This window comes from Marmota monax, unplaced genomic scaffold (genome assembly GCF_021218885.2).
Source record: "Marmota monax isolate L192 unplaced genomic scaffold, Marmota_monax_Labrador192_F-V1.1 WCK01_AAM20220418_F8-fsc00005, whole genome shotgun sequence".
NCBI lineage: Eukaryota > Metazoa > Chordata > Mammalia > Rodentia > Sciuridae > Marmota > Marmota monax.
The window spans coordinates 28,602,433-28,724,328 of NW_026692254.1; the positions used below are offsets into that span (position 1 = coordinate 28,602,433).

The 121,896-nt window shown below is 40.2% G+C and overlaps 1 protein-coding gene across 1 annotated transcript; it reads right to left on the reverse strand.

Moving 5' to 3' along the window:
• Positions 1-8,095: 8,095 nt before the first annotated feature.
• On the reverse strand, positions 8,096-115,921 carry Crtc3 (CREB regulated transcription coactivator 3). The gene is made up of 15 exons (XM_046437951.2): positions 115,695-115,921; positions 105,575-105,673; positions 56,770-56,889; positions 46,461-46,522; positions 44,921-44,983; positions 42,889-42,989; positions 35,911-35,946; positions 32,359-32,444; positions 30,903-30,952; positions 23,968-24,185; positions 19,510-19,808; positions 14,660-14,860; positions 14,490-14,570; positions 12,372-12,474; positions 8,096-11,532 (listed from the first exon to the last, which is right to left on the reverse strand). The coding sequence occupies exons 1-15, from the start codon at positions 115,824-115,826 to the stop codon at positions 11,324-11,326; spliced, it is 1,860 nt and encodes a 619-aa protein (XP_046293907.1). The 5' UTR covers positions 115,827-115,921; the 3' UTR covers positions 8,096-11,323.
• Between the last annotated feature and the right edge of the window lie 5,975 nt (positions 115,922-121,896).

Here is a 121,896-nt window from a genome sequence, read left to right on the forward strand (position 1 = left end):
AAGGTGAGCCTCAGTAACTTACTGAGACCCTACCTCAAAATAAAAAAGAAAAAGGGCTGGGGTGTGGCTCAGTGGTTGAGTGCCCCTGGGTTCAATCCCTGGTACAAAAATAAGTAAATAAAAATAAAAGAATAAAAACAAAAAACCAAAAATTGACTCCTAGCCTTTGGCTACCAACGGGTAGGTAGGTGGTGGGCTGGATGCCGGGTAATGGTTGTTGCAAGGCAGAGAGAGGTCACCAGGGGGAGCTCTTCACTGGAGAAGCAACAGAACGGTCTCAAGTGTGCTTTCTTGGCCATTCATTTACATTATATTGACAATCAACAGATGAAGCCTAGGTCCATTTGGTCCTCCATGTTGGAAGCACTGTGGTGTCCTCTTGTCCTTTTCTTGTGCTTTTTCTTTTTTTTTTTTTTGTTCCATCCTTTGGTCCTTTCAGAATCTCTAATTCTCCCCTGTCATGCCCTCATCCATCCCTACCTGTTTCCTTGCCTTTTCCTGTGGGTTCTACAGAAAGAATATTGGCCCAACGAGGCATTCCAGAGAGAAAGGGTTGAAGGTACAAATAGGTTGAGAAACGTTAACAACCATGTCAAGGAGCCCAGATGGCAGGCCAGCCACCCAGGCCAGCATTCCCAGGCCTTTCCTTGGGGAATTCTGTCTTCCCAAGCTGGTAAGCTGAAGCAACTTGGCCCCAGGGGGACCTGGGAGAAAGTTAGTGGAGCAGCACCTTGACTCCCAGGAACTGCTGAACAACCAGGCCTTCCAAAATCTTCTTTCCAGGGCATTGCCATTAATGTGGTTCAGTTTCTATGACTCCTAGACTTTGGATCTCTCCCTTTCAAGCTTCAAACTCCTGGGAGACAATATCTGATTAGCCTACATGGACTGAAAAAGCATCATGAGGTAGGCTGACACCAGCCTGGCTTCTGGGAAGGGAGGGGCCCAGGCAGACTCATGGTTCCACCCTGGAACCAATAAAAAGGCCTCTGGAGATTTGCAAATCTTATTGAAAGGAAGCAAAGGCCCCTGTGAAAAATCAATGGATGGAGATTTAGTTCTTAGAAGATCAGGCTTAGAGCAAGTAAACAGTAAGAAGTTGATTGTGGCTCCTGGATCTGAAAGCTGGGCCTTGAGAAGATGGAGGATGCCTGTGGCCACCCCAACCAGACTGGCTTGAGAGGATGGGGTCAGGCTCTGACAGAAGCCTCAGTGTGTTCAGAAAACTGTGTTCAGTGCTCCTCTTAGAGTATCATGGGCTTGGTCCTTAACACATTCTATTCTTGTGTTTATGAGGTCTAGCAATAATGGACCCATTTAATTGAAAGCATAACAGCAAAAATGGTAGCCAACATTTAGGAAGTGATTCCTAGGGGCAGGCACAAACTCACAATGTGGGCATCATCATCTACATTTTATAGATAAAGAAACAGAGGGCTGGGATTGTGGCTCAGCCGTAGAGTGCTCGCCTAGCACATGCAAGGCCCTGGGTTCGATCCTCAGCACCACATAAAAATAAGTAAACAAAATAAAGGTATTGTGTAAATCTAAAAAATAAATATTAAAAAAAAAGAAACAGAGAATCCACTGAGTTGCCTCTTCTTCACAGCCAGGAAGGGTGGGACCCAGATTTCTCTAACTCCAGGGTCTTGTTATTGTTAGCCAGATAGTCCCAAATTCCCAGGCTCAAGTGATCCTCCTGCTTCAGCCTCCCAAGTAGCTAGGATGACAAACATGTACCATGGTACCTAACTACAATTCATAAATGTAAAATAACTTTATTATAGTATACTGGTGCAACTGTTCTGAATTATTATTAGTTGTTGCTAATCTCTTACTGTGCCCACTGATAAATTTTTACCATATGTATGCAAATATAGCCAAAAGCAGAGTTTATATAGGGTTTGGTACTATTTGCAATTTCAGGTATCCACAGATTGTCTTGGAACCTACCCCTGGTGGATAAGGGGGGAATATAGTACTTAAGAAGGTCTTCCCTTGTTTTCATGCATGAGTTTGGTCAAGAAAATAGGCACTGTAGTCCCTGGTGAGGGAAGCAGTGCCTGAGTTGTTTTCCCCAGGGGTGATACCAAAACTCAGGAACATTCTTGACCAAATTTTTAACATTCTTGACTGAATTTGCAGGTAAGTCCTGGAAGCAGAGGCTCTCCTGGGCTCTCCACTCAGACTGAGCTGTCCTGGACAGGATGTAGACGGAAAGGATGGAAATCATGACACTGGATGTCTTTTAGTTGTGTACCAAGGAGTCAGAACTAAATCAAACATAGTCTTTGCCTCAAGTGACTCAAAAACCAGTGAGAAGGCAAAGTAAAATAAAGTCAGCTCTACAGTTAAGAAAGAGAATCCTTGAGAATCCCTGAGAACAAAGTGAAACTCAAACACAAAGAGGAAACAAACAGAAAGTGTATCAAACAACTATTTGCAGTGCTGCATAACAAGTGGCCCTATAAATTCAGTGGCTTATTATTATAAGCATTTATTTCTGGCTCATGTGTCTGCAAATTGTCTGGGGAAGCCCTGCCAATTTCAGCTGGGTGTGACTAGATTGGCTCCTGGGCACAGGCTTGGTGGAGGTCTGTCCTGTCTTTCTCACTCTTCTGAAAATAAGAGATACACAGGGGGAAGCATTGCTCATGGCAATTGCAGAGGTACAAAAGGACAAGCTGTGCCACTGAGTCCACGTCAAGGCTTTGCCCTGGGACATGTCTCTAAATATCTCATTGGCCAAAGTCAGTCACAGAGCAAAAGGACCTGGAGGCAGCCTTTGGGGATTGCCATAAAGCCAGAAGATGCCTACTGTCTGGCTTGGGAATTAAGTGGATAGCAGACTGCCAGAGCTATTGACAGAAAATCTTTTAAAAAGATTGGGGGTGCGGGAAGGCTTGAGACACATTCTTCCCACAGTAAATATTTGCCAAACAATAATCCAAATCTCACAGAATGTTTCACAGAGGTGGCATTATTTGACATAGGCCTTGTCAGAGAAGTTGAATTTTTCCCAGTGAAGATGGGTTAGGACACTACCTTCAAAGGGGGTGTGTATGTTGAGAGGCGCTGTTAGAATAGCAGGGTGAGTCCCCGAAGTGTCCTTTCTTTGAATATATTATTCTCTAGGCCTCCACCCCTGCCATTTTCTTTTTCTCTTTCCCTCCCTCCCTCACTTTTTTTTTTTTTTGTACTAGGGATTGAACTCAGGGGTGCTCTACCACTGAGCTACATCTCCAGTCCTTTATACTTTCCATTTTGAGACACAGCCTTGCAAATTTGCTGAGGCTGGCCTTGAACTTGGGATCCTCCTGCCTCAGGCCTCCCAAATTGCTGGGATTTTATGTGTATGTCACTGCACCCAACTCCAGTCATTTTTAAAAAATTTCCAAATTCTAAACTTCCAACTCCATGTCACCAAATACAAGTTCAAGACTCAAGTTTTTTAAGCAAGTAATCATATTGAAAGGTGTAGTGTTGGTCCCTTTTATGTAAATTCCACTGGGCTTAAGTTAGTCAGTCTTACAGCCCACATACCAGGCTTCAGGGTTGTAGCCCAGTGACTGTGTCTAGCTCAGCCATTTTTGAAAGGGCTCTTTATGTCAAAGCTGCAGCTGTGGGGTGAAGAAGAATAATCAGGAGTGGGAGCCTGGGGTGATGGTGCATGACTGTAATCCCGGTGGCTTGGGAGGCTGAGGCAGGAAGATCAAGAGTTCAAAGCCAGCCTCAGCAATTTAGCAAGAATATGTCTCTAACTAAAATATTTTAAAAAAGAGTTGGGGATGTGGCTCAGTGGTTCAATCCCTGGAACCAAACAACAATTTTAACAACAACAACAACAACAACAATAATCAGGAAATCAGGACAGGTAGTGAGTAGGGAATCCACACACAGACCTGAGGTCAAACAATCGTGGGAAAGATGGTAATGGGACAGGATGTAAATAGTATAAACTTTAACAATGTAAAAATATAAACTCGCAAAATTTGGGAGGGGAAGGAGCTAGGAAGTGGTGGTGAGCTCATTTCCTCGGCCTAAATTGCAGGTTGTTGAGCAATGCCATCTACAGTTGAAACCTGTTGAAAGGACAAATCCATATAGCCACCTACTATTTTTTTTCTTTTGAAGAAAGCATCTAGAAACAAAAAAAGCAGCATAATTATTTGTGGCTTGGCAATTTCTTTAGTTTCATTTAGGTTTCCTTTTGTTCTATTTAATTTAAATACTTTTACTAAAAGGAGCATGTACTATAAGAGACCATTTTTGTAAAAACTTCCAACCATCTGTCCGTCCTTTTCTCTGAATATATGCATAGAGAGATGATGTTTCCATTGATGTTCTCTGAGTGGCAGTCATGATTATTTTGGAGGTGCTGGTTTTCTGGACCACTTAAAAATTTTGTTTTGGTACTATTCAGTATCACTTGCATTGCTTATAATGAGCATGCACTATTTTATAAAAGCAAAACTTTTTTTTTTCCATGCTGGGGATTGAGCCCAGAGATTCATGCATACTAGGCAAGTGCTCTACCACTGAGCTACACTTCGAGCCAGTCGTAATTTTTTAGAAAAGGCTTTGAGGGACTGGAGTAGAGCACTTGCCTAGCATTTGTGAGGCCCTGCGTTCAATCCCCGGTTAATGCTTAAAAAAATTTTTTTTTAAAAAATTAAAAATTAGGGCTGACTGAGGATGTGGCTTGGTGGTAGAGTGCTTGCCAAGAATACACGAGGGGCTGGGGGTGTGGCTCAGTGGTAGAGCACTTACCTAGCATGTGCGAGGTGCTGGGTTCGATCCTCAGCTCCACAAAAAAATAAATTAATTAATTAAATAAGGATATTGTATCCAACTACAACTAAAAATATTAAAAAGAAAAAAAAAAGAATGCATGAGACTGGATTCAATCCCTATTACCCTGCCCCCAGCAAATAGTAGTTATGGCTGTGCACAAGGTTACACACCTGTAATTCCAGCTATTTGGGAGGCTGAGACCAAAGGAACACATGTTTGAGACCAGCCTTTGCCATTTAGCAAGATCCTGTCTCAAAATAAAAGATAAAAGGGCTGGAGATGTAACTCCATGTTAAGAGTCTCCCTGGGTTCTATCTCTAATATAGCAAAAAGGAAAAAAATAATAAAAATAGAAGCTTAAAAAAGTTAAAACACATTTTTGGAGAAGCAGGGGAAAATGCACTCCTTTGGTAGGCCCATCTCACTATTGCCAACTGCCTTGCCCAGAACAACACCTAGGGTGCAAGCTGAGCCTGCTCCATGGGATCATTTCCAGGCCTGCTCAGAGCCTTCCTCTGCAGGGTGAGGGGTACAGTTCATTTACTGGTGACCCAGTGGTAGAGATACTTGTTGACCAGGCAGAAGCCTCAAGGTGCACTTTTAAGTCTTGAGAATCAATGCTCTGGCAAGTGGGGAGGCCTTGGAAGTGTCCAGAGGCCTTGGAAGTCAGTGCTCCCTGGGTTCAGGGCTGTGTGACTCCATTCTTCTGCTCCTCTGGCCTGTTTCCTCATCTGAAAACTGACGGAGCCATCCTTGCCTGGCCTTACATTCATGCTGATGTGAGGGATGTGACCAGTGCAGTGCCACTGATAGTCTGTAATGGTCACTAAGGATACGTAACGACTTTCTATCATCACATTATTCCACTTTCACCAATACCTCTCTCAACCCCATCCAAAGTCTTAAGTTATGAGGGGAGGGTGGCTCTATCTGGTTGGTTTAGGGTCCTAAGAGCCACTGCTATAGTCTCAGCTCCATCTAGTGTCCACATCAGGACACAGCTATACATAAGAACTTGCTGCAAATCTTAATTTCCACACTTGCATTGAGCACTCATTAAGCAAAAGGGACAAAAATAATATCAGTTTAAAAAATTCTTCCCAGTACTAAGCTTTGGGGTGTCAAAGCAGGTATTAGAATGTCTAAGGTTTTGTGTATACTGTCTTTGAAAGGATAACAGATTTATGCAACAAATAATAGTTAAATATTATAATAATTGACATTTGTTGAGCACTTCCAATGTGCTGGATAAATTCTAAGTGTTTGAATTGTGTAAGTTTGTTTCACCCTCAAAATGCCATGAAATTGGGTGCTTATTGTGCTATTTTAGACATAAGGACACTGAGGAAAAGAGAGATTAAGTAAAAATTGTCATTTGGCTAACTCCCAAGGGAGGCAGAGGCTGCCCGGAGGGGCAGAAGATGAAGAGGGAGCTAGACAGAAAAAGAGTGCAAGACCTGAGAGAGGATGGGGGTCTGGCATGGTCCACAGGGTCTCAGACTGGAGTTGAGAGGTGAAGGAGAAGTGTGGAGTGTGGTTTGCTTTCCAGCTTGAGCAATAGGGTGGAAGCTGTGATCCCAGAGGGAGTATAAGTATAGGATCAATAGTCGGAAGATATTTATGGAGCATCTACTGCATGCCAGGTACTGGGATATAGGATTCAAGTACACAAGCATGGCCCCTGTCCTTGTAGATCCAAGCCCTATGGGGAAGGCAGACGTTAAAGGCTGCTGATGAATGCTTACTGTGTTATACAGATCTAAGCAGAAGGAAGGTGGGTGGAGTGTGGATGAGCCTGAGCTGACAGGCAATGGGGATTGGGGCTGGAGGTGAGGGTCACCACTTTGGAGGACTGGACAAGATAGTCAGGGAAGGATGGTTGATCCAAAGAAGAAAAGATGGTGGAGAAGGAGGATGCGCTGAGGAAATGTATGCCCTGAGTGGTGGAACAAGAAGAAAAAGTTTATTGGAGTCAAAGACAGGATTTGGTGGGAAAGGGAGTGGACAAAGGGTTCTCGTGTCAGTGAAGCATTGGGCAGGACAGGCACTGAAATTGGACAGGACTTGGACTTGGTCAGAGGAGTTCAGAATCGTGTTGGGCAGAGGGAGTTTGCAGATGGGGTGTGGGCAGGAAGGGACAAGAATGGAGTGGAACATGAGTTCCTCTTCCAGGAAAGGAAGGAGACAGCTTGTGGTCTGAAGAGAAGCTGAGGTGAGGACAGAGCTGTTTTCTGTTTTAGGAAGGAGGAGACTGAGACATATTCAAGGGCTAGTGGGAAAGAGCTCTTGGAGAGGGCTAGATAGAAGTCTTGGGGGAGGGGCAGCATGTCCTTGGAGGAAGATCACATCAATGGCAGGAGTGAGAAACGAAAACACCGGTGGGGCAGAGGGATGAGGGGAGGAAGTACATTGGAGATAGGTTTGAGTAAGTTTATAGAGGAGAGGGAACCAAATGGGGAGCAGGAAGGAGGTGGGAAAGCTGGGCCTGCTTGGAGAGGACTTGCAGAGTTTGATGAAGGCCTGGAGGAGGGGGGGGGGTGCAGGTGCCTCAGTGGGCAGGAGATTGGATTAGTGGGCAGAGTGGGATTGCTGAGTTTTTCTGCAGGGAAAGGCCAAGGTGTGGTGGGTCAGAGCAGGAGGTGGGTCCTGAGGACATAATGGAAACCATTATAACCCAGTGGACCCCACTGGGAACAGGGAGAGGAGTCAGAAGAGGACAAACTAAGAGGAATAAGGGACAGAATTCACAGTAGGATCAGCAAATGAGGTACGTGTGGGGACTAGAGCAGAAATGGGAGCCTGGGGAATTTGGGTCAGGGGTGGGATTTCATTTATTTATTTATTTTTTTAGTTGTTGATGGACACAATACCTTTATTTTTTTGTGTGTGGTGCTGAGGCTCAAACCCAGTGCCTTCTACACACAGGCAAGCACTCTACAACTGAGCTACAACCCCAGCTCCAGGGTGGGATTTCTGAGTAAGGCTTTAGGAATCACCTTTACAACCAGTGCTAGGCATGGCTGAGGCAGAAACTCTGAAGGAAATGAGGATATCTGACTGGGGAGGGCAGGCAGGATGGGCAGAAAGTGTGGGGAAGATGTGTCCAACCAGGTCCAGGACAGAGCAGCTGGAAAAGAGGGGAAAGACTTCCAGCAGAAGAAGGACGGAGGCAGAAGTCTGAGCCACCTCCAGGGTGCCCTCTGTCCTTGGCACCCAGTTTCAAAGGAGTAAGAATGTGTCATGTGAGAAGCCTCATACCAATTCACAGCATCTGAGGCAGGAGAAAAACACCAAATGCAGATACAACCTTATTGTGCTGCTTTTAATTACGAAAGATGTAAAATGATGCATTATAAAACTTGGAAGCTATTTTATACAAATTCCAATCTTTAAATATTGTTTAACAATGGGCCCTGGGATCCAGGACACTGGCAGGAAGTCTGATTAGCTGCTGTGATGGTCCCATCCATGAAGAAATGGAGACACACTAGGAACCACCTGTGCATAAATCAGAGGAGCCACCAAGGGTTAGAACCGAAAATGTCTTCAAATATGCGCATGGACTTGGATACACAACATTTCAGCTCAGGTAAAATACAGTAGACTTAGGAGAAAAGAAATAGGACAAAGGAGAATTGATTTTTGTTGTTGTTGTTTTGTGTGTGTGGTGCTGGGGATTGAACCCAGGGCCTTGTGCATGTAAGACAAGCACTCTACCAACTGAGCTATATCCCCAGCCCAGAACTGATGAAGATCTTGATCTGACCAAGAAAATTTTCTCCTAACACCGTATGTCCTAAAAACCACAACCATACAGAAATTAAAAACGGAAACAAATAGGTTTTTAGTACTATGATTTTTAACTGCTAGTAAATGAGAGTAGTATGATTGATGTCTTGTGACAACACTAAATATTCAAAAATAGTTTTGTTTTGTTTTTTTTTTTCTGAAGTCTGTAGCTATTTCCAATGCTAAGGACCAAGACTGGCTTGTTACAAAGGCAGCAGTGAGTGCAGGCTTACATGCTGAGGGGCAGGTAACGCTGTCCCCGGTGTCCCTAATACCATCTAGGTAAGGCGGGCTTTATAATGCCCAGAATCTTTTCACAAGAAAAGACCAGACTGATGGAGCTAAGGGCAGATTTAATTCAGTGCTAAACCACATTGTCCTCATTACTGACTTCCCCTGGGTGTCTACACTTCTACAGTAACCTAGAAAATGTCCCAGGGGCAGTGCAACTCATCCTGTGGGTCTTGGGGTCTCTGTTGCAAGGCAGGGCTGCTGTGTAACATGAACTGGGACTCTGATGCCATGACTCCCATGAGTAAGGTACTATGCAAAGAGCGGATTACGTTGGGACCCCCCTCTCCTCAAATAACATACTCTTATGACATCTGTACCATTCTCTGTCTGAAAGGCAAGATCTGATTTGGGGGCCTCTGACGTAGGAGCTGGCTTCTATTAGCACACTGGGGTTTTGGGTAGCTTTACAACTGGAAGGCACTTTTATTTTAACAAAAAGTTACTCCCCTCTGAGATCTACATAAAGGGATTTGAAAGTTTAATTGGGAATAAGGCTTGCCAGGGGAGGCTAAGAGCCCCTTCCTGAAGCAGAAATCAGGCAAGGAAGACTTGGTTGGTTTCCTAATTTAACAGCAGATTCAGGGAAAATGGTAAAAACAGGAATTCTTGGGTTCCGAAGGTAGGTGGAGTGAAGGCACCATCAGGGTTGTTTGAAAAATCAGAGACAAGGCCAAGGATTGAGGTCTGGAGAGCCACCCAGCCAGGGTCCTCTACCAGACTCTTCTTGCCACAGGCACAGAGGTGTCAGATTCAGACCCTCCTTGTGTAGTCTTAATTCTTCGGGTGGGAGCAGTCCAAGCAAAGGTTCTAGCATCTTATCCCTCCTCCAGGGCTCTCTTCCTCCCCATGCTGTCTTCTCATTGCTTAGCTCTTCCCTTTCAGTGCTCTGTGGGCAACGTCATGTTTTCCGTTCAGGGGCTAAGTTAGAGGAGGCAGATGGAAATATGATCAAACCATTTTATGATAAGGTATTAATGAATAACCATGAACCAAAACTTCATTTACTATAAAATTACTTCTTCTACCTCAAAAGCATGTTTGAAGCCATTTACAGAAAAGCATGGATCTGAGAGGGAAGATCTTTTGAGGTGGAGGCCTAGTCAGGATCCCTTAGGTACCAGCACTTGGGGGCCTTGCCACCTATCTGCTATGGAGCATGATCCCAAGTCTAGTGGTAGATTTGGTCACCTAGTGTTAAAAGCATATTAAAGTGCATGCTTAACTTAAGCACAGGCACAAGCATTAGAACAGCTAAAGCTCTGAGAAGATTTGGTAGGGAGTGGGGATAGCTATAGATTAGACTGCCTTACAGCATGGCAGATCTGTTCATTCATTCATTCATTCATTCATGCTCACGAACACACGTGCGTGTATTCAATACACAGTCACGAGGCACTTATTCCATGCCAGGCACTTTTTGGGTACTATGGGTTAAATAAGGAATAAGGCACAGCCCCTGCCCTCTAGGAGCTTATGGTCTAGACCCACAGAGAAGCCACTCGGAAGGACAGGGAAATTCAGTTGCTGGGTGAGTGAAAGAACCTCCATCTGTTCCTTCCAGCTGGTGTGTAGGGAGAACTGTGCTTGTCTGGAGTTTGTCTGGAGGTCATCCTGTGTCTGAGATACCTACAGTCCCCTCTCTTTCTTGCCAAGTCTCCAGGAAGGAGCATGTTCTACTCAGGCTCATCCATTACCAGGGATCTTTTTTCAGTGACTGAATAAAATAGTCTTCCTTTTCCTCCTGTCCATAAGGAAAAGGTGTATTGAAGCAGCAGTAAAGAGATTACAAACTGGGATAAAAACTAGCAGTTGGTTTGCTGAACTCAAGCCTGTCCTTGGATTTGTGGTTAAACTTCTTCATATTATAAGTAAGGCATCTGAGAGAAACATGGCTCTTGCCTAAGCCCTGGAATGTCCTCCAGCTGGAGGGTGCCTGGCATGAACAGCCAGATCAAAGAGGGCATTGTGGTGCTTTGGTACCGTTGCACAATGCTGAGCCAATGCTATGGGCCCACAGCCTCTGCCTGCCTCTGGTGTCTTCAGTCCCATGTCCTGTCTTCAGTGTTGATTGAGATCAGTGGTTCTGAGCACTACATGACACTACTGAGGCCTCCCATTACATGATATTTTCTACTTTTATGTATTGACCAACTAAACGGCCAATAAAAAGATGGAGGGGGTCACAGGATGAGCTTTCCAGTTCACTGGAAGCTCTAAAGCAGCCTGCCTGCAGCAGCACAACTTGTGCCACAGGCCTCGGAGGCAGGACATAGCTGTGTCTAGAAAAAGCCATGGAGTCTGAAACTGAACCTCAGCTGAAAGCCTGGAACCATGGGGTTGATTCCTTCCATGTCGAGATAACTGAAGTCCAGGGTGTTCATTGGCTCCATTCTATTTTGCTTTGTTTTGGCCGTTTCAGGGATTCTCCTGTTCTGGTGCTTTCTGCTCACAGTCGGTCAGCTCGAAATGTCTCTTCCACAGAGGGGTCCAGCAGACCCATGCTGGAGTCACTCAACATGCTGAGTCCGTCCAGGCTCAGGGGTTCAATTTGGAGCTCCTCTTCCAATGGAAATGGAGTGTCCACATTCAGGCTGACCTCAGGCATGCCTGCTAATGCACTGCTCAGGTCTTTGAACAGGCTGGTGCTTGAATCTTCTGCAAGGAGCAGTGAGAGAGGAAAAGAGTGCTGTTTAGGAGGCGTGAAAGCCCCAGGCTACTAGGAGAAGAACTGACAATAATCCCCAAAATGTTATCCTACCAACTTCCCAGCCAGGACATTAAACACCCATGTACCCATCATTTATAGGACCACACCTCTTGCCCTAGAATCAACATTCTTTGTTTTGGTACTAGGAATTGAATCCAAGTTGCACTACTACTGAACTAATCCCTAGTCCTTTATATTTTATTGGAAACAAGGTCTAAATTGGCCTCAAACTTGCAATCCCCTGCCTTGGAATTACAGGTATATGTCACTATACTCAACTTGGAATTGACATTCTTCTTCTTCTTCTTTTTTTTTTTTTTTTTTTGGTACTAGGGATTGAACTCAGGGGCACTCCCCAGCCCCCTTTTTTGTATTTTATTTAGAGATAGGGTCTCGCTGAGTTGCTTAGGGCCTCACTAAGTTACTGAGGCTGGCTTTGAATTTGTGATCCTTCTGCCTCAGCCTCCCAAGTTGCTGGGATTACAGATGTGCACCAATGCATCCGGCTTGGAATTGACATTCTCAACAGTTCCACAACTGGCAATTTTTGCAGATTTTCTCCTTTACAAGGGTTGTCAATCAGCTGAGACTACATATTTCTGAAAAGTTTTGACCAGTAGGCCCTTTCCCTACTATCTCACAAGGTCTGGGGCTGAACACCTGCATCTCCAAAAAGTAAAGCTGAGCAGGGGATTTTTGTTTTTTGCTTTATCTAATGTTAAATGGCTTAAACTATCTGTAAAAACCCAGCAATCAGTGTAGAAGCTGAGGGGTGGCTCACACTCACCTGTCAGGATTGTGTTGGGGAAGTTCCCGCAGTTGGAATATAGGTTAGGTCTCAAATGAAATGACTCCGGTTGTTCTCGATGACTTTGTTGCACCAGGGGCACCTGGAAGCAACAAAGGTCACATTGTGAGGAAGAGTCTCTGCTTCTCAGAGAGAGGGAACAGTGTTATGTGCTCCCAGAACAGCACCAGACATGCAAACTGACTCATAGTCCTTCTTTCTAGGATCCCAGAGCGCTCTGCTGACATGCTAATTAATGTAGGCATATTTTTTTTAAACAATAACTCTATTTATTTATTTATTTATTTATTTATTTATTTATTTATTTAACAATGACGCTATTTATTTATTTATTTAAACCCAGTGCCTCACGTGTGCTAGTCAAATGCTCTACCACTGAACCATAACCCAAGCCCAAAGGCAGACTATTCTTGTCAGGTAGGCAGACCCTGCAGTGGTGGATGGATTCCTGAGGCCCACACTGTGGTTGACTTATTCCTAATCACAACTGCCCAGCCCACTATATAATCCCAAGAGATACCAATAGTCATGGTTTCTGCAGCACCTCTGGGTCTCAGACACCCCTTCTCTTCATCCTAACAAAGGCCTTTGCAAACTGCCATTGGTGGAAACCCTTCAAAGGCTTCATCTGTAATCAAGGAAGTAATGTTCTCCTTATCTCACTGGGTTCTGGAAAAATGAGAAAATGGAAGCCTTTCCCTTTTACATAGAGAAGGAGGGACCTCAGGCCATTGCCTCTCTATGATAAAACCTCTGTGAGGATTGGTTAAAATTAGGATCTACTTTAGGTACCTTTCCTAAAATTAATTTTTCCAAATCATTTCTTAAAATGTCTCAAAAGGAGTTTCCATCGTTTCAGGAAAATGTTGATTTTCCACTGAAATGGACTGTTTAGAAAACAGGGAGACAGAGTTGGGGTGTAGTGCAATGGTAGAGCACTTTCTTGGCCCTGGAGTAAATCCCTAGAACCATCAAAATAAACCAACAAACCCCCAAAACAGAAAGGCAGGGACTACTGGTTCTTTCCAGACTTCACCATGGCCTACCTGGGAAATAGCTATCTTTGTTTTATTAAGTTCTGGAAACTGCTTAACTCTTCCTTTACTCCTTAATCCCTCCTGGAGCCTAGCCTGATCTATACTTCCCGAACATTAAAAAATCTCCAAATACTAAAAATGATCACTGAGAGGGGCTGGGATTGTGGCTCAGCGGTATAGCGCTGGCCTAGCATGGGCGGGACCTGGGTTCGATGATCCTCAGCACCACATAAAAATAAAGGCATTGTGTTGTATCCATCTACACCTAAAAAAAAAAATGTTCACTGAGAGGGAGAGACAAAAAAGTGGCTGAGGCACCAGGGTTGTGGCTCAGTGGTAGAGTGCACGTGTGAGGCCCTGGGTTCAATCCTCAGTACCACATAAAAATAAATAAAATTAAGATATTGTATCCACTTACAACTACAAAAAAAACTTTAAAAAAATTTTTTTTAAAAAGTGGCTGAATAAAAACATCTTACAGAGGAACTATCCCCCACTCCATCCCTGGACTGGGCTTGCCTAATGTGGTCACTTATAGTGCTGGGTGTTCCAACCAGGCCTGTAGGCACATTGCTGTGCCACTTTCTAAGTCTGTTATTGGAGCCAGGTGCTGCCTCTCCTTGTGCCTCAATTTCCTCAACATGAGATCAATCAGTAGCTATGGTCTTTTCCAGTATTACTGATTCAATAACCCTGCTGTGACTACAGTGTAATCAAAAGTCTCTGGAACTTGAACTTGTTTTTTTTTTTTTCTTTTCCTGTGGAGCTAGAGATAGAATCCAGGGCCCCGCAAATGCTAGAAAAGGACCCTACCACTGAGATACATCCCCATCCCCAAGTCTCTGGCACTTGTTCCTCTGCTGAGTCCTGACACTGAACAAGTAGTCAGCATCAGCATTCTACGGTGAGGGAATGTTCCAGGGTCTTGTAGCCACAGAACACATCTGAAACCAGGGAAAGCAAGTACCACATTTATTTGGTTGTGGGGTCTACACATCAGATAGCCTAAATCATGCCATTTATGTACCAAGGAAGGGAGATGCAGGGGGTGATCACCTACCTGTTGAGGAAAGGCTGAGCCTGGCCTCACAGACTGCTGGTCAAAGCCCACATCTGGGAAGAAGTTGGTCAAAGACGAGCCCTTTAGGGAATAAGGAGGTGACCATTTAGCTTGGAACTCAGAGCAAAATACTCATTCCCTCCTCACCAATATTTCTGGCGAGGACTTACCTGGGACGTGAGAAGCTGGAAGTCTGATTGTGGCAGGGATGAGGCTGCCTGGGGCTGCTGGGCAGGGGGCTCTTGAGTGTGGGGCTGCTGTAGGAGAGGCTGGGTGAGCTCCTGGGGTGTGGGGTAAGGGGGTGGTGGGGATACTTGAGCTTGAGCTTCTGTGGGCAAGAAGGAAAGTGGGCTTCGCTCTGAGGACACCATCTAGAAAACACACAGACCAACAATGGCTTGAATTAGCTTCTGAGTTCTAGCAGTAAGTCCTTTGGGATTAGGAAATGTCAAGATGAGAGAAAAGTCTGAGGTTGTCCTCACATAGCATTCTATGCCCTGCTGTGAAAAGCCTGTTCCTGATCCCTCAAGTATAACATCAACTTTTTTTTTAAGGTGCTAGGGTATATGTGTGGGCCTCACACAAGCAAGCACTGTACCATGGAGTAAATTCCCAGTCTTCCAAGTGTAACTCAAATCTCGCTTTTCCACAAAGCATTACCCATTCAATGACATTTCTATTGTCTTAAAAGATAAACAAGAAAGAATACAGCAAATTTAACCAATTTTCTCTTTGCTTTCTCTATGAAAATTATGTTTTGTATTTAATGCTACCTTCTAGTTGAAGATAGAAAGTTGAAAAAGGCACTTAGCTAAGCTGTCTTCCAAACCCCTACTAAGTCAAAACTAAACAATAAACATTAAACATCAACAAAACAATAATAAACAACACTAAAATGATAAATAACATAGGACAGGGATATCAGGAGAGAAGAAAATGGCAAGAAAATCTGGAAAACAGCTGAGTGACAAAGTCAAATGCTGAGTTGGCAGTGGGGAAAAAGTGAGAGTGATTTAATTTAATCACCAAATTCTTGAACAGCTCTGGAGCTGGGGACAGCAGGAAGCAGGAGGTGAGGCTCTACCAGGTGGGTCTGGTCAAAATTTCTATAAGGGGCAGAACTCTCACCTCACGGCCCCCCACCATGGCCTTCCTTCCACTTGCTAGGAGATTGGAGGGCTGGCCTCTGGAGAGAGTGAGGGTAGGGGACCCTAGAAGGTGAGGCTTTCTACTAAAAACACAGGGCTTGAGAAACATCTCACCATCAGATATTGAGACCTATGCCTTTCTTTCCCAGATTGGTCCTCAGGATGCTAGAATCTAGACATGCCCACATGTCACCAGCCAAGAGAAAACCCAAAACTTTATGATAAGCCACAATCAAGCTTACCCATCTACACATAGCTGCCAGTCAGCTTTTCTGTGCTATGTCCTTAACCATGAGCAGAGCCCAAGAACTATAAGGCCATGAGAGAAGCAACTGGAATGACAGAGACCAAGGTAGATACAGAGGGAGAGAAACCTAGAGAGACCTATTCAGGAGAAGTGGTCATGAAGAAACAAAATCATCACTATCATATTTAAGTTATTAAAAAATCCTTATCTGTTAAAGACATATATATTGAAATATTTATGATGTATGCCTATATACATTTTTGGGGGTAGTTCTGGGGATTGAACCCACCAGGGGCACTCTACCACAGAGCAACATCCCCAGTCCTTCTTTTTTTTTAATATTTTGGTTTTAGTTGGAGATGGACACACAATATCTTTATTTATTTGTATGTGGTGCTGAGGATCGAACCCAGTGCTTTCCACATGCTAGGCAAGTGCAATACCGCTGAGTTACAACCTCAGCCCCACATTCCCAGCCCTTTTTACTTTTTATGTTGAAACACTGTCTTACAAAATTGCCAAGGCTGGCCTCAAATTTGTTGTCCTCCTGCCTCAACCTCCTGAGTCTCTGGGATTGTAGACTTCTGTGCCTGGCTCTATATCTACTTTTTTTAAAAAATAGAGATGTTGATAAAACAAGATAATAATGTTGATTGAGGCTGGATGACGAGTATAGGAGGATTCATTATATTAAGTTCTCTACTTATATGCAATTTGGAAAACAATCCCATCATAAAAAATAAAAATAAAAGAAACTGAAACAAAACTACCACTAAAAACCTCAAAGACATGAAAGATGATGTTGCATTCATAGAACAGGTTATGATGCTATATATAAAAAAGGAACATTCAGAGAACAAAAAAGAATTCTTGTGAATTTAAAAATGAAAGCAGAAACGAAAAACGAGTATTAAGAAATTCTTCCAGAAAGCAGACCAAAACAAAAATGTAAGAATGTAAGGGGGAAAAAAAGGAAAGAAAAGAAAAAGGAGGGAGGAGAGAGAAGAAAATATAAGGAGTAAAAGAGGAAAATGAAGCATGATAGTCATATAATAGGAGTTCTAGACAGAACAGAAAACTAAAGGGAAGAAATAATTGAAGAAATAACTAAAGAAAATTTTCCAGAAATAAATGTTCCAGACTAAAGTAACCAGACAAACACCTAGTCTCATGCATGCTACAATATTTTGAAGTTTTAGAGCACTGAGGACAAAAGACCTGGCAGGGGAGGAAAAAAAGGAAATTTGAAGTATTAAGACTCAGAGTGGAATTAGCAACTCTCAGTAGCAACTCTAAATAAAAACTAAACAGCAATGAATCAACAACTTCAAAATTCCAGGGGAAAACTATTTCAAATTTAGAATTCTATATCCAACCGAATTAATTAAATGTCAAGCAGAATAAAGATATTTTTTTCTTTGTACCAGGGATTGTATTTGGGGCACTTGACTACTGAGCCATATCCCCAGCCCTATTTTGTATTTTACAGACAGGGTCTCACTGAGTTTCTGAGGCTGGCTTTCAACTTGTGATCCTCTTGCCTCAGCCTCCTGAGCTGCTGGGATTACAGGCGTGCGTCACTGTGCCCCAGCAAAATAAAGACATTTTAAGTTAGGCAAAGTCACATGCACTCTTTCTTATAAAGCTAATAGAGGATTTACTTTTAAATTTTTTGAGAGGAGAGTCACTTAACTGCAAGAATTTGGAGCTGAATTAGTAATGCATACACAGAAAACCAGACTAACAACAATAGTAAGTCAGATATTTATTAACTCCCAAAGGAAAAGGAAATGTTCATTTTATTTCATAGTATACTATATGGTTTGGTTCTGACTACATTAGAAACACCAAACACTGAGCATTATTTTAACCATAGTTATAATAAATGAGAAGGGTAAGTAGTGTGTGTGTGTTGGGGAAGATGAGGTTGTAGGACAGTTGAAAGAGAACTAAGTCCTAATCTTTAAGAGTAAGATGTCATTAGATAATACCTAACACCAAAAATTTAGAACAAAATAAGGATGAAATAACATGGTCATACCAAAGAGATTAGCTAATATGGTTGAAAGTAGTAATTTTAAGCAGCCATCTCTAAGCAGTGAAAAATATGGTTAATGGGAAAGGAGAAAAGACAGCTGTTATTTCATAACAAGTTCTTCAAAACTATTTGCCTTGGGGGCTTGGGATGTGGCTCAAGTGGTAGCGTGCTCACCTGGCATGTGTGAGGCACTGGGTTCGATCCTCAGCACCACATAAAAATAAAGTAAAGATATTGTGTTCACCTAAAAAACTAAAAAATAAACATTTAAAAAAAAAAACAACTATTTGCCTTTTAAATCATGGGCATGAATAATATCACTTTAAAAAATCTAAATATTAATCAAATGAAAACAGTAAGAAGATTACCTTCATGTCCTAGAAAATAATCTTGCAAAATAAGACTAAAGGCAATCCAATAACAAGCACAGAATCTTCAAAAAACAGTTACAAAACAGCCTCTTTCCTTCCTTAAAATGGGATTACTCATATAGTCAAGGTCCCATAGCCAGTAACTGGTAAAGAGTGACTAATATGATCTTCTAACTTCTTCCCGTGTATTCTATCAACTCCTCCTTGCTAAACCATTATTCATTTACAGTGAAGTGGTAAGTAGTTAATGATGTTATAATGTATCTAAGGTGTGACCAGTAAGTTAAAAATATATTCATTGATGGTTACCGTAAGGAGAACCACCCTAAGAGTTTAGAAAGAAAACAAAGTCAACAAGTCAAAATGTGACATTTCAACTCCTGTATTTCTATAACAGGCTGTGACTTCAAAATGTGCCTCTTTCTTTTCTTTTTTTTTTTTTTTAAAAATGAAGTAGAGAATCTTTTTTTTTTTTAAAGAGAGAGTGAGAGAGGAGAGAGAGAGAGAGAGAATTTTAAAATTTATTTTTTAGTTATCGGCAGATACAACATCTTTGTCTTTTTTTTTGTATGTGGTGCTGAGGATCGAACCCGGGCCGCACGCATGCCAGGCGAGCGCGCTACCACTTGAGCCACATCCCCAGCCCTGTGCCTCTTTCTAAACAGTCTTCTTTTAGTCCTTTTACAGAGTTGTAGTCCTCACTACATCTAGTATTTCACGAACAATAAAAGTATTGTTTCTCAAAATCTGTAGTTGTAATTAGGGAAGAGGTCTAATCCCATATTGAAGCTTCAGGAAGGTTTTAAGTGTTTTCATTGGCTCTCCCCTGTGGCTTAATGTATTTATACAGTCAATAATTGATTTTCCATACCAAATTTGAAATCCTAACCTGGTTTCCCTTAGCTGTCTCAGACATATCTCTATACCTTACTCTTTCCCTAACACAAAATTCATGAGTTAGTAACTGAAAATTGTTCAATATTTGCTTAGGAGTAATCAACACAGTAAATCTGCTATTATACAGTCATTAATGCCTTCTGAATTATTCACACTTGTGTTCTCTCTCCTTTCACATATAAGAATGAACTGTGCATTTGAGATCTCATGGATGCTTGGACCTAATCCAAAATTGCCTAGAGAAAGCAAACAGCTCCTAGATACTTCAGCCTGTTGTGCTATAGTTTGTCTGTGTCTTTTTTTTTTTTTTTTTTTTTACCTGGGAGGCAGGATATGGGTTCAGTGGGCTGGTTGAAGAGAGCTGTCTGCTGAAACCTTGATGTGCTTCAGGGCCAGGAGAAAGTGTGAGAGGGCTGACGGGAGGCTGCCTGCGCCGAGAAGGGCCACTTAGATTTGTGGTGGGGAGAGATGGGTTGCTAAGGGAAAATAATCGGAGTGAAGGGTGAAGAGCAGACGCGTTGGCAACTGATGTCTGTGGGTGGCTATTTAGGGAAGAGGAAAGCGCGATCTTATTGAGCGTGGCTTGGATGGAAGGGTTACTCCGAGAACTCTGGAGACCTGGAAGACAACAAATTCACAAGTTACTTGTAATTTCAGACCAAATCTTTTGTTTTCCAAAGATGAAAGTTTTCTTCCCACTCTTTAGATGTGATGATGATTTTGAATGTGATGACATTATATTACCAGAAATGTTTCAGATGTACCAATGACAAGGAAAAAATGCACCCATAGTTAAGAGGGTGCTTATCTAGCATGAGCAAGAAGAGAATTTTTCCAAAGAGGAATGAGATCTTATAAACAACTGCTGGGAGAGCAAGACTAGGTAAGGAGAGGGGGTCGGAGGTGAAGGTTCAGAGTGCTCAGCTCCAATCTAGGGCCTGGAGACTAGGGCTGTACAACAAATGCTGTTTAGAGTCCTTAAATGCCTCTGTCTTGGGCACACTCCCTGGATCTTCTGCTGCCTTTGGAGAACTTCCTTTCACTGAAAGCTGTGGCTCTCAAGAAGTCTTCCCATTGCTCTCAGGAGTCAGGAAGGGACACTCTCCCATATCTCCCTTTCTAGGGTCTCTCTCTCTTTTGCTTTTCAGGCTCCTGGGAAATTGTTCGTCATAGTCTATTCCAATTCAGGGAAAGGAAAGTTTTGCTGGTCCCGTGTTTCTTTTTTCAGGGAGGGCGAATCTTAGCATGAACAAGGCAGTTTGGGAAAAGTGTTTCCATAGCACAGGCTGCTAGTCATGAGCTCCATAAAACCAGGACCCTATCTTATGCCCTGCTGGATCCTTAGCACCTGGCAGGGCTCTAGTCTGGAGCAGTTTCACTCCATGAATGAAAAATGCCGCTGTTGCTGCATATATCTCAACTGGCAATATCTATGTTTTAAGCTTCAGCCCATCATTCTTGTGCCAGCAGTTGAGGTGACCAGAACTGTGTGTTGTTTTGTATTGGTAAAAAATGAAGTGTTTGATAAAAATTGGAAATGAAGAAATGACAAACTCAGGCATTTTAGCTGGCAAAATTATTTTTTAAAGATAGGAATTTGTCTATGATAAAATCCAGGTCATTATTCCACCACTCAACAATGCATGAAAAGGTCACAGATTGGGTTAGCTCAGGTAATAATTAGAGCTAAAGATTTGAATTTATATTTTAAAAAAAATAGTCATTTAGAAAAAAGCTCAAACATCTTTTAAAAATGTGTACTATGCATTTAAAATATTTTTAAAATTTTTATTTGTCCTTTTTTTATAAAAATTTTTCTAGTTGTAGATGGACACAATATCTTTGTTTTATTTATTTATTTTTATGTGGTGCTGAGGATCAAACCCAATGCCTCACGCATGGGAGGCAAGTGCTCTACAACTGAGCTACAACCCCAACCCTATTTGTTCTTTTTAGTCATATATGACAGTAGAATCTATTTTGATATGTTTACGCAAACATGGAATATCTTATTCTAATTAGGATCCCAGTCTTGTGGATGTACATGATGGTGAGATTCACTGTGGTGTATTCACTGTGGTATACCATGCATTTTAAGGAGTATATAGAAACTATAAAATTTGACACTAGTTCTGTTGTGTTCTGGGAAAAAAAAATGATGCTTTTTTTTTTTTCTTTTTTTGGTAGTGGGGATTGAACCCAGGGGTGCCTTACCACTGAGCTACATCCCTAGTCATTTTATTTTGAAACAGGGTCTTGTTAAGTTGCTGAAGCTGGCCTTGAACTTGTGATTCTCCCGCCTCGGCCTCCTAAGTCGCTGGGATGACATGATACTTTTTCTGAGGATAACAGCCTATGATTAAACATGAGATTTTCAGCTTGAAGCAAAGCATCCAAACTTATTCTAAAAAACGCCAGCTTCCTCAAAACCCAGGGCAATTATGGGTGATGTTGTTGCTTTATTTCCATGACCCTGGATATCCTTGTTCACTGAGAATTCACCCCAAAATAATTTCTTAATCCACAAATCCTAAAGATTTTGAGAGCTTCTATTATGAAACAAATTAAGTAACCTCAGAGCCGAGAGGCGGGGCTCTTTTCTTAAAAAAGCAGCGTGGGGGCTGGGGCTGTGGCTCAGTGGCAGAGTGCTTGCCTAGCATGTGTGAGGCACTGGGTTTGATTCTCAGCACCACGTATCAATAAATAAAATAAAGGTCCATTGAAAACTAAAAAAAAAAAAAAAAAAAAAAATTCGGGCTGGGGATGTGGCTCAAGCGGTAGCACGCTCGCCTGGCATGCGTGTGGCCCTGGGTTCAATCCTCAGCACCACATACAAACAAAGATGTGGTGTCTGCCGAAAACTAAAAAATAAAATATTAAAAAGTTCTCTCTCTCTTAAAAAAAAAAAAAAGCCGCATGGGCCCCTCAGAACACATTCCCTGAAACACTCTGGATCTTTTTTTTTTTTTAATTTATTTTTTAGTTGGACACAATATCTTTATTTATTTATTTTTATGTGGTACTGAGGATCAAACCCAGGGCCTCCCATGTGCTAGGCAAGTGCTCTACCGCTGAGCCACAACCCTAGCCCCATACCCTGGATATTAAATAGTGCCATGTGGCTTGGCCACTTAACTTTACATTAGATTCACCCATACATGACTGACTTGATTTCTAAAAATTAAAACCCAGAATCAGTATATGAAAGACTTGTTTTCCCAGTACTGGAAATTAAACCCAGGAGTGCTCTACCACTGAGCTACATCCTTAGCCCTTTTTTCCCTTGCTTTTTTTAAAAAAATTCTAATTTGTTATATATGATATCCTCAGCTCTTTTTATTTTTTATTTTGAGACAAGGTCTGGCTAAGTTTCTGAGGCTGGCCTCAAACTTGCCATCTTCCTGCCTCAGTCTTCAGAGTCGCTGGGATTACAGGCATGTGCCACCACACTTGGCTCAAGACTCACTTATTACTTTTTTTCAAGACTAACATTATTATTATTATTAATATTAATATTTATTTTTTAGTTTTCAATGGACACAACATCTTTATTTCATTTTTTGTGGTGCTGAGGATTGAACCCAGTGCCCTGAGCATGCCAGGTGAGCGCGTTACCACTTGAGCCATATCCCCAGCCCAAGACTAACTTATTATTAAAGATAATAAAATGATAACAAAAAACACCAAACAAAAGTAAAGGTGGTCTCTGAAATCAATTCTGCAAACCTGAAATTATGTTGTACAGAGCATTGCTGCCACCACTAGAGAAGCTTCCAGGTTACTGCCCTGAAGAGGACCACTCTCATTTAAGTGGCAAGTTCTGATTTGCTTGATTAAGTCTCATTTTATTCAGAGCTGAAACCAGCAAACATTTCCTCCATCCAAACACCATTGTGAAGGGTTCCTTTCAAATGGAATGCTACACAACGTAAGAGGACCATTATGACCAGGGGCTGCACTGTACTGCTGAGAGTAGGAGGGGTTCAAATCTTCCCTAGACACTGACAAAAGTATCTGCAGGTTCTAGAAAATGTAGACAGGTTTTGACACTGAGCTGTGGGCAACAACCCATGCAGTAATACCCAAGCCACATTATGGGCAGCATTTTTAAAAAATATTTATTTTTTAGTTTTAGGTGGACACAATATCTTTATTTTACATTTATGTGGTGCTGAGGATCAAATCCAGTGCCTTGTGCATGCTAGGCGAGTGCTCTACCACTGAGCCACAACCCCAGCCCTTTGGGCAGCATTTTAATACAGCTAATGCCATATCTTTAAGCACTTCTGAAAATGCAAATGAATAATTTTGAACTGTAGATTTCTATTTAATATACACATACTAAGTATAAATAATTCTATCAAATCCACTGTAAATTTTCTAAAATTCAAATACTCTCTTTTGAAATCCAATAGAAATTGGCAGAATCAATAGAGATAGCTTAAATGATAAAACATCACCATACATTGATAAGAGATGCTAACATTTTCCAGCCAACGTAGAGTGGATGCTTATTTCTTGATTCCCAAATCTTCTTCCTCAAGACCACTTAATACATGGGTTTGTGACAACAATGAAGAATGAGGTTCAGCAGAGCTACCCCAGAGCTTATCAAATAGAGCAGAAATAGAACTTCCAAAGCAAATTGTCAGCAGGGAGGCACACTACCACCACTCACATTCAAAGATGCATGGAACAGATACTACATAGCTGGGGACACAAGGGATTAAGCACCAAGGAGAACAACCAAGGTCCTTCCTAAGCAGGGAATACTTACCAGAGGAGCTTCTTATCCCCAGGTGAGTCATAGCAGCTGGGAGGTTTCCCACACTATTCCCCACACTCATACTACCAAAGAGGTTGTCACTGGTATCCAGGGAGGCAGGCAGGGGCACCGAGTAATGGAGGTTGGTTAAATCTGGCAATGACCCTCCAGTGTTCAGGGTCCCCAGAAAGGGTGAGAGGCCTATGTTTTGGCCATTATGTGGAAAAGCACTATAAAAAAAGAAAAGAAAAGAAAGATAAGTATTAATTTCTGCAATGCATTTGGCTGTTGTCAAATAAGAACAGTGGCTATCAAAGATCAAAGTCCTAGAGTAGGCTTTGCCTCTCCCTTGTTTTGAGAACTGGGAATTCGGGATTAATCTCTCTGAAATACAATTTCCTTACCTATTAAACAGGAGTAATGATGTCATCTATGCCTACTGTACAGGAATATTTTAAAGACCAGACTACATTATGGATGCAAAAGCATTTTGAAAATTTTAAGCTACTATATAAAATGTGAGGCACTACTTTATATTTATAGTTATTTTTATTAGATTTATAAATCATTTATAAATTGTCTTTCCTACCTCTTCCCATTACCCCCGCCAAAAAAAAAAAAAAAAAGAAATTTATGAGCAACAAGTGACACTGGGAGCATGAAAGCATGTGTTGTCAGTGTCAGGATGGGTTATGGAGATGAAGGCTTTGCCAAGGACATGACATAGTGTGTTCATGGAACTGCAACTGTAAGGAGTTTAGCATGGCTGAGGTGTCAAATGTCAGGGCAGAGTACAGGGAAGGGAGGGTAGCAGGAGATGGAGTGGAAGAGGCAGGTAGGTGGAAAAACAAGATATACTGTTTCAATTATAGTTTTCAAAACTTTAAAATGAGAAAAATCAGCCAGGCACACCTGTAAATCCCAGCAATTCAGGAGGCTGAGGCAGGAGGACTACAAGTTTGAGGCCAGCACCAAAAATTTAGCAAGACCCTGTCTTAAAATAAAATGGCTAGGGATGTAGCTGAGTGGTAGAGCACCCCTGGAGTCAATCCCCAATACAAAAAAAAAAGGAGTGAGAAAAACTTGTTGCCATCCATCATCGATCGACATCTGTTGGCTGGTGACTGTGTGTCAGGCACTGGGCTCAGTGCTAAAGGTACAATTATGAACAAGCAAGGTGCTGTATTCACAGTCAGGCCTGCCCCTAACGTTTGCAGGCCTGGGGCAAGATTATAAATGGAGGCCAGCACACCATCTGTTCCAATTTGTATAAGTCATAAATCAAATGAACAAACCCTTAAATGAACTTTGTTCTCTTTGTACCTTGACAAATAATACCTTCATAATAGCCAGATTCAAATATAGACTTCTCCAACTTCTTAGTTCTCTGCACTAGAACACAGAGGGAGAGGCAGTCCCATCCTCAGACCACACCCCTCTCTTCCTGTCACAGCCCTGTTCTATGCCTCAGGGCACACAGGTGGCTGGGGTGGGGGGGGTAGCCTCCACAGCCAAGCTCTGGCCACACCCTGCATCCCCCAACCATTCGGATTAGGGTGAGTGCTCTGTGGATCTCTGTGACCCCTTGAACTCCATTCCATGGGGGTGGGACCCTCTAAAAGGCAGGGCCTCCAGCCCTGTTCTGAGAGGACACTATTCTTGGTGTTCACACACTGGCAGGAGAAACAGAATGGTCAAACAAGCAATTGTAACACGGTAGGAAGCATGCTGTGCCAGGTTTGAAGGGGGCCGGTACAACCAGGAGTTACAAATGACACTGGGAGCACAAAAGCATGTGTTGTCAGTGTCAGGGGTTATGGAGGTGAAGGCTTTGCCAAGGACATGACATAGTATGTTCAAGGAACTACAAGGAGCTTGGCATGGTTGAGGTGTCAGATGTCAGGGCAGAGTACAGGGAAGGGAGGGTAGCAGGAGATGGAGTAGAAGAGAAAGGTGGGTAGGAAAACAGGAAGGAAGACTATGTACTGTTATGGTCTGGGTCAGGAACTGTACAGCAATGAGGGAACCTAGGGCAAGCTAGAGCATGACACTGAGAAATTCTACTATGGTTATAGAGTGGAAGATGGCATAAGTGAGCAGAAAGAGTCAGGGAGAGAATGCTCCTGCAGTGGCCCAGGTCTGATCTAGGAAAAGAATGATGTAATTGAAGAAGCTCTGGCCACACCCAGAAAGCACCATCAGCCAGGAACCTGGGACTGAGGATACTTCACTCAACACAGTGACACACAGTAGAGCACCAACCAGATACAACCACTGGCATTAGAGCCTGTAAGAGACTCAGACAAAGGGAGATAGCCATAAAGAACGTGTCGCAGTGTAATACAACTCAGCAGTAAAATGACAGGCTGGTAGCACCTGGTGGAGGAGGCTTCCTGGAAGACTCTGAACTGAGTTTGCAGGCTAATCCAGGTGATCTAGGCAGAAAAATCACTCCAAGAAGAGTTCGCAGCATGGGCAAAAGCAGGGAGGCATGAAGCCAGCAGTGTGCCCTAGAAACTGTGAGGACTAGGCCACCACAAAGGGTCAAGTTTAGAAGGGGTAGATAGTGATGAGAGGTGATATTGGAGGAGCAGGCCTTGAGCACCTGAGGCTGGAACTGAAAGCAAGACAAGAAGCCAGGGGAAGGCTGAAAGCAGAGGGGAGATGGATCTAGCCTTTTTTAGGGCAATGTGGCTAACAGACCTTGGGGGCAAGCACAGCCTGGAGGCAGAGAAAAGCTGTGACATGAGACATTACAACAGCATGGGGATGCAGAAGCGTGGATGGATTCTAAAGACATCTATAGAAGGTCAAGAATGGTCCCTGGGTTTTTGGCATGGGGACTGGTGGAACCACTCACTAAGATAGGAACCCTGGAGGCATACAAGTAGACCAGGTGTAAAGGTGGGGTATGGGTAATATGATTGCTATTTTAGGCACTTTTTTGAGGTTTTTCATATAGTATGATATGAGTGAACCTAGGGCAAGCTAGAGAATGACATTGAGAAATTCAGTGGGATGTCTCTCACTCAGTTAAGTTTTAGAGGAGGTAAATGACATCCTCAAGGACAGTTCCATTAGAACAGTGGAGGTGGAAGCCAGGCCATGATTGGTTGAAGAGCAGATACTGGGGGGAGGAGGTGTGTAAATACTGGTTGTAAATACGGTGAGTGTGTGTGTGTGTGTGTGTGTGTAAATACTGGGGTTGTGGCTCAGCGGTACAGTGCTAGCCTAGCCTGAGTTCTATTCTCAGCACCACAGAAAAATAAATAAATAAAAATAAAGGTATTGTGTCCAACTACAACTAAAAAATGAATATTAAAGAAAAAAAAGAGTAAATACTCAGGACTGGGCTATAGCTCAGTTGGTAGAGTGCCTGCCCCACATGCACAAGGCCCTGGGTTCAATCCCTAGAAACCCCTCCCTCCCCCGCCACAAACATACAGTGAATATTCCTTTGAAAGGTGTGGAATAATAAAAAAATAAGCAAAAGGAAGATAAGTAGCGGAAGGAGAATGAGGGAGGGACAAGGAGAGAGAATGAGGGAGGGACAAGGAACTAATATGGAGTAAATCAAATTCTATGCATGTGTGATTTTTGTCAAAATGAACCCAACATAACTTAATGCTCTAAAAAAATAAATTTGTCTAATGTGGGAGGCCAGCCTTGCACGTAATTGAGTTACCTCCCTGGCTGGGTGTGAGGGGCTCAGACACTTTTCCTTTTCTATGTGTTAACAGCTTTCCCCACCCTTCTTGGGTCCGAGGGCTTGTCCATGTGGAGGCGTGCTTAACCACAGCCCCTGAAGATCCAAACGTCTCACCTGACCTTGGAACAATGATCCCCTTAATCTTCATTGGATGGAATTTTCCCTAGAATTTTTTGTTCCCCAATAAAAGTCCTCTCCCTGGCGTGTTCTCTCTCACTGGCCTCTTCAGTAAACCTCGCTACTTTAATGGGTAGCTAGAGGCTGGGGGTTTGAGAAGCCGTCCTGGAGCTGGTTTAAAGGTAAATGGAGTCTGTGTCTTTAATTTAAACTCCCTTAGGATTTCCCACATAGCCGAACCTTCATATATTGTCTGTGCTGGCCGTGGACTAAAGTCTAAGAATTTTGGGAAGCAGAAGGAAGAAGTAGTGGAGATACCTCAAAAGGGCAAAGGGGATAAGGGTGGGGAAATAGAGAAAGCCATCCTTCTTGAATAGGAAGGACCTGTGTCCTGAGAGTAAAAAAGGAGGATGGTATACCCTAGAGTCAGCAGTAACATTCTAAACAACTTCTTGTGGGGCATGGTGGCACATGCCTGTAATCCCAGTGACTTGGAAGTCTGAGGCAGAGGGATCGCAAGTAAGAGGACAGCCTCAGCAATTTAGCAATGCCCTAAGCAACTTAGGGAGATCCTGTCTCAAAATAAAAAAATAAAAAGGGCTAGGGTTGTAGCTCACTGGTTAAGTGGCCCTGGGTTCAATCTCTAGTACCAAAACCAAACCAAAACAAAAACCCCAACTTCCCTGCAGATTAGAGGAAGAAAGACAAATGGTCAGTTTCCAAATATCGTTACTATCTATGAGAGTCATCAGTGGACCTGATAATAGGCAGGTAACATTCTCCCTGGCTCAAAATCCTCCAATGACTTTCATCTTCTCTGAGTACAGTTCAGGCTAAGCCAGCCTCATTGTGTTCCACATCCAATCCTGCCTGTGGTCTGCCTGGAACCTTCTTCTCCTCACTTCATTCTAGATTCTGGGCACATGTCATCCTACTAGAAAGTCCTTCCTTATCACTCATCATGGCCCATATCCTTATTTTTCTTTTTCTTCATTTCATTTCCTAACATATGACACACATACTATTGATGTGCTGATTTGTTTTTGCCTATCTTACTCCACAAGAACATTAGCTCCTTGTAAACAGGGACTTGATCTGCTTTGTTCATTGTTCTACCTGGCACCTGGAATTAGGAAGTCAATAAATATTGCATGAATAGGAGCCACTGAATGGAATGCTACCTCTAACAGAAGAGCAAGAAAGCAACTTTCTTTATCTAAGAAACACTGGCTTTAACACTTCAGGGTTAACATATCATAGCTCAGTTCCATGACATCAGCCTCCAGAGCCTGGAGCATCCATTTGTCTGAGGGTTTGGCCAAAACTGTTCTTGAGGAAAATCTTGGACCTCTCTGAAGACAGGTCCTGCACCCCGGGTGGGCTGGTCTCCTTGTCCTTCTGGGTGCTTGGCAAGCTTTATGACTTTCTGAAGAGAAGGTCAACTCCCTTTATAGCTCAGCAGGCTGCTAATTACTTAATTTATATTTAACCAGCCAAAAAGAATGTCTGGGTCCCAGGTATTCAGTAGGGAGTGACCTGAAGGCACTTCTGGAAAGCTTTTTTGGGGAACAATATTTAAGGATGGCCTGAAGTTGATTTAGTTCACCCACAGACCCCCTAACATGGGTTCTTGGACCAAACCAGATCATACCAGGGTCCCATTTTCACTTCACACTGTTTTGGCCCTGGAAAGACCTGCTGTTCCTGCTGTTTACCAAGTAAACAAAGAACTGTGCATGGTAGGCAAGTGCTCTACTCCTGAGCCCCAACCCCACCCAAGACTGGCTATTTCTGAATTGGCTTCAGTTCCAGACTGTGGAACTATACTGAGAATGCTGTGACAAAAATCCCTGCACTGATCTCTCAGTGTTCTCTCAAGACACTGCCAAGCAAGTCCTAAGGGGTCCTCTCTGTAGACCCATGGCAGAGGGTTCTTCCAGTCAGCCACAGTAGCAAGAGGTGGCATCAGTCCTTCTTTGAGTGTCTGCGAATACCTGGATTTCATTAGTCTCCTTTTTCTTCCTTAGTCTAAACTTCCTCAAAAACCTCTTCTTTTTTTTTTTTTTAAATTTCTTTGTACTACATATATTTTTATAAATTGCCTCAATTTGATGGGATGAGGTACTGGGGATTGATCTTAGGGGTGCTTTACCACTGAGCCACATCCCCAGCCCTTTTTATATTTTGAGACAGGATCTCCCTAAGTTGCTTAGGGCCTCACCAAGTTGCTGAGGGTAGCCTCAAACTTGTGATTCTCCTTCCTCAGCCTCCTGAGTCTCTGGGATTACAGGTGTGGGCCATCAAGTCCAGCACTGCCTCATACTTTTTAGAGAGTAAAGTTGTATAGTATGAAATTAATTAATTAATAGTTTCATAGAAAGTCTTTTTTTCATATGGCAAATCTTCCCATTTATTCATTCTCCATTTGTTTCTTCAAAATTATGGTATTTATGTACCATAAAATTTACTGTCTTACCCAGTTTTAAGGGCACAGGTTAGTGGCATTAAATACATTCACAGAACTCTCTTAATCAACTTCTATATAAACGATTTCCAGGATAACTGATGCTTTCTTTTTCTCTGGACAATGTGTCAGCTATGCCCATGTTGGGCCATAGGCAGGAGGCTGGTGGGTTCCCTTCAGCCCTTGCCTGCTTCTATGGCTGCCAGGCTAGTTGTATGCCTGCCCAGGGTCAGTTGTGTTATTCTCAAATATATATAAGGCCATTTAATTGCTATTGCAGTTACAGAATTGAATTAATGTACATGCAATATGAGTATCAAAAGAGATGGCTGTGCTGGGCGCGGTGGTGCATGCTTGTAATCCCAGCAGCAGAAGGATCTCAAATTCAAAGCCAGCCTTGGCAAAAGTGAGGTGCTAAGAAACTCAGTGAGACCTTGTCTCTGAGTAAAATATAAAATAGGGCTGGGAATGTGGCTCAGTGGTCAAATGTCCCTGAGTTCAATCCCCGGTACCAAAAAAAAAAAAAAAAAAGATGGCTGTTTTTATGAAAATGCAGTTGACTTTCAATTTACACATAGCCATAAGTTTCAGAGTTCTGTGACAAAGCAGTAAGACTTTCCTCTTGGGAAAACCTTCAGCAGAATGAACATTACTTACTTGCCACCTCCAACATCACAGGATCGAGGACGCCCTGACAAGGACTGAATCTGGGAAGAGACAAAGAAAACTGGGCTCACTTACCGCAACGCTAATTCAAATTTTTGAAAAGTATCTTCGTGGGGATCTTGGGACTCCAGTCAGTACAGCTGAGAGCAGTGCTCACCAAAAGCAGCCTCACAGAGCACCCATTTGGGTTCTGAAGAGGCTTTTAAAATTCTTCAGCTTCCAGACACAAGGGAGATATAACAGTAATATATTCTCTTACTTTGATGATGCTTTATTAGTGTATATTCTAGATGAATATTATTTCCTTCAAAAAAGCCAATATTTTACATATAGAGCTTTTAAGTAAACATTTTTTCCCAATTGGCTTGAGGATAAGAAGGAAATAGAAAAGCAAAATATGGTAAAGAAAGATGAAATGAATGTCAAAAGAAAAAAATAATTCAATTAGATAAACTCTGGGGGGGCGGGAGTGAGTACTATAAATCCATAAGAACTGAAAAAGATGAGCACCTCTTCTCAGAGACAGCAGCCCCTGGTCCTCAGGGGGAAAGCCAGTGCTTGCTTGGCTAGAGAAGTCAAAGCCATCCTCTGATAAAAGCCTCCAAAACCACTTGACCAAAAACATACCATACAACTGCTTCTCCTATGCTTAAATATGTAAATTTTAAATCATAGCTTTTTATCCCCCCAAAGATTAACATCAAATACACCTTGACTTTATTAAAAATTTGTTAAGCCTACTCTAATGCTAGCAGAGACTTTGGTATGGTTGGTGGAAGAAAACGGAGCTAGACCAAAGGGATCCTAACAGGTTAAGTACAGAGACAGTATAAGTGATTACAACAGAGCATCGTTAAGGGGTGGAACAGATGAACTTTTCTTTCAAAATCAAGACAGCTTCCTTACAGGAAGGAAGGTCATATCAAGTACTATGGGGCCTCCCTTTCGCCCACAGTGGGTGAACAGGGTGGAGGTCAGCTAGCACAATTTTAGATACAAATGCTCAAAGGCTCATCAAAATCACAGTAAAACAGATGACTCATTTACTGGCTCCTGGAGAATACAAGTCAAAGAAAGGATTATCTGCTGCAATAATAATTCTGGACATAAACTGGAGACCAGAAGAAGGTGATGGCTTACAAAACAGAGAGATCAGCTATGACTTGTTACCAGGTTTCAGAGCTTTTAACAACATGAATAAAACACATAGGGCTTAAAAGGTTTCTTTTTTTGAATGAATAAATTCCCATGAAAATCAGGAAGTCAAAGATCAGTGTACTGATTCATCAACACAAATGTGATCATTTTTACTTGAGAAATCATTCCCAACTATATTTTTCCTCTCTGTCTCCCCACTCCTCTTGTTTCCGCCTCTGCAGGATTTTATAATACCTCTGGAGTGCAAACATCCAGTGACAACAAGCACAGTTAAATACTGTTCACCCACCTCCTTGGTCTCCCATAGTTGTTTTGGCAGTGGCTTTGGAACATTTAACAGATTTTCTTCTTTCAATGGGCCAGGGAAAGATGCCACTAAAAGGGGGGAAAGAAAATTCATTGCATTAGAGGGCAGCCATCCTATCTTTGGATAAACAAATTATCTTTGTAAAAACACAATTTATTTAAAAAATATTTATTAACTGTTTACAAGGGAAAGTGCTTTCAGCATCACTGTGGGGTTGCATAGATAGTAAGCAGACATGGATTCAACTGTAAGGAATTTGTAACCTAGCCCATATGAGGTCAACACATAAATAACACCACTGAGAGAAGAAACCAGGGGATGCCCAGGAGAATCACTGGTACAGTGCTGCTGCCTTACAGGAAAGAATGAATCCAGGGAGGCTCTGGAGATAAGTGTTCTGGGCAGCCCTTTAAAGACCCTGGGAAGACATTCCAAGGAGGAAAAATTAAGAAAAAGGCCTAAGGAGAGAGAAAATTATGGGCAACGATAGCATCGAGTAGTTCTTATCATGTGGAACATAGGCTAGGTAAAAGAGTGGTTGGAAATAAAATGTAAAAGATTAAGACTAGGTAGGGAATGGCCCTGCAAGCTTGGAAAAAGTGGTAAGAAGAGGCACACAATAATCTAGGGAAGAATGAGACGGAAAATAGAAAGAGCATGTGGAAGCCATGATGGCAATGAAGGTGCTTGGTAATAGGCTAGGACAGGGAATAAAGAGGAATTAGTAACCCAGCAGATTTGAGGATGGTCAGCTGAGGAGTCCTAGCGGCCTCAAAAGCTCTAAAACAACCTGGCTGTGTGTGAAGGGCCCATACCAGGGCCTTCTGCTTTAACACTATCAGTCATTCCAGGTAAAATAAGAATGCTGATCCACAAAACAAATGAAAGCTTTCTGTTCTCAAAGACGGGCCAGAGGACGAGGGCTGACCCTGAGGAAACACAGGATCTGATGTTAGGAGGGGAATCAGCATCAGATGCTGGTTGACTGTTCAGAACGAGGAATGCTGTTATGTTCTGGTGACCATGTAGCTCCACTGTGTCAGGACTGTCTAGTCCTAACCCCACACAGCATGGATAATGGACCCCAGAAAGAAGTCACTTAAAACAGGAACCAGACTGTAAACCCAGCAACTTGGGAGGCTGAGATAAGAGGATTTCAAATTCAAGGCCAGCCTCAGCAATTTAGCAAGGCCCCAGCAATTTATTGAGGCCCCGTCTCAAAAAATAAAGAGGGCTGGCAATGTGGCTCAATGGTTAAGCACTCCTGGGTTTAATCCCCAGTGCCTAAAACAAAACAAACCAAGGGCCAAAATTTCAAAGTAATTTTGATAAAAGGGTTTAAAATACTTTAAAATAAGTTTATTTCTATTTAATGAAACTTAGGATATAATTACAATCATGAATTCCTAGAATTAAGTATGGATAGAGTGTATAATTCCTCTGATAGCACCGCAAGGGAATGATACAATGATCTTCACAGTTAATCTTACCAGCATCATCACCACAATGTCATTTCTGCAAAAATAGCTCACGCTTTATCAATGTTCCCAGGTGTCTCTCAATCTTGATATTCAAATACCCCTCTCCCTCTCTTTTTAAATGGTGCTAGGGATTGACAGCCTGTGATGTATGTGCTCACTCTACAATTTAAGCTGCATCCTCAGACCAAATTACTCTTTTGAAGGGCTTATTTTGTCAACATCCTTGTGGATTTTCTTTTCTCCTGATGTTACCTGGTCTAATCATTAATATAAACTGCTTCAGAAACTTCACAAGGACAGGGCCGGATCTATGTTTCACTGGCTGTGGGGAGAAACTTAAAATAGTGCTTGGGAAATTTGGATCCTAAAACTGTCTGCCCACAAACTGGAGGACAAGAATAACAGGTCTTGAGAGCCTTTCTAAACCAGGACAATAGGAAATCAAGAAGAAAAAAGTGATCTGGGCATGGTGACACAGGCCTATAATCCCAGCAATTTGGGAAGCAGAGGCAGGAGGATTGTAAATTCAAGGCCAGCTTCAGCAATTTGATAAGTTCCTATGTAATTTAGTAGTACAGCAGCACCCCTGGGTTCAATCCCCATATAGACAAAAGGGGGTGGGGGAAAGGGAGGGAGGAAAGTGCTCTCATAGGTGTCGGGACACCAGGAGAAGTCCTAAGGGCTGAGTTAGACTCAAGGCTACCAGAGAGATAACAGGGATTGTTTTCTGTGAGAAGCTCATTATTTTTTATTTGTTTTCCACTTTTTTTTTTTTTTTTGGTAGTGCTGGGATTAAACCCAGGGCCTTATGCATGTGAGGCAAGCACTCTACCAGCTGAGCTATATCCCTAGCCCTCATTTGTTTTTCATCCAAAATTTGATGGGAATTCTTCAAAGAATCCACGGGATATGTGTATGTGTGTGTGTGTGTGTGTGTGTGTGTGTGTGCGCGCGCGCGCACACACGCCTGTGTGCAAACAACCTTGAAGGCATTTCTTCATTTCTATCCTAATGGATTAGATGCTTATTGATATTTTCATGCTTTCATTTAATGCCTGAAACAGCTTGTTCAGAAAAGGAGTTTGCAGGATGAGAGACAACTGTGTCTCTCAAGCAGGATTTTCCTCATTTATCATATTACCCATGAGCCTTATCTCTATGACATATAAATCTAATTTAGCTGTTCAGCTTCAGTTCATGAAAATTAAATTTCAATTTATGAAGATTTAGGGAAAAGAAAATACTGCCTGGTCCCAAATGAATAAATGAAGTGTTGGACTCTCATTTATCCAAGGCTTTGAGTGTCATTTCAGCAGACCTCCAGCATTATTTTAATTGGCTTTATAAAGAAACTCAGTATCGCTGTGCACAGTGGCACATGCCTATAATCCTAGTGACTTGGGAGGCTGAGGCAGGAGGATCACGAGTTCAAACACAGCCTCAGCAACTCAGTGAGGCCCTAAGCAACTCAGCAAGACCCTGTCTCTAATAAAATATAAAAAAGGGCTGGGGATACGGCTCGGTGGTTAAGCGCCCCTTGGTTCAATCTCTGGTACCCCCCCCCCCCAAAAAAAAAAGAAGAAAAGAAACTCGGTATCTTCTGCAAAATTTATCATTTCATTTTGTGATCAATTTACATTTTCCTTGCATTTCTTATTTAAATCTGTCAATTACTGAATCATGAAGACTAAATGGGCAGAGACAATGTTGATGAGAGAGGGATATTGGAATAACTAATTATTTAACTGATGGGTTAATTCATATTTTTATGCAGTTAAGACTTTTGTTCTCCTGCACAACCTTATGACTGTGGGGACTTGGGTAACAATGAAACTTCACAACCTAATCACCTATTTCCTTTCTTAAAGTTTTGGTCATGGATACTCATAATTTTCTAGAAGAGCATATCAGAATAATATACAATCAGTGGTCATCAACCTTTGCAGGGGAGTCTTAAAAATATGAGTATTAATTAGTTCAACTGTTGAAAGAAGGTTATGCATATGAGGACCAGCATCCCACTCCAACACAGGTAAGTAAAACCGATTCATACCTTCCCGGTGTCCATCATTCTCACCATCACAGAAACCTGGTGGGAAAGAAAAAAACACTTTTATGTGGTGCTTTAATTTTCATTTATTCATGAATTAGTAACTTTCTGATTTGTAATACAATTTTTTGAAAATTCTAAAGCAGTTTTAATATATCAATGCTTGTTCAATGTGCTTTAGTGTTTATACTAAAATTAGATGTAGTCTGAGTCTAAAGTTGGTGCCTGTCTACTTTTCTTTTCCTTTAAAATTGTCTGTCTGAAATTTTCTTACTGCCTCTGTCCTGAGAGAACAACTTTTATGAAGCCTGAGAACCTCTCTTTGAATCAAAAAGAAGTCTGGCTTGAAACTCTTCCAAATGTAAGCTGGGGGAGGGTACGTATTTTTAAGAGACCATGTCACTGTCTTAGACTTAATATGGGTGTTTATAGGAACAAAGTGGAAACTCCATGCTGGATGTTGTTAATATATATTTCTTACAAAGTCAAGTTAACTTTTTAAAAAATGTACCTGGAGTCAAAGTCATTTTAAAGGGCACATGTGATAGCTATTTCCAAAGTTTTAAAAATTTGACTTGGAATAAGTTCTGGCTGAATAAAGAATATTTAATCCATGAATTATCTAGTGGAGCCTAAGGGCCAGGGCTACACTGAGAGTCCCCAGAAGCACTAAGAGATCCTGAAATTAAGCACACAAACAAAGACAATTTCTTTCCAGCCCATAGGAACAGAATCTAAGTTAGTGATTGAAAAGTTTATTTTAGTGCACAAAAGACCTTTTGGGTAAGCTTGTTAAAATGCAGGTTCTTGGGTCCAACCCTAAAAGATGTTGACTCCAAAAGTGTGAGAACTGGCTGAGGAATCTGTCTTCAATAATCATCTCTGGGGACTCTCCTGCAGAAGGTCATTGGCTCACTCTTTAGAGAGACTTGGACTAGGCTGCCACTTACTTCATCAGTAATTTAGCACCTCTAAAGAAAAGCCATGTGAACAGGAGAACCTTAAAAAGCCAAGTACAGAAAGACAAAAGATGTAGCCCTGCTGTCAGCACTGTCAAAAGGAGAGGAAGGAAAACTCTTGATTCACATTTTGGCTTTTTGGGAAAGGGCAGGGAAACTTGACCATTCTGATCAGTAAAATGTGATTGCCCTGGGGTGTGGTAGTGCATGCCTAAAAATAATCCCAGTTACTTGGGAGGCTGAGGCAAGAGAACTTCAAGTTCAAGGCCAGTCTGGCCAACTCAGTGAGACTTTGTCTTATAATAAAAACTACAAAGAGCTGGGAGCCAGGCACAGTGGTGCACACCTGAAATCCCAGCAACTCGGGAGGCTGAGGCAGGAAGAGTTCAAAGCCAGCCTCGGCAGATTAGTGAAGTACTTAGCAACTCAGCGAGATCCTATCTCTAAATAAAGTATAAAATAAGGGCTGGGGATGTGGCTCAGTGGAAGCCTTTTGGGCTCAATACAAAAAAAGCGCTTTTAGGCTCAATACAAAAAAAATGTAGTTATCCTACTAAGAATTTAAAACTAAGTTCTATATAGTAAATTAGTACGGTATGTGGAATAATATTATATTCAAGATACCGATTAAGACTGACTTGTCCTTGAAACATGAAGATGCAACTGAGAGCTACCATGTAAAACTGTCAGAGAGGCCATCAGATTCCCCACATGACATCCCATTAGTGCCACCCTCTCCATCAGACTGGGGCAGAAGGAAGGCTTCATGTCTGAGTTAGGCATTGAAGGACAATGAGAAAGATGATAATAACAGCCAGCATTATTGAGCACTTATGATGGGTCAGGCACTTCTCAAAGATGAGTTCCGGTAATTCTAGCAGGAACTCTTTGACATAGGTGCTATTATCATGTCCGAGACCACACTGCTGGTTCTAGGACAAGGACTCCCCTGCAAAGGTTGATGACCGCTGATTATATTATTCTTCTGATAAGCTCTTCTAGAAAATTATGAGTATCCATGACCATGTCCCAAGACAATTTGTTGAACCAGAAGGATTTAGACAGTTGGAAGTAAAGTTGATTATGAAATGGAGACAGGAGGAGGAGTGGGGAAGGGGTATGGAGAAGAGGGAGAAAGGGAAGAAGAAGATGTGTATGTAGGGCAAGGCAGAGGATGCGGAAGCCTGGCTGCAGCTCAAGGGGGAAGGAATGGGAGATAAGGCTGGAGTGAAGAGGTCTTCCAGTAATTGGACATGAGTTGGGGAATAAAAGATTTTAGACACTCCTCTTGCAGAAGAATATGAGACCAACTGAAAAGAGAAAGCCTCAAGGCAGGGAAACCTGGCAGAAAACCAATATAATAGACACAAAGTGGGGTACTGGCAGTGAGTACAGAAAATAAGAAGAAGGCTTGAGATTCATTACAGGGATAGAATGATCAGAATTTGGCTATTGTATGGGTGCAAGGGGAAGGAGAACAAGGGTCATTAAATATAACTCTTAAGTGTTATCTTAAACGATTAGAGGATGAGGATGGTAATAACTGATATGTTAGCACCAAGTTAGCATAAGCAAAATGTCCAAGGCTGGATTCTTCCCACCAAATAAAAAATACCAGAAGATATAATTATAAATTAAGGGTAAAAAATTTAAAAAGGAACCAGTTGTGACTGAGTATCTGAAAACAGAGGGAATTAATTCACTTCAGTCCCACAGGGGATGGGACAGCAATGACTGAGGCTGTATCTGTGTTCCAGGAATTCTCACAGCGCCGGGGCCTCAGAGAGCTGACCTAAGTGCATCTGAGACCACGTTCCTTCTGCACGTTCCCATGCCTGGCAAGTCTAATATAACTCCTCACATGGTCTTGATTTGAGGTACAAGAGAAGTCAAAAGGCGGATCCCTTAATTAGAGTGAGCTCTGGAATTTCAGCCTCCACATCCTGGGCCCTCTTGCCACCTCAGCAACACTCCTTTTGCCCCTCTTCAGACCTGGGATGCTTGTGCCAGACAATCAAATGTCATTATTAGGCTTACATCTCTTAGGGTTATTTAAAACCTTCTTCTTAACTCTGCAGTCAAAGTTTATTGCCAGTTGAAAGGTCACTGAGGTACAAAGAATATCAGCCCCTCTAGAGTAGGAGCAAAGGACTGTACTCCCCAAAGATGGCGATATTCAACTCCTACTGCTCTGGGTGTGAAGACAAGTCACATGCTCTTCTGTGCTTGACCCTAGACTGCTCCTTGAGAGATCAAGGCCTGCTCCAGCTCCCTCCTCCATATGCTGGCCATTAGAGGAGGGGAGTCTAGGGATAGCCCCAGGCCGTGAAGCAGGGCAAGTGTCACAGACAGCCCTAGTGCTTGCTATCTGCATGGGTGTGCAAAATGGTAATTAAACTGCACATGCTGCCAGGGAAATGGTCAATCCTTCTCTTTATAGATTCTGCCTACTTAAACAAGAAGACAGAAATTATAAAAATCCCATTTGATTGTATAAAAGTTTATTTCTGGCATTTACCACTGCTTATCACTGCTAATTATCATGCGAGTTAAAAACCATTACGAAAATTACTAAGCATGTATCAAACTAATGGCTTTATTTTCTGGGGACATGAACCTTCACTTACGAATGTATCAGAGTTTCCTGCTCATGTAGTTAAGCCATTGTGCAGATGCTCCCTTATCATCTGCTCCCGAAAATAACAACAACTAAGTGGGGTCCCTCACTACACTGAGCAAAGATTCCTAGGGAAACGTCGGTTATTATTGCTCCCACCACAGAACCTGGTTCTGGGCTCCAATTATATTTTCCCATCCCCTTTTTAATTTTTACTTTATTTGGTTGGTCCTATAAAAAGAAATACCTTTTTGTAAAGCTAGTTGATATTTTTAAAATCCTAAAGGAAAGAAAATGAAAAACTTCAATGAATTACAGGGAGAAAACACATAAAACTATTTAAAATAGCTCCCACCAACAAATAGAATTCTCCAGAAATAATTCCCATCCTTAGAGACTTGAATAATATTTTAAACACACTGGCTTTCCCATGTAAACACATCCATATTTGGATGTGTTTCTGAGTTCTGCTGTACTTGCAGGGCAATTGCAGGAGCAGGCACACGGTTCAGACATCCAAGCTGGAGAATGGCCCACCTTCCATGGTGGTCAGATATTGTGGCCCTTTTCTAACTTCTGATTTGAAAAGGTGAGATCATCAGATTCTCATGTCAACTCAGGAGCCCTGCTTCAGAATTTTTTCCCTTCCTGTCCCCTAACCCCACCTTTTGGAACTGAGAAACTAACCAGGAGTGCTCTACCAATAAGCTCCATCCCCCGTCCTTTTTTATTTTGAGACAGGGTCTTGCTAAGTTGCTGAGGTTGGCCTCGAACTTGCCTCAGCCTCCCAGGTATCTCTTTACTTCTTTTATTATTGTTCTGCCTATCTGTATCAACATTGTTTTTTTCATTTTTCTTATTCATATTCACATATTCTGACTTTGTGTGTGTGTGTGTGTGTGGTATTGGAGTTTGAACCTAAGGGCACTCTATCATTGAGCTACATCCATAGCCTTTTTTTATATTTTATTTAGAGACAGGGTCTTGCTAAGATGCTAAAGGTCTCACTAAGTTGCTGAGGCTGGCCTCTAATTTGCAATCCTCCTGCAATTCAGCCTCCCGAGTCATGTGGATCTGGCCTGGCCTGACATTTCTCATCTCAGGCTAAATCACCCTTAGTATAAACACTTCCAATTCAAGTAACCACTTTCTTTAATTACTTTCTTTTCTCTTTGCATGCAAGCCTCAAAAACTCCTTAAATTATCTATGGTTCCCTTATTCTCTTGAGGCCTTCAGTCCCTTCTAAAGAAGCATAAACTTTGCTCAAAATGCAAAGGCCATGCTGATGTAGAAACGCATGAGTTCCAGGGCAAAGATCTATCAAGCTGGTTTGCTCCCAGTCCAGGGACACTAAGACCTGCTGTACCCACAGGTACTCCGCTGATTATATTCTTGGCTTTTTTAGGCTTTGTTTATATATTCCCATCTACCTACCCTGAAGCTAAACTGTTCCATCTTCCCACACATCCCACTTCTATAAGTAGGGAGCAATCGACCCATATCCAATTTCAACATCTCCACCAACTTCACTCTCATATACCCATGTCCCACCAATTCTGAAAGACCTCATACTTTACAAGAAATCATTTAAGCAAGTGGAGTCTTTTCTAAATTGTACCAAGGGAACAAATACAGCAACAATTGTTATTAAAACCCATCCCTACGATATGCAAAAAATATAACCATGAATATTCTCCTTGGAAAGAACAGAGGCTATTAAGACTTTAGTCCAAAATAAAGAAAACTAGAAAAACTGGTACTTTAGTAAAACAATATTTATTCTCAATCCTCTTTCTCTCAGTCTGTAGATGGAATGGATAATTCAAGATAGTAGTTCTTTCTAGATTATAAGCCCCCAAAAGGTGGGTGTGGAATGTGACTAAATGAACCAGACTCATTTCAGGTGAGGGTCAAATGTCAGTGCCTAACATGTTTTAGCAAGTGCTCTGAATGTGTGAGCCACTGTGTGTTTTCTCTGCCCTTCTCCATTATGAGGATTCCTCTGTGCCAGGGACTGTTAGGTATAAGAAAGAACGTGACCAGTAGATGTTGCCTTTGAGAAATTTCCCCTAGGAGAGTGAAAGAAGCATGTGTATGAAAAAGCAGTCAAGTGTCCCAGGTGTTAAGTCCATCTGCAATTAATACTTCAGGATGTTAGAAAGACAGGGGTAGTTGGGGGCCAACAGAGATAGGAAGGTTCCAGAAGGCTACACAGAAATGCTGACACAAGTTGAAGTTCACAGTTGAAGTGTTGGCCAGGTGGACCAGGAACGAGTTACAAGAGGAAGAGATGGGAACAGGATGAAACAGCAGAACTCCAAGGCTGACTCAGGGAATGAGGCTGGGGAGCAGAGGGAAGAGGCAGGCAAGTGCCCAATCCTGGGGTACATGTCACTCCAGAAAAGAGATCTGGACTCTTTCTCCTAGGGGTAAGTAAGTGGCACTGCTGGCTTTCAGGACAGGAACAAGAGTAGGACTTGGGTTCAGATGGTGTGAGTGTGCCTTTACCCCACTCCTTCACTCTTGGCCTTTCTCTCCTGGACTCACTCTGGCCCAAAGGAGGTAGAATGGTGATCTGAACAGCAAAATAGGGAAAGAGGGAGCAGGTAGTGCTCAGCTCCAGTTCTGCTCCCTCTCTTCCTCCTTCCCAGGGGCAAGTTTTCCTGCACAGAGCACGAAAACTTCTCCTCTGCTCCTCCCTGCCCAAGTCTTGTCTGAATACTTCTCCCATAGGGGAAGATCTTGCACCAGGGCTGCCAGCCACTGGAGAGTCTGCCTCATCTTTTTTTTTTTTTTTTTTAGAAAGAGAGAGAGAATTTTTTAATATTTATTTTTTTAGTTTTTTGGCGGACACAACATCTTTGTTTGTATGTGGTGTTGAGGATCGAACCCGGGCCGCACGCATTCGAGGTGAGCGCGCTACCGCTTGAACAATATCCCCAGCCCCGAGTCTGCCTCATCTTGAGCTTCAGTCATAAAAGGTCCAGGGATCCAGGAAAGGAAGCCATTTCCTCCAACCTGGTCTTATCAACAGAGGAGGACCCTAAGAGAACCTAACAGAAAATTGGACTGACAGGATATGAATTGGAAATAAAGAGACCAGTTAGTAAGTTAATACGAAAGTCTATGAAAAAGATAATCAGTGCCTAGAAGAAGGGCAATGCCATGAAGGAGGAGGAAGACCAAGGGCCAAGACATGCCGACAAGGGACCATTTTTCACAGAAGAAGCAAGGAAAAGATATATCCTAACTTCATCATGAACACACCCACTTCCCCTGCCATGAGCTTCTCTGAAGACCACCAAACTAGGGAAGTATGTGCTCCTCATAAGCTTTTCACTCTCAGTTCCTACAGACAGAATGAAAAAGCACAGATACTGTTAGCAGGGCCCTGCGTGTCTTACCCATATATGGGGCAGGCCAGGCTGACTGGCCCCCTCCTCCATAGGGGTCCTGGGGCTTGGTGCTCAGAGCACTCGTGTGAAGAGCAGAATCAGAATTGGTCCTAAGGAAGGGAGGAGAGAGTCTGGCTGAAATGCAGTATTCTTTGCTGAAGATTACCAACAGGAAAGAAAGGCAAGAACAACAGACTTATAATCATCCAAAAAAATGAAGGGTCAGGACCTACCTGTAATGTCTTACATCAATAGCAATCTAAGGATCGCCACTCCAAAAGATTTTAATTTATACTCACATAGCCTTATACTTTGAAGCTCAGCATGGTGAACTATTTCAACAAGGCAGTTCTCACATTCATGGCTTCCCTCTAAGACCTTCCTTTTCTTCTTTGCCACTCAGAAGATGGCTATGACGCATACAATATGCAGCTCCACTAAGTTTTCCCTATCTGAAAGTGCCCATTCTGAAGTGAAGGACCCCCCAGAAAAGGTTCTTTTAGGGTAAATGCAAGGTCAAGACTGTTTTCAAAATAACACTACAGAGTTCCTGGCCTTTCTGGTTCACCCAGTGCAGTTTTCCCAACAGCTGTGTGATATGTGAAGCCATCACAGATTGAAAGCACCAGCAGAGAAGCCCACTGCTTTCAAGAGCTTTGTAAAAGGTATAATGATGTAACTATTCTCAGCATTTTTTTTTTTGTTTTGGAAAATATGATTGTGTTTCTTTAAAAGAGATATATTTATATTATTTTTGAATGCATTAACAGGTATTTTTTAAATCTCTCAATTTAAATTTTAATATCAATACATATTCACATAAACAAATATTCTTTGAGGGCTTCCATATTTTTTAAGGGTATAAAGAAGTCCTAAGACAAGAAATATGGGAAATGCTGATCAATAGCAAATTTCTGAAATTCTCCTTTAGTTTATATAGAGCCTCTGTTTCAAGAGACAATTATTTATCTCATCCAAGGGTCAAACTGTCTGCCACAAGAAGTACATGTGAGACATGTCAAGCTAGTCTAAAATGGTTTTCTGTGGTCCAATCCAGGTGACAGCCTCATGTAACCATTAAGCCATGTGGCTTCAGACAAGGGACTAGACCAACAAGATAAGAACCCACGTGATACAACAGGATGAGCGTGGGCTCTGGGAGCAGAGACCCAGGTTCAGCTTCCATCTCCTTTACAGATTCAAAGAAACTCAAGAGTATATCAATCAAATGCAGACAGTTGTGAAAATGTGAATATAAACTGGATATTAGATGATGTTAAAGAATTATTGTTAATTTTGTTAAGTGTAATAACAGAATTTTTCTTTTCTTTTTAAGATTTCTCATTGGCCTTGTTCTGGTAAGAGATATTTGCAGGTAAAATATTTTATCTAGCCAGTTGTAGGTTGGGGTATGAAGTGGAAGGTAGAGAAGAAACGAGACTGGTGGAATGCCAATCGAGACTGAATTGAGGGATGGGCACAAGGGGCCCCTTACAATATTCTCTTTTGTGTATGTTTAAAGTTTTGCAATATTAGAAGGGATTTTGCCTTTTTAAAATTCCAGTCCTTCACATATTAGCTGAGGGAACTTGGACAAGTCATTTGGCCTCTTAAAGCAGAAATTTAATACTCATTCTTGCCATGTATGAAAAAAATGACCAGATAGAACATTTACTTATGGAGAAGAATCCAAAGTGATCATGACAATTGTTGATGTTACACTTACGCTTAAGCATACACTTATGCTTCTCATGTGTCTTTTTATCCTTTTTAATCCTCATAACCATCCCATGAGTTATAATTATCTACAGTTTTCAGATAAGCCAATTGAGGCAAACCGAAGTTAATCTACTCCAGACCTCATGTTCTTACACTGTGCCCTGCACACTCAATAAATGGTGAACTTTTTGTTTTGTTCTAACACTTCATCACAATAGGCATAAACACACTTGGCAGCCAGATAATTTATAAAGAATACCAGAACAATCAAATTGTTGGGTCTTCTTTAAAATCTACTTCTAGTATGAAACAGCCCACGTACCTGTTAAGTGCAGATGTTAGCCTGAACCCAGGATGCTTTTCTTCTTTCCAAGGAGGTTGCTGCCTTTAAAAACCAGAACAACATAAGCATACGAGGAAAAGAAGTTTAATCCACAGGAGCAAAAGAGAGCCTTGGATCTGGGTTTGAGAAAAGGTCTCTACACACCTAGACCCATAACCTGAGTCACTTAAAAATGCCCCAGGCCTCATTCACTTTCTCATTATTGTGAAAACAAGGCTAGACTAAATGATTTCTCAGTACCTAGGAGCTCTAATATCCAGTATAACCACCCCAAACCTACAAGAATAGGATTAGCTAGCTGAACATATAAAACATTAACAAAAGGGCAAATAAACATCTCTGAAAACTTTTTGAAACTGGCCAACTGCATGACTGAGTCCTCTTTAGGTGACATGAGGTCTTACTCTAGATGTGTAAAAATATTAATCCTTATCACATAACTTGATTATGTGTAGGGGGTGCATAAGCAATCCTGGATACAAATATTTTGCATTCCCATTTGGATGGACATGAAGAGGACTATAATTGTTATAGTCATCAAGAGAATGAAACTACTACTCTGACTAATCCTACTGCTCTGGAAAGCATAAGACACTTTATTTGTTTATTTATTTATTTTATTCTAATTTGTTATACATTAAGATACTTTTTATTGGATACATGTAAGAAAAGTACCAGTTTGGAGATATGCTTTTTCTGATTTAAAATAATATGCTGTATTTATCCAAAAAACTTGAATCCTAAGATTCTTAAAAAGATTCTTAAAGGTAATTAAAAACCCGCTCGAGATTGGGGCCAGCTGTTCCTGTCTTTATTTCCTTTTCCAGATTGGGACTATATATCAGTAGTAAGTGCTTGGTCAAGATTTGCCCAGAGAAAAGACCTCAACCCAGAAAGCAAATTTTTAAAAATATATATGTACATTCCAAATGCCTCCTAAATGAGCCTTGGTGACCTGAGAATGATATCATGGGGCTGGGGATGTGGCTCAGCAGTAGTGTGTTGCCTAGCATGTGTAAGGCCCTAGGTTTGATCCTCAGTACACATAAACACGCACAAAATCTGAAAATGAAACCATACAAACAGATGCAGAAGTCCTTTTCAGTTAATTTTTTGTACACAAGTACTCAAAGAGATCCTAAGTCAAATCACTGTGCATATTACCATTTTAGGAGTTTTTTATTCCTTTTAGTTGCTTATGAAGACACCCTGAGAAAAGGCATTTATTTTTCCATGTCTCAAATAGAAGAATACCCAGTCTGAGTATTCTGTTGGCAAATATATCCCAAATGTGTTTTTATTTGATTTTTAAGTAGGAAGATCTAGATTTACTTAATTTTTCACTTTATACTTTCATACAAGCCCATGATTATACATCAAAAGACTTAAGTTTTATAAGAGAAAACCAGACTCTCTTTTATTCTAAAACAACATTCAAGGTGAATGAAATAAAGTAAAATCATTTTAAAAATAACATCTGTATATCTTTTAAAATATCTTTTAAATGTAGCTTGCTTACCTTGGCCAACTCTCATCCAGGGGCTGTGAAGAGTAATTGGCTCCAAAAGTACTACCATCAAAGTAGAATTTTTAATAAAGGAAAAATAATGGAAAGTTGAAGCAAAATTAAGAAGCTGAAATTGTGAAGAGCTAAAAACTGTGTCTTTTGCTCTTATCTTCATCTCTACACCTGACAGTTCTTTCTTTATGCCTTCTCTTATCAACTTCCTCTAGGACAGTCTATTCTTTTTATCTTCTAACCAGTGTTTTCTTTGCATGATTCATTTGAGGCATTTCTTATTTTTCTGCATGCCCAGCATCTTCTGTTTTCAAGAACAACCTCCATACCCATCCCAAACCCAGTTAGGCTGCCATTCTGTGCAGGCCTCCCCATTCCACGGATGGACCCAGTCAAGGCACTTCATCTCCCTGGAAACAATGATTGGTTCAAGGATGGGCTTATGACACAAGCAGGACCAAGGAAGAATGCTTTTTTGAGGGGGTGGTACTGGGGATTGAACCCAAGGGTGCTTAACCACCACTAAGCCATATCCCCAGCCCTTTTATATATTTTATTTAGAGACAGGGTCTCACTGAGAGTTGCTTAGGGCCTGGTTAAATTTCTGAGGCTGGCTTTGAACTAATAATCCTTCTGTCTCAGCCTCCTAAGCTGCTGGGATTACAAACATAGGCCACCCACCTAGCTGGAAGAATGCTTCTGAAGGGGGAGAAAGGAGTGCCACAAATAAAGGTGGCAAACGCCCAGGCTATTTGAGTCTGACAGCTCCCTTTGGAGAAAGCCTGCCAGTACATGAAGTCAACACAGGGGTAGCACCACAGAACTACAGAACCCTGGATCTAGCTCTTGAGTTTCTAGTGGCAAGCCAATAAATCTCCTTCTTCCAAGTTAAGGTGAGTTCATGATACTTATAACCAAAGACAGGTGCATTAGACTTATGGAGATACTTTCATAAATTCTGTTTTGTTCCTTGGGTCTAGCATGCCTTAGAACATGTTCCAGATAGAGTAAAGAAATGGGATGCTGCACTGTACATACCAAGTATAGTAGAGCTATCTGCATTTAGTTAATTGTACCCAAGGGATTGTCTTAGGGCATTTTAAATCATATTGTTCTCTTGCATTGAAAACCTTTGATGATTCTCTTCCACCTGGAAGGCAAAATCAAATTTGGCTGCACAGTACTTGTTTGCTCTTACCTCCAGCTGTCTGGGTTCCACAAATATATCCTGTCTTTCCTGCCTCTTTGCCTTTGCTAATCCATTTCCCTCTCCTCTGCTCCCATGTGGAACACAGCCTCCTCAAAGGCCTGGCTCTCCTCCTTGTCACCCTCACCAAAATCAAGTCAATTCTTTTTGTCTCTTTTATCACTGATTGGATAAAATGCACCAATAATGCTTTTGATCCCAAACCACATCCCCAGCCCTTTTTTAATTTTCATTTTGAGACAGGGTTTCACTAAGTTGCTTAGGGCCTTGCTAAATTGCTGAGGCTGGCTTTAAACTTGCAGTCCTCTAGTGTTGGCCTCCCAGACCGCTAGGATTACAGGGGTGTGCCACTATGCCTGGCTCCAAACTCTTCTTCTTCTTTTTAAATATATATTTTTAGTAGTTGATGGACCTTTATTTTTATTCATTTATTTATATGTGGTGCTGAGAATTGAACCCAGTGCCTGACACATGCCAGGCAAATGTCTACCACTGAGCCACAACCTCAGCCCTCCAAATACTCATTTCTTTTTTTTTTAAATATTTATTTTTAGTTTTAGATGGACACAATATCTTTATTTTATTTTTTTTCATATTTATTCTTAAGCTTTAGGTGGATACAATATCTTTATTTTACATTTATGTGGTGCTGAGGATCGAACCCAGTGCCTTATATATGCTAGGTGAGTACTTTACCACTGGGCCACAACCCCAGCCCTATCTTTATTTTATTTTTTATGTGGTGCTGAGGATTGAACCCAGTGCCTCATGCATGCTAGGCAAGCACTCTACCACTAAGCCACAACCCCAGCCCCCAAACCCTTATTTCTTAAAGTATAAATAATAAAGAAGATACAAGTGCATTAAGACATCAGCAATGTGAAAATGGACACAATAAGCTCATACTATGTGCCAGGCCTATGCTGAATTTGTCCTTCAACTTAATTGTAACCATCCTGGGAGGGAGATGATTTTATCTCCTTTTTATAGTTAAACAAACTGAGGCTTAGTCCTAGAAATGCTGAGCAATCCAAGGCAGCAAGCATGGCAGATGAAGGGTCAAATGTACAGCTCACTGGCTCCAAAGTTCAAGAGCTCTTCACAAAGTCACACAGTAAAGACTGAACTAGCACCAAGTGCCCAGAAAATAAACTATATATACCTGGAAGGTTCTGGGAAGAAGGACAGGTGCTAGAAAAGAAATTATCACTGGTTTGGACTCAGGGGGGAATGGGATTCTTAATGGAGAAGGTACCTGTTGCGTATGCCTAGGCTGGGCATCTCAAGGGAATACAGAATCTGGAATTAGAAAGATATGGGTAATAATGAGTTCTTAATGATTTAGCATAAAACATTCCCTTTGCCCAGAGAAGCATTAAATTGCAGTTTCCTCTTCTAGGTATTCATTTTCTTTGTCATGTCTCATCATCTTCTTTCTTAATCTGACCCTGAGCTAATACAATAAAACAGATATTTTCAAGAAGGGTAGTTCTTCAACTTTTGCTATTAGGCTTAATGTATGTGAAGTAAAGGTTAGAGCAGATCACAGGAGGAAACAGAAGAGGAAAAAGTGATAAAGAAATCCAGGGCTAGGGTTGTGGCTCAGTGGTAGAGTGCTTGCCTAGCATGCACAAGGCACCGGGTTCAATCCTCAGCACCACATAAATATAAAATAAAGATATGTGTCCACCTAAAGCTTAGGAATAAATATTAAAAAAAAATCCAAAGGCCCTGTGAGACAATGAGCACAGCTGGCAAGGCCATTAGGGAGTCTCACAATCTGTGGTTAGCTGCTTTTTCTTTTCTGTAGGATTTGATGAATCTGCCCAGAAAAACTTAATTCCATGAAGCAAATGTTTACCATTTTCCTCACTACACTGCCATCCTTAAAACCATTAAGTCTGACTACACAGTATTGAGAATTCAAATTAGAATGTAGTGACATAATTATAATGACCCAATATTGGTTATTTCAATGTTGAGCTATTAGAGAGCATTTCAACCTTCCTGATGTCTATTAACAACATGAAAATGTAGTAAATTCCTGACATTTTTCACATGATTAAGATGAGGTATCAAAAGTTAAAAGATGTAGCTGGGCACAGTGGTGCATGCCTGTAATCCCAGTGGCTTGGGAGGCTGAGGCAGGAGGATCGAAAGTTCAAAGCCAGACTTGGCAAAAGCAAGGCACTACACAATTCAGTGAGATCCTTCTCTCAATAAAATACGAAACAGGGCTAGGGATGTGGCTCAGTGGCCTAGTGTTCCTGAGTTCATTCATCCCCAGTACCCACGCCCCCTGCCAAAAAAAAAGTTTAAATGTGTGACCTCTGAGCTCTATTATTTCTTACTGTCTCATTTATTTTGGTAGGTATTTTTAAAGCCCAAGTGTGGGTACCAAGAGAATCACTAAAATTACAAGCTTACAGTTAAACTCAACAAAAATAAAACTTAAAAAATATGGGGACTAATGAGTTCTTAATGATTTACCATTATTTGTAAACTTAAATTTGTTTTTAATTCAACAAGCAGCTTTGGAGGGCTTGCTAGTTGCTGGCATACAAACATAAGAGAAGCACAAGATACAGAGTGATATTTTGTTCTTTCTAGGGATAGAACACAGGGCCTTGTACATGTTAGGCAAGCACTCTACCATTGAGCCACCCTTGAGCCTCCCTGCTAGCCTCCAGGATATGATTTTTTGTTTGTTTGTTTTGTTTTTTGGTACCAGAGATTGAACCCAGGGGTACTTAACCACTGAGCCATAGTCCCAGCCTTTTTTTCTTATTTTTTATTTTTAAGACAGGGTTTCACTAAGTTGCTTACGCTAAGTTGATGAGGCTGGTCTTGGATTTGTGATCCTCCTGCCCAGCCTCTTGAGTCACTGGGATTACAGGAATGTGCCACCATACTTGGCTAGGGTTTTTAAGAAGTCACACTGGCTCCTTCTTTAGTACCTCCTTCAGCAGTTAAGCTTAGTTAGCTAGTTAAGTCTTAAAAAGTAAGCAAGGAAGAGGTGGGTGCAATGGATAGAAATAGAAATTGAGTCTAAAAAAATGTCCCTATACCTACCATGAACATTTTATCTTCCCCTCCTTGGCTCTTACTCCTCTACCTTCCAACAGATGTTCCCTGAGGTCCTGCAGCTTCATTCTACAATGACTGGCATTACTTTCCAGGGACAGGATGAGACTATAGGGTACCAAGTAGTGTGGGAGCAGGGGGAAGCTAAAGCCTCTGACCAGTGCCCCCTTGGGTGGAGAAGCCTACCTTCACTGCATCCTTACCTTGGGAACTCTCAAATCCATGCCTCTAGCTCCCAGAAGTTCTTGTGAACCACAAGTCCCAATTTCCAACTGCCTACTTGGTTTCTATTCCAAAATCACACTGGAGGCTGTAATCCCAGCAACTCAAGAACCTGAGGCAGGAGGATCACAAGTTCGAGGTCAGCCTCAACAATTTAGTGAGGCCCTAAGCAATTTAGCGAGACCCTGTTTCAAAATTAAAAATAAAAAGGGCTGGGAGGGCTGGGGTTTGTGGCTTAGTGGTAGAGTTCTTGTCTAGCACACATGAGGCCCTGGGTTCGGTCCTCAGCACCACATAAAAATGAAGTAAAGAGAGGGGGGATAGTAGGGGATAGGAAAGGTAGCAGAATACAACAGTCACTAATATGCCATTTTGTAAAAATGTGAATGTGTAACCGATGTGATTCTGCAATTTGTATTTGGGGTAAAAATGGGACTTCATAACCCACTTGAGTCAAATGTATGAAAGATGATATGTCATGAGCTTTGTAATGTTTTGAGCAACCAATTAAAAAAAATGAAGTAAAGATATTGTGTTCACCTACATCTAAAAAAAATATATATATATATATATATATATATATATATATATATATATATATATTAAAAAAAAGGGCTGGGTTCAATCCTTAGTACAAAAAAAAAGTACATCAGACACCTCACATGCCACCTAAAATTCAACCAATTGCTACTCACCCTCTCCCACCCGCCATCTGCCCTTCTTCTTATGCTCCATCTTATTCAATGAGGGGCCATCCATTCAGTTGCTCAAGCTGGGATCTCAGAATCACCAGTCTCTCCTCCCTCTCCAAGTCTCTGTGGTCAGTTGAAGAAAATCCTTCTAAAGTTCAATCCATGGACAAGGAGACCCAACTCCTCACAACAAGAGGGTGTTAAAGGAAACAGCTCTCATTCCCTCTTCCCCAGAAGGGGAATAGCTCTTCTTTTTGTTGATAAGAGAGGCTCTGTGGGCCATTTACCAATAGTGGGCGGAGTCACTGAGCCACAGAATCTCAAAACAAGTTCCACCCTGTCTTTTTTTTTGTTTGTGTGCTGCCTGACTAGTCAGGCTGACAAGGCCTGGGTTCTTCTCTTGGCTTCCAGTCTCCATTTGGTAATTGCACCTGGGGCAGACTTAGAACAGCCTTCTGGAGGTCAGCCATTATCTCTTCTACCCTCTTAAACTCTGTTCTCCTAGGGACACACTTTGTGGCTGAGGCCTGTGACCTTCCATGCAACTGGCAAGGTCAGTGGACTTGGAATCTGCTTAAGAGAACCCACCAACCAAGACAAATTCCAGAGTCACATTTAATATATAAAACTGGTCACAATTTTTTCCTTTCTAATTTCTCAGCCATGTCTTTACTGTTACCCCACATCCTCTTGTCCCTTAACTTCTAACTATGTCCCTCTTGAATACAACTTAAAGTCAATTTTTTTAAAAAAATAATTTTTTAGTTGTCTATGTGTCTTTCTTTTATTTATTTATCTGAGTGCTGAGAATCAAACCCAGTGCCTCGCACATGCTAGGCAAGCACTTTATCACTGAGCTCCAACTCCAGCCCTTTAAAGTGAATTTTAAAGGAGGTATATGAGCAGAATCTTTTTGAGTCTTTGCATCTTCCTGTTTCCCTCCTCATGGGTGGCAATAGGCTTCATGTGGAATTTTAAGTCAAGAACATTTTTCCCTTAAAACTCTAAAGACTAATAATGTTTCCTTGTCCCTTGATATTATGTGAGTGTTAGGCGTATGGAATACAGCATGCTAACTGACCTCAGGGAACGGGAGCAAGGAGGGCTATTAACAGCCTGGCAGCTGTAAACAGGGAGAAGAGTTTGTAGTCTGAGCTTTCCTGCCCAGGCCCCCGGCCAGGAACAAACCCTGGTGGCACCTCTCTGCCTGTGGGGGGCCCAGCCAGGGCCCAGCTGTGGTGGTGCCCTGGCCTTTGCTTGTGGCAGCCACCATGTCAACAGCACAGCCCACTACTCTAGCCCTTTCTGCAGTATGGCCGCCCACAGTAGGAGGAATCTCTATGTCTGGGATCTGCTTGTTGTAGCTGCCCACTCTGGGAAGAAGCTGGATTATTTTTTGAACAATGTTCGTTTCATTTGTGATTATTATATCCCTAGATTGAACTCTTAGCTAAGACAGTCTGCTCATTCTATAACACCCAAACCAAGAAAACAAATGTGATAACAGAATTCTGAATACATTTTTTCCTATTTCTATCAACAAAGATTCAAAACAGTTTTCATATTTTCAAATGATACAACTTCATTAAAAAGGTAGCAGCTCAGTAGCAGAGCGCTTGCCTTGAATGTGTGAGGCCCTGGGTTCAATCCTCAGCACCACATAAAAATAAATAAATAAAAATAAAAGATTTTGTGTCCATCTACAACTAAAAAAAAAAATTTTTTTAAAAAAAGGTAACAGAGGGGCTGGGATTGTGGCTCAGCGGTAGAGCACTCACCTAGCATATGCCGGGCCCTGGGTTTGATCCTCAGCACCACATAAAAATAAATGAATGGAATAAAGGTATTGTGTACAACTACAACTAAAAAAATAAATATTAACAGACATGTGAAAGGCAACCATTTTAAGCAATTTATTTCATAAGCAACAGAAAACAGGCCATGTAAGTAAAGGACTTAGGCTTATCTCCTCCAAGTTCTCCTGAATAAATTAACACCTTTGATGTAAAATCATAATCCTGCTTTTATATTTTACTTGAAGTTCATGGTCCCTTGATTCTTTAAGAGACTCACTGCTTCATCAGTGAGTAGCCGGACTAAAGAACTAAGCCAAAGAACTTTCTTTGTATCAGCAAATGTCCAATCTCAGGACCCCAATTAGGGACCACAGAGAGAGACCTGATGATCAGTGAGTCAGACTCAGATTGTCTGCTGAACAAATTTACCTGTATATTAATTTGGTTTTGGCCTCTCCTTCCCTTAGGAGTCTATGAGCTTTGCTGATGCTTTCACAAATATGTCTTTTAGTCCTGAGTTCATTGAGTCGTTTTTGCTGATGCTTTCACAAACTGATTTGTATATAGAGTCAGGTTATCCCCTAGACTATATTACCTGGGAAGAGACAGGATTCCTTGAACATTCAGCACAACCCCTTCTGCAACTTTGTTCATTTCCGTTCCCACTATTGAACAGTCCCTGCCCAACTGCTTACTCTCATATATCACATTTCATTATCTGAAATCACTTTCCTTAATTTCATTTTTTCTTTTTTGCCTCTTTGCTATCTGTCATCTCCCAAAGAACCGGAAACTCAAGAGGGTGGGTAAAGTTTATCACTGCATTCCCAGTGCTTAGGACAATGCCTGGAACAGGGAAGGTGCTATATTTATCTGTTGAATAAATGGACACATCAACCCCTTCTTATTCACACTCCAAGCCTCTGATTTCCCTCCTTCTCTGGTCCTCCAGGACATGTGAGCTGCCCCTCCTATGTATCCACACTGCTCCGGAGCTGCCTCAGTTCCAGCACCACACTGTGCTTTGGCCACCTGCTGGTTTCACTGCCACCACTAGACCATAAGCAGTTTGAGGACAGGGACCACAGTACTTCCACTGTTATGACTAAAGTGTCTAAAATGGTGCCTGTCCACTAGCAGACACTTCACAAATAATTTTGAAGTGAATGAACATTCTTCTCTTTCTCTTTTCTTCAATTCCCTCATCTATTCCTTTGGTTAATAAAGCTATATACATATATACATACATGTATGTGTATAGACTACACATTTTTTAGAAAGTACGTGAGATGGCCATACACATACATATTTACACAAATACATACAACATATGAAAGAACACTGACAACAGAAAGAGGGGCCAGATGTGGTGGTGCACACCTGTAATCCCAGAGGCTCAGAGACTAAGGCAGGAGGATCCCAAGTTCAAAGCCAGCCTTAGCAAAACTGAGGCACTAAGCAACTCAGTGAGACCCTGTCTTTAAAGAAAATACAAAATAAGGCTGGGGATGGGATGTGGCTCAGTGGTCAAGTGCCCCTGAGGTCAATCCCTGGTACCAAAAACAAAGAGAGAGAGAGAGAGAGAGAGAATATTAAGAAATTTAAGAAAAAAAAAATACACTGTGTGTTTTTTTTTTTATATTTTTAGGTTGTAGATGGACACAATATCTTTATTTTATTTATTTATTTTTATGTGGTGCTGAGGATTGAAACCAGTGACTCACATGTGCCAGGCAAGTGCTCTGCCACTGAGCTACAGCCCCAGCCCTACACTGTGTTGTTAAATCAGGCAAAGAAACAATATTTTGCCTGAGAATTCCAAGCAATTTGGACCAGCTCTGATAAACTACTCCATCCCCACATGCGCAATCAGCTGAATTGCCTCAGTCCCCTTTTACCTTTTGCATTTTGTGTTAAAGTTAGCACACTTTCCAGAAAGGAATCAAGATCATGTGTCACCTTCATGTTCCCTGGTAATGGCCATATAATGTACAAAACTAGAAGGGACCAAATGTGTTGTTCTGGGGATGGGAGAGAAGGGAGAAATCACATTCCCTGGAGTCATTATCCTCTATTCCAAAGACATTAAAAACCAGAAAAGCTTTGAGGCCAGGAAGTTGGGGATTTCTATGTATACCCACCACAACTCTTCACACCAGAGTCACTCTTGTACCAATGTAGTCCTCATCACCAGTGAACTTGGGTGGAGGGCAGGAGTACAGCTGGGCGTCAGCTGGGCTTCAGCTGGACCTAGATTGATCCCAGGCTCCTCCAACCACAGCAGTGGAATCCTGGACCAGTTACTACAACACTCAGTTTTCTCATGGGAAAATGGGGGTTAAAAAAATAAACGACTCAATGAACTCTGAGGACTAAATGACATATAACTTGCCCAGCACAGTGCCTGGTATGGGTAGGTGCTCAGTAAGCATAAGTGCCCTCCCCCACTTCCTGGTTTCTAGGCTTGTGAAGCCAGCCCTACCATCACTGCCAGGAATTCAGCTCTCTGCGAGATTCACCACGCCTTTCTTCTCTTTTCTCCACCCCTGTGCCTGTGTTCTGAGAAGAGTGAAGGGATACAGAGGCCCTCCTGGCACACCTTTGTGTCCTCTCCCCAAAAATCCATCTCATTTCAGTATCCCCAAAACCCTCAGAACCATGCTGGTCAGGCAGCAGTACCTCCATCCTGTTCTTGCGCCCGCCAATAAGTACTAGTTAAATAAAACTATAAGGTGAATTTGCTTCTCCTTGTCTTTATTGCTACTTAGCAACACAGAGTTTGGTGTCAAGTATACATCATGATATACTATTTTTCCTAAATACCAAGTTTATATTTTTGTTGTCATTTATTGAATTTGAACATCTACAAATAGAAAATTGTATGAGATTTCTTCTTTCAGTTCCAAAATCAGGTCACCAGGTCAACAGAAATACAAATGAATCACAAATCTATCTATCCATTTTTGCTGGGTGGACCAAATCTCTCTAACTCAATTCAAAGTCAGGCTTAACTCTCAGGTTGACAATTTGTGAAGAAAATGCTGAGAAGTCTCGGGATTAAGCTGAATAAATCACATGTTGTTTATATTCAGTTATCTCATGAAACTGAACGTTATCAATGCTTTCATAAATTAAACACCTAAAGCTGTAGAGATGTTTCTAGTTTTGAATCATTTACTTTTATTGCCTCCATGCATCAGATAAAATGAAGATTCTGAGGTTGCAGGAGAACTATAGGGAAGATAAATTCTGAAAATCTTTCAAACATTTCAAAACTTACACTCCCTTCAGACAGTGATAAAGGATATTTGTCGTCCTGGCTTGTCCCCAGACCTTCGGTGAAGGGGGTGGAAGCGGTTTCTGGCTGGCCTCTCCACCAACCCATGGTGGCGGGTTCCACGTATGTTATCAACTTGATGAAATGATGGCTGTAGAGATATGGAAAGAAGAATTAGCCTCTGACTTTGGAATTGCCACTCACCCTCAAGAGCAAAAACTAGTAACAACAGATGAAAAGACTGAGATTATAACTGGCATGCGTTCAGTCAAGGTAAATAAAATAATGTAGTGAGTGGCACTATTTCTACCCAATTACAGAATAGTTTAAAATAATTTTATCAGGTTAAGATGAAAGCAGAAAGAATGATACATAAAATTGTCACAATTAGGAGGTGGAGAATTGGGGATTCATATACCCTGTATTATGAATTCATGTACCAAATCCCCAAAACACTGATGTATGAGACATGTAAAAGAAATATATTTAAGATAAAAATACACTGATAAGTGATGGGATATCAACTTGTTCTGCACAGTCTTTTAAATTTTTGATTGGATTCACAATGTTTAAAAATTTGGATTTGAGGCTTCTAGGGAAAACTCAGAACATTGTGGCCATATCGATCCACAGTCCCACATGGCTGAAGCTAACAGTAGTGGTTCCCTGTAGGTGGGACACCCACACTCCTGCTTTTAATACTCACACCAGGATCACCTCCCTGACTCATTAGGTCGGACATCTAAGTTTGCAACCTTGAGTTAAAGAGGAAAAAAGGAATACTGCCTAAATATAAGTGGAAAACACGCAACTCTGTTTCCCAAAGGATACAAATGAAACTATAAAACATTTGAGGCAAATCCATGGTGAATAAATCCAAAATCCTTTGTTAAACAATGCTTGAGGTACATTGCTTGACATTTTTGAGGCTGCATCATAAAGGGCAACCTTTTTGGTTGTCCAAGACCAAATTCCAGGCTGCACCATTAAATATTACAGAACAGGGCAATGTGTATACAACATTACATAATAGATGTGTTGTTAACTATATGAAACCCACCCCTATATTAAAACCCTACCCCTAGTTTTATTAAGGTATAATAGTAAATAAAAATTATATAACTGGGCACAGTGGCACATGACTATAATCTTAGTTACTGGAAGGCTGGGGCAGGAGGATAACAAGTTAGAGGCCAACGCTGGCAATTGAATGAGATCCTATCTCAAAATAAAAAAATAAAAAGGGCTGGGGATGTAGTTCAGTGGTAAAGCACCCCTGGGTTTAATCTTCAATATGAGGTAAGAGGACTGTATATATTTACAGCATATAATGTGATGTTTTGATACATGTATACACTGTCAGATGAATAAATCAAACAAATTAACAGTCCATTGGGTCACATACTTATCATTTAAAACATATTTTATTTTAGGTAAATTGAATCCTACATAAATTAGCTAGCTTACCAAGAAAGGAATTCTATGAGAGAATGTTTTTATAAGGGAGCTTCCTTAGTTAAGAACTAATTGCTAATGTTTCTTTGTTAAACATATGGATTTTCTCATATTGGGAATTACTCCTATTTCACTTAAGAGGGCTGATAAAGTCTAGGCTAATTTAGTTTAACAGTTCCAACCTATTTCCACAAAGCAAATCTATGATTTTGTAAAATAAAGAGATTGTAGTAAGGAACAATTTCAGAGCTAGAAGAAAAACATTTATTACAACAGATAAGCTGGATTTGATCTCATGTAACAGGACATACTATTCTAAGAAATAACAAATTGAAATACCTATAAAATAATAGGACAAACCAACATCAGGTGCTTTGAGGAATGATGCCACGAGAAGTTCCCAGCATCACTCATGAACCATCAGACAAGCCCCCACTGAGAACTATTCTGCAGAACAAACAGCCTGTCTTCTTCTCAAATTGCAGTCATGAAAGACCACAACCAAAACAACCCCAAGGAACTATTCTGGATTAAAGGAGATGAGGATATATGGCATGTTATAAATGACAATACTGACATAGTTGGCAAATTCTGAATGTCTATACAGTAAATGATACTGACATTAATATAAAATATCCTTTAGTTGATCATTATAGCGTGGCCATGGTTAGGTAAAAGAATTCCTTATTGTTAAGAGACACAGGAAATAAGTAGACATAGCATGTATACACACATATTAAGAGAATGAAAGAGAAAGAAAATGGGGCAAAATGTTAACAATTAGTGAGTTTATGTGAAGGGGTATACACAAAATCATTGTTCTATTCTTGCAAGGTTTGAAATTTTTTCAAAATGAAAAGTTTATAAGTCTAAAATCTGATAAAGGCACAGATACTGAAGCAGGACTTACCTCTTTTCTAAAATTTGAATGACTTCAAAATCAAATAAATCTTTAGATTGACTTAAAATATGACCATTACTTTTGTTATTTTTTAAAATTATTAAGTCTACCTTGAAAAAATAATTACAACATTATTGACTTGGGCAAAAATACATAATCTTTAGGCTACTGTCCACATAAAATTTATCCTTTTATAATTTTAGGTTATAGGGCCTAGTGATATGTGGGATAAGAGATGTTTAATGATTTTTAACTATGTTCATGTTGTATGGCAGGAAATATGACTTAAACAAAAATATATCTAAATAAAAATACTTACTATTAATACAAAAATGAAAACATAGAAATGTTTTTGCTAATTAAGAGGATTATGCCTGTAGCATATTTTATTATCAGAAACCTGATTCTCCATCAGGTGCAATGGCACATGCCTGTCAACTCAGCGGCTCAGGAGGCTGAGGCAAGAGGATCACAAGTACAAAGCCAGTCTCAGCAACCTAGAGAGGCCCTAAGCAAAAGTGAGACCTTGCCACAAAATAAAAAATTAAAAAGGCTGGCAGTGTAGCTCAATTGTTAAGCACTGCTGGGTACAATCCCCTGGTATCAAAAAAAAAAAAAAAAAAAAAAAAAAGAAAAGAAAAAGAAAAAGAAAGAAAGAAAAGAAAAAGAAACCTGATTAAGCAAGATTGAAATAATTTTAAGAGACAGATGCTTCTATGCCGAAAAGCTGGAGAGGGTCCCTTTGTTAAATATGATGATATATTCACTACAATAGTGTTAAATGTAGTTAAAAATATAGAATTTTCACTGAATAGACTCAGGGCACAGTTACTGACAGACGGGCTCTGGGAGGCCAACATATATAGCTGAGGGTCTTTAGAAGGGGTCTCCAAAAGCAAAGAGCTCTGAAATGTCATCTAGACTTCCTATCATGCCTATATTTTCTATTTACAGTTGCCTCTTTAGCATTAACTTCTGCTGGCTCAAATCCCTTATTACTACTTGGACTCAGTTTGCAGGGAATAATCTCGGTTGACATTTGATATTTTCTTCTCTTCCTCACCATGGCTCAACCTCAACTATCTCTGTAGTATCTGATCTTAATCCAATCTAAACTATATTTGGTTTTAGTCTTCTCAATTCACAGGGACCTAATTTGCTCATCAAATGAGGTAGAGCAGTTGTTCAGCTAGGGAAGCAGGGCACTGAGGAGGTTGAACAGTGAAGAGGAGGGAGCTGGAGGTATAGCTCTTGCCTAGCTTGTGCAAGGTCTTGGGTTCAATCCCTAGATTAGCACTGCAAGAAAAAAAAAAAAAATGAAGAAGTCTGTCAAACAGCATGGTTATCTGCCAGTTGGTCAAAGCCCCTAAGTTCTTTTTTTTTTTTCTCTGTGGTTTGGGTTTTTTAAATGTTTCTGCCAGTGCTCAGCCCCTAAGTTCTAAAAAAATATAGTGACAGACACATAATTCTCCTTTCCCCACCACGTTTCAATCTCTTGTTTACTGAAAGTTAAAATTTTGTTATTTAAAAATGTATTATTAAGTCAACTTTAAAACAAAATAAATCTTTCCTCCTAAAAAGAGATAAAACTCTACCACCCCAAAAGGCCAAGTACTTCCAACTTTTATATGGTTATACCCACAGAGTATGTATTCTTTTGATATCTATTTTTGTACTTATTATTATATAAACAATTCCCCATATATTTCATAATACTTATATTTGTTAATTCAATAATTATATAGTATTCCATTTCTAATGTTCATAAGACCAACATTCCACGTTCAAGCTCAGGGTCCTCCACTTACAAACAAGTTACTTCATCTTCCTTATCCATAAAATAGGAAAGATGCTGATGATAACTTCCTCACAGTCTTGCTGAGAAAATAAGATGCCGTCTCCCAGGAATACCTGGGTATTAGCAGGAAGAAGGAATGTCAGCATTGTCCTCAGGTTGGATTTACTAGGAAGGATCATGTCAAGGTCACCCTGAAGACCACTTTTTGTGATCTGGAGGAGCAGCAGCAGCCTTGTTAGCTTCCCCAGCATTCAGAGCCCCCCCCCCCCCCGCCCAATCTCCCTGAAGAGACCTACATCTTAGTGAGGCACTACTTGTTGCTCACACCTCATCACCTTGAACAGCTGCAGCCTGGAATGATGGCTGAAAAAAGTTGAGTGGGTTTTATGGTATGGATCTGGAACATTCCCCAAAGGCTCATGTTTTGAACACTTGATTCCCAGTGCAGCAATATAGAGAGGTGGGGATTTTGGAAATGATTGGATCTTGAGGGCTCTAACTTCATCAATCTAAGTGGATTATTGGAAGGTGGTAGAAACTGTAGGCCGTGGGACCTGTTCATAGGGAGTGGGTTCTTGGAGGAATGCCCTTGGGAACTGTCTTGTCTGTGGCTCCCTCCTCTCTCCCTCCTGCTTCCTGGCTGCCACGAGGTGAGTCTCCACCATAATGTTCTCCCAACTATGATGTTCTTCCTCACCATGGTCCCAGAATCAACAGAACCAAGTGACCATAGACTGAAATCTTTGGAACCATGACACAAAATAAATCTTTCCTCCTTGAAGTTGTTTCTCTCAGGTATCTTGCCACAGCAATGAAAAGCGCTGTCTAACACAGGGAACCACATGACTTTTTTTGGTCAATGGCTTATGAACAGATATGATGTACTTTTTTTTTTTTTTTTTTTTTAGCAGTACTGGACATTTAACTCAAGGTGTCACATAGGCTGGATAAGTGCCCTATCACTGAGTTACACCCTCAGCCCATGATATATACTTGTTCAAACAGAAACTCATTCTCCTTTCCTTCTGCCATGAAAATGGCAGGTTCCAAATAGAAGATGCTCCTTCAGACTCAACTATAGAAAAAAATACAAGGAGGAGAGCTTCAGTAGGTGCTGTAATATGAGTGAAAAATAAATGTTCAAAGTCCCAGAGTTTTTGGATTGGTTGTTACTGTAGTCAAGCTGGCTGACATAGCAGTGATGGCAGAGAGCGATGACACTGAGATGGAGAGCCCAATTTTTCTTGACAGGCAATAAAGAGGCATAAAGTCAAAATCAGCACCTATATACTTTGAGGAGGCTGTGGCCTCAGGCTCTGAAAAGCACTATTCTGTTTCAGAACATTAGACCCAGATACCTGTTAAGAAGGGAGGGAGGCCTCTGTGCTTCTGTATACAAAAGCTATTCCACTCAATGTATGGGATGCAGACCCACCCAAGGGAGACTGAACATGTGCTCAGAAGACTAACATGGCAGAGGCAACACTGAGGAGGAAAAGTCAATTTCAAAGAATTTCCAGTAATGGTCCAAGCATTCCTTGTGGGAAGAATAAGAATTTCACTGAATTTCTTTAGCTTTTTGTTTGCTTTTGAATGGCATTCTAGTTTTTATTCTGAAATACATATAGTGAGGGTAGGCCCAGTATATCTGAGAACCTGGGGCCAGCATAGGCCTTAGACATCAGAAAGGCTATGGCCCCATGGGAATAATGCTGTAAGAAGCAGCCTGAGACAAAGTAGAGATATCAGTATCAACAGCCTGATAGGCAGGTTAGCACTGGGAGGCGCACACACCTTTGTCAAGGGCTGGCCTACTAGATTCTGCTTCACAACACAGCCTAATTGCTGGGACTGAACATGAAGTAATGACTGGGTGGTAACCCAAGGCAGGGAAAAGGTGGATTCTGGGTCTGAGTCACCAAATCTAAGGGAGGGCAGACTGAAGATAGAGAACAATTCAAACACCAAGGTTCGATGGAACCTCATGAGGCAGGCAATAGGGTGAGAGTGATATCAGGGTGGGCAATAGAGGGCTATGGCCAAATCTTTCTTTGCTTCTATGAGTGAGTTATGGGGGAAGAAGGCATGTCCAAAGTGAGAAGTAGATGTCGAACTGTTGAAAGCCCTTGTCTCAGGCTCTCCTTATATTACAGGATTACAGGCTCCTAGATTTCTGGTTTGTTTTTGTTTTTGTTTTGGTGGGGGTGGTGGTGGTAGTGGAGAGTACTAGAGACTAAACCCAGGGTGCTTTATCACTAAGCTATATCCCAGGCAGGCATACACACACACATACACACACACATTTTTTTTTTCCTGAAATACATAAAAGGATGGTAGACCCAGTAATCCAAGAACAGGGTCTCCCTAGATTGCCCAGACTGACCTTGAACTTGTGACACTCCTACCTCACCTCCCAAGTTGCTAGGATTATAGGTGAGCCACTGTACCCAACCTTTTTTATTTTTGGTGTGGGGGAGTACTGGGGATTGAACTCAGGGACACTTGGTCACTGAGCCACATCCCCAGCCCTATTTTGTATTTTATTTAGAGACAGGGTCTCACTGAATTGCTAAGCATCTCACTGTTGCTAAGGTTGGCTATGAACTCGTGATCCTCTTGCTTCAGCCTCCCAAGCCACTGGGATTACAGGCGTGCACTACTGTGCCCAACTACAGTATATTCTTTTTTTTTTTTTTAACATTTTTTGGTAGGTGTTTATGGACAGCATGCCTTCATTTTATTTATTTTTATGTGGTGCTAAGGATCGAACACAGTGCCTCACACATGCTAGGCATGCACTCTACCACTGAGCTACAGCCCCAGCCCCAGTATATACTTTATGTGTGAACAATAACACTCTTTTCTTCTGTAGCAAAATAGAAAAAAATCAACCCTAGCATAAGGTTGTATCTCTATACAATTATGAGAAGCAGAAGAAATGTGATTTGCAAATATCTTCAAGTAAAATATGGGTTTCTAAGTGTTAATAGGATGACCAAATAACATTATTGCATATAAGGAGTTATATCAAGGTTGGGTGTGGTGGCACACTCCTATAGTCCCAGCAACTTCTGAGGGAAGAGTATTGCAAGTTCAAGTCCTGCTTGGTCAACTTAGTGAGACCCTGTCTCAAAACAAAAAGTGTTGTGGTAAAAGCACATCTGGGTTCTATCCACAGTACTGGGAGAAAAAAACAAAGTAGTTCTATCAAGTTTTTAAAAATACATTGTACTGGGGCTGGGGTTGTGGCTCAGAGGGAGAGCTCTCACCTACCATATGTGAGGCATGGATTTGATCCTCAGCACTACATAAAAATAAAATAAAAATATTGTGTCCATTCATAACCCACTTGAATCAAAGTGTGAAATATGATATGTCAAGAACTATGTAATGTTTTGAACAACCAACAATAAAAATTAAAAAAAATATTGTGTCCACCTATAACTAAAAAATAATATATAAAAAAATACATTGTACTCACTTAGCATGCATAAGTCCCTAGGTTTGAGCCCCCAGCACCAAAAAGAAACAGAAAAAACATGCATAAAACCAGGGTTAAGCCTACACATGGCTCATTGAAAAGTATGATCCAGAATATAACATAATATCAGTGTATTTACAGAGAGGTACCTAATCAATATTCTCGCACAGAAGTAATTCTATATAAGACAAATCTTAGTAGCTTAATTTATAGAAATTTTGATGAATAGAGGTCAAGAAAAATTTGATAAAACTCCTTCAAGGGCAACAGAATACCACTATCAATGCTGGAAACACATATTGGCATGAAGCTTCAATATTATAGAGAGTTGCACTGGATGTGATGTCACCTTTTTATGCTATGAGGACAATGTGTTAGCCTGACCTAGGGGGTCATTTATATGGCAACTTCAAACATCTCAGCAGTGAACCAGGAAGCAAATAAGTCTTCCAGAAAACAGAAGCAGAGGGGAAACCTAAAGGAGAGCACTGAGAAGGGAGTATTTTGTCACCTTGTTTTCAACTCACAGTCCAGAAAACTAAGGTAGGACAGGCAAAGCAAGGGAGCAGGGGCTGGTGGCTTTACACAAATAAGAGGAAGTACTGCTGACCACAAGAAAATTCAGTTCTGTTTTTTTTTTCTTCTACAGATGAGAAACCAAGATCCAGAGGACAGTGATTTTTCTTAAGGTCACATGGCTAGTACATACCAGCCTGAACTCACAGTCCTAAGCCTCATTAAATGTTCTCTTCACTTTGCCTTCTTTGCTAAGTAGGGTATAAAAATAATTATTGTTTGAGACTTTAAGGGGATATTTTGTTGATATATATGGAAGAAAGCAAAAAAGATGACTTTATTAAGAATTTTTCTGGGACAGGACTATAGCTCAGTCGTAGAGCAGGTGGTAGGCATGCACAAAGCCCTGGGTTCAATCCCCACCACCACAAAAAGTTTTCTTTCATTTAAATTTTATTGTGTTCTTAAAAATCTACTGACAAGCTAAGATTCAAAGAAAGGATAATAGTCCTGTTATGATATGTGATGATATTACAGTTTATACAGCACATGTACAGCTTGCTATTATATCCAGTTATCTGATTTGGGTTAGTATCTAACTTATTTCATAAATGGTTAAAAATCACAACCTATGCTTCCTCCTTTAAAATTAAAACACTACCTCAGTCATTCTAGATTCTTCCATATACTTAGGCCCACATCTGTTTCTCACCTTCCTAATAGGTAGGAGGCTGGTGAGAGGTTAAGCTGGTAGGAAGGGTACCAGATAGAGTGAGTTGGGCTTGGCCCTAAGGTCATACTTGCACTTATTAGTAAGCTCTACCAGACAACCTCCTGCTTGCCCAGAATGGTGTCTGTTTCTGTTTCTTTAGTTCTTGTTAAATGTCAAATATTGGCCCCTAGTACTAAATAAATTTCTGTTGGGGAAGAGTAGAGACTTAACAAGTTTAGATTAGGCAAGTTCCTTAAGCAGGGCTTTTCACTGATACATAGACTAGTTAGTGGAAGATGTTATAGGCTATCTATTTTATTTTATTTTTTTGGAGTAGCGGGGACTGAACTCAGGGGCACTGTACCACTGAGCTACATCCCCAGCCCTATTTTGTATTTTATTTAGAGGCAGGGTCTTACTGGGTTGCTTATTGCCTTGCTTTTGCTGAGGCTGGCTTTGAACTTGCAATCTTCCTGCCTCAGTCTCCGAGCCACTGAGATTACAGGCGTGCACCACTGCGCCTGGCTAGGCTCCCCCTTTTAAAAAGAGCAAATGTAACCAAGAAACAACTTTGCCTCTCTTGGGACCCCAGCAAATCATTCTAGCCACAGCCAGCACCTTTTACTTCCCAGAACAAGGTGGGGAGGGTAAGAAGATCTGGCCACACACACACACACACAAAAAAAAAGGATGCCGTTTACTCAAGCCTGGGGCCATTTTAACTCCATTTTATGGACTGGGCAACATAAAAATGGATTTCATAGTTTGGTTGGAGGAGAGAGAGAGAAATACAAATCTCAGATCAGACTTGCCAGCACCCTGCCAGCCTCCCTCAGTACAGTACTCCTCACTTCCTTTGTCCTCTGCAGTGTCAGAACACATCAGTAGATGGGAGAGTGTGTGTGTGTGTGTGTGTACATACATAATATATATATGTGTGTGTACACACACACACACACACATATATATATATATATATATATATATATATATGCATGCTCTGAGGATGGGATCTTCAGTTCACAAAACTTCTGAAAAGCTCCTAACAGTCTTGGGAACAGGATAAGGCTCTTCTTCTGCAATCTGTCAGTACTGCACTATCCTGGGGCAGATCTATGCCAGTCTGGCAGAGGTAATTAGACTCTCAGAGCCCTGAACCACCTGGATAGGTAGGCTTTTTTTTTTTAAACATAGAAGGTATACCTTTTTTGACTGACTGAATTTGAGATCCATTCTTCTCCAAAATACCAAGGAGTCCTGCTATGAGCAATGAAAGGAGCTAAGAGAAGAGCAGACCAGAGAAGGGGTTAGCACCCACCTTCTGACTTGAGACCCTGCCTGTCATCATATTGGTATCCTTTGTGTTGCCCCTTCTTAGTTCTATTTTTATTGTTATTATTAGGTACTGGGAACTGAATGCATGGCACTTTACCATTGAGCTACATCCCTAGCCCTTTTTATTTATTTTGAGACAGGATCTTGCTAACTTGCTTAGGGTCATGTTAATTTGCTGACACTGGCCTCGGACTTTCGATCCTCCTGCCTCATCCTCCTGAATCACTGGGATTACGGGAATGCACCCTGCCTTAGTCCTATTTTTGAATGATATATAAAAGGGAAGCAGATTATAGGCACAAGCCTATAATCTCAGTGACTTGGGAGGCAAGAGGATCACAAATTTAAAGGGAAGTCTGAACAATTTATCAAGACCCTGTCTTAGAATAAAATAAAAGGGGTTGGGGGCATATCTTAGTGGTAGAATGCCCCTGGGTTCAATCCTGGTACCAAAATAATAATGATGATGATGATGATGATGATGATGATGATGATAAATTAATAAAAGGGAAATAAAGTTAAATAGATAAACTAAACTATAAGATCACTCCAAAAAATGACAGAGAGAAAACAGATTTGGGGGGTTAGTTGTTTTTAGGTTGTTTTATGGTCAAAATCAAACAATCAGAATGACGGCAGAGAGCCAGACAAAATACTCTGTCAAAATAAGAAATAACAACAAAGCATAAAGCATGCCCAGAGCCTGGGGCTCAGGTTCACACTGAGAGCTCCTACTCAAGAAGTGGATGAGAAGAGGCCAACATCTCTGGGCCTCTTACCTGGAGAGATCAGATTATGTTCCCCTGGCTGTCAGCAGTGAGACCTCAGATCTTGTCTTCTGCATCTTCCCTCCAGCACCCCACACAGTGCTGCCACATAATGGGTTCCAACATATTTGATGAATTATATAATGTTTCTAGCTAATCAGGCTCCAAAGTGGAGTGCATGCCTTTCATGGGGGATGGGTATGGAGGAAACATTAGAAGTTCTGTTCTCACTTAGTTTCCTATTTTTTGTGTATATAACAGTAAAGAGGGATATGTATAAAATTTATAAACAAACAACATACAAAACTCTTAACACTCTCTCTTTCTCCCTCTCCCCCCAATCCCTCTCTCAGCACTGGGGATTGAATCCAGGAGCACTTAACCATTGAGCCATATCCCCAGTCCTTTTTAAAAATATATATTTTATTTTGTGACAGGGTCTTGCTAAAAGTTGCTTACCCTCACTAAGTTGCTGAGGCTACCCTTGAACTTGCAATCCTCCTGCCTCAGCCTCCCCAGCTGTTGGGATTACATGTGTGCCACCAAACTTGGCACAAAACTTACTGCTAGGATCATGATGAAAAAAGTACAAATGGCATTATTAAAACTGGCAATGCCTATGTATGAAAGATTATTCTATTCTTCTTACTTTTCCATCATGGTAAGAAGAAACTCAGCTGCCTCTAGAGATCAATGGACAGAACTTATTTACCCAGAACAAATTCCTCCAGTTGACCTATTAGTATCAAAGTTAAAAGAGGAACTACACTCAATGTTTAAAGGAAAGGCTTCCCTTACTACCCAGCACATCACCCCAGGCAGGCAAGGGTGACTATTTTCCATAATACAATGAAGAATTTCAACTCTGAATCCTCAGGGATAGCCAAAGCAGGGCAGGGGATAATGCAGACCCCTATCTTTAAAGGCATTTCACTCTCTTCACGGCATGCTGCCCAGGCCCCCAGAGAAGTACAAGTTTTAAACTGCCAGTTCCCACCCCACCTCCTGGCCTGGGATAATGTGTTCTAATGAGGGAGGCCTTCTGTTGAGTGTAGTTCCCCTTTGATGCTAATAGGATAATGACCCGAGAAATTCGGTCAGGGTAAAAAAGGTCTGCCCATTGATATCCAGAGGCAGCTGATTTTGTTTCTGACAGTGATGGAAAGAACTGTGGAAGAATTGTTTTTTGTTTGTTTGTTTTGGTTTGGCTTGGTTTTGGCTGGGTTTTTTTGGGGGGTTCCAGGGATTGAACTCAAGGGCATATCCCCAACCCTATTTTGTATTTTATTTAGAGACAGGGTCTCATTGAATTGCTTAGCGCCTCACTTCTGCTGAGGCTGGCTTTGAACTCGAGATCCTCCTGTCTCAGCTTCCTGAGCCTCTGGGTGTGTGCTACAGCACCTGGTGGAAGAATTGTTTTTTGACATATGGATGCTTAAGCTGAGCCAGGGCAGGGCAGAAGAAGTGAGAGCTAGAAGTATATTAAAATAGGAAGGAGAATGGAATCCTGGAAGGCCCAAAGGTCAGGTGGGTACCTTAGGTCAAGAAGTAAAGCAGTCAAAGTACAGGCCTTAGGAAATGGGAGTAGGAGACAGTCATGGGGCACCTGTCCTGCTCCCCTCCTTCTGGTCCCACTGCATCCAAATCACACCAGATTCACCACTGTGATTATGCTTGGTGAAAGACTTCATTGAGTTTGTGAGAGATCTGTAATTTAGATTAAAAAAAAAAACTAAGGGGACAGATGAAACAAGAAAGGCAAAATGTCCTAAACTAGTGATGAGTATACATGGGAATTCTTTACTCAATTCTCTACTTTGAAACATATATATAGTATATGTGTGTGGTGCTTTAGGAATTAAACCCAGGGCCCAGGCATGCCAGGCAAGCACTCTACCACTGAGCTATATTCCCAGCCTTGAGGTACATTTTAAATTTCCAAATAAAAAGCTTATTTAATTAAATTTATAATGCTATAACAAATCAAAGGTATTTTTCAGCTTTTACCCACAATAACGTCTATCTACATTTTAGAGAGAGAGAGAGATGAAAGCCAAGTTTTCTACCATGTAGTCAACAACCTTTTCCTCCATACTATTAATGTCTTTAAAGAATAAAATAAGTATATAATTTCACAAAGTAACTATAAATGTTTAAGAGAAAATGTGTCTGGAAATAATAAATCTGGAATATTTAGTTAAATAAAACAGAACATAATAATTCTAAATAAAGCATATTGGATTAAAAAAACTTATATCCTGTTTTTCATTTTAAAGAGCATAGGTAGTTTTCCTCATTTGGCTACTTCATGAAGAGACATACAAGGTATCCTGCTGGATTCACACAGTTACGAGAATTAGGAATGACTTCCAAGTCAGCCAGGTCAACTACACAGCATCCTCACCAATGGTCATCCAGCTGCTACCAGAACCCTTTGAAGATGGGATCAGCCTATGACATTCCCAGCAGGCCACTTCTTTTTCACATAGCCATGCTTCTGGTATGTTCTTCAGGCTATAAAGTGTCCTTACAGAATTCATCATCTCTTGAGGGTATCTGCCCAGATAAGAGGATGCTAAAAATCCATCTCCATCAGATCATTCATCCCCATGAAGAACCAAGCTACCAAAAGTAGAAGAATTGGTCTGGAGAACCAGATTCTCCATTTAACTTGAGTCAAAAGAACAACTGGATCTGGCTGCTTGCTTAGAGAGAATTAAGCTGGCTTGACAACTTAATTCAATTTCTTTTGTCAAACAACAGAAAAACTGGCAGAACCCATATGAGGGAGCTTTTTCCTCTCCTCTAGTCCCACTTCTGTCTGTAGACATGGAAGGGAAAGCTGACCATTCTGACTGTTGAGAGCTACTATTCTGAGCTAGCCCTCTCTTTTGGATGGGCTAATGTGTTAACAAGCCTGGCTGGAGTGCAGAAAGCTTCTTGGTTCCTGACAGTCTCAGCAGGCTCTCTCCCTGGCAAAGAAGGTGGACATTCCCCAGCTCCTCAGCATGCAACTGAAGAGGGAAGCCCTGTTAGCCCAGCCTCTGCAGGTTTAGCTGGTTCACTTTGGGAAGAGGAAGGAGGGAAGACAGTTTCATGTTGATCACAGAGCCCAGCCAATGGGGCTTTCAGAGTTACTGAGCTGCCAGGAATAAAGCTAATAATTTGATTTTCTATGGGCTTCTTACAGACACCTTATCAGTGATAACCCAGACCAAGGAACAGTGATTAAACTACTTCTTCAAACTCTAGATTTATGATATTTATAGTTCAGCTGAGGATTTTAATCAGTGAAATTTGAAGTCAGATTAGGCACCATTAAATATAGTACAAACTACACATATTCTCCAAGTCAGGGGATCTACTTTACTTGGTATGCTAAAAATGGATGAGGAGAAATAATCATTAGTGAATTTGGTTATTTTTCATGGATTCTTTATTTGTTTCTTTTCTTTTTTGCAGTGCTGGCCTCCTACTTGTTAGGAAAGTGCTTTATCAGTGAGCCATACTCCCAGGCCTAGAGTTGAATGTTTTGAGGTTTTTTTTGTTTTGTATTTTGTTTTGTATTTCTGCTAATGCTCCAAAGTAAAGGTATATAATCAGCATGGAATATACAAATTAAACTTTAAATGTAAAATGTTTAGTTCATGCAATAATCTAGATATTTTCTCTAAAACTATAATGAAACTTAATGAGAAATGCTGAAAATTTTTAATCCTTTTCTGAATATCTTACTTTGATTTGTTTTTAGGGAAATTTTTGAGATTTTTCAGTTTCTGGGAATGATTTATAATAGTAATGGGAAGACCGAAAAATTGCAGGATTAACCATCACACACATGTGTCCTAGCTGGAAGGTAGAAAACCAGCATGAGGTGTTAGCCTGCTTCAGGATAATAACTGCCCCCTTTCGTTTTTCATTCCCTGTAAGCCTTAGACCCACTCTGCCAAGCTACAGCTAACAGAACCAGTATATTCCAGACCACAGTCTTCTTCCTTAACCCAGATCCAACACTGTCTGTTTCCCCAAAGCTGCAAATCCCCATGTGGGGAGAGTGGAGCAAAGGTAGAAGTCCACACCTCAAAGGCACAAAGCAAAGGTTTGCTTCTTAGGAGCTCTGAGATGCATAAGAGCAGACAGATCACAGACACACTTAGAGTTATTAGTAATGATTCAGGCTCTAGAATCATTACTTTGAAAGATAACTAAGCCAGGTGCAAGGCACACAAGTGTAACCCTAGCAACTTGGGAGGCTGAGGCAGGAGGATCACAAGCTCGAGGCTAGCCTCAGCAACTTAGCAAGGCCACAAGTAACTTAGCAAGACCCTGTCCCAAAATAATAAATAAAAAGAGCTGGGGATGTGGTAAAGGGCCCTTGGGTTCAGTTCCTAGTACCAAAAATAAAGGAAGACAACTAGCTATTTTAATAAATAACATATTCACATTTGTTGTTGGTACTGGGGATAAAACCCAAGAGTACTTTACCACTGACTTACATTCATAGTCCCATCCCCAGCTTTTGCTTTAATTTTGATACAGGGTCTCACTAAATTGCCAAGACTGGCCTTGAACTCATGATCCTTCTGCCTCAGCTTTCCAATTTGCTAGGATCATATTTATATTCTTTTTTTTTTTGACACAATATCTTTATTTTATTTATTTTTATGTAGTACTGAGGATTGAACCCAGGGCCTCCCATGTACTAGGAAAGCGCTCTACTGTTGAGCCACAATCCCAGCCCCCATATTTATATTCTTAACAAACAAAAATTATAAAGATGGACAGTGACAAAGCAAACTTCTTGTTTCCCTTCTATCCAGTTCCCATCTCCCAAAGAATAACCAGAGTATTAGCTTTTTGGAAATCCTACTAACATTGATTATGTGTGTAAGCAAATTCATATTTATATTACTTCTGTTTCTTTTTTTATATATACAAATGGTGTACTAATACACCATTCCCATGCTTTTAATCTCCCATTAAATTCTTAAGGCTGATTCCAATGTCTTAGACACTCTGTGTATCTCAAAAATATTGGAAAACTCAAAACAAAATCTAGTCAAACCTGTCATGGCACACACACCACACTGTTAAGTGGATCACTCTCTTCAGACAGATCATGTTGGCTAATTTCTCTAAGCCTTATATTCTCCCCAGTATTATCCAACCCTCAAACAACAGGAAGACGAGCCTCTTTCTCCTCAGTTCTTTCCAGGTGCATTTAACCATGGCCAACCCTCTCCAGTGTAAAGCTCGGGGCAGGAGGGTAATGTGATTTGGGGAATGGTTCTCCTCCTCACCTTGTCTCTCCTACTCTGAAGAGCCAAGCTTCAAGGTAAAGGAGGAGCTCAACTCCTATTCAGCTCTCAACTCCCAACTTCCTATTCCACTGAAATTTCCTGAGGTAACTGTGGTCTTTCCTTGCTACTAAGTCCAAATGGACTTTTTCAGCTCATAAATCACTTGATCTCTTGAAAGTATCTGAAATTATTGGCAATTTATTCTCTTTTGAAAACATTCTTCTCCTGAATCCCAGGACTCCATGCTATCCTGTTTTCCTCTCTCTCTGGGTGTTTCTTTCTAGATTCCTTTGCCAACTCCTGAATGTCCTGACCATCCTTTAAATGCTGGGTTCTTTTCTGGGCTCTGTCACACAACTCTGTATTGCTTCCCCATCTCTCCAGAGTTGCAGACTTGTACATTCAACAGTTGACTGGACAACTCTTGTAGGACTGCCTGCAGGCATTTCAAACTCAACACCTTTAGAAGTAAATCTGCCATCTTTCTCCTGAAATAATCATGCCTTGAAAGCTTTGAATTTCTGGGAATGGTACTGCTCAACTGCCTAACCCAGAAAGTTTAGGATTATCCTTAAATACTTTCTCCTTGCCTCCCTATCCCAGTCATCATCAAAGTCCGGTTATTTTGATCTACTAAATACCTCTCAAACTGACAATGATCCTCAATTACCCATCTATCTTCTTTCCCTTGGGTAACTCAAACTTGTAATTGATATTTTTGCTTCTACTCTGTGTCTTTCAACTTAGTTTTGCACACTGAAGTCAGAATAATCTTCTAAAACACAAACCTGATCACATCATTCAGATGCATAAAACTTATTAAAGATGGGATTTCTTAGAAGACTCTAACAAGTCATTTTAAAGTTCATTTGGAAAAACAAACATGCAAAAATAGCTTGGAAAAATCCCTGAAAAGCAGCATAGAAACCAATTAACCCTTCTTGATTTTTAAAATGGAGTACAAAGCTATAATATTTAATTAAAATATAGTACTGGTACATGAGAAGACATGTAGATAATAAAAGCAAATAGAAAGTCCCAAAATATAATCAAGTGTGAGAATTTAGTGTATCACACAATAATCTCCAAAGTAAAGATGATTATTCAATAAATGGTATTGTAAAGATGATTTTAAATTAGTAAAAATGATTATTCAATAAATAGTATAGGGTCAATGAGCTAGGAAACCAAAAAATTTAAAGACAGAGCCACACTCCATATCTTATATTAGCATAAACTCCTAATAGAGCAAACCTTTGAATTTAAAAATAAAGGCATAAAGTGTTGCAAGAAGCAAGAGAAGACAATTTTCTAACTATGACCAAAAACTTAGGATTAGGGACATAGTTCAGTGATAAAGTTCTTGCCTAGCATTAGAAGGCCCAGGATTCAATTTCTAGCACTGCAGGGAAAACAAATAAAAAACTTAGATGCAATAAAAATGGCATAAAATTTTACTACTTGAAAATTTTGATACACAAAATTTTTTTAGTTGAACATGAACACCATACCTTTGTTCTACATATTTATTTATTTTATGTGGTGCTAAGGATTGAATCCAATGCCTCATTGTGCAAGGCAAGTGCTCTACCACTGAGCCATAAGCCCAGCCCCCAGATTTTGACAAAGTTTATATGTCTGCTTGGAAAAAAAAAATCCTATGACAAAGAAAGTCAAATGACAAATGGCAAACTATGAAAATATTTACAACTCACATCACAAATAAATGGTCACTTTTTTCAATATTTTAAAAGCTCTTTAAAAATACAAACAATTACGGGCAAAATACAGAAACAGATTATTTAATGTAAAGATAATACAAATGGCTCATAAACAGGAGAAAAAACTACCTCACTCATAAGAGGAATACAAATTAAAACTACACACAGATGTGATTTTTCAACTGAATTAACAAAGATCAAAAAGTTTGACAAAATACTGAGTTGGGAGGATGTGGGCAAACAGGTATTCGCAGAAAGGGAAAGTAGGGATGTAAACTGGTACAACTTCTAAGGAGGATGAACTGACAATATGTATCAAAACTGTAAATGCATAATATTCATTGCCTCAGCAATTCCACTTCTAGAAATTCTTCTTGCAGCTATACCTGCAATGCATATACAGGTATATATGTACAATGTTCACTGCAGCATTGTGTGTGCTTGTGTGCATGTGTATGTGTTTAATCTGTACATAGAAAATTAGTTGAGTAAATTGTGGTAAATTCCTATAGTAGAAGACTGGGGACTCATTAAAAAAATAATAATGCTTTTTGTAAACTGATAAAGAAAGATCTCCAAGGTTTATTAAATGAAAAAATGCAAGATACAGAAATGTATATGGTTACACCACCTTCTGGGTAAACTAATGGATTATATATTCCCATCTGCTGATATGTACATAAAATATCCCTAAGGGAATAAACAAACATGACACTGGTTCTCTGCAAGGAGTGAACTGTTGTTTAGAACAGAGACAGAAAAAACGCTTTAGACTATACATTCTTTTGCTTATTTTTAATTTTGGATCACATGAATATGTGTGTGTGTGTGTGTGTGTGTGTTCATATATATCTATCCAAAATGCATATAACAAAAATTAAAGTCAAGACTATATTACAAAGCTACAATAATGCAAAAATATGGAAACACAGTGGAACAGATTGCTGTATCAATGGAACAAAACAGAAAAAGAAAAGAAAAAAAACAAAAGAACCATATTAAAAATAAATCATTCAAAAATTAAGATAATAATTTGGCCAGAGAGGGGAAAAAATTGGGATCTCTGCTTCAAATCTCACATTAAAATACATAAATAAATTCTAAAATAATAATAGGATTAGAATAAAATATGGGTTATCAAAACAAGGTAAACATTTACAAAATCTTGGAGTGATAAAATCCACACTAAAAATACTACAAACTGTAACACAGCAGCTACAAAAAAGACCAACACATTTGACTCAAAAAGAGAGCAGAGTGGTGGCACATACTTATAATTCCAGCCACTCCAGAGGCTGAGGCAGGAGAATCGTGAATTCAAAGTCAGCCTCAGCAAAAGCAAGGCACTAAGCAACTTTGTGAGACCCTGTCTCTAAATAAAATACAAAATAGGGCTGGGGATGTGGCTCAGTGGTCTAGTACCCCTGAGTTCAATCCCTGATACCAAAAAAAAAAAAAGAGAGAGAGAAAGAAAGAGCAGAAAACTCCTCAATATTATTAATATTGTGAAAATATTTGGAATACCCCTGGAAGATTGTGATGAATACACACTAAGGTGTCCCCAGCAATCACATCTTTGCAGAATTCCCTGCCCTTGAGTGTAGGCAGTACTGCAACTTCTTTTTATTACTATTATTTTTATTTTTTAGTTGTAGATGCACACAGTACCTTTATTTTATTTGTTTATTTTTATGTGGTGCCAGGGATTGAACCCAGTGCGTTATGCATGCTAGGCAAGCACTCTACCACAGCCTCAGCCCTGCAACTTGCTTTTCTTTTTTTTTTTTAGAGAGAGAGAGAGAGAGAGAGAGAGAGAGAGAATTTTTTAATATTTATTTTTTAGTTTTTGGCAGACACAACATCTTTGTTTGTATGTGGTGCTGAGGATCGAACTCGGGCCGCACGCATGCCAGGTGATCACGCTACCACTTGAGCCACATCCCCAGCCCTGCAATTTGCTTCTTACCAGTAGGTTTCAGCAATGAGGGTGGACTGTCACTCCCACGACTATTATGATACTTGTTAAGACAATTCTTGCTAGCAGAGGCACTAGAAAGACACCTCTCCTCGATGGCTGTGAAGAAGTAAGCTGCCATGAAGTGAATGGACATACTGGAGAAGGCCACATGGCATAGGAGTGTGAGTACCCTGTAGGAGCTAAAAGGAGATACCAGCAAAAACTGACCCTCAGTGTCACAAGAAAATGAATTCTGCCAACAATCCAAGGAAGCATGGAAGCACATGTCCAGTGGAGTCTCCCATGAGACCACAGTCCCAGCGAATATCTGAATGGCAACCTGGCGAAACCCTGAAGCTGAGAACCCAGTAAAGCCATGCCTGTGACTTCTTCCCTACTGAAACTGTGGATGTAAAATGTGTGTTACTATAAGCCATCAAACTAGTGGTCATTTAAACATGGTAATAGAAAATGAATACACAAAAGCCCATTTACTTAGCATATAATAAAGAGTTCTTATATGACAATAAAAAGATAAAGTACTCAATAGAAAAATGAGCAAAAGACTTACAAATTCAATCTACAGAACAAGAAATACAAAATGCCATAGAAACATAAAAGATGCACAAACTATCTTGTGTGCTAGCTAGATTGTAGCAATTTAAAACACTGTCAGACACGAAGGAGTCATTCAGTATTTATTTGTTGAATGAATGAATAATAAAAGAAATGACAATTTAAACAATAAAATGCCATTTTTAATCCATAGATTCTTGGCAAAGATAAAAATGGGTATAACCTAAATAAACATTTCTTCAAAGATGGTACACAAATGATCAGTAAGCATGTGAAAAGATATTCATTTTCGGTAATGACTTGAGAAATGCAAATCAAAATCACAATGAATCACTTCATACCCAATAGGATAGCTACCATAAAAGACAACAACAACAAAACACAGTAACAAACAAACAAACAAACAAAAATAGAAAATAACAAGTAATAACAAGGCTATAAACAAATTAGGACCTGTATTCATTGTTGGTGAGGATGTAAAATGGAGTAGCTGCTGTGGAAGACAGTATTGCAGTTACTCAAAAAACTAAAAATCAAGCCAGGCATAGTGGCATGTGCCTGTAGTTCCAGCTACTTAGGAAGGCCATGTAAGCTCAGGTGTTTAAAAGACCAGCCTGGGCAACACAGTGGGACTCCATCTCAAAACAAACAAACCTAAAAATAAAATTAGCATAAGAATCAGCAACCCCTTTTCTGGACATGTATCCAAAATGATTGAGTCTCAAAGAAATATTTCTATAACCATTTTCATAGCAGCATTATCCACAATAACCAAGAAATGGAAACCACCTAAGCATCCATCATCGGATGAATGGGTAAACCAAATGTGGTACATACATACAATGGAATATCACCAAGACTTAAAAAGGAAGGAAATCCTGTCACTACAATGTGGATGAACCTGGAGTACATTATGCTATGTAAAATAAAACTGGTCACACAAAGAGAAAAAATATATGATTTCACTTATGAGGCACCTAGAAGAGTCAAATTCACAGAAACAGGAGAATGGTGGTTACCAGAGACAGGGGCAGAGAGAGGAGGAACGGAAAGTTATTGGTTAATAGATGAAAATGTTATGGAGATCCATTTTGACCCATGTTAAGTATACTTAACACTCTTGAAATATACACTTAAAAATAATAAACATCTGGGGCTGGGGATATAGCTCAGTTGGTAGAATGCTTGCCTTGCATGTACAAGGCCCTGGGTTTGATCCCCAGCACCAAAAATAAAAAATAAAAATAAACATCTTAGATCCCCAGTATTACAAATAATGGTGATGATGATAATGATGATAAAAGATAATGTTTTAAGTTATGTGTTCAATTAACCACAGTTTTTTGTTTGTTTTTGTAGTACTAGGGATTAAACATAGAACCTTGCATGTGTTAGGCAAAGGCAAGTACTCTACCACTGAGCTACATCCCCAGCACTTTTTATTTTGAGACAAGGTCTCACTAAATTGCCCAGGATGGCCTTGATCTTGTGATCTTCTTAAGTCACTGAGATTATAGGCATGTGTCTCCCAATGTTGGTGAGAGTAAAAATTGATATTAACTGTACAAGGGATAATTTGGTACTATCTACATTAATTGTAAATATATATACTCACTCAGCTCTTTTAACTCTAGGAACCTATCCTAGAGACACCCTTAGATAAATACCCCAAAATATATTATAACAAAGATGTTTGCTGCAGTTTTGCTTTGTAATAGTAAAAAACTAGACATAATCTAAATGTCTCTCAATAAGAGACTAGTTTAGTAAATGATGGGACAGCTATAGATACAGTGTTGCCATTATAGACCGCTGGGTATGGTGGTACACACCTGTAATCCCAGCTAGTTGGGAGCTGAGGCAGGAGGATTGACCAGCCTGCACAATTTAGCAAGACTCTATCTCAAAATATACTTTGGGGATGGCTGGGGATGTAGCCCAGTGGTAGAGTACACACTTAACTTATGAGAGGCTCTGGTTTAATCTCCAGCATGGTGGGGAAAAAAAAGAATATAGATTTTTATGTACTGATATGGAAAGATGGCGAAGATATATCAAGTTTTTCTTGTTTTAAGAGGGAAATTATTTAGTATGGCATGATTTCATTTGAGTAAATACAAAGTGTGTATATATACATACATGCCTGCATATACACAAAAACTTCTGGAAAGATACAAAAGACATACTCAGCAACAGATACTTCTGGGAATTAGAACTCAGGGAGGGTATGACAGAGAAAAAGGAAGATTTTTGCTTTTCATTTCACATGTTTCTATATTATTTGAGTTTTCACAATAGCAAAAAATAGGTTTTGGGCTGGGTGTACGCCTATAATCCCAGCAGCTTGGGAGCCTGAGGCAGGAGGATCACATGTTCAAAGCCAGCCTCAGCAGCAGCAAGGCACTGAGCAACTCAGTGAGATTCTGTCTCTAAATAAAATATAAAACAGGGCTGGGGATGTGGCTCAGTGGTACAGTGCCCCGAGTTCAATCCCTAGTACCAGGAAAAAAAAAATGGGTTTTGGTCCTGGAGATTGAACCCAGGAGTGCTTTACCACCGAGCTGCATCCCTACCTCTTTTTTATCTTTTGTTTTGTTTTGAGGCATGGTCTCACTAAGTTGCTGAGGCTGCCCTCAAATTTGCGATCCTCCTGCCTCAGCCTCCTCAGTCACTAGGATTACAGGCATGTGCCACTGTATTTAGCAACAAACATTTATTTATTTTTTTAACTTGGAAGAACACATAAATGAGCAAGCAGGCAACAAATTAATAAATATTCTCCTATTAGCTTTATGTTATCCTTAAAGTCAAAATTTAAATTCCTTAATAAAAAAAAATAAGTTTTTCATGATCTTGTTCCTGCTTTGCTCTCCAGCTTCATCTCTCACCACCCCCACATCACATATTCAATATATATTTGAGTATCATAAAACTTTCAGTTCCTCAAACAAGACACGCTTTCTCCTATATCCAGACTTTCTATGCCAAAAGCTGTTTCTTTTGCTTAGAATAGTCCCCATTCCATCCTTTAATTACATAGTCCCCAGTTGCCCTGAGACATCTCTTCCCCCAGGAAGCCTTCCTGGGTCCCCTGGCCATGGTATGGGTTAGGACCATGCTGAGTGCTCCAGCCTCTCTCTGAATTCTTCTATTGTGGGGTTGTGACATGGCATTACAATAATTTGTAAAATCATCTGCTTCTCCCACTGCATTGAAGTTCAGCCAAGCAGTGACCATGCCTATCTGGGTCATTGTATCTCTAGCATCAAGCAGAGTATCTGCAACATAGATTGTGTTCAATAAATATTTGTTCAAATATCTTCTATCACAAGAGAAACAGACAATCTAAGAACATAAAAAGGGGAGAGGGATTATATTCAAACTATCCAAATACAACTGCTGTTTGTATCCAGTGTTTTTGGTTCCCTGTTTGTGTTTTTTGTGGTCCAGGGGCTCAAACCTAGGGCTTCTCACATGCTAGGCAAGCACTATACCACTGAGCTACATCCCCAGCCCCCGTGCATGTTTTTGCATAGCTGTATTCCCAAGATGGACATTTCAATAAAACCCTTCTGACACAGTCAGTTTGGTTAAGGAACATTTTGCTGCACCCCTTGAAGCATGAGCCTTTTGTAAACCAAAGTAAAGATCACTGTTTTCATCATCAAGTGACGTGTTCAATATACCAAAGGCAGCCCAGACCCATCCTTACTCTCATTTCTGGGGACTTTGTACTTCAGTAATTACTAGGGTGCTTGAACTCTCATGAGAATGCATTACAATAATAATATTTTTAAAGCAATGAGTTAGTTTATAGCTTACTGAGTTAGCATCTAAAATTTTCCCAAAATGATCATGATAAAGGAGTGTTATTTGAACATTAAAGTAACGTGTGTGTTACTGAGGAAACCATTAGGAATTTCTTTAAAGATGTGGTGATGTCAAAAGTCAGAGATCAAGGGCTGGGGATGTAGCTCAGAGGCAGAGTAATTGCCTAGCATGCATAAGGCCCTGGGTTTGATCCTCAGAATCATGGAGAAAAGACTTTAAAAGATTTTTAAAAGAATAAGAGATCATATTTACATCGATGCCCACGTATCCCTCCCTATTTCCTACTTGCGTGACTTTTACAAAGAGAGGTTCAAGAATTTGAAAAGGCCAGGTGTGGTGGTGCACACCTGTAATCTCAATTACCTGTGAGAGTAAGGCTGGAGGATCACAAGTCTGAGATCAGTCTAGGGAACTTAGTGAGACCCCGTCTCAAAACAAAAAATAAAAAGGCCTATCGAGGTAGCTCAGTGTCAGAGTGCTAGTCTAGCATATGCAAGGCCCTGGGTTCAATCCCCAGTACTGGGGATAAAAATAAAAACACAAATAAAACTGAGAAGAAACCCACGTAAGATGCAAGGGAATCCTTAGAGTATCTCTGAGCCCTGCATCATCCCTCACTACTCCTCAGCCCTTACCACAATGAGGGTAAATTGGCAATGGGGATGAGATTTGGGTGTGGGATTAGGTTCATTACTTGACAATTATTTTAGCCTCATTTAAAAAATGAGTAGTGTCAGAGTGGCAGTGTCAAAAAGGCACTAGAGACAAATCAGTTATGTCCCAGCAGCTGGACGAAAATTTCATATACTCCCATAATCATCAGTTTATACAATTTTGTACACCTTTTTAAATGTTTTGCTTAATATAATAATACAATTATTTTTTCATGTAGCTGTAGAGTCTTTTCATTCGTAAATTTAAGCAGCACAGAACAGATATATTATACTGAAATCAATTATATACTAAAATAAATAATATCGCAAGCTACCAGGCCTAAAACTTTCATATCTTGGATTATTAGGAGAGTACTAAAAGTAGAATCCATCAAAGAATACGAATATAGGGCTGGGGATGTGGCTCAAGCGGTAGCGCGATCGCCTGGCATGCTTGCGGCCCAGGTTCCATCCTCAGCACCACATACAAACAAAGATGTTGTGTCCGCCGGGGAAAAAAAAACTAAAAAATAAATATTAAAATTCTCCCTCTCTCTCTCTAAAAAAAAAAAAAAAAGAATACGAATATCTTAACATTCTTTATGCTAATATAAGCATAGTCTTAAATAGTTTTTAAAAATATGCATATCAATTTACAATGTTTGTAAAAATGTATACAAGAAGTTTCATTACTCCCTCACTAGCAGTGAGTATTAATTAAAAAATTTTCCTTAACTTAATGGATAAAAAAGTTAAGAAGGCTAAATTTTTACTTTGATAATAATTAAATTTTATTGGTATTTACAATGTTCCAGGCATAGTGCTAGATAATATACATTCATCTTTTTCTTTCTTTCTTTATTTACTTTTTGGTACCATGGATAAAACCCAGGGGTGCTCAGCCACTGAGTCACATCCCAGCTCTCTTTATTTTTCATTTTGAGACAGGGTCTTGCTAAGTTGCCTAGTCCTTGTTAAATTGCTAATGCTGGCCTCCAACTTGGGATTTTCCTGCCTCAGCCTTCCAAACCACTCGGATTACAGGCATGTGCCACTGCACCCAGCTACACATTCATTATCTTATTTAAATCTCACAACAACCTCATGAAGTGATAGTTATTATTCCCGTAATACAGATGGGGAAAATTAGGCTTGGAAAGCTTAAACTCTCAAATGTAAATCTCATGAAGGGTGGAGACAGCCTTTGAATCTTTGTTTAACTCCTGAGATCATACGCCAATCACTTCTACCTATGTGTTTCATTAAAGTTTTAATCCACGTGCCATTTCCAAAAGTGAGAATAAACAAACTCTCACATTTTTTGCTAGTTAAGCTTCCTATTTTCCAATTTTTTCTCTCCAAAGCAAATACCAAACAAATCCAAAGAGTCAAGGTAGCTTGGAAGTTAGGATTCCATAGTTAAGGTTTTGATAATGGGCAAGACAGCATTAATAGCAAAAGCTAATGTGACAGTAGCTAGTAAGGGTCCTAGTGATGGCACAAGGTTAACACATGAAGAAATCAGGAAATGGTTTCTTTTTTCTTCAAGAAATACTCTGGTTGAATTTCCTTAATGGGTTTCAACTTCTGCATTCAGAGAAAATAGTTGTTTCAGTAATCCAACAAAAAAACAAAAAACTGCTTGAAGGATAACTAGTAGTTACAAGAATGAATTCCAACATCAAAGAGCCCAGACTTGACATCTGACTTCACCACTTAGGACTTTGTGGTCTAGGAAGTTATTTAATCCTTCTTGTCCTTCCTCATGCCCCCTATAAGTAGGGACAGTAATAGTACCTACTCTGGGGTTACTAGGGGGACTAAATAATGTGGGCAAAGCATTTAGCATAATGCCAGATACACACTGAGTATGGTGGTAGTGACATAAATGGTAGTAGCATTAAATACTAATAGTAGAAACCTTGTTTGAAAGAAAAGGAGAGAGAAGACAGAAGAAAAGAAGTAATTTTTTTTCTGTTCCATTACAGAAACAAAGGAAAATATAGTGATCAAATGGTCTGCAGGGTTTGAAAAACTTTAAATTAAGTGAGCAGAACTTGAGTTCTATGCTATTTATAAGTTGAATAACTTTAAGCTAATTACCTAACTTTTTCCCCCTTGCTTTCAGTTTTCTGACCCATGCATCCAAACATCCAAAGAGCTTCAGGATCCACTCTTGTTCTACAAATTGTAATTTGTCTTCCAGGGAAACAAGTCAAAATGGAAAGATGTTTGTGCCAAACTGGAGCCATTCATTATTGGCAGAAACCCAGTCAAGGCTATGCTTTGCCTCTCATAAATGCTTCCCTTTAAATAGTCTTCTTTCTGCTTCATAGAGTTACATTTTAAGCTATAAACTGCTTCGAAAGTTTTATTCTTTTAGCCAGGCATGGTGGTACACACCTGTAATCCCAACGACTCAGGAAGTTGAGGCAGGAAGATTGCAAGTTCAAGGCCAGCCTGGGAACCTTAGCAAGACCCTGCATCAAAATAAAAAATAAAAAGGGCTGGAGGTGTAGCTCAGTGATTACCTAACATATATAAGGTCCTGGGTTCAACCCCTAGTACCACTAAAAAACCCCCTTTTTGTTTAATTTTTAATTTTATGGGTACTCTGCCACTGAGCTAAGTCCCCAGCCCTTTTTATTTTTTTATTTTCAGTCAGTGTCTCACTAAGTTGCTTAGGGTCTCACCAAGTTGCTGAGACTGGCCTCAAATTTATGATTCTTCTGCCTCAGCCTCCCAAGTTACTGGGATTACAGGTGTGTGCCACTGTACCTGGCTACTTATCAAAACTTTTAAATAATAGTTCTAAATTAATTAACTATAAATGAACCTCATTTATATATTACATCTGAGACTGAACATGCACAGACCAGTAGAACATGTTCTTTGAGCAATTTTATGAATGACAAGATGGCAGGTAAGAGATACTGAGAAGAGAAAAACAGAGATTAAAAGCACTCAAAAGCCAAAGCTTCACAGAGTGATGATCTATGTAGCTACATCTGCTCCTGTTGACCCAACCTCACTGGCCTTCTGATCTTTTGGACCTTGCTTGCCCTCCTGGTCTGGCTTGCTCCCTTTTGTGTTAATTGATCCCCTCTTCCATCTAAGCTATAGCCTCCTAATTCTGGCCTTTCCTGACCAAGTTCCAGTATGAAATTCTAGAGCGTTCAGGGGAGAATTAAGTCTAAGCCAAGGACTGAGCTAGGCATGGTGGTTCATGCCTGTAATCCCAGAGATTCAGGAGGCTAAGGTAGGAGGATCCTAAATTCAAGGCCAGCTTTGACAATTTAGCAAGACCCAGTCTCAAAACAAAACAAACCCAAGGACAAATTTCTTTGGTAGCCAAGGAAGAAAAGTTTTCTTAAGACTAAAAGTAGGATTACACTAACAAAAAGATTTCTCAGAGGGCTGAAGGAGTAAATAAACAGAATATAATCTAAGAGAAGGAACTAACCCAAAGTGACACTGAACTGGGCTTCTGAAGGCCCCAAGGGACCAGAAAAAGGCATTTATCCACACTGAGAAAAAGAAGGAATAAAACCTCTTTCCTAACTGAAAATGAATTGATTTTGTTTATCTATACTTGTTTAATTTGCTAAATAAGAGCAAAGGCCTGGGAAAGATAAACCTCGGTTAGAATTCTGACGCTGTCACTTGCCACGTGTGTGACCCAGAGCATGCTACTTTTTAAGCATCAGTAAAATGGGGATGATAACAACTATCTCAGAGAGCTGAAGTGAAGATTATGTGACACAGGATACACAAAGTCCAGCTTTGGTCCTTAGAAACTGCCTACTCTTCTCACTCATGTTGAACGCCTGCCTCTTGGCTGGGGTGTGGCACAAGGGGTAGAGTACACTGGAGGCCATGGGTTCATCCCAGCACCAACAAAACAAATACAAGAAGGGGAAAAGAAATTTAAAACCTCCTAACTTCTCTGGGGAAGTATTCTTCCTTGTGCTCCAGAAATCTAGCATAAAAGAAGGTGGTTACTGTGGTGACTGCTTCCAGAGAGGTTTCCAGGAGAAGATGGGAGGGGAGAGCTGTCTGAATTCACATCCCAAGAGGTTGAGGGTAAAGACAGAAAAAAGCTAAGACATGAGCTATTTGTTGTCAGGGCAGCCAATTTCTATACCCAGGGAGCTCCTCAAAGTGCAGACTATTGTCTTTGAACAGGAATTAAGGCCTGTGTAGAATCTTCCACAGATGGTATTCTGATTCTTGAAATATGTCCAAAGTAATAATCAACAACTAAAGCCTTGCTTTAAAGTTTAAAGTATAAAAACTGACTGTTTCATAACATAGGGACCAATTCTAACTCCTGACTATTGTGAAATTTTGTAGGGAATTGGAACAAAACTTGTGCTTATTCAACTACCAAAACATGTGGCGACTTAAAAGTTTAGAGACAATCCCTACTTTAAAATGTAGGGCCTTGTTTCCCTATCTTTTATGACCTGACAGACAGAGACTGGGTTCAAGGACAGAGGCAAGAGGACTGCTTCATATTAATATGATTTGAATTTAAATGGACTAAAAATGTAAGTAATCTAGAAACCTAGTTTCCATCCTGGTCCTAGCTCTGCCACCATCCAGGTATGTCTTCTCTCTGGATATTTTCTCTGCTTCTCCTTGAAGCTACATGGTATCAGGGCATTAATATACAGCCTGGCTGACCTCAGCACAGGCCAATTAAGACTTCAGCAAAAAGTATTTTTATCTAGCCATTGAGGAATTACTAGGATGTAAGTAACTCGTATCAAATTTAAGAAGCTTTATATAAATAGCAAAAGCTTATTTCTCTACATGGGGGTACCTGCATAGAGAGGAAAAATTACATCAACATTCATTGGAAACATTAGAAAGCTAATATGCCCAGTGTTTCCCTCAATAGAAGAGTTTGTACAGGAAATTTGCAACATTTATTGGTAATAACTATGTGTTGAGCATTATTCTGGGAAGCACATGCATTAACTAATTTAATCTTCACAAATTTATCTTAGTAACCACAGCTTATAGATAAATGAGCCAAGGCACAGAGTGGCTAAGGATCTTGTCTAAGGTCCCAATGTTACCTAGTGGGAAGCTGGTAATGAGATCCCCACAGTATGTTTTAAGGATCCATTCTTTTTAAAATATATGTATATTTTTTTTATTTGTAGATGGTCATAATACCTTTATTTTATTTATAAGTGGTACTGAGGATCAAACCCAGTGCCTCACATGTGCTAGGCAAGCCCTCCACTACTGAGCCACAACCCCAGCCCCTTAAGGGTACCTTCTTTTTTTTTTAATATCTATTTTTTCAGTTTTTGGTGGACACAACATCTTTATTTTATTTTTATGTGGTGCTGAGGATCGAACCCAGCACCCTGCGCATGCCAGGCAAGCGCGTTACCGCTTGAGCTACGTCCCCAGCCCAAGGGTACCTTTTTGACCACCATTCTAAGACACCAAAGAAGAGAATGAAAATTTGATTTATTTTATGCACCAGAGAGCAAGCTAAAAAGACTTATAGAAGAGATTCACTGAAGCTGCTTTACCAAGAAAATAACTTGTTTGGTGTTAAAGGCATCTGAGAGACCCATTTTATTGAACTCCGAAGTGGCTTACAAGACAGTTCTTGGGGGGCTGGGGATGTGGCTCAAGCGGTAGCACGCCCGCCTGGCATGCGTGCGGCCAGGGTTTGATCCTCAGCACCACATACAAACAAAGATGTTGTGTCTGCCGAAAACTAAAAAATAAAATATTAAAAATTCTCTCTCCCTCTCTCACTCTCCCTTTAAAAAAAAAAAAAAAAAAGACAGTTCTTGGGGCTGGGTATATAGCTCAGTTGGTAGAGTGCCTGCCTTGCATGCACATAGGCTCTGGATTCAATCCCCAGCACCACACAAAAAAGCAGTTCTTGCAGGAGACATCAGCACAAATCAAACTTAGACCTGGAGGGTGAAAAAACAGGAACGCTGGAGATTTATTCAAGAGCCTTTTATGTATTGTTCAGACTCAAACAAAACCCATAGCTCACTCAGGTAGGCAAGCCTCGAGGTGCTACACTCATCCCCCAGTTCAGCAACAACCAGAAATTGGAGATCTGCAGAGCTGGTGGTCTGATAGGAAGCCACAAGATTTCAAAAGAGCCTACCAGCTTTCAACCATATGTATTATGTGTCTAGATTCTGAGGCTGCCTTTGGAGTTCACCCCGCAGAGGACTGAAGCATTCATCATCTGCCCTATTCATGGCACACAATTGAGGGAAAATAAAGCATGGTGAAAGCAAACTACACACAGGGAAGACACTGTATGCCTGATCCTAGTAACTTAGAGCTGAGTCCATAAATTCCAGAACACTTTTGAAATTTCTGATTATGTGGCCAAAACCTGGGAAATGTTTGGGGCTACTTGGCTCTGAGAAAACACATTCTCTTTCAAGTATCTGCTAAAACTAAAGCTGAAAGCCACCGTCAGTTATGTGAAGTAGAAGTCAGGATTTGAAGCTGTCCTGACTAAATGAATAGGCCACAAGTTCTGGCCTTCAGTAAATTTTTTGTGAATGAATAAATCTGTATTCTCACTGATTTGATTGATCCCTAATATAGGACCTCTACCTATATGAATAAAAAAATTTATAAAACAATAAATTAGATAGTGTGAGGAAAACTTTTTTAAGACAACATGTATCTCTAATATTCAAAAAGCTCCTACAGGGGCTGGGGATGTGGCTCAAGTGGTAGTACTCTCACCTAGCATGCGTGAGGTGCTGGGTTCGATTCTCAGCACCACATAAAAATAAAATAAAGATATTGTATCCACCTAAAACTAAAAAATAAATATAAAAAAGCTCCTACAACTTAATTTTTTTATAAAATCTAGGACAGTGTCACACTCCTATAATCCTAACTACTTGGGAGGATGAGGCAGGAGGATCACAAGTTCAAGATCAGACTGGGCAACCTAGCAAGACCCTGTCTCAAAAAAAAAAAAAAACACCTAAAATATAACTCAGTGGTAGAGTACATACCTAGCATGCATGAGGCCCTGGATTTAATCCACAGTACTAAAAAAATAAGTAAAAGGATCACTCAGATGGCATTGTTGAGAATACACTGAAATGGGATAGGACTCTCCTAATGCAAGTCCAGTAGGGAGGCTATTACAAGAATGCAGGGAAGAGATGATGGTGGGTCAGATCAGGGTGATCAGATTTTGGATATGAAAGCTCAGACGTGGAGTATGAGAGAATGAGAGGAGTTAAGATGACTCCAAGGTTTTGGCCTGAGTAACTGGAAAAATGGAGTTGCCATTTACTGAAGTAAGTGTCCAGAACAGAGGCTTCCTGACTGCAGGCACTGCGGAACAATGAGAAATTTAAGGTGCTCTGGAATCCAATCAGAAAGGCAATCAGAAAAGCACATTGGACAGAGTTTCAAGACAGGACTTTAGTCCCTGGGAGGGAGGCTGATAAAAACAAAGCATAGAGAAATGAGGCAGGTTACCATGGGATTCTGGCACAGAGAAACCAGACAAGAGTCCAGTTATCAGAGCTGAGGCACAAGGCCAACACAGCGACTTGAGGCCAAATTACAGAGTGTGCAGTAGCCTCAGTCCATCTACTTCAGATCAGGCTGCAATCTAGAAATGGGAAAGAGGCTAGTGACTAGTAAGGGTTAGGAGCCTGGGGAAGAAGGCAACAAAAAAAGCCAGAAGCCAGAAAGAATTGACTCCATCTTCTCCAGCACTCATACCATAGCATAAGGGCGATATTGGATTATTATAGATTGAGACCATGCCTTGAACAAATCACTATATGAAAGGACCAGACAGGCAGAAATGTGAGCCCCTCCAAGAGGGGTACCATTTCATATGTCTGATACCTTCAGAGGGGAAAAGATGGGTCTGGGATAGGAAGGACTTGGGAGTGTTAGTTGGCCAGGGAACTGTGAGATAAAAGCAAGAAACATTTTGGGACCAGATGGGAGGCAATGTAGCTACCATTATCTCCCTGTCAGCAAAGGGAAGGAAAGCAATCTCAAGAAGGATGGTTTTAAAAGTTGGGGAGGGGGAAGTTGCTCTCAAATTGGGGGCAGGCAAGGTGGGTAGTTCTTCTTAAAAGTGTAAAGTTGAGCAGAAAAACTAAGGTGAAATTGGACTAAGTAATGTCAGTTTGCCAAATTTGTTTTTGAATTTCCAAGACATACTTTTCTACACCCTTTCTTTCCCACCCAGAAAATAAGACATTTCCACCAAAATACAAAGAACTTCTTTTAAAATTAAAGCAAATAAGGGGAAAACATCTACAGTGGCTCACTGATATTTTCACTAGTGGATTTATTTTTTAATAAAGATACACCTATAAAACCATTTTATGATTTATTATGCAGAAAATAATTTGTTTAGTTGGCACTAAGAATGAAATTGGGTTTATTTTCTAGAAGCGACAGGTTAATGCACACTATCAAGCAATTAGAAAGCAGTAGACATTTGCAAACCTCTGGTTGGAAGTGTCTGTATAAACTCCTGACTTTTTTCTTGACCCACATTTCTACAACAGGCAGATTTCCTATACATATGCATATACCATAAATTAACAGCCTCCTCAACTTTCACAAAAGTTCTCTATATTCAAAAACGTTAGGTTTTAAAGTCAATATATGACAGGTATTGCAGAGAGAGCTATGAAGCCCAGTGACAACATTTGCTAGATAGTGTTGGTAACTCACCAGCCTCTTAGCCCGTGTGATTAAATTTTGTGCTTCAGTAAATATGCAAACTACATTATGTCATGAACTCTGGAGTCATTCTTGAATAGTCAACACATACTTTGAATGTTACATCTGAAAAGGCTAAGGATCTCCTGTTTTAAGAGATTTATTTGTCATAAATATATATATATATATGTATATATATATTTGTCATAAATATACAAATTCATAAGTGTGAAAATTTTTGATAAGTTAAATATTATTGCCAAAAAGCAATGAAACCACAAAGTAACAACTTTGCAATGATTTCTACCCTTTGACTAATTCTACTTGTGGGAATCTATGATTAGAAATATAGATGACTCATGCATAAATTTGCGTATTATTACATTGTTTATAATAAAATATAATAAAATGGCCCAAGCCTGTAATCTAGCTACTTGGGAGGCTGAAGCAGAAGGATTGCAAATTCAAGTACAGGCTCAGCAACTTAGTGAAACCATGTATCAAAATAAAAATTAAAAAAGGCTGAGGATTTAGCACAGTGGTAGAGCACCCCTGGATTTAAAGCCCAGAAGTGAGGATTGGACTTGTGGGGTTAAAGGTAGAGTGCTTGTCTAGCATATATGAGGCCCTGGGTTCGATCCTCAGCACCACATAAAAAGATAAATACATAAAATATAGACATTGTTTCCATCTACAACTAAAAAAAATAAAATAATTTAAAAAAAACCTCAGAATCACCCCAAAAAAGAAAAATCAGAATCTAATGAGGAATGGTCATAAATTGTAAGTCAAAGATAGTGAAATATTATTGAGCTATTAAAATTATACATATAAGGTCTTTTAATGATGTGGGGAAATAATTATTACATAATGGCTGAAATAGAAAAAAAAATTACATAAATAGGGAGAGTGAGAGCTGGAAGTGTAATACAGTGCTAAAGTGCTTACCTAGCAAGCTCCAGACCCTACATTCAACCCCCAGGACCATAAAAAAAGGCATATATAGACAGAATGATATCACCTGTATGAAAGATACATGAGGAATGACTAAAATAAAACACTAAAATGGTAATTTCCAGTTAATAAAATATGGCTAATTTTTCTGTTCCTTTTTAATTTTAAAGTATCTTCCAAATTTTATACATGAGCATATATTATTTATAATGAAAAACAAAGAATTAAAGATCAAGTTGTAAATGACCACAATGTAAAAATACAAAAGCAGTAGCTAAAAAGGTAAAAAAAAAAACAAGAGTCAATGAGTTTTGTTTTACAATTATTATGTATGTACTCAGTCTATCATATTTGGCTAAAAGCTTCTTAAAGAAACATTCTCTAAATCATCTTCATAAATCAAATAATACTTATAAGAAGCACTTGATATTAATTAATAAATAAACCCATGGCAAATTATAATGGCTATTTAATGTAATAGAAAAAGTGAGTTTAATAGTCAAAACAAGTATTTTCCTGGTATATAAATATGTCTGGAAAAGAAAAACATTTGGGCTTTGGAGCATTATGGTGCTTTGGTCTGGCAATCAGTAGGAACAGAGGTATACCACATAGAAGAAAGTGAACATGGAAGCACATAGATAGTGTTGGTGGCAGAAATAACAGCACCCCAAGGCTTAAAACTCTCAAGCTTGTTTTCTGTCTCCACACAAAGCACTCTCCTATAGAACCCTTGTCCCCAGGGGTATAGCCAAGATGTGGCCAATCCTTGGGGGTATAAGATTCTCAAAATGGAAGATAACAGCAATAACGTGATGGTGGGAACAGCTTTGATTTAGCTCTATTATTTTTGAAAATAATTCTCAAGTACTAGTACTTCATTAGTAAGAACAAATTATGTGTGACACAACTTAGAACAGACTGTAACACTATAGCATAAGTGACTCCTTGGTTGAGAGCTGCCACAGTGACAACAATAACATCACCAGGTACAGTGGAGCATACCTGTAATCCCAGCAACTCAGGAGGCTGAGGCAAGAGGATCGCAAGTTTAAGTCCAGCCTGAGCAACTTAGCTCAGAGACTCTGTCTTAAAATAAAAAATAAAAAGGGCTGAGGATATAGCTCAGTAGTAAAGTGCCCCTGGACTCAATCCCTGGTACCAAAAAGAAAAAGTCAATGCAATAAATACTTATTATAACAGGCACCATGATCACTTTCAAACAAGGAGTTGCCCACACCAGAGTGTTGGTGCATTTCAGGCTGGAGGGTATAGCTCAGTGGTAGAGTGCTTGCCTAGCATGTGTGACAACCTTGATTCAATCTCTAATAGCACAAAAAGACTAAATGTTAAACTGCCCATTTCAGGACACTCAGCTACTGAGTGGCAGCACTAGAACTCTAACACAGGGCAGGACTCCTGCCTAGGTTGCAGTAGCAGCAACAGAGGGAACAATTATAGCAGAAGCAATTCCAACAGTAGTAGCAGAAATAGTAGTAACAACTATAATCATAACAGGAAACATCTCTAACCTGCTTACCTCTTGCCTGTTCTAAAGGTGTTACGTATGATAATGTTTCATTTATACTTCAAAACAAAAATGCCAAAGATATTGGTATCACCACTATCTCCATTTTACAGGTAGGGATATTGAGGCAGAGTTGCTAAATTATTTGGCCAAGGTCAAAACCAGAAAGTGACAGAGGCTGCATTTGAATTAAGAGTTTGACCTTTTGCCTGGCTTACTAGGTAGTCTATACTGCCGTATAGGTTTTATTTTAAAGCCAAACATATGTTGTTGCTTTAATCCTTATGGTATTTCTTTTAAAATAAGACACTGGTTTTATCCAATGGACAGACTTTGGAAAAGAACTTCCCATCTCTTCCAACTTTTCTGGAATAAAGATTTTAAATTAAGAGAACATAACCCAGTCCTTTCCCTTTCTCTCTCTCTCTCTCTCTCTCTCTCTCTCTCTCTCTCTCTCTCTCTCTCTCTCAAGAGACCAGGTCTATGTTGCTCAAATTCTTGGGCTCTAGAGATCCTCCTGAGTAGCTGGGATGAAAGGCAGATGCCACCACAACTGACTATACTTGGTCTTTTAAAGCACCCTGGCAAGTGACCTCAAGTACCTATGTTGTCGCTGACCCTATACTGCATTAAGTATTGTAAGCACATGGAAGGCAGAATGAAAATAGCTATATTCCATTTGTTCAATGTTCTGACTTAAGCTTTTATGGATACAGATGTTCCTAATTCAGTGTGTCGGGCCAACATTTCCTTGCTCCTTCTATAATTTCAAATAGGGCTTTATTCCAGACTACTAAAGATTCATGAGTTGTCTGTTTTCTCCCTCATTCTATAAGTCTTTTATTCAACACATACGGTTAGATAAAAAGAAAAGAGGAAAAGAAGCACAATTGAAATTGGTATTAAAAAGATGACAAACATATTCTTGGTCACAGTTCCTATTTTGGGACAGATGTACATTCCAAAACTATTAAGTAAGTCACTAATTTTCTGTGCTTCTATTTCCTTAGCAGCAGAGAAGAACATGCTGCTGGATGCAGGGCACACGCCTATAATCTCAGTTACTCAAGAGGCTGAGGCAGGAGAATCACAAGTTGGAGGCCTGCCTTGACAGGTTAGCAAGACCCTGTCTCAAAATACAAAAGGGCTGGGGAGATAGCTAGGTGGTAGAGCACCATGGGCTCAATCTCTAGTACAACAAAGAAGATTTTTTTTTTTTTTGGTACTGGGGATTGAACTCAGGGGTGCTTAACGACTGAGCCACATCCCCAGCCCAGCTCTTTTTTTGTATTTTATATAAAGATGGGGTCTCACTAAGTTGCTTGGCACCTTGCTAAATTGCTGAGGCTGGCTTTGAACTTGTGATCCTCCTGCCTCAGCCTCCCGAGCTGCTGGGATTACAGGTGTGCACCACCGCAACATACTGCTAGAAGTAAAAATCAAAAGCAAATAGGGAGCAAATCAAACACAGAGACAGAAGAATCATACTTGCAAAGTACATATAGTTTGGGAGGTACAGACTCCTATGAAAAATTTAAGAGACAAGGTCAGAAAATGTCATTCTCTGGAAAAGAAAGTAAGACACAACATAAAATAGCTGACACCGGAAGTCAGTGGAAATCTTTCCTGGAAATAATTCATGCTAAAATAATTTATAAATGTGGTGTTCTGAGTCTCATGTAGAGACTCAAGGTCACTGCTCTATCTCATTTTATCTAATAGTATTTGGATGAAAAAGTATTGTTTCAGGGTTGGCAGAGAGCATGCTGTACCCAATAGCCGGGCTGGCTAAGGTTTATGACCTTGAGAACAAAGTTTTGAGCAGATGACTCTGCCACAAAAGCCACACACTATGACAAATGAACAAAGCCAGTTAGTGACTTGGTAAATATCAGTTATCTTTACACTCTAGTTCCCTCAACACACTCCAATTTCCAAAACCGTTGGTCAATGCCTCCATGTCTCCCCTGACCTCAGTTTATTCTCTCACCCCTTCTATATATACAAAAAGGGGGGCCTAGAGAGGTTGAAGAAACACCCAAAAGCATAGATCAAAGTAATGGTGAAGCACCCAGATCTGTGTGACACCCAGGACCACACTCTTCATCACACCATAGGTCTTCCTCAACAGTACAGAAGAAGTAGAGGCTTAGAGCAAGTCACTGCCAAAATTCCAGAAGACAAAGGAATTACATGAGAGATACTCAGGAGACACAAGGAACTGGGCGTCAACCCTAGAGATATAGACAGACTTTCTGAAGACCATGAGATGGCACAAGAAGCTATTCTGAGGTCTCTGGAGAGACTCTGAGCTATGACTCAACACAAAACCACTCTGGGATAGTGTCCGAGATTCCAAGGTCATTTGTGGCTTAAAGCAGAGCAGCCCTTCTTCAGTAAGGGGCAGTGGCTGGACATAGACTGCCTAGGCCTCTGATTCTGGACACAAAGCTGACAATGTTAAATGAGGATCTAATATGCATAATATGAAGCCTGCCACTATAGCTGGTGCTTGAGAAACATCTGCAGCATTTATTTCTTTTAGAATGAAAGGGAGGGGCTGGGGTTGGAGCTCAGGGGTAGAGCGCTGGCCTAGCATGCATGAGGCACTGGGTTCGATCCTCAGCACCACATAAAAATAAAGGCGGCTGAGATTGTGGCTCAGCGGTAGAGTGCTCACCTAGCATGAGCAAGGCCCTGGGTTCGATCCACATAAAAATAAGTAAGTAAAATAAAGGTATTGTGTCCAACTACAACTAAAAAATAAATATTTAAAAGAAATAAAATAAAGGTATTGTGTTGACCTTTAACTAAAAAATAAATATTAAAAAAAAAGTATTGTGTCCATCTACAACTAAAAAAAAAAAACTTAAAAAAAAAAAAGAAGAAGAATGAAAGAGAAAAGTAAAAGTACTTAACTCCTCTTTCAGAGGAGGGAGGGAATAGGAGAACTGAAAACCCTCACAGGGCAGTTTGCTCATCTTGACCACCAGTGTGTGTGGTGATACACAGGTGATCCCTGCCACACAACCTACAGAACCACTGCTACCTTGACAGTGTGACAGTCTACTAGCAGCGATTTGATTTTGCAAGTGTCCTCTTTTGAAATGCATGTACCTGAAAGTACTTAAAAGTGCAACATAAAAGTTCTTGATATGAAATTTAATCAAAGCACTTATTAAGCTAAGATATAGAAATCTGATTGGCGCAGCTGGGGTTGTAGATCAGTGGTGGAACATTTGCCTAGCATGAGTGAGGCCCTGGGTTTGAACCCCAGCACCGCAAATAAATAAATAAAAGAATTCTGATTAAAAAAAGAAGAAGAAGAAAGAAAGAAAAAAAATCTAATTGGCAGAAGAAGGAAAGGAGGGAGAGAAGTATCACCTTAAAGCTCTGGGCTTTTAGGGGAAGGTGAGGACTTAATCTGTGGCTGAAAATGGGAACTAGAGTGCAGCATGAGAATGCTAACTGGGGCAGCTCCATCCAATACGGCAGCCACCAGTCACATGTGGCTATCAGCTCTTGAAATGCAGCTTATGCAACCAAGGAACTGAATTTCTAATTGTATTTAATCTTCTTTCTTTCTCCCCCTACCCGCATCTCTTTCACAGTGCTGGGGATTGAACCCAGAGCCTTGTGACTACTAGACAAGATCCCTACACTGAGCTCCATCCCCAGCCTGTTTTTAATCCTAATTAATTTAAATGTAAATAGCCATGTATGGATATCGATGAACATTGGATAACACAGGACTTGTGGGCGGGGGTGGGGGGTGGGGGGAGTGGGGTTAGGTAAGGAAAACACAGGAAGTAGAAAGTGATAAATACAAACTTTCTACTTCAAAACTGTTCCTAAGCCCTATATGCATTACTATACTGCTAACTTGCTTAGGACTTGACAGTTTTCTAACATCTGCATTTATTCTACATTTTCAAGATCTTATAACAACCCTATCAAGTAATTGTCATTATCATCATTTATAAATGAGACTCAGAGAATTCTGAGATTTGCTTAAAGAGACTCAGTGAAACAGGGCTCTGGTCATTTAACAGCAAAGCTGTCCATATGGCAAGGATTTCACCTCTTTCTTTAGGAAAAGGGAAGTATAGGATGGACCAATGCCTGTCAATCTCATCATTTTATTCTACAAAATTCTGAAAATATTCAGGGGCTAGGGTTATGGCTCAGCGGTAGAGCACTCGCCTTGCACATGCAAGGCCCTGGGTTCGATCCTCAGCATCACATAAAAATAAATAAACAAACAAATAAAGTTATTGTGTCCAACTAGATCTACAAAAAAACCTTTTAAAAAATTCCGAAAATATTCAGTGAGAGTCAGTCTCTTTTTTACTCCATAAGCTTCTCACCTACTTGGTATTCAGCTCCTTGGCATTAGGCATATTAGGCTGTGAGTGGGTAGAGGTCATTTCTCTTCCAAACCTGTTTCTGCTCCCCTTTTCCAAACTTGACCCCTCCATACACACACCAGTGAGGAGGACAGAAACCTGGAGAGTTCTAAAGAGGTTAGATTCCACTGTGGAAAGCAAAGGTGTCCCATATTATACATGCTGACATCTTCATGCCACTTACATTATAACTCTGAAATTCAAAATTGCAGGTCTCAAGATCTGACATGAAAATATGCATGTGGGACTGGGTTTTATCATGAGGACAACAGAGATTCCAAACGCTGCTTGACAATTAAGGGGGACAATGACAAAGACACAGCTATTTCAAACAAGTTCTTTCTGCCTATCATTGTACCAAGTTACTAAAATGTTTTCTGCAATCTTCCTTCAGATATTCTCTACAGACTCAGAAACCAGGTAGAAAAAATATAAGGGCAATGATTTTTTTATATTTAATATAAATTTGTAAATGTAAATCATCCTAGGCCGAGGGCTCTTGTCATGGGATAAAATATACACAAAAATGAATGTAAATATATTTGAAATTTTCCTTAGTGAAAGGTGGGGGGAAGGGGTACTGGGGATTGAACCCAGGGGCACTGTGCCACTGAGCTACATCCCTAGCCCTTCCAATTTTTTATTTTGATATAGGTTCTTGCTAAGTTACCCAAGCTGATCTTGAACTTGCGATCCTCCTACCTCAGCCTCTCAAATGTCTCTTTACTTCCTTTATTATTGTTCTGCCTACATACATCAATATTTATGTTTTTTCCTTATTTATATTCACATCTTCTGACTTTTAAAAATATTGGTTCAGCCATCATAATCTGCGATTATGCTATTGGCATGTTATTACTTACCAGGAGTTTTTGTTTTTAGCAACTTATTGCTATGTTATCTCATCACATTAAAGTCAAATAATGTTATGATAATTACCAAATACATATACCAATCCCAAAGGGATTCTGTGAAGATTAAATAATCTATGTAGAAAACATAACAGTGTCTGACACACAACCCGAGCTTAGTAATAGCTGGCCAGTAGAAATAGCAGCAACAGCAGCAGTAGTAGTAGTATTTTGAGATGAATATTCCTGCTTTTTTCCATTTGTGTAAATTTTTTCCTTTTCTTTCTTTCTTTTTTTTTTAATGTTTGTTTGTTGGCATTGGATATTAAACCTAGGGCCTCCTGCATGCTAGGCAGGAACTGTACCACTGAGCTACATCTCCAATCCTCTTTTAATTTTATTTTGTGACAAGGTCTCACTAACTTGCTAGGCTGGCCTTGAATTTATGATCCTTCTGTCTCAGCCTGCTGAGCAGATGGGATTACAAGCCACTGCACAGCTCCATTTTTTTTGTTTCATTGTTTTTGTTTTTGAACCTCATAAAAATTTGAAAAGGCCTGGAGGTAGGGCCCATGCCTATAATCCCAGCAACTAGGGAGGCTGAGGCGGGAGGATCACAAGTTCAAACCCAGCCTCAGCAACTTAGCAAGGCCCTAAGAAACTCAGTGAGACCCTGTCTCTAATAAAATATTTAAAAGGGCTGAGGATGAAGCTCGGTAGTTAAGTGCCCCTGGATTTAATCTCTGGTACCGAAAAAAAATTTTTTTTTGGAAAGGAAATGCAATAATGGAAAGTCACTGAGAGTCAAAGATTTGATTTTTTTAAGTCCTGGCTCTCTAATGTAATTGTTATGCAAATTCTGGCCTCATTATAGAGGTAGTGAGTGTCAGAAAAATCACCCTTTTGGATCTGGCCCTACAAGTCTTTGCTGCCATGTGAAAGAGCTTTCTCCCTTGGCCGCTATATTGTTCCCTAAATTAGTTAGAACTTGTAAACCCTCAAGTATAAAAAAGATCATGCAATTCTGTTAAAATGTAGAAGTCAGAAATGTAAAAAGTGCAATCGTTTTTCAGTGATATATTTTGAAAGGGCTAGACAGTTACAAGAAGGCTATGAAAAGTTAACAATTATACCCATATAGCCTTATGCAAAGAAAAGCACTCAGTACCTATTTCTGTGGCTGCCCAACAATCAGGACAAAGAGGCAACAGGTATCCTAGCTGTTATTCAGGTTGGAACACACTAGTGGAAAGCTTATCCCTCCCCTAACCAAAAGGGACAATCCTAGCCCTCAGAGAAGGTACTGTGTACTTCCTCCTCTCTGTCTTCAGTGGGCATGTGCCAGGTCCTGCCTAGAGATCCAAGGGCTTTGACCCTAACCACCCCTTGACTGATGACCCGCCCCTTGCTAAAGATTCTCAGAAAATAGTCTGCAAAGCTTGTATTTTTTTAAAAAACTCATTTGTTAAGCCTGAGTTCTCTGTATAACAGCCCATTGAGTTAGAGGAAAAGAATGTGCTTTTAGATCCTCCATTAGGAATAGAAACAATTTTCTATAACCATATTAATTATAACCAAATTAATTTTCTTTAACCATATTTAAACAGTACTAACCAGCCAATGTTATAATAATAATCAAGTAAAATAACAAGTGTAGAAGCATTCTGTAAACTCCAAATAGTTCTACAAATACAAAAAGAGTGGACAAGAGAAACAAGTTCATTGTACATCATGGTGACTAGAATTAATAGTAGTATATATCATATTAAAACTTAAAAACTGCTAAGAGTAAATTCTTATCACAAAGAAAGGATAAGGACCAAGGTAATGCAAATGTTAGTTTAATTTAGCCATTCAACTGTGTATACATACATCAAAATATGTTGTATAATGTAAATATACATATGCAATTATTTGTCTATTAAAAAATAAATATAATAAAGGAAAAAACACGTAAAGAGGAGAATTGTATATAAATAATTATATGCAGATAAACTTGAATCAAAATCTGTGCTTCTGTACCCATGTTCAGATTTGGAACCATTTCAAGACTGAAGACTCCATATTAATAATAAGATATCAATTATAATAATAAGATATCAATTTCCCCAACCTGTCCACAGAGTCTTGTAAGCCCATTTGAAATCCCTGCAGGTTTTTAAAAATAGAAATCAACAAGCTGATTCTAAAATTTTATGAATAAGTAAAGGAAATAAAATACATAAAAGCAACTTTAAAAAAGAACAAAGTTGGAGGACTCTCACCACCTGATTCTAAACTTCCTATAAAGTTACAGCAATCAGACAGTGTAGTATTAGCAAAACGATAGACAAAGAGGCCAACAGAACTGAAGATAATGTCTAAAAATAGACTCATATGTATATGGTCAATTGATTTTCAACAAACATGACAAGGCAATTCAATACAAAAGGAAAGTCTTTTCAACAGACAGTGCCAAAGCAATTCAAAACCCTATCTGCAAGGCCTCAACCCATACTTTATGCCACATAAGAAAAGATAACTCATAATTATCTACATGCAAAACCTAAGACTATAAAAATTCTAGAAAACCACATAGGAAAAAATCATAGTGAGTTACGCAAAGAATTCTTATATATGGCACAAAGAGCCTAAATCACAAAAGAACGACGAAAATGATAAACAGAACTCCATCAAATGTAAAAATTCTGCTCTTCAAATTTTTATTAAGAATATGAAAAAATTAGCCACACACTGGGGAAAATAAGTGCAAAACACATATCTGATTAAAGAGCTGGTATCCAAAATATAAAAAGAAATCTCACATCTCAATAATAAGAAAATTAACAACTCAATTTAAAAACTGGAGCAAAGATCTAGAGACATTTTACCATACAAAAAGATACTCGCCATCATTAGTTATTAGGAAAATGCAAAATTAAAGCCACAAGGAGATACCACTACACATGTACTAGAAGAACCAAAATATTTAAAACTGAAATACCACCATCTCACACCTATTACAATGGCTATTACTGGGGTGGGGGGGACAAAATACAAAACATAGAAAGTTAGGACTATGGGCTAGGATGCAGAGAAACTAGAACCCTGTGTTCTACAGGTAAGAATGTGAAGTGAAGCAGCTGCTATAGCAAACACTGAGGCAGCTCCTGAGATAATTAAAACTGTACTACCACATGATCTAGCAACCCCACTTATGGGTATATGTTTAAAAGAATTGAAAACAGAATCTCAAAGAGATATTTATACACCATGTTCAGAGCAACACTGATCACTAAAACCAAGAGATGGAAAAAATCCAAGTGGGTGAATGGATAAGCAAAATGTGCTAGACACACACAATGGAATATTATTCAGCCTTAAAAAGGAAGGAAATCCTGTCACATGCTACAACATGGATGAAACTTGAGAACATTATACTAAGTAAAACAAACCAGTCACAAAAAGACAAATAGTGTATGATTCACTCAACATGAGGCACCTAGAGTAGTCAAATTCATAGAGACAGAAAGTAGAACAGTGATTGCCATAGGTTGGGAAAGTGGGAAAAAGAACTGTTGTTTAATGAGTGCAGAGTTTCAGTTTTGTAAGATCCAAAACTTCTGGAGAGAGTTTGCACAATATGAATTTACTTAATGCCACTGAACTGTACATTTTTAAGTGATTAAGATAACAAATATGTGTTTTTTTTCCACCATAATTTTTAAAAACTGATACAGGGGCTGGGTGGTAGCTCAGTGGTAGAGTGCTTGCCTAGCACATGTGAGACCCTAGGTTCAATCCTCTGCACCACATAAAATAAATGAATAAAATAAAGCTATTAAAGAAAACTGATACATTAAGTGCTGGAAAAGATACAGAGTCACTGAAATTCTCACACCTTACTAGTGGAAATGTGAAATAACAAAGCCACTTTATTTTGGGTTGGGTGTAGGTGGCTTTTTTGTTGTTGTTTGTATGTTTTGTTTTATTGGTACTGGGAATTAAACCCAAGGGCACTCCACCACTGAGCTACATCTCCAGTTCTTTTTAATTTTTTAAAAATTTTTTTAAATTTATTTTTTAGTTTAACTGGACACAACATCTTTATTTTATTTATTTGTTTTTTTATGTGGTGCTGAGGATCGAACCCAGGGCCTCACATGTGCTAGACGAGCACTCTACCACTGAGCCACAACCCCAGCCCTAATTTTTTTATTTTTATTTTTTAGTTTTCAATGGATCTTTATTTTACTTATTTATATGTGGTGCTGAGAATTGAATCCAGCCTCACACATGCTAGGCAAGCACTCTACCACTGAGCCACAACCCCAACAATTTTTTTTTTTTTTTGAGACAGGTTCTCTCTAAATTGCTGAGATTAGCCTCCCTTTTATTATTTATTTTGAGACAGGGTCCCACTAAGATGCTGAGGATCTCACTAAATTGCTGAAGCTGGCCTCAAACTCATTATCCTCCTGCCTCAGCTTCCCAAGAAACTGGAATTATAGGTGTGTGCCACCACACCCAGCAATAGTGTCTTTATCAATAATAAAAGGTGGAAAACAATCAAAATGCCCATCAACTGATGAATAGGTAAACAAATTATATACACCCATACCACATTAGTTGGCAATAGAAGGAATGAATAACTGATAAAAGCATGTAATAGGTTGAATTATGTCCAGCCCAAAAAAATGTTTCTGGAGAACTTAAATATGTTTAAGTCCTAACCCCCAGAACCTGTGAAAGTAATTTTATTTGAAAACAGAAACTTGGCACTGAGCACACCTATAATCCCACAGACTCAGGAGGCTTGAAGCAAGAGGATTAAAAATTTGAGGCCAGCCTCAATCACTTAGGCACATCCTGCCTAAAAAATTTAAAATAAAGCAGAGGTGGGGGCAGGGGATAAAGTATCCCTAGATTCTATTGGAAGAAAGAAAGGAAGGAAGGGAGGGGAAAATAGAACCTTTGTAGATGTAATCAAGTTAAAATGAGGTCATACTGGATTGGCATGAGCCCTAATTTCGTAAGAGAAGGTATCTTTGTAAGAGAAGAAAGAGGGAGATTTGCTAACAGAGACATACAAATACACACAGAAAGACTCACACACTTTTGATTTCCAGGACAATCTGGAAAAGGCAAAACTACAGATCAGTTGTCCCCAGAGACTGAAGGTTGGGGTGGAAGTTCATTATCAAGGGACAGAAGGGAACTTTCTAGGATGGCAGACAGTTCTGCTTCTTGATTATGGTGGTAAAGATTATATGGCATAGAGTTGTAAATTGTAAATTGTACCCCAAAGAGATTTACTTTAAAAAATTGGGGGGGGGGGGGGAATGAACTCCCTTTATTTCACCAGTATGTCAAAATTTTTCTGTTTGGAAGAGAATTCCTATCATGTAAGAATTCCTATTATGTAAGCATTGAAATGAAAATAATTTTAGTTATAGACTAAAATCCATTGAATAAAATAGGAAACCCCCATAAAACCATACTGGGAGATAAATAAATAAGTGTAAATTGAAAGTTTAATGAAGATCAGGAGAATGTATTGCCTCACAAAGATGTATCACCTCATTACAAAGGGGAAAAGAGTTACTTTAGAGTGGAGAAGCGTTACAGATTCACCTTAGTTGACAGATCCACCTCAGTTAACAGGACCACTCAAAATCAGGTGCCTACTGGATATAATAACAGAAGCACTCTATGTTATTCCTGCCAAAGAGGCATAATCTGGATCTAATCACAAAGATACAACAGACAAACCCCAACTGAGGGACACTCTGCAAAATAATCTTCAAAAGTGGCAAGGTCCACAACAGTCAAAAATAAATTTTTAATGTCAAAAATAAAAGACTCAAAACTATTCCAATCAAAGAAGACTACAGACAATAATAACTAAATATCTATGATTCTGAACTAGATCTTCTTAGACCCAGTTATAGAGGACAATACAAGGCTATTTGGTAAAATCTAAATGAGGTCTGAGGATTAGATGGTAATAATGCATGGCTATTAATATTTTTTGATGGCTATATTTAGTTATATAGGACAACATCCTTGCTTCTAGGATACAATTTAAATATTCTGGAGTTACAGGGCATCACATCAGCAACTTATTCTCAAAGGGAAAATGTTATTAGTACTATACTCTCAATTTTTCTGTAAGTTTACAATTGTTTCAAAGTAAAAAAAAAAAAAAAAAAAAGTACAGGTTAAGTATTCTTTATACAAAATGCCTGAAACCAGAAGTGTCTAAGATTTCAGAACTTTCCAGAATTTAGAATGCAAATATAGATCTAGCCAGCTGAACATCCTTAATTCAAAATTCTGAAATCCAAAATGCTCCAAAATACTTCAGATTATCTCTGAAAAAGTGAGCGCAGTTTCTACAACAAAGACAGTGTTTTAAAAATGGAAAGGCATCCAAAGGAATCAAGTTTTGCTTCACCTTAAAGGCTGACACCAAATCTTAAGTTATGTGATTAGAATGACAGGCTCCTACTTTTTCAGAGACTGAGATATCAGAGTGGGTCCAATTCAGATCTTAACAACAGTATCAGAATACCATTGTCTGAAACATTGATTCCACATTGTTTTGCATGAGGCTCTTGAAGTAAATGATTAAAGCATGTGATGACGCTGCACTAAGCTAGAGGCAATACAGACCACTTATCTATGCCTTAGACCTACCCTGTCCAACAAGGTAGCCATTAGTCACATGAAGATAGGAAAATACGGTTAATCCAGACTGAAAAGTGCTTTAAGTGTAAAGTACACAATAGATTTCAAAGACTTAGTACAAAAAAAAGCATGTGAAACATCTCATATTTTTTATGTTGATTTACATGTTGAAATGATCATATTTTGGACATATTAGGTTAAACAATTATTCAAATTATTTAAATGATATTAAAATTAATTCTATGGTTTATTTTTCTTTAGTGTGGCTATTAGAAAATTCCAAATTACATTTGTGGTTAATATTTTTTTTTTTTTTATTTTTATTATTTTTTTAAGATTTTTTTTTTACCTTTATTTACTTATTTATTTTTTATATGGTACTGAGGATCGAACCCAGGGCCTCGCACATGCTAGGCAAGCACTCTATCGCTGAGCCACAACCCCAGCCCCATTATTTTTTATTTTTTTGCAGTGCTAGAGATAAAACCCAGGATCTACAGCATGTTTGATAGTGCTGTCTTTGGTCATTTGTGAAATAATATTACTTGTACTATAGAAACTACAAAAGAGAATATTGATAGAATTCCAAGAAAAAGACTAAACTGTATATAGGCCCAGTTTATCCTTCAAAATCTAATCTTTTTAGAGATAATCTTTGCCTAACTTTTTACACTCCATTCAGCGTCAAAAAAGTACATATCTGAAAGTACCTGAAACTCTGAGGCACTGCTCCGCAGCTGGCTCACATTTGGTAAGGATCCTCCATGATACTGTGTAAGGCGCAGTTGCTGAAGCTTCTGAAACTGAACCTGGAAACAAAACAATTTCAAGACTGTTCAGAGATGACAGCAAGCATCAAAATGCGTTATTTTGTAGTGGAAAAGTCCAAGAATGAGTCTTGGTTTCAGTTTCTTCTCTACTTAAATGAACATAACCTTCAAGTTTCCGGTGCTTTCTGGTATTTGATTACTTCTCCATTTTTGGAAAGAACCTACCCATGATCCAAATGTCACCTGCCAGGACAGTAAGGTACTCTTGCAAGGTCTTTGAGTGTATAAGTGTAGTCATTGAGGCATAATCTTTAACAATAACAAAGAATTTCTTAAAAACTAAGCCATTATCTACAACCCTTATTCCATGCTCTTTCCCAGTCTCCATTTACACTCATTTGAAGTAACTCATATTTGAGATCATAAGTACAATTTTGCACCCTTACATTACAAACTTTTCTATGTCAACAGATAATCTTGTTTTTTTTTCTTTTCCTTTTTTGAGGGTATCACTGAAACAATACTCAGCCTTTTTTTTTTTTTTTGAAACAGGGTTTTGCTAAATTGCTGAGGTTGGCTTCCAATTTTCAATCTTCCCACCTCATTATCCCAAGGGTCACTAGGATTATAGGCATGCCCCTATATGTGCCTGGCTACACAATCATTTTTTGTAGCCATATAATATTTCTTCTTCTGAATCACTGCCTTAGAACATATTCCAAAGAGCAATTACTAAATCTCTAGATATGGATTGTTGGTTGTTTTTTTTTTTTTGTACTAGAGATTGAACTCAGGGGCACTCAACCCCTGCGCCACATCCCCAGCCCTATTTTGTATTTTATTTAGAGACAGGGTCACACTGAGTTGCTTAGTGTCTCTTAGTTGTTGAGGCTGGCTTTCAACTTGTGGTCCACTTGCCTCAGCCTCCTGAGCCACTGGGATTATAGGAGCGCACCACCATCACACTTGGCCTGGATTTTTTTTTTTTAACTTTCTTTTTTTTTTTTTTCTTTACTGGTGGATTACAGTTATACGTAATCATGGGATTTACTATTACATATTCATTCATGCTCACAATATAATATAATTTACCAATATCACTCCCCAGTATCCCACCCCTGGCTCCCTCCTTGCCTCCCTCTCCTTGGTCCCTTTCCTCTACAGATCTCCAAATCTACCCTGAATATGGATTTTTGTGAAGGAGGCCAAGTCAGTAGGTATAAAATGGTACCCCACTGATTTAATAAGCCTTTCTTCTATAAGTTCTTTCTTATATTTCTTTACAAAAGGCAGTAAACTAATTACAATTCTTAAAAACCCCAAAGTAGTCCAGTCTGGTCTTATGAATTCTATTTCTAAAGTAATAAATTAGCTCTGTGGTTATATAACCCTTGGTACTTATAATTCATATAGGAAGAAAGAGGTCATAGATGAGAGCCTGAGGCAGATTTTGACTCTTTCATTACTGTTTATTAATAATAATAAAAACTACCAGATCTGAGCTCCTAGGATGGATGGGGTGCTGTCCTCCTATGCTTTGCCCACTTCGTCCCTAACCTTCCCTAAAACCATGCAAGGGAGAGTGCATTACTCTGTTTTTTACTGACCTGGGGTCCCAGACTCAAGGAAGTTCAGTGACTTGCTCAAGGTCAAGCCACAGTTACCTCACTCAAAGCTCACGTTCCTATTTCGGCCATATTCTTTTCCTTTCTCCCATTTCTCTCAGCAACTTCACTACTTACAGACTCACAAAAAGGCCAGTGAACTAAATGTACTGCTGAGCCTATAAAGCTCTCTGATTTTAAAAAATATTTATCATGAAAAATTTCAAATACATACAAAATAGAGATGAATACAATGAAACCCCACCTGTCCATCTTAAAGCTTCAATGATTGTCAAGTTAGGTTCAATCTTATTTCTTCTTTACCCCATCCATTACCCACTGAAAGAAATCCCAGATAGCTGTCGTGGTGGGGCATACATGTAATTCCAGCAACTCAGGAGGCTGAGGCAGGAGGATTTAAGTTTGAGGTCAGCCTCAACAACTTAGTGAGAGCCTTTCTCAAAATTAAAAATAAAAAGGACTGGGGGTGCTGGGGATGTGGCTCAAGTGGTAGTGCACTCGCCTGGCATGCGTGCGGCCCGGGTTCGATCCTCAGCACCACATACAAACAAAGATGTTGTGTCTGCTGAAAACTAAAAAATAAATATTAAAAATTCTCTCTCTCTCTCTCAAAAAATAAATAAATAAATAAATAAAAGACTGGGGATATAGCTCAGTGGTAAAGTGCCTGTGGGTTCAATCCCCAGCAGAAAAAAAGAAAGAAAGAAATGAAATCCCAGACATTTTATCATTCCATATTTCAATATGTACCTGTTTGGAAATCTTAAAAGCATATAAAATTCTTTGGTATCTTTAACTTCCTTATACCCATAGTATCTGATTTCTCCAACATACGACAGAGGGAGATAGTTATAATATATTAATCAAAATCCAGATCTCAGAGTCAAATATGAGAAAGAGAACATGGCAAGCTTTTCCCACCTGTGAGCTGAGTTATAAGTCTCTCAGCCTTCAATCTTAACATTCTAAAAGCATTTACCAGAAACATTTGACTCCATCCATCCTTGAAATTCTCCAAACAAAACTCTTGAACACCTTGATCTAAAGCCTTTGATTCCTTCTTCAAAGGATCAATCAATCCATTTATTCACTTGTATAAAAACTTTAACTGTGTGTCAGTAAGTAGAATGCCAGGCACTGGCTTACTAAAATGATCATATGCCAAAGTTCCTGCCCTCAGAAAGTTCTCACAAAAGCTTCAACCCTTACCCCAAAACCTCAATACTTCAACCAAGCTAAATTCTAACTCCAGTTAAGTACCTGCCTTCAACTGAGCTCAAGGCCCTCTCACAGTGCCCCATTCCTGCTCTCCCTCTCAAGGGGCCTATTTCCAGAGACTGTTGCCCTATAGTATAAAGAACACTGAATTTGGAATCTAAATACCTGACCTTGTAACCTAGAGCTTTCATGTAGTTGGCCAAATTATTCTGTTGCCTCCTTCATAAAGAATTAAGAGAGAAAAGACATAGCCAGGCACAATGGTGCACACCTATAATCCCAACAGCTCAGGAGGCTGAGGCAGGAGGATCACGAATTCAAAGCCAGCCTAAGCAACTTAACAAGGCCCTAAGCAACCCAGTGAGACCCTGTCTCTAAAAAAAAAAAAAAAAAAAATTAAAAAGGGCTTGGGATGTGGCTCAGTGGCTAAGCACCCTGGCTTCAATCCCTGGTACCAAAATAAATAAATAAATAAATAAATAAATAAATAAATAAATAAATAACATGATATGTAAAGCCCTGGACAACTTCTCAAACCAGCTAAAACTTTGAGTTATATTTATATTTTCCTCTTTTGAAATTTAGAATCATTGAGCTAAAGAAACTTGAGTCTGTATTCAACATCTTCATATTCACAGATGATTGAAAATGAAGACTAAAAAATGATTAGCCTAAGATAGAGGTCACAGACTGACAGCCTAGACAGAGTTCTGCTTGAACCACAAGATGTTAACCCACTCAATGTTTTAAATTTCAATTTTTAAAAAGTAGAAGACTGCATAAAAATCTAGACTTCCAACTTCTCTTGACTGAAAGTTCAAAAACACTGAATCTATATGCTTGCATGGCAACACTGGATAGAGCCCCAAAGTATCAAGTGGCTCGGACAGGGCTTGGGTTGTCCTGTTTGCCCAAATCCAAGGCATACTCTATTATTCCTCCATTATGGCCAGAATAATCTACCATTTATCATCTCATTCCTGGCCCCTCTACTCATTTTCCTTACAGACCTCAGCTTATAACTTGAGTTAGGAACCTATGGTCACACACTTCAGCGGAATTTCTTTAAATACCTATATGAAATGAGACCAAAGCCTCCCAAATTCCTTTTTAGAAAAGTCTCACAATAGGGCTGGGTTTGTGGCTCAGCGGTAGAGCGTTCATCTAGCACGTTCGAGGCCCTGAGTTCAATCCTCAGCACCACACAAAAATAAATAAATAAAATAAAGGTATTGTGTCCAACTACTTCTAAAAAAGTAAATTTAAATAAACAAAATAAAGGAATTGTGTCTAACCAAAAATAAATATTTAAAAAAAAAAAGAAAAGTCTCACAATAGCAACACAATTCCAGTCAAAATTCCAGCAAGAGGGCTAAGGGTAGTGCCCAGTGGTAGAGCACATGCTTAGCATGCTTGAGGCCCTGAGTTCAATACCCAGCACCAAGATCAAACAACAACAAAAAGCAAATCTTTTTTATTGAAATTGATGAGATCATTCTAAAATTATAGATGTGCAAATGATCTAACTAAAATAACCAAAGCAATTTTTAAAAAGAGCTAAACTGGAGGACAAACTGATTTCAAGACTTACTATAAAGTTACATAAGCAATCCAGAGAGTGTGCTATTATCAAAAAGAGAGATCTATATACCAATGAAACAGAAGAGAGTACAAAAATAGACTCTCACATATATGGCCAACTGATCTTTTACCAAACTGCCACAGCAACTCAATAGGGACAGAAAAGACTTTTTAACAAATGCTGCTGAAACAACTGAATGTCCTTGTGGGGGACATTTTTGAGTATACTGGCATTCAACATGACAGGCAGATTCAAACCCTAGCTCTGCCATTTACCAGCCATGTAACCTCTCCAAATCTCTAGATACTCCTCCACAAAACAAAGGAAATTCTCAATACAGACTAGAGGGTCATTCTCAGGACTATAGGAGATAACACAAAGGGATTAGCCCAGTGCCCACCAAAGGACAGCACTCAATATTTAGCCCAAACCTAATCTTTCTAGTCTTCTCTGTCCATTTTTCTCTCAGAGGCCTCACTATTCTATAATATTTCTATGGTTTATTTACTTTAATATAAAAATAATGGTTTTTCCAGCTAGACATGTTAGCCAACACCCGTAATCCCAGTGACTTGGGAGGTAAGGCAGGAACATCCCAAATTCAAGGCCAATCTGGGCAATTTAGGGAGACCTTGTCTCAAAATAAAATAAAAAGGGCTGGGGGTGTGACTCATTGGCAGAAAGGCTCTGGGTTCCATTCCCAGAACCACGAAATAATGATGATGATGACAACAACAACAACAACAATGATAATGATGATGATGATGATGATGATGTTGTTGTTTCCCAAATATTCAAACCAAATTAACATTCCATGTTGACGTGCTGAGTTTATCCTGTAGTTTTTTCAACACAAGCTGCCTTTCACAGCCAAACTTCTTGAACAGTTTCCAACCTGTCTCCATTTTCTCCAATCCTCAGAGCCTCACAATGAACCTTCTACCAAGCATCATGTAAATGCTGTGGCTCTCACCAAAGTTACCAGTGACCTCCACATGACTAGACCAAAAGACATATCCTCCTCATGTCAGTTCAAGTCAGCAGCACTGGGCACAGCTGGCCCACTTCTCTCCTCTTCACAATAATCCTTCTGGTGTTCCCCACCCCTGCCTCTATGGTTGTCCTTCAGTCTTCTTTGCTGGGTCCTCCTCCTCTACTTCCCCTTTAAATGGTGGGGCTCCTTGGGTTTCTCCTAGGTCCTCTTCTATGTTTTACTTCATAGGAAGGAAACAAATTCGAATGCCTACAGTTGCCAAGTAGAAAAGATAAGCAAGTAAAGAAGTCTGGAATCATGAGGAATATCATAGGGAGTGGCAGGTACTGTGGCAAACTGAAGACCACATACATGCCCTATCTAAAGGGGCAGCCAATATTCAGCTCCCAGCAATTGCTGCCATGTAGAAATGTGGGGTGTGTCACTAAATGATCTCATTTTTCAAAAGAAGCCAGAGTCTAGATTTTAATGTAAAATCCCAATACTCATTGCTGGTCCTAATAAAAAAACAAAACACAACACAAAAACAACAACAACAAAAATCTACATTTGGGGCTAAAGAGAACAAAAATAAGAATACATGAGAAAGCCAAAAATAAGATGCAGCAATATCTGTTTTACAAATTCTTCATAGGCATCTGAATTTCCTGTGGCTACACACCAAAGACCCCCAAATTTGTATGGTTAACCCAGCCTTCCCTCCTGAGCCCCAGGACCAGTTAAACAACTGCCTGCTGAACCATCTCCACTTACTGGCCTCACAGGCACCGCAAACTCAATATCCCCTCACAGACCAACCCTGCTGCCAGTGTCTGCTTAATGAAGAACACCCTGAAATGGCTTATGCCTAAGGCTAGGAATCACTCTTGAGCCCTCCTTTCTTACTTCTCCCATTTGTTCACCAAATCTGGTCCTTTGTACTTCCTAAGTATCAATCTGTTCCCCTCTCTTCTCATCACTACTACCCTAGTGGATGCTACCAACACATCTCCTAGACAAATATGGTAGTTTCTCTGCAGCTACCTCTTCCTTGATTCTAGCCACCATTATGGAGTTAGAAGGATCTTTTGAAAATGTAAATCTCCCTTGTTTCACCTCTTCAATGACCTCCCATTGTCCTTAGGATCAACTCCCAAATCCCATCTCTACAATCTGATCCCTGAGAAGTCTCCAGTCCCATCTGAAATCACCCTCCTCATTCCCCCATGAACCTCCATTCTCTGTGCCTGCAACACTCCCTCCCTTAACACATACACCTTTGAATGCCTTCCCCATGCCCTCTGATCCTTCAGGCCATCAGAAGAGGCGAGGACTCTCATACCATACAAGCCCAGAGTTCTATCTACTTCCGTTTGTGTATCATTTATCAAAATGTGGCCTTTTTTGTTAAATGTCTTCCCCACTAGATCCTAAAATCCATCACAAGACTGATTTGCTCACTCACTACTATATATCCCCAATGACCATTATAATCTCTGGAACATACTAGGGACTCAGTATTTGTTGAACAAACTAATAAGATCTTTAAAGGGAAGCACCATGTCTTTACCCCCTACACACACACACACACACACACACACACACACATTATTAACTACATAATTATTTCTCAAATGCTAACAAATAAATACATTAATGAATGAACAACACGATAAATAGTCTTTCCCCTGACATACCTGCCTCCACTTCCTTCCCATCCCAGGTACCACCTTGGAAAGAATCCTCCTACCACTCCCTTCTCAAAAATCTCCCAATATATCCTGATAAGGCTGAACCTCTAAAGCTAGAATAGAAAAAAATAATAATAATAATCTAGTTCATCCCACCTATTTGGAGAACAGGATTTAAGACCAACTCTGAAGGGATCGGCTATGATTATAAGAAGACAAACTTGAAGTCCAACACAAGCTCAGAGTAGAAATTAGAGTATTTAGATCAATTAGTGATGTCTATCCCCCTGATTACTGTGCCTGACATGGGTTAATAATAGAAGGTCAGGATGTTGCCAACCAATTTATGAACTAGATAGATTCTTTTCTAGTTAGCATCTTTGGAGTTTTGGATGTTATAGATACATGCTTGGGGACCTGAGTTTTCTATAAGAAGTATTTCAGTTTTGTGATTTCTTTATGAAAATAACCCTTAAAATTTTTAAATCAGTAAAAATTAGTAGGCAAATTCAATGTAATCATTTTCATGTTTATGAATATAATGGATCCAACTACTAGTATTTTCCTGCAATTGGTGAGGGGAAAAAACCAAGAAGAATTAACATGTAAATGACTCTCTGTACTGAACAAAGGGTAAAGTAGCATCATAATTAAAATAAAATAATGACTGAATTATCACATGGGTCATAGTTATTTATGAGTGCTAAATTCACAATATTCACACTGATAGCTTCAATTCAGTATAGCAAAGTAGCTTTCGTCACATTAATGTTAATTTGGATTTACTGCATTTGTAACACACATTTTGGTTTATGGATGCTCACAGCTATAAGCAAAGGACTTTATATATGAGTTTATGCTTGAACATACAGGAGTAATATAATCAAACTAATTTAAATTAACACTGAGGATATGTGGAAAAAAATTTTGCCTTTAGGAGTCTGAGCCAGACCAGGCACCATGATACATGTCTGTAATTTCAGGAAACTGGGAGGCTAAAGCAGGAGGCTTGCCAGTTCAAGGCCAGCCTCAGCAATTTAGCAGGAATCTAAGCAACTTAGTGAAATCATTTCTCAAAAAACAAAAAAGGGCTGGAGATGTAGTTCAGTGATAAAGGGCCCCTGGGTTCAATCCCTAGTACTAAAAAACAAGAGTCCGAACCAGGCTCAAGGATACACACTATACTCCCACCCAGTTACTAGGGAGGCAGAGACAGGAGGATCATAAGTTTGAGACCCATCTGGGCAACTCAGTGAGACCCAGTCTCAAAATAAAACTGAAAAAAGGATAGGGATGTATCTCTAGGTAGAGTGTTTGCCTAGCGTATGTGTGAGGGCCTGGTTCAATCCCTAGTTCTGCAAAAATAAAAAAAAAGAAAGTCTATATATTACTCATGACCTCACCGATGAGAGGGGATTTATGAATTGGGTGGGAGATTGGTTTCAGACATGCACATTGCATGTATTTGTATATAAACAATATAAATATCTATATAACACATAACAGCACAGACCTCAGTCTTCATCTACCCAGTTTTTTCAATCTGCTCCAAGTTTGTCAAACACATCCCCCAATCTAACCAAGGTCACAAATGTAAATGCCTATGGATACCAGCCCATAATGAATGAAGCTGATCAGGGCATGAGAAAAAAATTTCTTGAAATACTGGGCCTTCTCTATCCATAGATAGATAGATAGAAGCTAGAGATATACATTATTTTTTTTCTCAGTGTGATAGAAACGTAAGTACAGAAAATATTTTACTTTCCTCTTAACTTCACTAAAACACTATAATAAATATGATAAATGGCCTCAGCATGGGGGACCTGCTTGGGGGACTGAAACAGGGAATGTTGTGAACAAACTAGGGTTCATGCTCCATTTGAGAGAGAAAACCACCACCCAGCAGGGTATTGTCACAGGAGAATTCAGGATTAGTGTTATCAGCTCTTCCAAACTTTAATAGAAATATATAAGTAAATTTAGATTTTATGTGGAAATCTCCCAGTGAAAAAAAAAAAATCTGGCAACAAATTCAAAGTTTTTCCCCAAACACTACGCTGACCAAAAAAAGTAACTCTTCAGCCAGAGATCAAGAGACCACCAGTTTGCAACTCTGCTGGCAGTTCTGCTTTGGGCTCCCCACTTCACCCCTGGCCCTCAGCATCTACACATCCTCCCTGTGGTCCTTCAAGGTCAGCACTCAGGATCCTCAAGGCCTGCACCGCCCATGCTGACCCTCTTCTGCGAGTCGCGCTGGCACTCCTGTTGGCTCTCCATCTTCCTCTGCTGCAATCCAGTCACCTAACCTTGCCAGGTGTTAGTCCTTGCTAGAGCCTTATTTATTCCTCTGGGTGCCTGTCATTCATCAGCCACTCTGTGCACCTTGTCAGTCCACACTAAATATCTAGTGCTGAACAAAGCAAACTGGATCTAATAAAATGCCTTCAAAGCAAAGGAGGAAAGTCACAAACTCGACAGACTCGCATCGTGGTACCAAGACCCCACGCTACCACGGGGCCCTGGATTTACTGCTGTGTGCACCAAGCTCCCCTGATGGAGCGTGTGGGACCCTCGGGCCCCGCGGCCTTCCACGCCACAGTCCAGGAGGGCTGGCTATGGTGGGTGACCAAGCAGTGAGAAGCCCCACTGCCCCGGCTCCGTCTGGCCTCCGCGCCTTTTGCTATTTCCTCTCCGCGCTCCAGGTCACCCTCCGGTTCAGGCAGCCCTCACACCGCCGCCGGACTCCACTGAGCCGGCCCCTTCTCCGACCCCCGCACCCAGGCGGGCGACCCTCCCACTCCTCGGAGATGGCAAATGGCAAGCGGGTGTCGGAAGGCTGGGTAGCGCCGAGGCCGCGGCCGCCCCGGAGCGGCCCCCGCGCGGCCCCGCAGTCGTCTCAGCCCCTCGACCTCTCACCCGCCGCGCGGGTCCCGCCCGCGCCCGCTTCGCTGCGCCGCCGGGGCCTCACCCGCGACAGGGTGAGGTCGGTCATGAGCTGCTCGAAGGCCCGCGTCTCCTCGGCCTGCCGCTGCGTGTGCAGCGCGATCTTCTCACTGAACTTCCGCGGGTTGGCGCTGCCGGAGCCCGGCGACGCGGCCATGGCGCGGGCCCCGCGCTGGCAGGAGGCGAGACCGCAGGCGCGGGCCTGCGTCTCGACCCACCCGTCCGTCCGCAGGCCACCCAAGCCGCCGCCCGAAGCCAGTCGTCCGGCGCGACCCGGCAGAGGAGCCGCCGCGGCCCCGGAGCCAGCGAGCGGCAGCGAGCGCACTGAGGCCCGCCCCGCGCCGGGCCCCGCCCCGCCCTGCCCTCGGCGCGCCCGGCCTCCCGCCGCCCGCCTGCCTCCCGCCTCCGGCCGGGCCGCGCGCCGGCAGCCCGGCCCTGCGCGGGCGGACCGAGGGCCTCGCCGGTGCTCTGGAGCCTGGCTCAGGACCCGCAGCCTCTGGAGACCCGGAGAGCGGAGCAGAAGGGAGCCGGTGTGCGGCAGCCGCTGGGGACCACTCCGCTGCCCCTCCCCAGCCTCAGGGATGGCCCTTGGATTGACGTGCCTCGTTTAGAAGAGTTTTGTCCGTATCCCACCCTCCTCGGGCGACCCCGATTTAACTTCACGGGTGAAACTTGGGCGACCTAACCTTGAATGAGCCTTTTCCTCAACCCTCGCGTTGGGGGCGCGCTGATTCAGCGCAGGGCCTAAAGTCTACCACCGGTCCTCCTCCTGTGCCCGCTTCCCTCCGTGTTTCCCAGGAAGGCCGCCTTGGAGCTGGAGCCACCCCACCACTACCACCAAATCTTCCCCAACCTGGATCTCACTTTTGCACAAACACCCTCCGGCCGGGCGCAACCCTTTCCGTCCGCAGCCCTGGCCCATTTCCCAGGTTCTTTCCCAAGTGACCCTATGGCCTCTCCAAACCCCAGCTTCTGCAACATGCCAACCTCACTTTTTAAAACCAGCCCAGTGGCCTCAGCTGATTTCCCCTTCTTCAGTACAGAAACTGCTCTCATAAATGTTGATGTGTATAAAAATGTCCTTGCGGGGGCGGGGGAGGGGGGGATGAGGTCGTGGCTCAGAGGTAGTGCGCTTGCCTAGCATACATGAGGCACTGGGTTCGATCCTTAGCACCATATAAATATAAAATAAAGATATTGTGCCCACCTATAACTAAAAAATAAATATTAAAAAAATGACCTTGGGGGGTTGGGGATGTGGCTCAAGCAGTAACGCACTCGCCTGGCACTCGCCTGGCATGCGCGGGGCGCTGGGTTCGATCCTCAGCACCACATAAAAATAAAATAAAGATGTTGTGTCCACCGAAAACTAAAAAAATAAATATTAAAAAATTCTCTCTCTCTTTAAAAAAAAAATGACTTTGGGAGCCCTGACTGTGTGTCTGAGTTTTGTAAATTAGGAAGGATTAGAGACATGCAGAAGAGTACAAAAATACACATCTCTGTCACAATTAAATAGATATCAGCCCGGCTTGGTGGCTGCAATGCCAGTGATTGGGGGAGGCTGAGGCAGGAAGAACCAAAATTCGATGCTAGCCTCTGAGCTGAGGCCCTGTCTCAAAATAAAAAATAAAAAAGGGCTGGGGATGTAGCTCAGTACAGTGCCCTGGGTTAAATCGTCAATACCAAAAATATAACAATAATAATAAATAAACAGACATCAAAACATTTTGCAAGGGCTGAGGATGCAGTTCAGTGATAGAGCGGAGGCCTTAGATGTCTGCCAGACACAACAACAATAAAAATTAAAGCCAGTAAAATCCTTTAATCTCAGCAACAAGGGAGGCTGAGGCAGGAGGATGGCAAGTTTGAGGCTGAGAAATTAAAAAGACTGGGGATGGAGTTCAGTGGTAAAGTGCCCCTGGGTTCAATCCCCAGTACAGCAAAAATTAACTAATTAATTATTTTAAAAAATTAAAATTAAGGACAGGCCTGTATCTTAGTGGTAGAGGCTTGCCTAATATCCCAACGCCCTGGATTGGATCCCCAGCAGTGCAAAAAATAATTTAGGGGCTGGGATTGTGGCTCAGCGGTAGAGTGCTCGCCTAGCACTAGCAGAAGGAGGTTCCATTCTCAGCATCACATAAAAATAAAGGCATTGTGTTGTATCCATCTTCACCTAAAAATAAATAAATTATTTATTTATTTTTTTTTAAATTAAGCCTGGGGCAGTGGTGTTTCCCTGTAATCCCAGCAACTCAGGAGGCTGAGGCAGGAGAATCGCATATTCCATGACAGCCTCAGAACATATCAAGGCCCTAAGCAATTTAAAGAGACCCCGGCTCAAAATAAATAAAAAGGGCTGGGATGTGTGGCTCAGTGGTTAAGCACCTCTAGATTCAATCCCTGGCACACACACACACACACACACAAATAATTAATTAAAAAGGCATTTTGCCAGGGCTAGCATTGTAGCTCAGTGGTACAGCGCTTGACTAGCGTGTGTGAGGCACTGGGTTTGATCCTCAGCACCACATAAAAAATAAATAAAATAAAGATATATACACACACACAGACACACACATACATACACACAGATGATTTTGCCACATAAACTTGGATTTATTTATTTTTTAAACATTTTTATTTTATTTACTTATTTATTTATATGTGGTGCTGAGGATCGAAACCAGCGCCTCGAACATACTAGGCAAGTGCTTTACAGCTGAACCACAACCCCAGCCCATAAACTTGGATTTATAAAGACACTAAAATTAAACATAACTAAAGCTCTACCCTTTCCTTCTTTTCCAGAGGCTTGCTGTGCTCAAGTTGATATATATCACTTCTGTTCTTGTTTTTATGCTTTTGGCTCTAATAACTACATATAGAATACCAAATTTGAAATTTTAACAAAAAATTATGCTGAATAATCTTTTTGCAACTTTATCATTTACTGGTTTTCTTTGTGAGGATGGAGAATAGGGGAAGAGAAGGAGGTATTGTAGAATGAGCCCAGGGACTCACACATGCTAGACAATCATTCTACCACTGGGTTACATCCCAGTCCTTTTTATTTTGAGGCAGGGCCTACCTAAATTCCAAGCCTGAACTGGAACTTGTAGTCCTCCTACCTCACCCTCCCCATTCACTGGGATTACCCCATGTGCCACCATACGTAGCTCCTAAATTTAGTTTTTATTCAAGTAAATACATGAGAATTATTTAAAACAATTGTACAGGCTTAAAATTTTTATAAAAGAGCTAGGCATGGTAACGTGGGCCTGTAATCCCAGCTACTTGGGAAACTGAAGCAGAAGGATTGCTTTGAGGCCAGTCTTGGCAATTTATCAAGGCCCTATCTTAAAATAAAAAATAAGGGCTGGAGTTGTGGCTCAGTGGTAGAGGACTTGCCAGGCATGTATGAGGCCCTGGGTTCTATCCTCCGCACGGCATGTAAATAAATAAATAAAAAGATCCATTTACAACTAAAAAATATTTTTAAAATAAAAAATAAAAAGGATGGGGAATCTAGCTCAATGGTAGAAGTTCCCCAGGTTCAAGCCCCAGTACTAGGGGGAAAAGAAGAAAGAAAGAATGAACCAACAAAAAAATAAATAAAAGAGGTGATATCTTGAGACTTAGTGTGTGCACAGATGTTGTTTGTGTGTGTGTGGTGTGTACATACCACATTTTTTTATTTTGTTGGTTCTTCTTAGTTATACATGACAGAATCCATTTTGATAAAATTATACAAGCATGGGATATATCTTATTCTAATTGGAACCCCATTCTTATGGGTGGGAACAATGGTGGGATTCACTTAGATATTTTAATATATGTACATAGAAAAATTATGTTAGATTTATTTGATTGTCTTTCCTATTCCTATCCCCTCTCCCATTCATTCTCCTTTGTCTATTCTATTGAATGTCTCTTCTCCCCCCACACACATTTTATTGCAGTTTAGCTTCTACATATCAGCAAAACATTTGACCTTTTTTTTTTGAGATTGGTTTATTTCCGTTAGCATGATATTGTCCAGATCTATCCATATACTAGCAAATTTCATAAAGTCATTCTTCTTTATAGATAAATAATATTCCATTTTGCACATTATCACAATTTATTTATTCATTCATCTATTGAAGAGCATCTAGGTTGGTTCTATAGCTTAGCTGTTGTGAATTGTGCTACTATGAACATTAATGTGGCTCTGTCCCTGAAGTTTGCTGATTTTAAATTCTTTGGATATATACCAAGGAGTAGAATAACTGGGTCAAATGGTGGTTCCAGTACTAGTTTTTTGAGGGATCTCCATACTACTTTCCAGTGGGGTTGCACCAATTTGCAGTCTCACCAACAATTTATGAGTGTTCCTTTTTCCCCACATCCTCACCGACATTTTTTCTTACTTGTTTTCTTGATAATTGCCATTCTTACTGGAGTGAGATGAAATCTCAGTGCAGGTTTAATTTGCATTTCTCTAATTGCTAGAGATGTTGAACATTTTTTTATATGTATTTGTTGTCCAACTGTATTTCTTCTTCTGTGATGGGTCTATTCAGTTTCTTTGTCCATTTATTGATTCAGTTGTTTGATTTTTTTGGTATTAAGCTTTTTGAGTTCTTTGTTTACCCTATCTAAATTGCAGGTGGCAAAGATTTTTCTCCCATTCTGTAGTTCTCTCTTCATGCTCTTGATTATTTCTTTTTTAAAGTTTTTTTAGTTATAATATGTGAAATACCTTTATTTTATTTTATTTTATTTTTATGTAGTGCTAAGGATCCAACCCAGCGTGTCATACATGCTAGACAAGCACTCTACCACTAAGCTACAACTCAGCCCCTTGATTATTTCTTTTGCTATAAAGAAGCTTTTTAGTTTGATGCCATTCCATTATTGATTTTTTATTTTATTTCTTGTGCTTCAGGAGTTTTGTTCAGGAAGTCAGTGCCTGAAGTTGAAGTGTTGGTTCTACCTTTTCTTCTAGTAAGTGCAGGGTTTCTGGTTTAATTTCTAGGTCTTTGGTCTGTTGAAGAGTTGATTTTTGTGCAGGGTGAGAATATGGTTTAACTTTCATTCTATTACATATGGATTTCCAGTTTTCCCAGTACCATTTGTTGAAGAGGCTGTGTTTTCTTCAATGTCTGTTTATGGCACCCTTGTCTACTATGAATGTGGGTCTGTCTCTGTTTCTTCTGTTCTGTTCTGTTGGTCTTCAAGTCTTTTTTTGGTGCCAATACCATGTTGTTTTCGTTACTCTAGCTCTGTACTATGGTTTAAGGTCTGGTATTGTGATGTATCTTGCTTTCTCAAAAGGGATTTCTCTGGCTCTTCTGCACCTCTTATTTTTCCAAATGAATTTCATGACTGCTTTTTCTGTTTCTATGAAGAATGTCATTGGAATTTTAATGAAAATTGCCTTAAATCTATATAGTGTTTTTAGTAGTACAGCCATTTTGACAATGTTAATTCTGCCTGTCCAAGAACATGAGACATCTTTCCATCTGCTAAGGTCTTCCTCAATTTCCTTGGTGTTCTGTAGTTTTCACTGTAGAGATCCTTCACCTCTTTTGTTAGATTGATTTCTAAGTATTTTATTTTGGGGGAGGCTGTGTGAATGGATTGTTTTCCTAATTTCTCTTTCAGCTGATTCATTATCGGAGTATAAGAACACAACTAATTTTTTATTTTACCCTCATACTTGATTGTCAGTTTGGCTAAGTAAGACTAGTTCTCTTCATTTGAAGTCCTTCCTAGTTAGATTTTTGAATGTTTCATTTCACTGTTTTCTCATAGTGTTGTTACTAGGAAGTCCATTCACACTTTGTTCGTGTGTGTGTGTGTGTGTGTGTAGGTAACCCGATTTTTTTAAAAAATTGCTTATTTTTGTTCCCCACTCCAACCCCACATTGTCTTATATTTTTTATTATATTCTTTGCTCTTTCTTGAATTTTTTCCCTCTGAACTGAGGTTGGAACCCAGGGCCTCAGACATAGAAGGCTATATTCTCAGCTACATCCTCAGCCCTTTTTATTTTATTTTGAGACAAGTTCTTGCTAAATCCAGGAGGCTGGCCTTGAATTTATGATTCTTCTGCCTCAGCTTTCCAAATCTCAAATCACTAGGATTATAGGCATGTATCACTGAGCCCAGTTTCTTTTAGTTAGTTAATGGGTGTCCCAGATTGCTCTTCTCACTTTCTTATCTTCTCTTTTCTAGTC

Excerpts from the sequence above, each read along its gene's own strand:
- Crtc3 (XM_046437951.2), bottom strand. The coding sequence starts at position 115,826 with ATGGCCGCGTCGCCGGGCTCCGGCAGCGCCAACCCGCGGAAGTTCAGT. Across the intron at positions 56,890-105,574 it reads GCAGTGCCTCAGAGTTTCAG|CCATCATTTCATCAAGTTGA; the intron begins GTACTTTCAGAT and ends ATATCTCTACAG. Across the intron at positions 14,861-19,509 it reads ACCCATATCCTGCCTCCCAG|ATGGTGTCCTCAGAGCGAAG; the intron begins GTAAAAAAAAAA and ends TGTGTTTTCTAG.